A 144,179-nucleotide genomic window follows, 5' to 3' on the forward strand; every position below is an offset into this window, starting at 1 on the left:
TTTTTCTTCTTTGAGATGAGACTTTTAAAGGTGTTCATTCCTTATGTTCTGGAGTCTACCAAATCCAAATCCACTTGTTACATCATGATGCTGCTCGTCCTAGGTTGGCCAGATCCCACAATCTGAAAAATATCCATCAAGCTATGCCCCTTTACAGTTATGTCTCTGGGACAGAGACTTGAGTAGCCTACCGAACTATGACTTCATAGCCTCTAATTTATGGTCCTGGCTCCTTTTTGCTCCTTGTCATACCAGGAAGCTGTCTCTTAAAGAAGCCACCCACCTGCTCACTGCCAGCAAACAGAGCCTATCTGAAAAAATGCAGCTACCAAAAAGCTGCACTTGACTCCCATTTTTTATGAGTCTAGAAGCCTTCTTTCTTCTTCTTCTTTTTTTAAAAATCTTTTTTAGGCTTTATGAGTTTGCACATGAACCATGTTGGGTGCCATTCGTAACAGGAGGTTTCTCTCTTGCCTGCCAGTTTCCAAGTAAGCACTCTGAGGCTTAATATTAATTACAAACTGTTTGACCTATTAACTCAGGCTTATTATTAACTAGCTCTTACAACTTAAATCGACCAATTTCTAGTATTCTATATTTTACCATGAGGTTCGTGGCTTGTTACCTCACATCTTGCTTCTCTGGTGACTGTTTGCATCTCCCAGATTCTGCCTTCTTTTCCCCTGTATCTTTGCTTGGATTTCCCACCTGGTTCTATTCTGCCTGGCTATTGACCAAATCAGCTTCTTTATTAATCAATGGTAATAAAACATATTCACAGCATACAAAGGGACATTCCACATCAGTGTGGAGCTTCCTGCCATGCTCCAAAAGGATATACAAGTTGGTCTTTTTCTTTATCCAGGGTATTTTTCTGAAGGTTTTTCTCTGTTATCCCCCATCACCCTGCCCATGATGATTTCTCTCTTCACTTTAAGTTCCTCCCTGGATTTTAAAGAGAAACTTCTCTTTCATTTGAAGTCCTCATTCATGTTGTCTTGAGATGATTTTCTGCCCCTTTTTAATGCTTTTCCCCACTGAGGCCCAGTCATTGCCCTGCACCATCACAGCAGCTCTGGGAAGCTCAATGCTCTCAGACGGCCTCACACGCAGAAATGCAGATGGTTTGCCCCACATGTGGAAGTGTAGATAGCTGGTTCTCTGTGACCATAGGCTCCAAGTCTGCTTATCAAAAATGTCAAGAAAAAAATGTGCATATATACTGAACATGAACAAATGTTTAGATAGTTGTCTTTGAAGCATGTGTAGAGTTTCAAGCTTGCAGGAGTCTGAGTCTTATAGGAACTTAGTAAGCTGTAGTAGGAACTAGGCAATGTCAACCAGTTCTATTATTAATTTCCAGATTGGCTGGAATGGTTTACATTCCCACCGGCAAGTGTGTGAGGGTTCTCTTTTGTCTATATCCTCACCCCAATTTGTTGTTATGCAATGGTATAGTAGTCTGAGAGGTATTTTTCTTAGATTAGAAACAATATGTTTATTTGTGTTTATTAAACACTAACCATGCTTATTGTTTGTGTATGAGTATGCACATGTGTGTACAGATGCCTGAGGAGGCCAGAGGACTCAGATCTTTTGGAGTTGGAGGTGTAGACATGAGTACTCAGAGTCTAACTCAGTCCTCCGCAATAGCAGCATGTGTTCTGTTCACATTTTTCAAAGGTTTTCTCATCCTCCTCTTCCTTCCTTTGTAAAATGTATATGCATTCTTTTTGTTTGTCTGTTTTTGAGATAGGATTTCACTGTATAGACCAGGCTGGCCTTGAACTCAGAGATTCACTTGTCTCTGCCTCCTAAGTGCCAGAATCAGTGGTATGTGCCACCACACCCAGTTAACGTACACACATTTTACCACACCGCAGTTCAATCCCTTCCCTGCTGCTAAACTCCCCACCCCGCCCCTAGTCTTACACAATGAGAAACAACCCTGGCCTGAACTTCACTGCCCTGGCCCTTTCTGGAGTGTGGGTGACTTACTTTGAACAGATTCCTAGAGAAGCCTAAAGGGATGGGATCAAAGAGAATGAGCAGATGCAGTCTTGCTGTGTGTGACGTTATTTGTCGTCAGCGAACTCCAGGTGACACTCTGTGAGCTTCTGGCTACCTCCTGGCTATGCCGCTCTATGGATGAATGGTGTTGGTGTGTTTGAACAGGCTTGCTGGTGGGGAAGGGTAGGTGTGCTACGATCCTCATAAAAAACAGGGTCGCATCCACTCACAGAGTACCTCCACTCCTTCTGACCACGCCCCTGCCTTTTGACACGTAGGTCTGCTAGTTGGACATTTTGTTTTTCTCACACTCTGTTAATGACGACTAAGCTCCTCAGACCCGGGCAAACACTCCTAGCGTAGAGATTTGCAGGCTGGCTCAGCAGCCTGGGCTCCATTATGGTATTTTATTCGCCCTTCAGCCAAGCTCTATCCTCTTCAGCAGGGGCATTGCCATGGCAACCTCCCTTCTCAGGGCAGTAACTATGGGTGGCAAGTCCTACATGCTTAATATGTTTGATATTTTACTTTCAAAATAGTCTGTAGGGGAAGTTCAAATTGGCTGCTGAACAAAATAAATAACATTTTTTTTTGTTGTTGTCAACAAGGGCCGAAGGCGGCAGCTTCGATAACTGGAAAGGCCAGGACTGGTCAAAAGCCCGAAACCATTGCTTTACAGAAGCTTCTCAGTTTCAGGAGGTCCCATTTATTCAATGTTGCCCTTAATGTCTGTGCTGCTGGGGTTATACATAGGAAGCGATCTCCAGTGCCCATATGTTGTAGGGTACTTCCCATTTTCTCTTCTATCAGGTTCAGTGTGTTCAGATTGATATTGAGGTCTTTGATCCATTTGGACTTGAGTTTTGTGCATGGTGATAGATATGGGTCTATTTTCATTCTTCTACAGGTTGACATCCAATTGTGCCAGCACCATTTGTTGAAGATGCTTTCTTTCTTCCATTGTATACTTTTAGCTCCTTTATCAAAAATCAGTTGTTCATAGGTTTGTGGGTTAAAATCCGGGTCTTCTATACGATTCCATTGGTCGACTTCTCTGTTTTTATGCCAGTAGCAAAGGACACTGTCATTAAGACAAAAAGGCAGCCTACTGACTGGGAGAAGATCTTCACCAACCCTGCAACAGACAAAGGTCTGATCTCCAAAATATATAAAGAACTCAAGAAACTAGACTTTAAAAGGATAATTAACCCAATTAAAAAATGGGGCACTGAACTGAACAGAGAATTCTCAACAGAAGAAGTTAAAATGGCCAAAAGATACTTAAGGTCATGCTCAACCTCCTTAGCGATCAGAGAAATGCAAATCAAAACAACTTTGAGATATCATCTTACACCTGTCAGAATGGCTAAAATCAAAAACACCAAGGATAGCCATTGCTGGAGAGGTTGTGGAGAAAGGGGTACCCTCATCCATTGCTGGTGGGACTGCAAACTTGTGCAACCACTTTGGAAATCAGTGTGGCGGTTTCTCAGAAAAATTGGGATCAACCTACCCCTGGACCCAGCAATACCACTCTTGGGAATATACCCAAGAGATGCCCTATCATATGACAAAAGCATTTGTCCAACTATGTTCATAGCAGCATTATTTGTAATAGCCAGAACCTGGAAGCAACCTAGATGCCCTTCAATGGAAGAATGGATGAAGAAAGTGTGGAATATATACACATTAGAGTACTACTCTGCGGTAAAAAACAATGACTTCTCGAATTTTGCATGCAAATGGATGGAAATAGAAAATACGATCCTTAGTGAGGTAACCCAGACCCAAAAAGAAGAACATGGGATGTACTCACTCATAATTGGTTTCTAGCCATGGATAGGGGCCACTGAGTCTATAATTTGTGATCCTAAAGAAGCTAAACAAGAGGGTAAACCCAAGGGAAAACATATAGATATCCTCCCAGCTATGGGAAATAGTCATGACTGATGGGCAAAAAATTGGAATCTTGGGGGTGGGGTGGGATGGGGATGAGGGGTGATGGGGAGAGAAAAGTGTGAAGGAGAGGATGAGGGGAACTGGGGGAATCGGGGTGAATGGGGATAAAGAAAGGTTGGATAGGGGAGCAGGGAAACTCATACCTTAGGTAAGGGAGCCACCTAAGGGGTGACAAGAGACTTGAACTTGGAATGGCTACCAGATGCCCAGGGCAATGTCCCCAGTTAGTTCATTGGGGCACCTGAGGATAGGGAACCTGAAATGAACCTATCCTATAATCTTACTGATGAATATCTTGCATATCGCCATAGAACCTTCATCTAGCGATGGATGGAGATAGAGCCAGAGACCCACACTGGAGCACCGGACTGAGCTCCCAAGGTTATAATGAGGAGCAGAAGGAGAGAGAACATGAACAAGGAAGTCAGGACCATGAGGGGTGCACCCAACCACTGAGACAGTGGGGCCGATCTATTGGGAGCTCACCAAGGTCAGCTGGACTGCTACTGAAAAAAACATGGGATAAAACCGGACTCTCGGAATGTGGCGGACAATGAGAGCTGACGAGAGGCCAAGGAGAATGGCACAGGAACTTTCATCTGGCGATGGATCGAGAGAGAGACAGAGACCCAATTTGGATCAACCGTCTGAGCTCTTAAGGTCCAAATGAAGAGCAGAAGGAGGGAGAACATGAGCAAGGAAATCAGGACCACGAGGCGTGCACCCACCCACAGTGACAGTGGAACTGATCTATTGGGAGCTCTCCAAGGCCAGCTGGACTGGGACTGAATAAGCATGGGTTGAAACTGGACTCTCTGAACATGGCGGACAATGAAGGCTGATGAGAAGCCAAGGACAATGGCACTAGGTTTCGATCCTAATACATGAACTGGCTTTGTGGGAGCTTAGCCTGTTTTGATGCTCACCTTCCTGGGCCTGGATGGAAGTGGGAGGACCTTGGTCTTCCTGTAGGGCAGGGAATTTGGACTGCTCTTCAGTAGCGAGAGGGAGGGGGAATGGACTGGGGGGAGGAGAAGAGGAGTGGGGATAGGGGAGGGGGGAGGGGGCAATGTGTGGGAGGAGGGGAGGGAAATGGGAAACGGGGAGCAGTTGGAAATTTTAATTAAAAAAGAATAAAAAAAAATATATAATAAAAAAAAAAAAAAAAAAAAAAAAAAAAGCCCGAAACCAGAGTGAGCCAGTCACTTCTAGCTGCACTTGAGACAAGAGAGGAATGGAGAAGCACTCAGTGCGCAGGGACACTGACTCAGACCCAGATACTGTTAGAGCAACCTCAAAGTCAAGGGCTTCCAGGGATGAAGTAAGCCTGTTCCAGAGCCAGCCTCAGGGCTGTCTGAGCTTTGCACTGCCTCCCCTGGAGGACGCAGTGTATTTTCAGAGTGGGAGGGGGAGTCCTGGGCTTTCCCTGCCCTTCAGATGGCAGCACACTATAGTTCTCTGTAGATGGAAGCCCTTAGATGCGCACACACACACTGCAGAGCTTTACAGAGACTGGTTATGTTGGCTTGGGAGAGACAAGCTGGCCCAGCGTCCTCCTCCGCCGCATTGGGTAACTATGTGCCATTACAATAGACTTGTCCTTATTCAGTGGTTTTTGAAAGCAGAGCATTAAAATTGAAAATCTGCAGCAGGTTGCTTTAAGACTTAAAGTTTAAGTATTGTGCTCCATGGTTTCATATTTCTTCTTCCCTTGTTTGTTTATTTCCCTCCTCTGCTCTTTTCTCCCTTCCTTCCTTTTTACGTGTATTTGTATTTTTCCCATTTGATGGCATCTCTATGGTGGAGTTGAGAGACAGTGTGGTGTGGCAGAAGGCATGACTTCCTTGTCATCGGCTGGGCAGTCTTGGTAATGCTGCTTTAGTTTTCCCATTGATTTTCCAGAGCACAGGACTTCCATGTTGAGACTAGCACAGCCCTGGGCATGATGGGACAGTTACTTTGGTGAAATAATTGACCTTTTCCCAACTTTGGTTTCTTTAACTGTGAAACCAATATGACAACACATCATGGCGGTAAGGAAAGGGTTAGTGTTAGGGCTAAGGCTGTTAGGTCTAGCATTAGTGTTAGGGCTAGGGCCTGGCTTAGAGCTATGGCTGGGGCTAGGGTTAGGGGTATGGTTAAGGCTAGGGTTCAAGCTAGGATTAGGATTAGGGCTAAGGTTAAAGTCAGCGTTAGGATAGGTGTAGCAGCGTGGTAAGGTTAGGAATTATTAGGGTTAGGTTTAGGGCCAGACCTAGGTTTTACTCTAGGTTTGAACTGCAACTAAGTGGACCAGACTGGTCTTGAACTCTCAGAGGTCTGCCTTCTTTTGCCTCCAGAGTGCTGGGATTTAAGGCATTCACCACTACACCTGTTTAAAAACTTCATTCTTATTGAATAAAGAAGAAAACTGTATCTCTAACTAGAAGCAAACAACATATTTCCAGGGCATTTTCCAATGTACTCTTTAAAGATCCACTTTGGAAAAAAAAACATTAAATATATTTAAATTTTTATATTTTGCTTATATGTATGTGTGACATGGGTGCGTGTGTTTGTGTTTGCCTCTGTGTGTGTGTGTGTGTGTGTGTGTGTGTATACAGGTATATGGAGGTTTAAAATTACCTCAGATGTCTTTCCCAATTGCTTTCCATTGCATTTACTGGGGCAGTACCTCTCGCAGGACCTGGAGTTTGCTAATTTCAGCTTGTTTAAATAGCCAGCTTGTCTGGGGGTGGGGTACCCCATTTCTGCCTTTGGGGTACTGGAATTACAGGTAAGCCATAATATTGCTTGGCTCTTGTTGTGGTTCTGGGGAGCTAAACTCTGGTCTGCACGGTGCCCGAGCTGGTACAGTCAGTGCTCTATCTGCTGAGCCATCTCCCTAGCTCTCGTAAGACATCTTACTAATTCTTATAGCTGTATCATAACTTATTTACATATAAAAACTATTTTAAGGCTTTAACTTTTAGGTTGACCCAATTACACCATTTTAAACAATAAGTTCTCTATATTTTTTCCTTAGGAGATTTTTTTTTTTTGAATTGGGTCTTGCTGTCTTGTGATGATATCCAGGCTGGTATCAAATTCACAACTCTCCCATTCTTGCCTCCCGAGTGTTAGGATCACAGACGTGTACCACACGCTTGGCTGAAATGTTATCTTCATTTCTTGATTCCCTACACGCCCATTTCACGTTTGCTTGAGACATTAGGAATAGAACACCCTGTTCCTTTTATACTCTGGATTGTGAGGTGTTGAAAATTCGCCTGACTGAAGCTGGCAGGAATAGGGTGCTTCAGAACCATTCCTGAGGCGTGCATGCATGCAAATGCTTACGAATAGAAAAATCAAAGGAACGATGGTCCTTAAGGAAGACCCTGAAATTTTGCTGTGTGCATGCATGAGTGCACGTGCTTGTGTGGGAGATTCTGGATGACTGTCTAGAAGCTTTGGGCCTCTCAGACTGGTCACAGCCTGGTGACTGATTCTCTAGGAGGTCAGCAAAGAAAGAAAATGTAAAAACATGTTATAAATAATTTTAATTGATCTTGCAAACACTAAATGATATACCTGAGAACTATTTCACCCCTCTTCATCCTTCCCCTCTCTTTTATTCCTCTCTTTCCTCCTTTCCCTTCCTTTCTGCTTTGTTTTCAATGCTGGGGACTGACTCAGGGCCTCACGCATGCTCACTGTGCTCACCCAGGGCCTCACGCATGCTTGGTGTGCTCTCTACCACTGGGTTACACTCTTAGTCCCGAGGATCATCTTTAACTACTCTTGTAATTTCACATACTTAAAATTGAATGTAAAGTTTTAAAATTTTAATTGTTTTATCTTAATCTTTGTCACTTTTCTTTGAGAACTCGGAGACTCTCTCAGGCCCGCTTTTCTCTACCATACGCTGTTTGGCAATTAGAGAGATCCAGAAATTAGAACTCTGAAATTTTCCATGTAGTTCAGGTCCAATCTAAGGAGAAAGAAATGAAGCAACCACACTCATGCCCAGACCATCAACCCTAGTGAGAATTAGTGAGTCAAAAAGCAAGAAGAATATAAAAAAGATGTGAACGTTGGATGGGCACTTGCCGGGAAGGGGGTCAGGGAAAGTGGGAGGAGAGAGAGAGAGTAGGGGAGGAGTGTGACCAGAATGTATTACATAAGTATATGCAACTGTTGATTATAAAAGGTTAATCATAAAAATAAATTTAACGAAATGATGCAAGCAACATCCCCAGGACACAGTCTTCATGGCCATAGCAAGTCTGCATCTTGACTGGGCATCCTGGGCTTGGTTAAACTTGGTGCCCATGTTCCAGCTACGGAAGTGGTTTGGGGATGGGGAATAATTCACAGTCCAGTGGATTTTGTTAGGATTCACTCTCCTGTGAATGTTGGCAAAGGCTTTCTGCCTGCAATCGATCAGTGCTCCCTACCACCCCATTAGATGATCTTCTCAGAAGGGAAGAAAGCTGAGATACAGGGCAGAGTAAGAGTCTTGCTCTTGTCCCTCGATGTTGCTATACCTGAGCCAACCTTGGCTTCAGGTATATAAGTCTTAAAGTTGTGTAAGTGTGCACCACTCCCTCACACAGGCCCTGTACTTCATTATTGCTGCGTCTTTAGTATCCACAGTTTATGGATAAGGGACCTGAGACTTGGGGAGGTGAGACACTTTGCTTAGTCTCCTAGCTGGGGTTGCACGACCCAAGGTGGAGAGGGAGCTGTTCTGATTTTGCAACTCATTCCGTTTCTCTCGCTGGATACAGATACAGCGACTACAGCTTGGCATGCATCTGTCTTAAACCTAGGTCAAGAGGGCAGCCCTGGTTCTCTTGTTTCACAGAGCCAACGATGTTAGGCACTTTAGTTTGGTGCACCCGTGGTCAAACAGGCTAAACTGGTTACCTGAACCCCGTCCTTCACTCCTGGTCATTCCGAGAACCTTGCTTCATTAAGGCTTCTGAACTCTCAGAAGCCATTAGCCAGACTGGGCCCAGACCTAACTGGCCTCCAGGCATCTGGGCTTCTGTAAGCAGAAGCAATTCTGGAAAGATGCATTCAGCTTTGAAAGCATTGACAAGTTCTTATGTCCACATCTCAAAGCTTAGGAAAAAAAAGAACAGACTTATTCAAATGGAAGTTAACAGTGTTTTTAATATTTAAGTAACAAAATATGGAGGTTAATACTCAATGCATACAATAAGACAGAGCAATAACAAAAAGATGACAGAGTACAGTCTATAGAGATGTTTAAACAGTCATGCGTTAAGCCGGGTGGTGGTGGTGGCAGCAGTGGTGGCCCACGCCTTTAATCCCAGCACTCGGGAGGCAGAGGCAGGCAAATCTCTGAGTTTGAGGCCAGCCTGGTCTACAGAGCAAGTTCCAGGACAGGCAAAGATACAGAGAAACCCGGTCCCCCCAAAAAAACAAAGCTAAAAAACAAAACAACCAATGACATGTTAGAGAACTACTAACTGAAAACAGCTGAGTCTCACTGCCTCCAATCTAGCTGGGGATTTTTCTGGTGGGTGGGTAGTTGGGGGTAAGGGGAAGAAACTCACTGTGTTCGTGGTCTTAAAAGGATGATCTTCCATTTGGAGCCCAAGAACCTCAATAACCTCCATGCCTTCAATAGCTCATTTCCACCTCCTTCTCTCCCTCCTCTCTTGAATTGTTTGATCTGTCCATTTCTTAAGCCACTTCCAACAATGAGTTTTAGGAGGGACCTCTTCAATGGAGCCTAAAACCATCCGTGTACCAGTGGGAAGGACTCTGTGTTACCCTGGAGACAGCCCTGAGTATTCTCTGACCCCCTGGAGGTCACTTTTATATGCACTATTAATGTAAGAACTGCCCTTTCCTCTATAACAACGCCTCGGCCAGGCTCTTACAGCACCACTGCTATTCTGGGCTTGGGTGGGTTTTAGTGAGCATCCTTATCTCCATTTCCTGGGAGCCTGTTCCAGCTGCATGCTGGGCTGGAGTTTGTGTTTTCTCCTACAAGCACAGAGAAGGGTGTGGCCCACATATTAATGCCCGGTGCAACTGTCAGAACCGCAGAAACTGACCACAGGGTCCAGGAAGTGCCGCTGGCAGGGACTGGAGCTGTGCCAGTGAAGAGGCACAGGCTAAGTAGTCTTTTTGCAAAAAGAATCAGTTTTAAGCTACTCTCTAGGATGTGGGATTTGACTTTTTAAAAACAAGGGCTGTACTTAGTTATGGAGATCTCAAAAGAAAACAATTAGGATCAGAAAGCTGTTCATGGTGTTTGGATTTATGTAGAACCTTATTGAGTACAATATAGACAATAGCAAGGAATGATCCCCACCCCCAGATATTTCTATATGTAAGGGTGAGGCCAATTCTTAGAGATATTATATACCATTTTGCTAATGTACTATTTATTATAACTGCACATAGGACTCAGGTTACCAAAATATCCACTTCTTTCTCTTCTAAGAAACATTTCTGAATTCTGACAGGAGGACCCCTGGTGGAAAGTTCTGGCATGGTCTGGTTGAAATCAGCAGAGGCCAAGAGAAGTAGCTGGCTTGCCTCACCTGAAAACCCCTGCGGCTGATAACATGTGAGATCGCCACATGAGTGGGGGTTGGGGAGACTGCAACTGTCTCTTCTCTATTGTTATCTTTTAAATCAGTGTTCACTATGATTATTAGTCAAGTTGGGGCTGGGTAAGGCAAACTTAGTAGGAAATAATGCCCTTTAATCCATTTTTTCCCTTTAAAAATTTTACTTGGGGGTCAGGCTGGGAAATAGATCCTCAGCAGGTTTATTAAATATGAGAGGGAAAGGTTGTCCGAGTCACCGAGTATTTGTCAGCGTGTCAAGTTACATTCTAAGTCTACAGTGAAAGGCCGAGGACTGGGATAAGTGAGTGGTTATGACCTCTAACTCATAAACGATAACTCAGCTGTTTTGTGATAGACTGTTTAGAGACAGATGCGTGGCCAAGACTGTCTAACCTCACCATGGATGAAATTAAGGCTTTACAAGTTTCCCACTGTCAGTCAAAAGCAATAATGGAACAAGGTAGAATGTCCTTGGTTTGGGGCGAGCTCTTCTTGGGGAAGGGTTTCTTCGGCACCCACTGGGGGGTATCTTAGAGCCTTACACGTAGTCATACTTGGTAGGATGAGATTGTTCATCTTCCTCTGTGCGGGCAGCACCCCCGTCATAGATCTTCTTGTTTCTGATGTTGGACCCAAAGCCAGTGCTGGCCTTGTAGCCTCCAGGCTTGTAGGCAACATTTTGGCCAGAGGCATGGTAAGACACGGTTTTGAAGCTGAAAGCAAAAGAAACAATCCTTGAACACCTGCGTCTTTAGTGTTCATAGAGATGTGTCAGTCTTAGACTGGCTGGGATATGTAGTCACCATGTTCTTGGAGACATAAGCTGTCTGCAGTGGAGCATGATTTCCTGCTTTTAAAGGAGACTTGGAGGGGGAGGAAGAAATTTAAAGGAAGAGAAGGGTGACCGAGTGAGGGTGATGGGATACATGTGACATGAAAGCAGAAGTGGGGGCTATGGGAGGGAAGGGGATCAGCAAGGAGGGAGGGGAGATGGGGAACATGTGGGGTGATGAGACAAATAGAGACAAAATTGGACACATGGATAAAACTCTCACAATGAAACCTGTTATGTTTCATGCAAACTTAATTATTTGCTTGTTCTTGTTCCTTCCCCCAACCCCCTGACCATGATTTTTTGTTTTGGAAGCAGTATCTCATGTGGTTCAGGTTGGGCCTCTAACTTGCTGTGCCTGAGGTTGACCTTGAACTGATTCCCACTGTCTCCACCGTCCTCTGGGCTGGCATTACAAGTATCTACCTCCTTGACTTTTTGTGTGTGTTTAATTCTAACCTAAAAGATCAATACAAATTCTGTCTGTCTGTCTGTCTGTGTAATACATGTGCATGTTAGAGCTGTAATGAGATGGTTGCTATTGACCACTGAATTCTTTAATTAAGATGAAGGTGACCATTGTCCAGTGGGACTTTGTTTTGATGAAGAATCACAGAGTCTGTCAGCTGGAATCTACAGATGTGTAACTTCTAATTTGTTTATTCCGTGGGCAAGGTATCAGAGGCTACTGTGGTTGAGTATGCGCTCTACAAAATTCACAGGAAAATTTAATTCCCAGTGTGATGGTGTTAAGAGATGAGCCTTTGGGGCAGTGGTGACCCATGACCTTTAATCTCAGCTCTTGGGAGGCAGAGGTAGGTGGATCTCTGAGTTAGAGGGCGGACTGGTCTATAGAGGTAGTTCCAGGACAGCCAGGGCTACACAGAGAAACCCTGTCTTGAAAAACAAAAACAAACAAACAAAAACCAAACATGGATAGGGCTTTGGAGACATGATCAAGCAGTCATGAGAATGGCTGAAAGGATTGCTTCCTTGCCTTCCTATTCTTTTTTTCCATGTGGGCAACCTTCCCCTCCTGCATAGAATGTAGGAGGATGCCATCTTGGCATCTCGGCAACAGAGACTGGGCTCTCACTAGATACCAATCCCAACGCCTTCATCTTGGACTTCCCAGCTCTAGAGCTGTGGTAAATACATTTTTATTGTTCCTAAATTAACTATCATAGGGTGTTGTGCTGTAACAGTCCTAATGCGCTGTCAGAGGCTGGGAGAACAGAAAGACTTGCTGTATGCACAGGGCCCACGAGTGGTAGAACCACCATACAATCTGGCTCTACCAATCTCAGATCCTTTGTAAACATTAAGAGCAGGCTTTCTGGATATCAGGACTGTTGGTACTTTGGAGCAAATCCTTCATAGTGAGGGATGCTCCTGTGCATTGCTGGATGTCTACCCTGGGCATATATCTACCCACTAGAAAGCAGATTTGTTTTCCCCTACCATCAACAAAGCAATCAAGTATTTTCAGGTGTTGCCAAATATCTCTGCAGGTGGTAGAGATGCAAAACTCTCTTCCAGGGAAGGATTACAGTTAGGAATCACTGGAGCTAGAAGGAACTTAGAGGGACCGGCCCCACCCCACCCCTGATTTCAGAGAGGATCCATCTTAAACACTCCAAGTGGAATCCTGTTCTTCTTCCCGTTCCCCTAAAGGAGGAAGTTCAATGAACTGGTAGCCCATATCATTCTCCCATGTATATGGATCAGTTATCCTGGCTATAAAGTATGCATCAGGCGAAATTGTAGCTGCAGTGGGAAGGACTCACTTGCTGTCATCCGGGGTCAGGCCACGGCAGGCAATGCACATCATCACGCCCCCAATTAGTGTGAGGCCTCCAGCGACCCAGCCCACGAATAGAGCCGCACCAAAGGTGTACCTGAAGAGGGAGATGTTGTGAATACAGCTGACTAAACCCTCCCCATTGCTTCCAGCCATCCCGTCCCCTTGTTCTCCTTTGGTCCCTCCTTCTCTCTCTCCTGAACAAGGAGTGAGCCTGCGAGGCTTGACAAGAGAAGTTTAAGAGTGATGGAAACAGCCTCAAGTTGTTTCTGAGGGAGTTTTGGTATCTTGAGTTTTCATAGTGGACCTTGTCTCAGGTACCCGACTCGACTCCTTTCTATTGGAGTTTTCCCTGCTCCTGTCATGCTTCCATTATGGACTGTGGGTCTAAGTTGATGCTCATTTACATCTTGGGTTAACCATGCCTGTCGTATTGCTACCACAATGGGGCCCGTGTAAGAACGCTAGATAAATACCGTGAACTGTCACTGTATTTCAGTGCAAATGCCGGATCAGCCTCAAGTCATATCAGCAAGGGTATTTCATGGAAATGAAGTTCATGAATTTGCAGATCATTGTTGAGTTATGATACAGTGTGGTTGTCTCTGATAAATGTTTGCTATTTCAGGCCCTGACAGGCACATTAGGCACATAGTTTAATCGTCCTCTTACAATATTCCCTGTGGATCACCAGGAAACCAAGTAGGGAGTTACCTCGTCTGAACGGTCTGCACCATCCCACCCATACCACCGAACATGTTAGCTGTGGACATCCAGAAGTTGGTAACCAGCATGTTGGCAAACACGGACACACCAATAATTGCACAGATTCCTGTGGGAAAAGAACAAGGACCAGGTTAAGGGGTCACAATATTTCTGAGGCAGTTTACGCTGAAATGAGTTCAGATAAAAAGACTATAAGATACTCTCTATTCCTGTAATAGAATGATCAACCAACCACTGACTGTTGAATTAAAAAGTTTTGCCTACTAGACAGTAGGCAAAGTGCATCTCACATTTAATTCTGGAAGGATTCCTGTATGTGCAGTGCACATAGAAAGAGATGTTTCCACACACCTCAGGACCAAGGGTAAATAAACCAAGCATCTGGGGACTGCTCTTTAGTTACTGGCAAGAGTTTCCCCATTAAAACCACTTCCTAGTGGTTTTTAAGGGCCCAGTCACATGCTTGCCTTAGGGTTAACCTTCCTCTATTGCAGTGTTGGTAGCAGTTAAGTGGGACCTTAGAACTGGTTACAGTTCTGTGGAGGGTAATTTTGCTTCCACGCACTCAGACTGTAAATCCAGTGTGAAATACTCTGAGCTGTGTTTAATAGTGGGAAGGGGTCACTTTTCTTGTATCAGAACAATTTGTTCTAGCATTTGCAGGTGCATGCTCGAGAGCGGGAGTCTGTGTTTACCTGAGATGATGAACAGGATCCCCGAGGTCAGGGTCATCTTGGCCTTGGCAGAATCATCCATGCTGCCAATCCGAATGCACTTCAGGGCAAAGATGGACACTAGAATACCGAAGACGCCCAGAACAATGCCCACGATCATGAGGGCTCGTACTGCTTGCAACATGGCTGTAGAAGAAGGGGCCCAGCACAGGCAGACAAATAATAGCATCAGTTAGGTTTTATGTTGGTAAAATACAACAATTCCAATTAACCAGTGCTGAACCTTTGAGGACTGGCAAGACCACAAACTGAGCTTTGACACTGTGCAAAAACATGGAATTGAGGGGAAAGCAAAAAGGCATCGCTTGTATCCCTCCGAGTGATGAAGGGTGTGCACACAGATGTCCAGAGAAAGGGAGTTATGGACAGGTGAGGTCGAGAGAACTCTGGGTACTTATTACTTCAAAACTTGATAAACTGGGCCTAGAAGGGGAATGCAATTATCTAAAGTGATCATCAAATTATCTATTGAGCTGACAGGAAAGTCAAGTAAACTGCACATCATTCTGCTTGTCTTTGCATAGGAATTGAAACCTTCATGCAACAGATACAAATTGTAGGGAAAGGCTGGCGGTGGTGGCGCACACCTTTAATCCCAGCATGTAAGAGACAGAGGCAGAAGGATCTCTGTTAGTTCAAGGCCAGCCTGGTTTACAGAGCGAGTTCCAGGACAGGTTCCAAAGCTACAAAGAAACCCTGTCTCCAAACAAAACAAAACAACAAACCAACCAACCAACCCCCAAAAAACCAAAAACCAAAAGAAAACCAAAAACCAAAACCAACCAACCAACCAAACAAAATACCCTCAACCCCCCCAAACAAAAACAAACAAACAACCCTCCCAAAACAACCTAAACTATAGGGAAACTCAGCACTAAGTCTGGCATGAAGAAATGAAGGTACTGAGACTATACCAGAAGTACTCTGTATTTTTCCTTTTTCAAAGGTAATCACTAAGGTCATGGGTGGACTGTATGTTTCTAATTATAATGATCAGCATGTTAATATTAAGCCTTTTAACAGTTTATCAATAATGTTCCCTTTCTAGGAACTGATGTTTCTGTAGGTTCTACTGGGTCCTGCTATGGATCTCACCTCCAGATATGTCCAACATAGTTTCTAGTTTATCATTAAAGGACAGCGACTCATCTTAACAGTCAACTTACCAAGACACCCACACTGGATGTGGAATGTCAGTAGTGAACAATACGAAATGTCGAGAGACATTGATCAAGTTTGCCCATTGCAAGCATGAAGAATTTCATAAGTCTTTTAGTGCAGGTCAACCACTGAGCTTTGTACCATATGTTCATATGTACCATATGTTTGGTACCTGAAGGAGACCAGACACCAATTTGTTTTATCTTTCTAGCATGGCCCCTTCTCTCCATCACACAAATCCTGATGGAGCTGCCATATCTTAAATCAGTACTTTAAAAAATCTTTTAATTAACACTACAGGCTGATGCCCTGGCAAATTGAAGAAGCACTTGCTCGAGTGTCACAGAAATGCCAAATTGCTATAAAAGCTTAGAATTGTTTTTTCTTATGTAGAAAGCAGAACTGTTTAGATGGGAAACAAACAGTTTGTGAGGCAGACTGATCCATGGGCCGACTTTGAATTATCTACCAACCCAAATCTCTCTGGCTAATAACTTGACTCTTGATCACAATGACTTATTTCAACACGGGCATGTGACTGGAACCTGGCCAATGAGACCCTCATGTGAGATGTTTATACTTTAGACACAGATCAACCTCTCTCCTAAGGGGTGTGACTAGGGACTCCAGGTTTTCCACTGGGTCGAGAAGATGCCACACAATGACAAGAAGGTGAAAGGCAAGAGGGAGGACAGAGTTCTGATAAAGTTTGAGCTGTGGATTCTAGGTACTTAGAAGGGCTAAAAATCCTTTTGGAATTATTCTGACTTCATTAAAAAAACAGCATATTTTGAAGCTGATTCACGTTGAGACTGTTAACTGAAATCAGGTGACTATAAATTATGCAAGGTATTTTCATCAGTGTTTTTCTTTAAAGCCTAATTGTTGATGAACGGTTTCCAAAGCATGACCAAGACAATGTTGAAGGTTTTTGCTGATGGGAGGGGCCTCTCAAGCGAAGTCACAGCCACAGGCACCACATCCCACAGAGGACAGATAGAAAGATCATTTTCCTCTTGTTTGAAACCACTGAAATGATCTCCTAATTATATAAGCAGTAAATGATCATTATAAATATTTCCGAGCTTGTAGGAACCTCCCAAAGCTCTTTATTTCACTTCTTGGGGAATAACTAACAGCAGTATCTTGGTGAGTAGTTTTTATGGGAAGTTTTTCCTTTTAGAGAAGATGAACAAAGCCCCACTGAGGGTTACTGTACTGTTTAGACCCAAGGCACCGAATAGGAGCCAGCCAGAGATGCAGTCTTACAGGCCCTACAATGTTCTAATGATGAGGGACTCCTGAAAAATGTGTCATCTTAGCGTCAGTGGACCAGTTAATAATGTCCAGGTGAAATTCAAATTTGAGAATAGAAAAGAAAGAGCAGAAATGTTTCCTGGTAGCCTTCTGGCCACGCCTCTTTGCTGGTTGAGAGATGAGATTTCCCAGACTCTAGCTCAACACTACAAACCTCCATCTACTTTATTCCGAGTCCCATCTCCCTCAGGACCTTGAGATTGAGTCTTAACTTTGCTTTTCTGCTGGGAGGAGTGTTGTATAATGTAGCGGCATAAATGAAGGCAGACAGAAATTTTAAAAATATATTCAGCTTTAATTGGGAAAGAGACTTACAGAACCCGAGGTTCCAGCGGAGAACAGGAAAGCAGAAGGGGCGGAGGAGAGCACACCAGCAATATTTATTAGTAAAAAATATCCTTAGGCGACCCCGCCCTACAAGCAAGGTGATTGGCTGGGACTACCCCTACAGTATAAGACACCCTCACTAGCCGTGGTCTCACTAGCAGGTGCATTCTCAACACAGGTTTGTGTGACTTGCCGGTTGATCATTCTTGGGAAAACTAACACATTTGGCATCTTGCAATGACAGTTGAGTTCTGTGCTACTGTATTGGTGGCTCCAGTAAGACCCAGAGAACACATGAGCATTGGAGGGGCACTAGGACCCATCTGCTCCTAAAATAGAATGGCTCTATGGCTCTATCTGTGTTCCAGAGCCACGTCCAGTGGCTTTGCTGGCCCTGCAATGTTCTGGGAGCAAATACTTTGTCCATTTCCTTATTAAACACGCAAATGCATGCCATCTATTTGTGTATCCATTTCTGTCTTTGTGTTTTGAGAGGTAGTACACACTGAACTATTGTATCCATGAATTAATAATGCCTTTATATTCTACTCCATGGATTTTTTTTCATTCATCATGTTTTAGGAACTTTTCTCTTGATTTTATTTTGGTTAGAGCTTCATTGTCTGTACAAGGATAGCCCTGAACTCACTATGTAGCCAAGGTTGGCCTTGAATTCCCAGCAATCCTTCTGTCTCAGCCTGCCAAGGACTGGGATTATAGATGTACACCATCAGGCTTGACTTTCATCGTGTATTTATAGCTCAAATCCTTTGCAAAACCTTCCCTCACCCCCAATATTGTAGAGGAACAAACTTAAGAGAAATGATCTGTCTTGAAGGCTTTTGCATTCTGAGATTACATATTTTTGCAGTCCTGATCTTATATTTCTTCTTACCTTGGGAATATTCTAGCTGAGTAAATGCCAAAAAACTGTGGCAGTAGCGCATAGCATAGGTCAAGTTCTCTCTCTCTCTCTCTCTCTCTCTCTCTCTCTCTCTCTCTCTCTCACACACACACACACACACACACACACACACAGCTAAATTATGCAGTGATTTCATGGTTCAGAACTGTGACTCAGAGGACATTTGTGAGATAGCCCACACCCTCGGGAAAGAAATATCCTCAGGACTGTTCCTGTCTTAGAGGTTACTATCAGGAAACTGGATGTTTGAGAAAAAGAAGGAACATAGACATCCCTCTGTCTTGTTCCCCTGAGAAGTTTTCAGTCTACCCAGGGGCCTACTAAAGGTTTGAAAAAAAATGCTTTAATTTTGATCTTTCAAATCCTAAGCTATTAAAAATATAATTTATCCAATTTGAGAAACACTTGGCAAGTCATCTGGTTAAGAGAAAACAACCAAAATCAAGTGAGCACCAACGGACTGATCAAACAACCGTAGAGGATGAAGATCCCTTCCCCATTCTATGGACATTACATTTTTTCCACCCTCAGCAAGTGTGAAGTCCCTGACGCCATTGAGTGGCTTTAATAATCTGTTCTCAAAAACATATCCCATGTATAGTGAGTTAGGGGCTTCTCTGACATAATTGGATGGGAAGTGATGCAGGGAGCTGGAAGATGGAAGGCAAAAATGTAGTGAGCTGTGCTGCTGGCATGCCCCAGCATCCCTTGGGGGTCGGAGTCTGGACAGTCTTTCACATCAGCTTCTGTGGCAGGTTCTCAGATGCTTCTTTCCTGCTTGCTCCTTCTTGACCTGTAGACTTGTGATGAAGGCAATATTTGCTCTGAACCAGGGTTCTAGCATGACCTTGGTCTCCTTAGCTTTCAGAGCCTCTTACATACTTCTACCCTCTCTTTTCTATGAAGTTAAAAGAATACAGTGCTGATTTGTAACTCAGGGTCCAGGAACAGGCTATGTGGATGGACCAAGGTATTCTCTGGTTGGAAACCCCCTTGAGATTCTTTAGGGAAGGGGAACTGTGATGGAGGCAGGTGCTAGGAAGTGGATGGACAAGCGTGGTACCATCCATAATGATCTTGGAGAGTCAGGAAGGTGATCTGAGCTTCCCTTTCAGCCTGAAGAGTCTACTATTTGGAATCCAAACTTTTCTCCCTAGACAGGTAAATAGGACAATTATCTGGAACCATAGGTTTTTGTTTTTGCCACTGAGTCTCTTATTTGATGTTTTGATCAAGCTACATAGGCTTTATCAAGTGGTAACACGTGAGTCAGCAGGCTCTGTGGTCTGACTCCCCACACCAAGGGTGAGGCAGGAGCATTATTTCCAGTGAATAATTAGCCGTATCAGTCAGAAGGGAGGCCAAGACTCAGGGCTGATAAAAACAAACAGAAAGGCTGGAACTCAGTGTTCCCTCCCTGTTGCAAAATATCCCATTCAGTAAAGTAGATGTGGACTGATGGGTGAAGGGTACCAAGGTATGGGTCTCAACCCTGGTTGCCTGAGCATGCTTGGGAACCTTTAGAAAAGCGACAACGATGTGGCCTCATTTTGAGCCTTTCATCCAGTTGTTCGATAACATAAGATTTTGAGGGTAAAGTGTGAAGATGGTCCTGGAGGGTGGCTCAAGGAAGAAAGAGCACCCAGAGCCGTCAGCACTGAGCTGGCATCAGAGCAGCTTTGGGAAGACAGTAGTTCACTGGGAACCAAAGGCCCATGGGTGGGACTTGGAGGAGCCGGCGAGAACCCACAATTTCAGGTAGCTAGGGTTCAGACTGGAGACAGGAAGGACTGGAGGGGGAATTCACACAGGGATGTCTGTGGTTGACCTCAAAGAGAACGCTTCAGAGCAAAGCAAACCTTCTCCAAAGAGTTCAAGGAGCCAAAAGGAAGGCTCATGTCTCTGAAATTCTGCCACACTGTGATGCCAGCTGAGTGTGCCCGGACAAGTCAAATGACCTCAGATAAAGTTCCCTCCATTCTGGAGTGAAATAAAGACATCTCTTGCAGAGAGATGTCATGAGAATCAGGCACTACTTGGTAGCCGAATAAAATCAAGCCAGGCTTGGTAAATATTGGTTTCCCCTGTTTCTCTGACAGAACCGTTTCCCTGGCAACTCCATGTGGCTTTGGCTTGCACGAACTATACATGACCATGTGATGAAACTACCAAGAGTACATGATTGTGATGAGCAAAAGGAGAAGATGGTAGGAAGAGGGAGGCTGGACCTAGTGGCACCAGGGAGGGCTAAAAGCACAGATAAAGGCGGAAACATAGGATCGTGCCAGCAATGAACAGAGGCGCCAAACGCACTTACTCCCAATACAATAGTATAAAGAGTATAGAGAGGTGGAGTCCGAGAGGAGGGCTCAGTACTTAGTAATGGCAGTAGGTCTTATCAAAGGCGTCACGGAAGTCTGGCTGTGCCTTTTGGTCCTTCCTTCCCTTTCACGATGAGAGAACACAGCAAAAGCTAACATCTCCATCACCATGACTTTGGATTTTCCAGCTTCCAGAGCTGTGAGAAATAAGCTGGGGGGTTGTTGTTCATCAACTTCCCCATATAAGGTACTTTTGTTATAGTATTTCATCAGCCTTTCAGGCGAGACCCAGCTATATCTCTAAAGATGTGCCTCCCCACCAAGAAACGATGTTGTACCCTGACAAGATATCAGCCCCTAGGATCCTGGGATGCCACATTGTGGTAGTTGGTCCTTCCACTGAGACCAGGAGCACTACAGCTGCAAGATGAGCAAGCATTCTGGTTCTTTTGGGGGAATTTTAATTTTATTATTATTATTATTATTCTTCAGGGTTTCATTGTGTATCCTAGGCTGGAACTCACTTTGTAGACCAGGCTGGCCTCGAACTCAGAGATTTATCTGCTTCTGCCTCCCAAGTGCTGGGATTAAAGGCATGTGCCACCACTGCCCAGCATATTCTGGTTCTTAAATCTCAGCTTTGCTCCTTGAGAAACCAGGTGGCCTCATTTTAATCCAAGTTCTAGGTCCCCATGAGTTTTATAGACAGGGGCTCACCTCCCTTGGCATCTCCTTCACATATGTGATGATGTATAAACACTGGAATGTTTGTTCTTAAAGTCAAAGGCATGCTGTGCTCCCCCACCCCTTTTGGAGGGAGGGAAACAGCTTGTTTAAAAACCCTGAGGCACTGCCAGACCCAAGATCAACTTTATGACTAATGGGATCATTCATTTCTTAGGAGCAGGTTTTGCTCTTAGCATCTGGAAAGAGGCCACCTGGTTTCACATGACTGTGAGCGTTAGATTCATGAGAAATCATTCAGCTAAGGGCAAAAAGAAGTGAGCAGGACAACTTCAGAAAAGATACTTCAGAATAGTCATTATTTTTTTCCATTGTAGATTTTTGGGTTCAATGCAGGTTGGTTGGAACCCCTCCCTCCGTGTCTATACATGTGGTTGATGGGAAAGTCTCCAGTTCTCCAGTGCTGGATTTTACACAGTGATGCAGAAAGGGGAACCAAAACTTCTCATATGGAAAGCCCCGAGATTCTTAGTGCCTGCTGCGGAGTTGAGAAACACTGAAGGGCCCAGGACACAGATGTGATAGGGATGGGGAAGGGAAGAACAGCGCCTTCAGTTATCTTTATTTCAGATATTTTGGGTGGCATAGGCACAACGATGATTTAACAATGCCAAAACCAGCTCTTGTAACTAGGTTGCCTGGCTCTTCACATCCATGCCATACAGTGTGGTGTTTTAGAGGTGGGGAGAATTAAGCCGGAGATGTGAGGGACCAAGATATCCCCCCCACACCTGCCTGTACACCTAGGACTTATCATTTGTCCCAGACGTGGTTCAAATGTTTGCAAACACATTAAGCAAGCAGTGTCTGACTGTGATGTCTTCACGGTGGCGGCAGCAGCAGCAGCAGCAGCAGCAGCAGCAGCAGCACGAGGCTGGCAGAAGCTTGCTTTCCCTCTGCTTTTCTTGCTGACTGAGCTTTGCTTTGCTGCTCCTGTCTCCAGGAAGCAGGGGAAGCAGCACTCAGACCACCCTCTGCTTAAATGGGATACTCTATGTGCTCAGTTAATTTTGCTATGAAAGGGTCATGGATGATGTGTCCTTTATGTTTGCTATACTCATGTCCAGACCCCTCTGTCTTGAGGTCTCAAAAATCCACTCCTAGCTGAAAGGAGAAGCAGGCCAGACAGGAGGAAAGGACTGTTTAGAAAAACCACTCAGACTTGTGGCCATCTTCTATGTGATTTTGGCCTTATTCCATTTCCTTTATCTCGGACTTTCTTGTAAGAATAATATAAACAGCCCAGCCTATGACCACCCCCTTTACTTCTGGGCAGTACATGCTGCTTGGACTGGAGCACAGCGAGAGGCAATCAGCTGTTAGATGCACAGAGCTGGTGACATGTAGTGGTGTCACCATCATCTCTTCTTTCCCTGTCCTGTCTGTAGGAGACTCCATACAGCTGGAGTTAAATTGTTCTATGACTGTAAGTACCAAATGGACATGAAAAAGTTTCCTTCGAGATTAAGTGAAGATTTTGCAAGAAAAGAACTTGCACTAAGGAAGAATTTAATAGCTTGTGGTGATTGTATGATTGGTGTCTGTCCTGATTCCCTCTGAACACTTCCAGGCTTATTTCTTTTGTGTTCTAGGTCAAAATGAAGCCACCCACACTATCTCTCTACTGCTCCCACATTGTCTCTATTTCATCCACCACCAAAGAGTCTTCTCTCCTCTTCCCTGGGTTCCTGTTCGCATAGCTGTTTCAGATGACAAGTCCCTGTGCTGTGTGTTCTGGTTGGTAAATGTTGCTCCCCAGAGCCTTCATAAGTGTCTACAGACACCTTCTACTTCCTGTTTGGAAACCTTTCTCCTTCTGTTGTTGCCTTTAGAGGATCTTCCCGCCCATCCCTTTAGTCAGCCAGATCTCAGTCCCGGGAGTCTGGCAGTTGTAATGGGCAGCCATCCTGCTGAAGAGACGGTGGCTCCTCAACTCCACACTGCATTCCACGGCCACTGCCAAGCCATGGTTCTCCTGGTTTTCAGGGGAATCCTGTTCCTATAACCCAGATGGTTGGCGGGATCTGTATAACTACTGGGAATTCCCCTGCCCCAACATTCATTCCTATGGCGGTTCAGTCTAGCCTGAGAGTCAGTATAGAACACCAACCCCACGCCATTCCTCTACACCGTTGCCTGTGTGCAATGCAGTGCAGCGTGGGAGATGCAGACAGGCAGCTCAGGGTCCTCTGACCATGAACTTAGCAACAGAGAGAAGACCAACTGCACCCAGCATCACTAAGCACATTGCTGTGGGACCTTCGCAGTTTGGGATGTGGTTTCTGCCTGCGCCCTGAGCCCTAAAAATCTTCCAGCGTAGCCCAGGACCTCCTCTTCCTTTGAGCGTTTGAAACATCTCAGCGCTGCTTTATGGCGGTAACCGGGCTTCCTATCTGAAAGCTGCCTGTCTGGCCTGACATGGAATAAGGGAGCTGGCACGCTTCCCTTTCTTCCATCTAAGTTTCTGGCAAAGAAGTTTGTGCCGTTCCTCCATGACTGTGTTTACATTCATCTGCTATTAAGTCCTGAGGAATTTTTTTTTTCTTCACAGAAACTCTTAAACCCTTCTTCCTCCTTCCAGATTCCTGGCCACTCCTATCAAATGTCTGCCTTCTGGGAACTATATTCTTGTATCAGACAACATATTACACGCAGAGAAATTTAGCAATATTTGGTGGGAAAATGAGCATAAATCAACGGCATGCCTTCTCCTGCTCTCCTATTGGTTTTGACCATTGTGCAGTTGAGGAATTACCTGCTTTACAGAACTAAAATAGTATGGTAGAGAGGCTAGGAATGTAACTCAGTGGGGAGCAGTTGCCTAGCAAGCACAAAGCCCTGGCTCTAGGTTCCGTGTCCAATAAAGCAAGAACCACAAGCAACTAACAAACAAAACTATGGCAAAGAAAACAAAGGGATGAGTGAGAAGTCAACATGGGAGGCAGATTGCAGCCTGGACAGTTCTTACTCAAAGGTCCTATGCAGCTGAGCTGATGGGTGCTGAGCTGATGGGTGTTTACCAACTAGCTGTAAGCCCCCACATCTCTCACCTTCCAGAGCCATGTGTCTAGTGCTAGCCAATGCTTTCTGAGTGGAGGTGACAAGTGTCATTTTCAGGCTGACGTGTTTAAGAGCCCCTTTGCTCCCTTTAGGGCTTTCTCTTGAATAGCTTCTATGAATAGCCTGTGTATAATCTTTCTTTACCGTGGACTTCATGTGGGCAGGTAAGAAACATACGTTGTGTGATGCCACTGAACTGAGTAGTGTGGCTGTTGCCGCAGCTGGCGTTAACTACCCTGACTAACTGCTCCTGATGCCCTCATCAGACTGTACAGTAAGTAGGCAGAAGTTTATCGATAACAAGCCTGGGTGACCATTTGACTATTTTAGAAGGAGGGGACACAGGTCATTTTCTACACATGGAAACACAACAGCAAAAACCAAGTACAGAGGCAAAACCAATCCTCTGTTTTTTGGAAGAGGAAACTTCTTATCTGTAATTTTGTGTGTACCAATGGCTTGCATAAACACTGAAATAAATTTTCACTCTTCAGTTCAACCTACTTTATCAACCATGTGCCGTATAGCCTCCCTTCCAGGCCCCATGTTCGGAACTGGGAGACTCTCGGTCTGCGTTAGCACAGAGCAGAATGAGACAAATGTATAAATAATGACGTTAATAATCTAAAGTTCAGACTCAGATTCCCTTCCCGCAGAATAATTATTTTCTTCCTGGTGTTGCTAACACCCATGTAAATGGCCCACTGCCTTTTCGTTGACATTTGATATGCTTATGTCCCCTGAAATGGAGATTTACAGGCACCCACAAGGCCAGTTTTGCACTGTGTACCCTGAGATCTACAGGAAATGCTTCTCAGATTCATGAACAGTGTCAAAGGGGACTGGGGAACTCAATGCTATGAGCATGCACTTGGGCTATCTGGTTTGTGGGATCCTAGCAAATTTCAAGATGTGGGAAAGTTTTAGATAAGATTTGTGGGAAGGGCAGGTGCAGGGGGTGAGAGGGAATATCCTGGGCAGCCTGGGCCAGAGAACACTAAGAGGAGAGGAAAAAGAATGGGGTGGGGCAGCAGCCTTAGGAAGAGAGCAGGGGAGGAAGGTGTGTGTGTGTGTGTGTGTGTGTGTGTGTGTGTGTGTGTAAAGGCTCCCGGGTTGGACTGTCATGTCTACTCACTAATCAAGCAGGGAATAGAGGATCATGGGAATTCCCTGGGCTTTGACACCCGTTGGAGACAGAGGAGTGGGAACTGGTGTTGGAAGGATCACCCCAACCTGGTGCTGTGCTCAAAGGAGCAAGGGATCAAGGACAAAGGATAGAAACCAGACTGAGGAAATCGATGCGCTTGTCTAGAAGTGGTGGGAAAATGTAGTCTTTTGATTTGCTTGTCAGTGAGCAGGAGGGAGGAAGAACTTGACAATGGTTAGAAATGAGAAACCATTTTCCAGGGAGGGAGGACGGGAGCTCAGGTTAGCAGGAGAGGGGAAAGATGTGAGGTGCGAGGTGGATCCTGGGTAGGAGGGCAAAGGGCCTCCAGAGCCTGGGTGGAAGGTACGTTTTGTGGAACTATAGGAGACAGAGGAGAGATTTTCAGGGGGTCAAAGGGAAGGATTCCACATGGGACGGCAGTGAAGGGGCTGAGTGGGGCTGAGCTGTACGAGAACGGATGGAGCTGTTCAGAAGGTTCAAAGCAGAACCTGCCATAGAGAGAGAGAGTATCAGAGTATTTGGTGGATGCTAGAAAGAGGGTACTGAGTACAGGACAGATGCCTTGGGGAAATGTGACTAAGATCACAGTCTTTTTTTTTTTTTTTTTATCTCCATCTAATAATTAACATGGGTGTGACTACCCAGGTTTTGCATGGCCTCCCCATGACCTGTCCTTTCAACATAGCAGAATCTCTCAGCCTGTTTTCCTCCCCTCTAGCTATTTCTTCCTCCTTTTCTCCCTACGCAGGTGGACTGTGCTAACTCTGCAGTGGGTGGTTTCCCAAAGCAGAGTACACCCTAACCCTTGGCCTCTATACTCCTTTCTCAGAAGGAAGATGAACTCGTTGAATTGCTTCTTTACAATTCTACCCCAAGGGCTCCAAAACCTCCTTACAACGTGTAAATTTGTCTCATTTCTCTCTCTACAAGGGGCTTGCTTCGGAGAATCAAAGCCACCTCGATACCTTTTGCTCGCTGTTTTTGTTAAGTACAAATTGAGTTCGTATACTGTCAAGAATGCAAAGTCCTTATGATGCTTGAAATAATTATCTGTATTAGAAGCAAATTTCAACTTCTTCTTCAAAGGTGAAATGGTGTCATACATTTGCATTCTACATTGTTATGATATTATATTCTGACAACTCTGATTTTTAGGGCAAGTATACCAGATATTTTCATCACAAATGCAGAAAAAGAAAATCGTAATTTAATAATAATGGTAATGTTTTTACACCTCACAAGGTCCCCCATTTTTTTTTAAAAAAAAACTTCAATCGAATTGAAAATACAATTAAAGTCACTCACGATAAATACCTCTGTCTATAATAAAATAACCACCCCCTTTCCTATTCTCATGCATATGCAGGCAGAAGCAAGTCTCCTGCTTATGGAAGCAAGCCATTTATGTTCTCCTTAAGTAACAAGGTTCGAATTAGCTGTCACCAGTATGTGCTTACATTAGAGCCACTTTCTTGGCTGGCATATGAATTCTCCCACCTTCTGTGCGGCTATTGCCCGCTTTGATGCAGGGCCAACTGCTCTTATTCACACCTTTTATTGGGAGCCAGGGCTGCCAATACCCGAGGCAGGACCCAGTCCTGGGCGTCCTTGAGGGTGCACAGGCCCTCTGCCTCTCCTGTCCCTCTCTCACCTCACCTACCTGGAAGGCCCAGGATGGTAAAGTATGGCCGGCACTCGGTGAACCCTGAGCTCTGCTGCACGCAACTCCTCCAGAGCCCTTCATACTGGAACACAGAGGTTACTGGGTTGTCGTACAGGTCCTGGGTGCTCCACATGTCCATCCCGGTGGCGGCTATGCAGCCGGCCAGACCCATGAGGGACAAGAGGAGCCCCACCACCTGGCACGTGGTGGTGGCCATGGCTTTAGCTGCTGGTCCTAGGCCTCCAGGAGCAAGCCACCACCCTCCTGCTGGGAAGGTGTGCGGCCTCCCTGGCCGCAGGGAGGTCTCCTAATCAGAAGGTCCCCTCAGCGCAGTGTTTGCTCATACTGTTTTCCTTAGATAGTTCAGTTTCACTCCTGCTTCAAGGGCACATTTTTTTTTTAACTTGTTGGGGAAGCGGCCCCAAGAGGCACTTGTCTGGTTAAGCTTCACAGCCAGGGTGGTTGGAACGTCAAGCAGGCTGAGTGGACCGAAGGACTCTCCTCTCGACCAGGCCCTACCGGCTCTGCCTCTGCCCAGAATGCACCATCTAGGGGAAAAGGGAGTTTGTTCCGTCCAGTGAGAGCATGAGGAGAGACCACTAAGGCTGACCTGAATTGTAACAAAACTCCCTGGGATGCGCCCATTCGGCTCTATCGTAAGTCAGATGGCCGTACACTTCTCCTTGCACTCCGGCGTCACCTTCCTCTTAGGATCTCAGATGGAAAGGGCAGCTGATATTATTTTATTTGTTAAGTGGAGAGTTCCAGTCTAGCTCTCTCTCTCTCTCTCTCTCTCTCTCTCTCTCTCTCTCTCTCTCTCTCCAGGAAGTCAGATTCTAGAGACACACCCTTGATCCATGGGTATCGGGACGGCCCAAGGAGCTGGATTCCAGTTGACTCTTGCTGTCTCTCATAAAATAGGAACTATACAAATACCACACAGTTAGAGAGGTTACTGTGAAGGCTGAAAGAAGGAACAGGGCTGGCCTGAATTTCTGACCTGGTCACTGAGAGGCTGAGGAACTACTCCCCACCCGTCCCCAGCTCTGTGTGTGTGGTAGGTCTTGTTCCTTGGTAGGTCAGTTCCTTCATTCCTTCATTTGTAGCCTGATAGGGAGCTGTAAGGAGCATTCTAGAGCTTTTCTGATCTCACTAGTTTCCATGTGTTGTAGAAAAGCTTTCACTACAGTTGGTGAATTTCTCAGAAGTATGATCAGCTAGAGAAAAGTCAGGCTGAAGGGGTCAGAGCTGGGTTTGTGTTCCATGGCTACATTTTGTTGGAGAATTTATCAGCCTGTGGCCTCATGTGGGTCCTGAATGCCTGGCCTCTGAATTCAGAGACGTTTCAATTAGAACTTCTCAGGGTTCTGAAATACATACACACACACCCCACACACCCCAATCACATCCCTGCCCCCAATCTCTAGCCATGGCAAGTTCTCGAAGAAGCCAGCCCATATTTCAATGGTATCTTGACTGCGCTCAACACCCCACCCCCCCCCGCCCCCTGCCCCCAAGGCCTTATTCCCATTAAAACAAAAATGGTTAATGTGGGTGGTCTTCCCCTAATGTGAACGGAGGCAACTCTGCTCTTGATTGCACACCACTTTCTGTGGTCCATATTTGTAGAGAATGAGACATCGATCAGAAAAATTCAAATGAGCCGGGCGGTGGTGGCGCACGCCTTTAATCCCAGCACTTGGGAGGCAGAGGCAGGTGGATCTCTGTGAGTTCGAGACCAGCCTGGTCTACAAGAGCTAGTTCCAGGACAGGCTCCAAAACCACAGAGAAACCCTGTCTCGAAAAACCAAAAAAAAAAAAAAAAAAAAAAAAAGAAAAATTCAAATGAGGGAATAAGCCAGACTTACATAACAAATGAGATGTACTAATGGCTGAGTGTCTCTGAGCTGAGCCACTAGACCAAGTCAACTGTAAATGATACCGGTTTCTGCTGGAGGACTGAGACTGAATCATTGGATTGAACGGTGCTGATGGAATGGTTCCAGAATTACTCTGGCCTTGCTTCTGGGGGGCATTGCCAACCGTGGTTCCACCAGAGGGCGTGTTTGTCTTTGCCACAAAGCTCCATGCGTTTGGTTTTTCAGCTAACTGACTTATCACTCATGCATTCTAAACATTCGTTGTAATGCCATTCAAATAATAAGTTGAAAACAGAAAAAAAATAGATTATTTATTCTCATTTGTGGCAGTTTCTCTATGATGTTTTACAGTAAGTTTCAAAGCCAGGGACAAAAACTTATTTAGGTGTTATGCTTGCTTTCTAGGTGGAAATGCGGCAATGAAATATTTTTGAAAAAGAAAAGATTAAAGTTAAGTGGTAAACTACAGCTAACTCTACCTACACAGAATTTTGAACGAAAAGAGAGAAATTACGTATCGACACACTTTAGAGGATAGGCTTAAAACACACAACAGGTGGATTTCTCACTTCTAGGGCGGTTTCTGTGCTCCAAACAGTGACCGCTGCTCTAGCCGTTACTGTCAGAGAACAAATGGATTCCTTGTTTGTGGCAACAGGTGTTGTTAAAGAGGATTGCATATCCCCGTGTTAACTGCTGGCCTGATTCTGTTTACAGCAATAGCTTTGATATAACTTCGTTTAATAACCTCTAGAATAGAGCAAGATGTTTTGCTGGCGTCCTCAGGGAAATTACCCAATGTTCAGCGTAAACACGCTCCATGCCACTTCAGCCTGTGTGTTTCCAGGAACTGGTGCCATTTTACCGACACTAGAGAAATTACCCTTCCAGTTTTCTGAACTTTTTCAGCTACAACAGCAAGAATGGTGATCCACAGACAATGAAAATATTATAGGTAGGTATTAGTTGAACTTGCTAGAAGAATAATGGACACATTTAATAATTTCTGAAAGCTACTACAGTGAATATTCCTCCTTATCTTTTCTAAAAGTGTTTGGTGTTCGTAATAGAAGAGTTGAAGGCATTTTAACAAATCCCTCATATTTCTAAACTCTAGACCAACTATTTCCACCCATATAGATAAACTATAAACCTACGTTCTTCTTCTCAGTTCTCTGCATGGGCAACTTTACATGGTCAATTATATATTTGATAATTTGATCTTGCCACTGTGTTTGTGTCGTAAAAACTCTTGCAAGAATAACAGTTTGCAGAAGTTTATATAAAATTTCTGTTCTCATATACTTGGATTTATCTTCCTCTAATTTTCTTTTATGTAAAAGCACTGTTTTTATATAAGTATTTATCATTGAATGTGTAACTTTTTGCCAATATTTCTGGTCACATTTTAAGATAGATTCACAGGAGAACTTAAGTGCCCAAGAGTGTGAAGTATTGGAGTAATATCTCCTTTATGAAAAATGACATTTTCCCCGTAAAGTTTAATCCCAGCATCAGTATCTAAAAAATTGTTCTAGGGGCTGGAGAGATGATTCTCTGGTTAAGAGCACTGACTACTCTTCCAGAGTGGGTTCAATTCCCAACACCCACATGGTGGTTCACAACTGTGTGTAACTCCAGTTTCGGGGGATCTGATGCCCTGTTTTGGCCTCAGAGGCCACTACAAGCACAAAGTGCACAGGCATACATGCAGGAAACACCCACATACATAAAATAAAACCAAAGTGGAAAATGTAGTTCTATATCCTCACCTACACTGTGCAATTAATAAGTAATACATAACCATTTGCTTTAACATATATTTCTTTGCCCACTGAGTTTACTGCTTGTGTGTGGGGTGTGTGTGTGTGTGTGTGTGTGTGTGTGTGTACATGGTGCCCTCTGGTGGTCAGAGGACAACTTTCAGAAGTCAGTGTCAGTTCTCTCCTTCCAGCTTGAGATCCAGGGATTGAACTCAGGTCAGCACACCTGCTCTTTAACCTCTTGCACCCCCCCCCCCAGTCATGCTGCTGGCCCTGAGGCCCTGAAAAACCTCAAAACTCATGGGCTGGGTGTGATACTCACTGCCCTGGGCGGCCTGCCTTTCCTAACGTCATCACACAGAGTCTGGTTCTATCCACTCTCTCACACCACACTGACTTTTCTCGCCCTTTGCTTCTTTCTTTCTTTCTTTCTTTCTTTCTTTCTTTCTTTCTTTCTTTCTTTCTTTCTTTCTTTCTTCCTTCTTTCTTTTTTCTTTTTTTCTTTCTTTCAGAAATGAATTATCTTTAATATATTCCCATGAAATAGCTCACTAAAGGTATGATCACACAGATTTAACACATATGACCCAAACTTCTAAAAATGATGACATACAAAGGATAACTGACTATTAAAATGTTGTATATTAAGCATTTTGGATTGTCATTTTTCATTAATTAATTTTATTCCTTGACATTTTCATGTAAATAAAGACAAGCAAATCTCTATGACTTTAAGGCTAGTCTGGCCTACATTGGAATTCTAGAACAGACAAGGTTACATAGTAAAATCCTGTTTCAGAAAACCAACAAAACAAAACAAAACCAGCAACACAAAATTAATTGCATTGTTTGCCCTTACTGTCTCCATCCCTGTCACTACTTCCTACAATGCCCTTTGCCACATAGGTGTCTCTGTTCTGTTTTGTGCCTTGCTATATGCTGAGATGGAGGGGAAGGGAAGGCCGGTGGCGAGTAGCTTTCCTCCGTGGTCTCTGATGCTTCGTAGGTGTCACTTCCTATACACTGTGGTTCCTTGCGGAGATAACCTCTCACCCCCAAAGATGTTTGGAAATGTCAGGAGACACATTTGGTAGAGACGAATAGACTCAGGAGGCCATGCTATTTCCACCTAATGAGCAAAATAGCCTAAAACGGGCAGGATGGCCCTCATGAGAAATACATACCCGTAGGCGTTGAGAACCCCACCTGATAATGGTCTGTTCACTGTCTCTAGATTTTCAAGCACCTTGATAATTATGTTGCCCACACCCAGAAAGCTCAGCAAATGTTCACTGGATGAATAAATATTTCTTCTAATGCCACAATTTCTATGTCATTGCTTCGTCCCTTATGATTTACATTTGAGAGAGGGAACCAAGGGGCGTAGCTTTTCTTTCCCCCAGGAAGGAACCTTGTCAACACTTAGTCATTTAGGAACAGGTTGTCCTTGGGCTGTGAGCCTAGTGAGATGCCTCTTTTGTCCAGGAAGGCAACTGGCAGTCTTATGCCTAGAGTTCTTCTGGAGAAAAAGTTTTCAATCTGTGGGTCATAACCCCTTGGTTGAATGACCCTTACACGGGGAATGCCTAAGACATATATTTATATTATGATTCATAACTAACAGTAGAAAAATTAGAGTTATGAAGTACCAATAAAAATAATTTTATGGTTGGGGGGTCACCACAACATGAGGAATCATATGAAAGGGTGTAGCATTAGGAGGTTGAGAACCACTGCTCTGGAGGGTTATGTTGTATGTTACTGTTTCTTGTTGAGCTTGGGGGTCTGTGCTTGCTCTACCAGTGGGAATTTTGAAACGTCATTTCTTTCATTTCAAGGACAATGAAAAAGAAACTTAAACAGTCATGTCTTGGGTTCTCTGGATAACTACACATAGTTTCTGTTTCTGCTGCTCCCAGTATTTCTACCAGAGTCAGCCAACTGATATACTTGATTTCTAACGAGCAAAAATGGGTTGAGGGACTTTTCCTCACTCAGTAGTACCCAGGTCTCCAACCTTGAAGGCTTGTGCCTGGCAGTCTGTGCCCGCGTGCATTTCACATCCCGCTTTTGCACGCTACCCAACTACAGCAATTACCAACAGAAATGCAGAGTAAAGCCTTTGCCCATCTAATTCCAGAAATAACTCTGTTGATGCAGCCATCGGAGCTAGATTTCAGGAACGCTATGGTAGCCTTTTCTCGAATGAGCAAGCCCACTACAAGGAAGCACCAGGTCTCAGACATCTTATGGCCGTGGACATTTTGTGAATCAAACCCATTCAAATAGAAACCCTGCACCAACAGTTGGGATCATTCCATATACCGACAGGAAACCTATAAATGGACAAATCTCCAAGTAACTGCTCTCCTCTCTTGCTTCCTTTGCGGGTGTCTAAGTCTTGACCCTGTGGTCAAATGGCAAGGCCCACCTGGGGACATTCCCATGGTGTTTTTAATTCTTCCTACAATACCCAACTTAGACCAATTCCTTTAGTTAGACCGCTGTGTATATCCAAGGAAAGAACAAATAAGCAAGACTAAAATGATATGTTTGCTCATTTTCTTACTTGATTGTGCGAGGGAAAGACACTTTCAACATTCTCTTGTTACTTGAAGTGCTCTTCAAGTTGAAATGGCCAATCCACTAAGCAAAAAATCCCCATGCAACCTTGTGTGGTTAACAAGCAAATGTGGGGAGGGGGCTTGGCCACCCTCGACACCTTTCCCTCATGGGCAGAATTCATTTGCCAGGTAGACATTCCTGTGTTGGGAGGTTCTGGAGTTCTGTTCCTTGAGACCAGTACATTCTGAAGGTCAGGCATCTGGAGGTCAGAGACTCCCCACCCCCAAGCACAGGCCCATCCAGTGCACTGTTGAGAACCCTGTCTCTTTCCTTCAGGTCTTTTCCACGGCTCCAGTTCTATTCTTGCTCTTAGCTTCAGAATTCTTAGGAGCCAGGGCGAGGCATGGGAGGCCTGGATAGAGAGTCTGATCAGGACCTAGTCGGTCTCTGACTCAGCAAGGGGGCTCTTGGATGGGAGAAAGAGGCCAGTGTCTGGGTGTCTTGAGTCTTGTTCTTGAGGTTAATGGAGACTCTGTCATTGCTCACGTAAGAGCAATTAGAAAAATGTGTCCTTGGGAGAACTGGACACCAATGGACAGAAGGGCCAACATCTCCATAAAGTTTCTCTCCCTATACTTCTATTCCAATCACGGTACTAGGGTCTATTGCTCTTGTCAAAACTGAATCTGGCTTCTTGGTCCTTCTCCTGGGGTCTCAGATACAGGCTACTTTCTCTTCTCTACCCCCATCCACCCTATAAGCAGGCACCTGGTCCTTACCTGGCAACCCCAGCAGGGTGAAGTAACCTCGGCACTCCGTGAAGCCAGAGCTCTCTCGGACACAAGAACGCCATAGGCCTTGGTAGTTGAATACAGCCGTCACTGGGTTGTTGTATAAGTCCTGGGTGCTCCACTGGTCCATACAAGTGGCTGCAATGACGCCTGCAAACCCGATCAGTGAAACCACAAAGCCCAGGCCCTGGCAGGCGGTAACAGACATGATGGAGACAAGCGTCACACAAACTCGGAGGACAAAAGACAGGCAGGTTCTGAGGGCACCTTCCTGTATGGATGGTGTTTTCTCAGAGAGGCTGGTGCACACGTCACAAGTGGACCGTGTGATGGAGGGGGGACTCACCAGTGCCACCTGGGCTTGCCTTTCTCCTTTATCTACCTAAGCGAGATAATTTCCACAACATGGTACCAAGAGCCATTTGTTTTCCGCCATATGTACACTCTACTCACTGTTTGCCTTTGGAGGGAGTTTCTTTTCTGATTAGCCAGGCTCTCCTCTGGAGAGGGTGAGCAACTGCAGGCATGGCTGCTTAGGAGGTGTGGCATGTTGGTCAGGAGGGGTTTTTAGGGACCGAGCCGCAACATCTCGAAGTTCCAGTGTCCCACGGATCTTTCGATGGAGGATATGGAGCTTCTTTGGGGACTTCTTAGGGCACTTTCACCTTAGTTAAAAAAATCACTTTTGCAAGATATGTTGAAATAGAATTGATTCTCATTCATCATGGTCCTTTTGTTTAAAAAAAAAAATCACAATATTGAATTAGTAAATTCTGAAACATTGCCTGTGAGGGAAAATACACTGTTAGGTTCTTGTGAACGTATGGTCACAGTTTTATCATCAACAGATAACTTTATTTTATATGTACTTCTATTTAGTGGTGCATAATTTAATATATTTTTGATTTATTATCATCGAAATTATAGTCAGTAGTGTAATCATGCCTACCTTCTCATATATGTCTTTTCTTCATGGGGGATATAACCTACCAATGCTTATAAACAACAGAAAGAACCGTAGCACTGTCTGTGGTGGCTATTTTAAACTGCAGAATCAACAGGAAGTGAGGAAAATGTGGAAAAGGAGTCACTAAATACACTTCAGAAAGGACACTTGTTCGCAGTATGAGAGCACAAACATGGAAGGCAAGAGTTACTCTGCTCTTCCTCAGTTGACAACACTCAATCTTCTCTCACAAAATATCTCTAGTTACAAGAAGACTTAAGTTTTTAGCCCATATATTATTTCTACTTCTTTTTTTGTTGATCCTCACGTTGGTGAGTATTTGTGGTGTATGTGAACACTGGGCAGTTTGAGGCCATTAGCATTAAACGTGGGTTCTGATAAGCACATTGAAATTTCCTGGAGTGAGAAATTCCACTTGCTCTCTCCAGGTGAAGCAGCCATTCCAGGTTCTAAGGAGAAACTGAACAAGTTCTTGCCATGGGCTCATACTGCCAACTCAGATATGACTCAGAGAAATGACCATCAAACCTGAGTTTCAGTCTAGTGTGGGCGTTCCAAGAGCATGATTCCGCCAAGACGTGACTCATTTCCGCTTGGTTTGGCTTGTGGGAGTGATGAGAGAGTGTGCCTGTGCCCTGGGGGTATACATGCCCGTTACTCTATTCCATTCGAATCACGATTCAAAATCCAGAAAGCGTGGATAGCCGGAACGCTGTCTAGCATCCATTAGGTTTCTGGTATGAGTTATTGTCTTGTGCGCAGATCGAGTGACTAACAGCATCTGAGTTTTCAACAAAACTTAAGATCGAAATCAGCTCATAATGGCCTGGTAAGATGGCTCGGTAGGAAACGGTGCCTGCTACCAAACTTCGCCACCTGAGTTGGATCCCTGGGATCCACAGAGCAGAAGGAGAGAACTGACTCTTGCAAGTTGTCCTCCGAGGTCAACGTACATGTTGTGCCATTAATGCACCCACATATAAAGTCATGCACATAAAATAAAATGTAATAAAAAATTTAAAAATTAGCTGATAAACTCAGGCAAATTTTGGGAAAGGATTTGAACAAAACAACATATTTGCTCTGGGGCTCGACAAGAAGTAGGTCTGTATATTTTCAACCGTATCAATAGTTGAAACCCAAACAGATGAAATACATGAAAATGGACACCACTGAGGATGCTGCTGCTTCTGCTGCCAGCATATGCTTGTGTGCGGAGATATAGTGCCTTAGAGGGCAGAATTCTTTGATAGAACCAGCCTAGGACGAGGATTGGGCATCACTACAGAGAGCCCTAGCTTTTCTGGTTCTCCCCTGTCTGTTTTTCTCTAACACCTTTTAGCTGGTGTTTCTTGCTCTGGGCACCTAACCCACCTTCTAAGCGTGATGAATGGCTGGAGAGTCTCTTTGGCCGCCCCTTCCACAACTTCTCTCACCATTGTAAAAACAAACCAGATAAAGGATTTTGTGTTTGCAGATGATTTGGTCGTCCTGAGTCTTTAAGGTTTTATGAATGATTGCATTTTTATGGAAATTATTCAGGAACCTAAAGAGGACTGCAAAGTCACTTTTTAAAGCAAGGATACTGTGAGTTACCACAATCATTAGAAAATGTTTTAATACAAAAGATAGAAAACTACGATCTCAGAATAAAAGAATGTCACCAACAGTTATATACATATTAATATTTCACATTATTGTTTTCTCAGAGAGTATAACATGATCATGGGCCAGGGCAGTTCATCGGCCAGCATGGATACAGGAGTCTGGAGCTGCTGGGCTGCTGGCTATAGCCAGTGAGGTATTTACTGCTAAGGTCTGCTGAGTAGCCATGCCAGAGTATGAGGGACAAAAATTCAATTCTTGAGTTGAAGGCAATGGTGGGGGCTTTGGTGAGCTTCAGGGGAGGTGTTAAACTTGGGGGAAGCAAACTTAAGGGCAAAGGCAGGCAAAGCCAAGGACCCTGAAGGGCAGGGGCTGAGGTTCAGAGAAGTGATATCCGGGGAAACTAATTCATGCCAGGGATAGGCGAGAAAGGAAAGAAGAAAACATCCCCGGGGTGGTTTCCGTGAACTTAGAGGGACTCAGTGTTCTGTGGACAGGGATGAGGAGTGTCATGGAGTGACTGATGGATTTTAGGAGATAGATTTGATCCATTCACGGGAGCATTAGTCTAGGAGTAGTTGCTGAGCTCTGCAGTACACATCACCACTGGTGATGCAGAACAAATACAGTTGTAGTATTTGTTCCCAGATACACATAGTTGTGTGTGTGTGTGTCTGTCCATGTGTGTATAAATTATAAACATGTGTGCGCTGGCTAGTTTCATGTCAACTTGACACAAGCTAAAGTCATTTTGGAAGAGAGAACCTCAAGAAAATACTCCCACGAGATTGGCCTTTGGGCTAGCTTGTAGGGATTTTTTTTTTTTTTTGATTGATAACTGATAGGGAGAGTTCAGCTCACAGAGAGCAGTCTCACCTCTGAACTTGTGGTCATGGATCCTGTAAGAAAGCAAAGTGAACAAGGCTTGGGGGAGTAAGTTGGTAAGCAGCATTCCTCCATGGCCTCTGTTTCAGTTTTGGCTTCCAGTTTCCTGTCCTGCTTGAGTTTTTGCCCTGACTTCCTTTGATGATGAACTGTGATGTGGACTGTAAGCTAAAATAAATCCTTTCCTCCCTGAGCTGCTTTTTGTCATGGTCTTCATCACAGCAATAGAATCTTTAACTAAGATGAGGAGATGATATATTTGTGTGTTATGTACTCTAGAACACTTGTCTAGCATGTGTGAGGTCCTAGGTTCAATCCCTAGCACCATATACATTCGTACATACTTGCTTGCATGCATACATACATACATTATATTCTCATATGAAAACTGAAAGAGGATAGTTCAATACTAATATTAAACGGAACTTCTTGATTTGTCTCCCTGCACCCAGTGGATTACTTTGTCTATTTATGGCCTGTGCACAGTTTGGACTAGGAGATCATGGCCAAATCATTACTGAGAGGGGAGGCCTAGGAATAGAAAGAACTCAAAGCCAAAAGATCTAGCTTTCTTTGGGATAAAGGAGAAGGGAGTGAAATAAAGAGAAATGAAGTAGAAAGAAGAGAGAAAAAGTGCAGTTTGGAGTAGGAGGAAGAAGGAGACTTCAAGAAATCAGCGAGGGCTCGATGAGTCAGCGAGGCAGAGCTTAACTCACAGGAAGGCAGCTTTAAACTGGAATTCAAGTTTATTTAGACCCCACTCAGTTTGAGGCTGGGCATGTGGTTTGCCTTCTTTCTATATGAGATACACACCACACTGTCCATGATGCAGGCAGGTGGCTTCCGTAAAGGCAGAGGGTGGAATGGAAAGGGCTTAAATAAAACCTGGACAAATCCTAAGTCTCAGTGATTCTGGTTTCCAGGTCAGAGGGCTCTATGGCTCAGTGTTAGTTTTTTGAGTCATCTGATAACAGTAGGGAACCAGCCAGTTTGATTTGCTTAGAAAGGACTCTCCTTCTATCACAGAAAAACACTGATTCTGAAAATCCCCCAGTTTCAGACAAACTGGACAGTTGACTAACTTCAGTCATGGCACTTTGATTGCTACTGTGAGGACCAGTGTCTTATTCCTGGTCAGTTCACTAGCTCCAGGGGAGTGGCTTCTTCTGCAGACATGGGATTGGCAGAGGCCTTGCTGCTTGGTATCTTTCACTTCCCAATCACAGTTGTTGGATTGTGGATGGGCACATGATACCGATGCCGGGGAAACTCAGTTTTAGACCCATTTCAAAAACTAGAATTTCACATAGCCCAGACTGGGTTCAAACTTCACACATAGTCAAGGGGTGACTTGAGCTACTGATCCTCCATCCTCCCTCTCCTGAGTGCTAGGGTTACAGGTGTGTACCTCCTGCCCAGTTTCTTCAGTGCTACGGCTCAAACCTAGGGCCTTGAGCATTCTAGGCAAACATTTTATTAGCTAAGGCACATCCCTAGAAATTCTGAGGTTTTGTTGGACCCTCTTGGGAAAGAAAAGTGGTGGGAGGGATGCTTTCAGTGGGATCATAGGTAATGAGCTTAGCAAACGTTTAAAGATAGACTTTCTAGTGTAAATTAAAATGGCGGAGAGCAGCAGAGAGATGGAGAGAACCTGCAGTTCCTCATATCTGGGCTTCTCTACCAGACCATGCTTGAAGAGAGCTTCATGTGAGTGATTTTCCTTATGTGAATCAACATGTCTCCCTCTACCCTTACCACCCAACCCCAGCTCTGCTCATGCCAGTTAGATTGGCATTGCATTCTCTTTCAGTTGAGAGAATCCTGGCAAACACAGCAGGTAGTGATCAAATAGAGACAAGAAAATCAATACATAGTGCCCTACCCAGCGGCCTCACTCATTCTTCATCTTGATGCTTGGAGAAGGGGATGAGGTAGATGCTGATCTTCCTTCAGGTAAGAAGAGACTGTCAGCAGTTTCATGGGGTTAAACAGCCAGGAGTAAAGAGAGACAACTGTTGTCTAAGCGGAAGGAATCAGGATAATTCAGTACCAATGCTAAAGGATATTTAGAAAATTACAGATTTTCTTGCTCTATGGTATTTATGATTTTTTTAAAATTTTTAATGATTTATTTAACTTTATTTTATGTGCATTGGTGTGAAGGTGTCAGATCTTGTGAAACTGCATTTTCAGACAGTTGTGAGCTGCCATGTGGGTGCTGGGAATCGAACCCGGGTCCTCTGGAAGAGCAATCAGTGCTCTTAACCGCTGAGCCATATCTCCAGCCCCCGGTATTTATGATTTTAATTTCTCTTCCTGCCTAAGGCAATTAATACTACAGTTTTGACAAACTGTGTTAACTTGACTTGAGGGTGACTTTTGGAGAGCAGCAAAATTGGAGAAAGATGATATCAAGGGACAATCAGACTAATATCATGCAATTCTTTGTCCAACACAAAGTTTTAAAATATTTCTTCAACATTTATCTAGATGAAAAAAAGAAAAACTCACTTTGATGATGAACTCACTTCTATGGGTGATGGCTGATGTCAAAAAGTCCATGAAATATTTCTTACTTTCTGAAGTTCTCGTCTGTCTGGTAGTTGTAAGATCTTCTGCAGCAGACATCTCTCTGATGCTCACTAGGGAGTCTAAGGCTTTAACAACAGGGGTGAGCAAATAGCATCCTGCCATCTCTGACAAAGTTTCATAATCACAGATTTCTGTGTTAGAAAGCTTAGGAAATTTTTGATGACTAGCTTTAGGTTGGCTGCATTGAAGAGCAAAACGTAGATCTTGGAGACTCTTGGTTAGTAAATTTTCACAGAAAACATAGTCCACTTTAGGGTATGTTGTTTTGTGCAGAAACCTGATTGATGGGCATCTGTGGTAGTTTGGATGTAATTGACCCCATAATCTCTTATGGAGTGGCGCTGTTAGGAGGTGTGGCTTTGATGGAGTGGGTATGGCCTTGTTGGAGGAAGTGTGTCACTGTGGGGGTGGGCTTTGAGGTTTTCTATGCTCAGGATGGTCTCCAGTGTCTCAGTTGACTTCCTGTTGCCTAAAAGACGTATGACTCTCAGCTTCTACTCCAGCACATATGCCTGCACGCCACCATGCTCTCCACCATCATGATAATGAACTAAACCTCTAAACTTGTAAGTGGTCCACCCCAATTAAATGTTTTCTTTCTAAGAGTTGCTGTGGTCATGGTGTCTCTTTGCAGTACTAAAAACCCGAAAATAAAATCATAGTTCCAATTTATTCAGTGATGGCTTGAAACCCCTCAGGCTGTTAGTACTTCAGCTGGTTGGTTAGTCTGGCTCTAATCCAGCTTTGGAAGGAAGGGGTGACAGAAGACTTGAGGTAGAGAAGCTGGATTCTTGACTCTGCAGCCAAATTAAAAGGGGGCAGGGAGAGCTGGTCATTTCTCAGAATGGCAACTGGATCGCCATGTGGAAGGCTTCTGTGTCTAGGAATCGTAGGGCAGGACATATGATCAATTTCTGACACAATTTAAAAGGCTGAAGGACTATTCAGGGAAAAACTTAGGCTGTAATAAACTATACAAGTTAACATGAAGTTGTTAGTCTAAAAAAGAATTAAAAGCAGGACCCTGAGCTAGCAATGATCACTGAAGCTAACTACTTTAGTTGAGGACATTATGGACTCTTCCAAATTAAGGCTTTTCATTTGGCATCCTGTGGGGCATGGACAGGGCACAAAGTTTCAAAGTTTCATGGGAGTAACTCAGGCTTAGGAGACAGGAGTCTCTTCTATAATAAACACAAAGATTCAATCTGTAGGAAAAGAATACAGAAGTTTAGAATTGTAGCTCAGAATTTCTCAAAGTTATAATTCTAAACTTCTCTATTTTCCATTTTTGTGTGTTCCTCAAATTATTCATTCAAAGAATTTTTATGTGTGGTCAAGGATAACTGGATATGTATAAATAAAATTCAAGGAGGAAGAGCCAACAAACAAAACAACATCACATAAGACAGCTATAAAGCAAATTAATGGGTTGATAGGTCCATTAAAGAAATTATTCAGAGAACACTGGGTGGGTATTAAGAGGAGAGAGAAAAAAGAGTGCCTGGAGAGGTGGCCTAGCAGTTAAGAACACTTCACTGCTCCAAGAGGACTTGGGTTTGGTTCCCAGAACCTACACAACAGCTCACAACTGTCTGTAACTCCAGTTCCAGGGGATCTGTCCTCTTTTGGCCTCTACATGTACCATATACACATGTGATGCACATTACATAGATGCGGGCATTTATATGTATACATAATACATCATACATAAAAATAAATTTTTAGAAAAAATAAGAAGGGAGGGAAGTCTTGGAGGGAGGGAGGAGGAAGATAAAAGGGGCAGGGAGAAGCCTGGAAGACAAAGTGATAAAGTGTAAGCATGGGTTTAATTGCAATTCATATAGGATAGGCTAGAACTCAGTAGATGCTGATGTGAGTGGATAATCCCCGAGAACTCTCTAGAATTACAGAAAGGTACCAATATCTGCATCCTCAACAAGCTCCAGGATCATAATAACATAAATCAAAAGAGTACTCTTAGCTACATCATGATGCTTCAGAAAATCAGAGATAAAGGAACATTTTAATAATAAAAAATAGTTTCATGTTATGGGAGTGGTAATTAGACGGAATAACATTGAAAGACAGAAGGCACCATGGAACAGCACCCTCTCAGAGCTGAAGAAAGGTAGTGGTAATATAGAAATTTACATTTGGGAAGGAAAACCTTGCAGAAATAGAGATAAATTTTAAAATGTTTTCAAACCAATAAAATGGAGTGAGTTCTCTAAGAGCAGACTTGTAACAAAGCAAATTCTGAAAAAATGTTTTAAGTCAAAAATGTTTATAAGCTTTCTAAGTTAGAAGAAAAAGGCGAGGAGATTAAAACTCCCACCACTGAAATCAGAAGTAAAAATAAAAGACAGAATACTTGCCCCATAAGGACCTAGACAAATATGTCTGTTTCCATCATTTTCCTGGAGGTTCTAGTCAGCGTAATTAGGCAGGAAAAAGAAATGAAAGGTGTTCAGACTGGAAGGAGAAGCAAAAACCTCTCCATTTGCTAAGGAAGCATATTATAAATAGGATCTTTTCTCTTTTGACCTTACATATAAGAAACTTAAAGAATCCATTTTTTAAAAAGCCAAAAAATGGAGCAAGTCAAGTTGCAGGGTTCAAGGTCAATATAAAAATAAAAATACACTTTGCAATGAGAAACCTGCAAATAACGTTTAGAAAACAATCCCAGTGTCAAATCAGTACCAAAAGGAGTAAAATATTGGGCTGTAGTGGTGGCATGGTGGGTAAAGCAAGAGCTGTGTAAGTGTGAGGGTCTCAGTCCAAATTCCTAGACCCCATGGAAAAGGTGGCATGGTAGTGCACACCTGTAATGTGAGTACTCCACAGTGTGATAGGTATCTATCCCTGGAACTTCATGGGCTAGCCTAGTCTACACAGTGGTGACTCTGCGCTCAAACAAGGTATAAGCTGAGGTTATCCTCTGACTTCTACATTCTCCTTTTCTTCCTCTTCCTCCCCTCCCCTCTCTTTCTCACTATGTAGACCCTGTCTTGCTTGGAACTCTCCATGTAAACCAGGTTGGCCTCAGATTCGTAGATTTGCCTCTCGAATGACTCCTTTGTAGAAAGTGACAAGCTTATTCTAAACTCCAAAGAGTCTAGGACAGTCAATAAAAAAGAAGAACGAAATTAGAGGACTTAATCTTTCTGATTTGAAAATGTATTCTGCAGTGGCCAAGACAGTGTGGCACAAAATACAAGAGCAGATTCACGACTCAGTAAGTGGAACCCAGAGTCCAAAAATAAGCCCTCACATTCCGGCCAGCTGCTTTTTGAAAGGGTTTTAAGACAATTCGGTGGAGAAGGAGAATAATGCCTTCAGCAAAACGACAGGACAGCTGAGTATCTGCGTTTAAAAGAACAAAGTCATAGCCCCACCTCACACCACTCACGAATGTCAGTTCAAAAGGGATCAAAACACTAAACACAAGAGCTGAAAGTACGAACATCTTAGAAGAAAACATTGACATATATCTTCCTCTCAGAGCAGAGGACAGTTGCTTGAGTATGACACCCAAAGTGTGACTAACAAACAAAAACAAAGAAATTCGATTTCAACAAAATCAAACTTTGTGTGTGTGTCAAAGGACACGAGCAAGAAAGTTAAAGCAATCGGCTGACTAAGATGCTGTGAGAATTCTGAAGGATTGAGAAAGCATTTCACGCTGAAGTGTGGAGATAAGCTAAACAAGTGCACAGCTGGTCCTCTTGGGAGGATGGATTTCTGTACGCTAAACACTCCCGGGGAAGGTCTGTGCAGTGATTGGATTTCTCAAGCTGAGATGTTGTGGACATGAACTGAGAAACAGGGTTTGCCTCTGACTTTCAATTAATTGAAATAAAGTCAACTTTTAAGTATAAAGTTAAATTATCATTAGATAACGTATGCAACAAGTCAACCCGGTCATGCCAGTAAGATAACAGGTGAATGCCTCTGGGAGAGAAGTTGGGATGATGACCACCTATGTCCCGGTTTACCTACTAGCACCCAGCACCTCGCATGCCTTATCGTAGCAACCATGAGTATCAGGAAGCACAGGACTGTTTCCTGCTCTCAGGAATCGGGAGCAGAGTCAGGCGAGAGCAAACAAGGTGGGAAGGCTGGTTTCTGTTTGACTAGCAGTATACCTGCTTGGCTTCCTGCCAACTCCCAGTATTCAATACACGAACTGCATGCTCACTTTGGGGTGCTTTTATTCAGGGGAGTTACAAATTTACACAAAGCGTTTCTGAGTCGTGGGGGCGACTAAGAATACAATCTGATTTTATATCATAAAGGTTTTCTTTAAATAGCATATTTATTTTTCCTTATCAGAAAAGTCATACAAAACACTGAAAAATAGAGAAAAAAAAAAAAAAAGAAAAAGTTTTTCAATATCCAAGCAAGGACGGCCAGGTGAGGCCCAGAGGACTTTTGGGGTACGGAAGTGATTCATAGGATGTGCTGTAGTGGTAGACACCAGCTGCTAAATATTTGTCGACACTCCAGAAGGCACAACTCTGAATCCTGTGGACTCTGGATGATGGTGCGTCAACGCAGGCTTGTGAGAGAGAGCATACCTGGTGGGGACGTGGATGGCCGGGAAGGCTCTGCATTGGGTGGGTATGGGGATAAGTTACGTATGGGAAGTCTCATTCATTCTCCTCAATTTCAACGTGAACCTAAAACTATTATAAAACTAAAATGAAAAATAAATAAAATCCCCCCCTCCTCAAATTCCTAAACCACAAAAGCACAGAAAATAAAATACAACCCTCCTGAGGAAACAATGGCAGGCTCGGCGTTGGCGATTCGGGCTCGGTTCGGCGCATGGGGTGTGAGGGTCCTGCAAACTCGAGGCTTCGGCTCCGACTCGTCGGAGAGCATGGACACTGGCGCTGGCTCCATCCGAGAAGCTGGTGGGACCTTCGGAAAGAGAGAGAAGGCTGAAGAGGATCGGTACTTCCGAGAGAAGACAAGAGAACAACTGGCTGCCCTGAAGAAACACCACGAGGACGAGATCGAGCACCACGAGCAGGAGATTGAGCGTCTGCAGAAACAAATTGAGCGTCATAGGAAGAAGATGAAAAGCCTGAAACATAACAATCACTAAATGCATGCAGTCCCCCACAGAATGGCCCCGTATCGTTCCTCACGTCTATAGAGACATAGTTCCGAGTGATTAATATTTGGTCTGTGTGCTACTAACAGATAATAAACTATCACCAGTAAAAAAAAAAAAAAAAAAAAATACAACCCTCCTTTAGGAGTTACCACTTCTGACAATTTGTCTTTATTTACCGCCAATCTTCTTTTTCTCATATTGTATGCATTTTAACACAGCTGGAATCAGACTGCATGGACAGTTGTCAATCATGCTTTTTCCAATTTAACTTGGTATTCAGGAAATGTATTTCCTCCACAGAGAACTCATTGCCAGGGCATGTTTCCAACAGTTTGCTCTGTGACACCACCAAGTTTGTTTGCTGCCTCTTCCACTTGGATATTTAGGTTGTCTTCAGAGTTTGATTTTTATGTACAGCATTGGTTCTGGAAAAACTAGAACTTGTGCATTTTGAAATATTGAAGGGTAGAAGTCAAAAGCTAGTGCTTGAGATGCGAGCCAATCCCGCTTACTCGTTCATATGACATCATCTCTGACTGAGGGACTCAGGTAAGGAAGTCCAGCAGAAACCACGGGGAAGGCTCCTTGCTGCCTTGCCCCTTCAGGCTCTTGTCTAGCTGGCTTTCTGATACAGTCAAAGACCATCTGCCTAGGGAATGGTGCTGCCCACACTGGGATCGGTTCTTCTTTATCAGTTAACAATCAAGACAACCTTTTATAGACATGCCCATGGGCCAACCTGATCAAAACAATTGCTCAAGTAAACTCCCTTTTCAGGTGATTTGGCATGTCAGTTGAAAGTTAATGCCAACTAGGACGGAAGGGAAAGAGAGAAGATGTTATCATAGATCCCTGGCATCTAGCAGTGGTGTCTGAGGAGATTGTGGCAGGTGTGTGTGTGTGTGTGTGTGTGTCTAGGAGTCCCTGGTTAGTTGAAGGGATCTGGAGGCATAGGCTTCTGAGTCCTCAGCATATGAACGACACCTGAAGAGAGGGCCAAGAGGATCATTAGAATAATGAAATGACCCAGGAAGAGACGTAAAATTGGTTCTACAGAGGGCCCAGATGCAGTCTTTGGAATGCTCTCAACCCATAGAGGGCAGGTAGGGCAAGGGGCATCAGCAAAAAGATTGGGAAGGGTTGAGTAGAGAGGTGGAAAGAAGTTGTGGCTGTAGGGCTTCAAAAGGCAAAAAAGAGGGGGGTGCTTTGGGAAGGAGGAGGAGGAGGAGGAAGAGGAGGGGTGGAACACTGTCTTGTGCTGCTAGAGACTAAGCAGATGGAGGACTGAGGAATGTCTTGTGGGTTGATTGACAAGGGAGCTCACTAGTTCCTTTCCCAAGGATGTTTTTAGTACAAATGTTAGGGAAGAAGGATGCTGGTACAGAGAGAGAAGGAGTGTGTAGGACATGAGAAGGGGGAACTTACAGTAGAGACTTGTCATAAATTTGTTCAAGAAAGGGCAGATGAGAAATCGAACCATGGCAATGAAGAGCATGGAGTTGGGAGAGGGAGCACGGGGACATGGTTAGCATGTGTAATCGCAGATGAGAAACCAGAAGAAGTGATGCAGGAGAGAGGGTCCCCGAGGGGCTCAAGTCTCTGCTGACAGGATGAAGCTCAGACAAACAGGACGTTCATACCTTCCATTCATGTTAAGTGGCTTGTTTACGGTCTTTTCTTTCTGAGCCTTCTGCCTCTTCTACTGGTGCTTGTGTAGTTCAGAATTTGCTCCACTCAAAAGAGCATCATTCTCAGGCTGGTGAGCTGGTGCAGTGGGTCAAAGCACTTGCTGACGACAGAAGTCTATCCTAGAAAGAGAGAACCCATCCTCCAAAGGCACCTCTGACCTTCACATGTGCCCTGGCATGTGTGTACTTGCACACACATACACCACCATAACAACGACTAAAATCAGATTTAAAAAGCTATTTTTAACTCTCCACCACCCTCAATTTGTTCTTGAATTTACTTATCTTTCCACTCACTCATAAGTTCATACATAATTCAATACATAATCAACTTTGATATTTGGGAATTATTAGATACAGGAGTGGGTTCAGAGCCTGGCATTTAGTGTTGTCTGTGTTGCCCAGGAGTATCATGAGGACCCATCTTTCATCTGCTTCCTGCCTCTACTTAGCTGGTGACCGTCCAGCTCAATGCCTCTTGGCATGGAAGTTTGTTAGCCTCTAGAACCTGGTTCAGCAGTTCCACAAGGCCGGAGAGCCTGCATGCATTTCAGACAAATTCCCAGGTGAAGCCTATGTTCTGAGTAGCAACGGTTGAACTGGTGCTGTCTGAGACATAGGAAGGAAAGTGGCCAAATTCCAGATAATGAGTTTTATTATAAGCATAATCCAAACTTCAGAATGGAACATATTTATACTTAAACACTTGTTGGATATTCTAAGAAATTTTGTGTCTACTGGAAATTCATATTTAATGGGGCACCCAGTGTTCTTGTTTGTTAAGCATGGCAGCCTCACATATAATTTAAAGAAGCAGATATGAACTACATATGTAACTCTAAGTTTTCTAATAACTGTATTTTAAAAAGTAAAAAAAGAAAGAAGCAAATTAGGTAATGCCATTTATCGAATCTATCATGAAAAAAACTTTCAACATATAATCCACATAGAAATTCTTTTCTAGTCCTATGGGTTTGAAATCCAGTGGGTATCCTGCATTTCCATTGCAATTAGAATGTTCATTTTTCCTACTTTATTGTTTAAAAAAATCATTGAAAATAAACAAAAACATCACTATCAAAATTCACCAGACTCAAAGACCACACAATTTAACAAACCTATATACAGTTAGGATTGACAAGGAAAATGGGAGCCATGAAGCTCCTCGTTAAATTTATGCACTTAATTACCACCAAAACAGGCAAATACAATCCATGGCAGAATTAGAACCAGAAAAACATTTAGCTTTATAGACATAAGCTCGTGTCTGTTAAACGAGTTCAGTCCTGCCCAATTCCCTTATGTTTAGCTTTCCTTGGTCTCATGTTATACTGTACCTACATGTACATTTTTTACACATTCATATTACACACACGTGCAAACACACAACAAACACACACTCGGCTCGATTTTGCATATGTCAGAGAACACATGATTTTTTTCCTGAGATCGTCTGATGTTGTGTTTAATATAATCTAAACCCATCCATTTTCTCAGAGTTTTTTAAAATTTTATTTTTCTTTAGTCGTTGATAGCTGTTTCTGGCTGCTGGTGGCAGTATTGGACAACAGAGATCCAGTTCTCTCCAAGTTATTTGGAGTGCTGTGAGTGGTCTGTAACTCAAAGCTTGTTTTCAAAGCCCTTAGGTCCTTAGGGGATTCCAATTCACAGTCTCCAAACCCCCCAAGGAGCCAGGAGGCGCGCATTCCGGCGGTGGGAGCCACCACCAGAGGGAGCCAGCAGCTCGGAGTAAAGCCTCCTTCAGGTCTCAAGACCCTGGCTAGCCCCGGGCTCAGGAAACTCGCTGCGCTCTGGTCGTTAGCATCCCGTCACTCTCGCTTTCCCAGCCAGGGTTTTCCAGTCTGGGTCACTTTGGAGTTCTTTGTTGGTTCTTCCTGTTGGCAATATCTTAATTGTCCCCTCCCCCTTCCTATGGTCATTCCCTTCCCCCCAATGGGAGGATAGTGAGAGGAGCCAGGAGTCTGCCAGTCCAGCCTGCTTTGCTCACCACGAGGCTGCTTGGAGCTTTCTCAGCAGGGCAAAGACAACGCCCGCCTCGCAGCTGCGCCCAGGAAGGGCAGCGGGTAGCACGGTACCGAGGGCGAGGTCCAGGAACCGAGCTACTAAATCACAGTTCAGGTCTCCGGCCCTACAAAGTTGGTGGGGGTAACCGATAGCCTCACGTGTGAGTTCCCAAACCTCTAGGCCGGGACTCAATTTAAGATGGGAGTGCGCCCAAGGATTATGGATTAGAGTTTGAAATTTTGGCGGATAATCCTGAGTGTTGAGTGGAATCAAAGACGGAAGAAGTAACAGGGGAGTTGGATCCCGGGTCCTGGGTTCAGTGTCTTGCTTTGCTGTTTAACCTTTCTGAGCCTCATTTACGCTATTTGTTAAAGGAGACTCACATGCACCTGGTTCTGGCGAACAACTGTGCTTAACGCAGCTAGTCCAACAAGGGCCAGCAGTGCAAAACAAAGGCAAAAGACAAACACCAAACTGACCCAGAGATTGACCCAATCAGATCCGGAATTTGAATTATCTCATAAAACATTCTGGTTTAAAGTATTTTCCCCCCTGTACCATGCTGCACTTGTGGAAGTCTCAGGAATAATTTGCAGGACTCCAGGTTTTCCTTCCACCGCGTGGGTCCCAAGGATTGTGACAAGTGCCTTTACTAGCTGAAGCATCTCGGTAGACCCATTCTGTTTGTTTTTACCTGGGGTGGTAATTGTAAAGTGAAAGTGTCAGGCAAGCCCAAGAGAGTGAGGAAATCCTGAAACTGCTGCGTTCACTTTCAGCTGGTGAAGAAATGAACACCCTCTGTTCAAATTCTCAAACACCAACAAGAAGCAAAGATTAAAATTGCATTTGTGCACACATGCACATGCTCCTGTATGTGTGTATGTATGTGTGCACATGGAAGCCAGAGGTCAACACTTCTTCAATCAACTCCCCATCTGACTTTTGCAGATAATGTCTTTCACTGAACCTGGAGCTCATAGATTTGGCTGGTCCAGCAAACCTCAGGGATTTTTTCTGTCTCTGACCACCCAGTGCTGGGATCGCAGGCGCACACTGCTGGGGTCAGGCATATACATAAACGCTGAGGATCCAGCTCTTTATAGACTGAGCCATCTTCCCAGTCCCTGACTGCATTTTTATTATGTCAACAACAGCATCTATTCAATTTGTGGAAAATCCTATACCTTTTTATTTTTTTACTTAATAAGTCATGGCATAATTTAAAATTTTTATTACACATTTGCCTCAAACTTTCAAAAAGCTTAATATTATCTTTATGTTTGGTTGTATTTTAAAATTAATTTAATTAGCATGGTATTAATGTATGTCTTCAATATTTTCTGTTGTGAATGATAATGATACAGACATCTTAGAACATTGATTATTTCTCAATTGTTTCATTATTTTCTTTGGATAAACTCTCTGAGGTGGAATATTTGATATGAACATAAAATTAATTCAGATTTAAAAGGATAATTTTTTTCATTCACTTAAAAACTAAAGGTTTTCAGTTTTTTTTTTTTTTCACGTCAGGAATAAGCAGGTGAAGTGATGTCCCTCCTCCCCAACTTGAAGCTCTTGATTTGTCTGCTGAACATGGCTTCCTGCCTTGGTAAACATTTTTATTTCTTCTCTTTTGTCTTTCTTACTTATGTTATTAAGTAAAGTTCTAATCAGAATAATAAATCCATTTTAAGATTGCATTTAATACTTTTTAAAGGTAAAATTAATGTCAAATGGGTAGGCAGAAGTAGTTACCCCCAAAGTATGCATAAAATGAATACTTACAATGATCATTTAAAAATACTTTTCAGATTTTTAAAATATTACATTCTTTTTATTAGTTCTCTAATAATATCATTCAATGAGTTTTGACCATATTGATCCTCTCCCGAACTCTTCCCACATCCATGTCCCCCCTTCCACCCTCTCTAACTCTGTATACTCTTATTCTGTCTCCTATGACGTACAACTTGTGCTGCCCATACGTTCATGAATGTGTGGCCTTTCATGAGAGTGTTGTTGACCTATGGTAACAATGGATTTTAAAGAAAACTGACTTTCTCCTCCCAGCCGCTTTCGATTGCCGATAGGTCTCTGTTGGGGGTGGGACTTTACATCTATCTTCTCTCTCCATGCTGTGATTTGATCTGGCTTGGTCTTGCATGGATCTTGTGCATGTGGCCATACCTGCTAAGACAGTTTGAAACTGACTGCTAGTGACCTACTGTTATACCTTGATTAGTGCGTCTCTCAGTCCTCGTCACAGAGACGAGGTTGTAGTTGATGATGGTTAACACAGAGACCCACAACTGACCAAGACAATAAGAGCCTGTGGAATTCTCAGCCCTAAATGGATCATCGAGACTGTACCCCCACCTCCCAAGACTTAGGGATCATCACCAAAAAGGAGACAGAGGAGTGTAAGAACAAGAGATGGTGAACAAATACAGGAATCTAAAAAATAGTTTAAATCTGCATTGCCCTGATGGTTAAGGATGTTGAGCCTTTCTTAAAAAAAGTGTTTCCTGACCGTTTGTGTTTCCCCCACCCCTTTGGAGAACTCTATTTAGTTACATAAGCCATTTTATAATTGGATTGTTTATTTTCTTGGAGTTTAGTTTCCTGAGCTTCTTGTATATTCTAGTTATGAACACTCTATCATGTATATATCTGAAAAATATTTTCTCCCATTCTGTGGGCCACGTCTTCACTCAGTTACCAGTTTCCTTTGCTGTGCAGAAGCATTTTAGTTCTACCGCGAGCCTTTGTTGATTGTTGGTCTGCTTTTCTGTGTCCTAGTCAGAAAAAAAGTTCCAATTCCCACTTTCTCTTCTGGCAGTCTCTGGGCATAAGGTCTTATATTGAGATCTTTGATGCATTTGAAGTTGCTTTTTAAAATTATTTTGTTCAAGGTGATATATCAGGATCTAGTTTTATTCTTGTACATACTGAGATCCAGGTTTCCCAGCACCGTTTATTGAAGATCACGGTGTCTTTTCTCTAGAGAATGTCTTGGATTTTTGTCAAATCAGGTATTTGTAATTGCATGGATTTTTATCTGATCCTCTATTCTATTCCGTTGATGTATGTGTCTGTTGTGTCTGTTTCTGCTCCACCACCAGCTGCTCTTACTACTACGATTGTGTAGTACAGCTTGGAATCAGGAGTGGCAATACCTCGTACAGCGCTCATTTTGTCTAGGATTAATTTGACTCTCTCTTTTGTGTTTTCAGGAAAATTTTGAGAATTTTCTTTTCTGTCTCTGAAATTGTCCTTGGAATCTTGACTGGAATTGCCTGAGCCTAAAGATTGGCTTTGGTACAGTGGTTATTTTTGCAATATTGATTCTTCCAATCCATAAAAAAGGGTGATCTTTTTCATTTTCTGGTGTTGCCCTGAATTCCTTTCCTCAGTGATTCCAAGTTTTTACTATAGAGGTCTTTCATTTCCTTGGTTATGTTTATTCCCAGATTTATTTTTTGGAGGGATTGTTACAGACAGTTGTGAGCTTCCTAACACAAGTGCTGAGGCTTAAACTTGAGTCCACCCTAAACCATTGAGACATCTTTCAAACCTCAGTGGCATTGATCTTTGATAGTGAAATATATTTCTTGTAGTCAGCAAAATGATGGATCATGTTTTCTAATCCAACGTGCCTGTCTGTGTCTTTTTATTGGTGAACTTGAGACCATTAATATTCAGAGTTATTATTGAAAGGTGCACATTAATTTCTGTTGTTTTGAGAGTGTTGCAGGGTTTTCTTAGGCATTATTTGACTAACTGTCCTGGTATTATTTTTTCCTGTGTATTCTTTGGTGTCTTTATCCTTCTCTTCAGTCTGGAGTATTCTTTACAGTATGTGCTGTAGAGTTGATTAATGTTCATAAATTCCTTTGGTTTGTTTTTATCAAGGAAAATATTAATATCTCCTTCATTTATAAAAGATTGATTTTTCTAGGTGTAATATTTTTGGGTTGGCACTTGTGATCTTTCAGAGTTTGGAATACATTTTTCTAAGGCTGTTTTCAAATCAGTCTGTCTTTAAGACTTGACTTTTCTTTCTTGCAGCCTTCAGTATTTTTAATCCTGTGTTTTAACTGTAAGATGTCATAGTGAGTTTATTTTCTGGTCCTGACTGCTTGGTGTCCTGTGAACCTTTTTGTCTGCCTTTGACTTGGGATTCTTCTCCTTCTTCTCTACCCTAAAACTATAGATTTGCTTTTTACATGTTGTCTCAAATATCCTGCATGTTCCATTGATGCATTAAAAAAATAATCTCCTTGGTGTGAGTGATTCCATTCATCTACCTTGTCTTCAGGCCCTGATGGATTGTTTTCCACATGGTCCATTCTGCCAGTGAGGGCTTCATTTGATCAGTTATATTTGTTCACTTCCAGCTTCACTTCAGTTTGAATTTCTCTTTATTGAATTCTATTTTCATATCTTGATTTGCCTTCCTTACTGTTTGTGTTTTCATGAGCTTCAATCAATTTATCCCTATCCCATCTCAATTCATTCAGGCATTTTTTTTCATGACCCTTTCATATCTTTGAATTCTTTGAACATGTTTATAGTTGTTTTGTTTTTTTATTTTGAATTCTTCATTTCAAATTTTATCTAAGTCATTCTCCTTGAGGACCATTATTATGGGATTGGCTACTGAGGGGCATATTGTCTTGCTTTTGTTTTTCTGATGAAATCTGGACTTACGGGCTTGGGTTATTGGTCATATCTTTTGCTAGGTTTCTTAACCCAATGGGCCAGACCCTGGAAGTGGACTGTGGGATGGGTATTTTGAGGACGATTAGAAGGGACAGAGGTGGGTCACAGTAAGGGGTCTGCCTTATTGGGTTCATGGTAGCCTGGGCTGCAAGGTCAGCTGGAGAGGGCTTTTGGGGTGGGGGAGGGGTTGGAGTAATTGAGGCAGAGGAACTCTGTCCAGGCCAAGTTGGACTGAGCCACATGTGGTTGTTCTGCTGGAAAGGCTTCTGAGACTTAGGAGGGGGCATAGATGGCTATAGTTGGGGTCTGTGCTGCAGTGTACATCATGTGGTAGTTGATGTAGGTGGGTCTTCTTTCTATGTGTTGCTTTCATTGGTTAATTAATAAAAAAAACTGCTTGGCCTGATAGGTCAGAACATAGGTGGGTGGAGTAGACAGAACAGAATGCTGGGAAGAAGAGAAGTGAGTCCCATAGCTCTCCTCTCCGAGATGGTTCCTTCTAGAGGTAGTTCTGTAGTAGATGGCTTTGGGGGAAGGTGAGAGGTTGCAGGTGATCAGGCTATGGTCCTCACTGGGCTGTGACATTTTAGCAACTGCCTACTGCTAGTTTTTGAGATAGGGTCTTGTTATGTGGCCTGTGCAAACTTGTGATCTGCCTGCCACCACCTTTGAGTGCTGGAATTGCAAGCAGTCAAATGGCTACAATAGATCTATAGTTATCTACATATTTAACTTTATTGTATGTATATGAGTGTTTTGCTTGCATGTATTGTGTTCCTTGTACCCATGGGAGACAGCAGAGGGCACTGGATCTCGGGTCACAGGTTGTGAGCTGTCACATAGGTGCTGGGAATAGAATCCAGGTCCTCTGCAGAGCAGCCAGGGCTCTTACCTCTGAGTCATCTCTCTGGCCCCAATATCTTTAAACGTGAACAATTACAATTACAGCATGTACCCCTGAAACAAATGTGTCCAGTTATACTTGTGTGCCTTGGGTCAATGGGAAATACTCTTAATTAACTTCCCAATAAAAAATGTTTATTCAGAGCCAGGCGGTGGTGGCGCATGCCTTTAATCCCAGCACTCCGGAGGCAGAGGCAGGTGGATCTCTGTGAGTTCAAGGCCAGCCTGGTCTACAAGAGCTAGTTCCAGGAGAGGAACCAAAAGCTACAGAGAAACCCTGTTTCGAAAATCCAAAAAAAAAAAAAAAGAAAAAGAAAATGTTTATTAAAAGATAAATAGTAAAAAAAAAAGTACCAATTTGAAACTTACATATGTATTATTGATACTTGAGCACAACTGCAAAAATTATTTAGATGTTGAAACCACAAAAGATGTTTTAAGGAGGGATATTTATCATTGCCAGCAATGGAAAGACCACACAATAATACTATACATGAATATGATTATTGCCTTTAAATTCTCCACGGACAATGCATGTCTGATGCTTGTCTATTTTCTTCACCCTTCAAGAGAACCAGGGATGCTCCAGGTTCTGTCATGGAGTGAACAGACTCAACTTTCTCTCTGTTAACTAAACACAGAGTTATTCTCTCTTGCCTGAGAGCTCATGACTGGAGAAGTATGCCCAGTCGTTGGTTCTTGTGGAATCTGCTTTGGTCGGCGGCTTCCCCCTCTTACTCTCCTCAGAGTGGTGGAGCTTCTCTATGGTGTAATTTTTCTTGTCAGGACAGAAGAGGTTCTTCAACTCTTGTTTTGAAGGGAGAAGTCAATTTGTGAATGGGAACCAAACTGAGTACAGCCCTCCCGCCTCCCGGGCAAAGACCCAAATGTGTGACCCCATATACAGTCTGCAAAACATTCGAGGGACGTCTGCGTTTCCATATCCTGTGTCAGCTGGGCTCAGAGGCCCTTCGCATCCTCATCCCTCTCCCCCTCCCTGGGTTTGGAGCACGACACATTGTATCCTCTTTGGCTTTTCCTGCATTAAGGCTGTTCCTGGGGCAACACCCCTCGCAAGACGTTGACTCTTAGCATCTAAGCTCAAGAAAGTTTCAACCTGAATGCCTGTGGCAGTTAAGAGGTTTGCAGTTGTAGAGGAGGTACTTTCTTGTGGTGCCACATACCTTCCCTGAGTGGTGACAGCCAGCGAACGAGGGCCGGTGACTATGGTCGTCAATCAAGACTCGTCTTTGGTGATGTTTCAGCACACACTTATCTCCCAAGTCCTTGAGGGGAATACAGTCCATATGGTTTCCCATTGGGCCTGATAAGTCTCCAAAGCCTCCCTGAGTATGATGCCCACGCCAAGAAGGCACTGCAGCAATTGAAGGAGGGGTTTCCACCCTGAGCTCTGGGGTCTATTTATCTTCCAGGCAATGTTACTTTCTTTTGCCAAGCTTCATAATAGCTGGACCCCCTCTTCCTTCATAGCCTCATAATAAAGTGAGGGGAGGGTTCAAAAAAAAATCTTCCCCTGGCAAGCAGGAAAGAAGGCTAGCTGAATATCCATTAGATCTAATAAGACAGATTCATTTCAAAGGCATCGTGTTGCCCGACCACAGGCCTTTCTGAAGCTGTGACCTAGAAGAGGCCCTGGGCCTATTGTCCCCAATGGATGGTGGGAGGGAGGCTGGGCAGCCAAGATGATGCCCTGCTGGACAATGGGGAGCATTGACGAAGTGCTCCCATTTATTGGCTGAGCGACTGCATCAGTCATTCATTCACAGACACAAGGTCTAAATTGCAGAACCAATTAACAGCACTAATAGCCCTTGCCTGAATTAATCTTTGAGACAAAAGGGAGGAGAAGTGGAAGTGCTATTAGCAAATCAAGCTGTACCATCCCTGCTTTATTGCGGGGATCTCACTGTCTGTATGTGGCCATTGTGCACTGACTGCAATTACAGCCCTCATTTAAAAATGATTAAGTGGTTATAATTATTTTTCAATTAAAACTTATATCTTCCATTTATGCAACATTTCAGACTTCAATTAAACTTCTCTTTAAAATTGCCACTGAGCCCAAAGATTCGTCTTCTGCCAGGAAGCCTTAAACTTAAACCCACAGAGGGTTCTGATTCCCAGACTTCGGGAGTCCATTAAATTTAAACATTGAGATGAAAGTTAACAAGCAATGGAAGTTGCAGGGCCTGCGTGAATAGACCACTCTGTCTCCAGAGGACTGAGGTATTTGTGATGCCTTAGAACAGGATTCTTGCCACTGGACAGCAATGTCACCGTGTGAGCTGCTAGCTCTGTCTGTCAAGCAACACCCCAGCTTTCCTCTTATGACAGAAATGGGAGAACGTAAGAAGAATGTAAAAATTTTTAAAACTTATTTTCGTCTTTATGTGTCCATGCCATGGCATGTGGGTGGAAGTCAAAGAGAAGCTTGCTGGAACTGGTTTTCTGCTTCCAACCAAGTGGGTCTCAGTGATCAAACTCAGGTCACCAGGCTTAGTGGCAAGGGCCTTGATCACATCTTGCTAACCCAACTTGTGAAGTTTTGAGCAACTCAGTGCATTTCAGATCTAGAGAAGTTTCAGGGGACTGCCCTGTGATGGCTAACCTTGGTTTCAACTAGATTGGATTGAGAGTCACCTGGGAAATCGGGAAGACACTTCTGGGAGTGTCTGTGAGGGTGTTTCCAGAGATGGCTGGCATGTGGAGCCCAGAACTGATAGGTGAAGAACCATCCCAAATGTGGGGAACACCAGTAAAATAATCAGGGTTCTGGATGGAGCAGAAAGTGGGAAAAGGGGAAGCTTGCTACAGGCAAGATTCATTCTTGAATGGGTATTTTTTTTTTTTTTTTGCCACGGTCAGTGGACATCAGATTCCAGATTCTTCAGCTTTTTTGTTTGTTTGTTTTTAAACTTTATAATTGATTTAGTGTTTTATTATACAAGTATTTTTTTCTGCATGTATGGTTACATACCACATGTATGCCTTGTGCCCACACAGGCGGCAGAGGGAGTCAGATCCCTTGGAACTGGAATTATAGGTGCTTGTGAGCCACCATGTGGGTGCTGGGAATGGAATTCAGGTCCTCTGGAAGACTAGCCAGTGCTATGAACCTCTGAACCATCTCTCCAATCCCGATTCTTTAGTCTTTGAATGTGGACTTGTGGTAGCCTCTTTCCAGGAGGATTGCTCGGAGGCTTTCAGTTTCTTGGACTGAGAAGCCGTTGGTTCTCTTCACTCTTACCCTTATATGATGGGGGAGAGTCTTCTGTTTTGTGTTAATTTCATTGGTTAAATAAAGAGACTGCCTTGGCCCTTTAATAGGACAGAAAATTAGGTAGGCAGAGTAAACAGAACAGAATGCTGGGAGAAAGAAGCTGTCAGGCAGTCGCCATGATTCTCCCACCCGACACAGACGCAGGTTAAGATCTTCCCTGGTAAGCCACCTTGTGGTGCTACACACATTATTAGAAATGGGTTAGATCAATACGTAAGGGCTAGCCAATAAGAGGTTATAACTAATGGGCCAGGCAGTGTTTAAAAGAATACAGTTTCCGTGTAATTATTTTGGGTAAAGCTAGCTGGGTGGTGGGAAGTGGCCCCACCGCTCCTATTTCAACACCTATAAACCAGAACAGTGGGGTCTTTCAGTCTTTCATTGTGTGAGCCACGCTGTGTGTGTATGTGTGTGTATGTACATGCAGTATATGTACACGTCTGTGTGTGCATGGTTGTGGGTGGCTGTGCATGTGTGTGGAGAACAGAGGTCAAATTCAAGCATTTTTTGATTGTTTTCCAATACTTTTTTTTTTTTTGACATAAGTTCTTTCACAGAGCCTGGACCTCATTGACTAAAAAAGGTTGGGTGGGATCCACCTGTTTCCTCCCTTTCTCTCCCACACTGGAGTTACAGATATGGGCCAACACTCCTGGGATTTTTATGTGGGAGCTGAGCATTCACTCAAGTCTCCATGCTTGTGCAGCAAGTACTCTCCTAACTGAGTTACCGCCCAGACCCAGCAGTCTAATAAATTCTTGCATAATCATGTCTACATTTTATTGATTCTGCCCCTCCAGAGAAGGCTACTATGCCTCCTTTAAACTGCCTTTATCTGGCGTTTCCTCGAGGGGATGTATACTTTGTGGTCCATTTCATCTTATTGTGCACAATCAGTGCATGTTCTTGGGCTGTGACCCTCGTGGGAATATGGAGCATCTTGTATGTGGTGCTGGCCGTCCTTTGAGACTCAGACGCTCCAGTCAGGACTGTTTAAAAAGCCATATCACTAACTTCAGTGGGGACAAAGATCTGTGAAAAGAAATTCTTGGACTTGGTGAAGCAGTAAAGAGGTTGGTTTTGATCCTCCTCCTGTCTGACCTCGGCCTCCTCTTTGAGCTGAGCTTTTTGGAGTTAGAAATCTCGGTCTGCTTCTGTGCTGTTGAAAGTATCTGTGTCACATGTAATGAGTTTGAGAAGTCAGACAATTAAAAGAAATTATTTCTAATTTTCTTCCTTTAGTATCAAAGTCATCATTTGTCTAATATAATTGTGGCACTCACAAAGAAAATTATGCCTCAGTCTTCATTGACCGCCATGCTCAGAGAGTCCGGAATCAACCCATGCTTATTCAGTCCCAGACCAGCTGGCCTTGGTGGGCTCCCAATAAATCAGTTCCACTGTCACAGTGGGTGGGTGCATCCCTCGTGGTCCTGATTTTTTGCTCATGTTCTCCCTCCTTCTGCTCCTCATTTGGACCTTAAGAGCTCAGACCGTTGCTCCAAATTGAGACTCTGTCTCTACCTCGATCCATCGCCAGATGAAGGTTCTAAGGTGATATGCAAGATATTCATCAGTATAGGATAGGGTCATTTCAGGTTCCCTCTCCTTAGTTGCCCCAGGTACCAGCTGGGGTCTGGGACTGAATAAGCATGGGTTGATTCCAGACTCTCTGAGCATGGCGGTCAATGAAGACTGATGAGAAGCCAAGGACAATGGCACTAGGTTTCGATCCTAATACATGAACTGGCTTTGTGGGAGCTTAGCCTGTTTGGACGCTCACCTTTCTGGACGTAGATAGAAGGACCTTGGTCTTCCCGCAGGGCAGGGAATTTGGACTGCTCTTCAGTATCGAGAGGGAGGGGGAATGGAGTGGGGGGAGGAGAAGAGGAGTGGGGATAGGGGGAGGGAAGTGGGGGGAGGGCAATATTTTGGAGGAGGGGAGGGAAATGGGAAATGGGGAGCAGGTGGAAATTTTAATTAAAAAAGAATAAAAATAAATAAATAAGTAAAAAAAAAAAAAAAAAAGAAAATTATGCCTCAAGATAGAGGAGGCAATGGCAATATTAAAATCTGGAACTGGCTCCATGGACTAGACCCTGACCTAGAAACTCAGTGAAAATTTACAGATTTTTCCTGCAAGGAAAAGATGTACTCCTATAATATATTTTCCTTTTCAAAAATTAAATCATCTGGATGTAGTGCTTCATCCATATTAACCCAGCAATCGGGACTGAGACAGAAGGAGTGCCATGAGTTTGAGGCCTGTCTGGGCTACAGAGTCAGACTTGATCTCAAAATAGCAAATTTAAATATTTATTTTAATAAAATATATAATTCAATATGGTTCATATCTCCAAAGTGCTTTTACTTTTGTGTGGCTATTGAATATCTGGCCTTGGTACGGTGGCACAGTAGGAAAACTGAGGCAGGAGGACTGGGAATTCAAGGCTAGCCTGGGTTACATGAAAGAGTTTGCATCAGAGAAATTAACTATAGAAGAACAGAACACTTGGAAAATAAGCCTAGGTGGGGGAATCAAGCTGAGCCATCTGTAAGCGTGCTTGAAGAATGTTGATATCTTCTAGTGTTGAAGGGTTGTTTCTGATTCAAGTTGGGCATCCTCACTCTCTGGCTGTCTTACAGTCATGGGTCAGGATGGTTGTGCATTCTCTTTCCTGTGTGGGCTGTAGCCAGATTTTCAGGAAACAGTTGACAGTTTTGCTTAGCTCTGTGGAAAGTATGCAGCGAGTTGGCCAGGCAAAGAACACAATTCCAGCCTCTAGATTCAAGGGCAGATGAGGAGTTCCAAGGGGAGGCAGCATCAGAAACAGAAGGAAGAAAGGAGTAGCTACTTGATTTAATTAATACTTTTAATACAGCATATTATACCTTGATTACTGATTTTAATAACTAAGACCAAATACATTTCTACTCTTTAAAAAAAAGTTCTTACTGTCTCTGTCTGAATCAATTGCTTTGCATCAGTTTTTCATGTAGTTTGTATAACACACTCACAGTGTACATGTTTTCAAGCTGAATTCCCAGACGGTATCGGGAAAGCTGTTTAAGGACCTTCTCCTGAATATGTTGCTAACCGGCAGCAAAGCTGGGACATCTCATCTGTAAAGGAACCAGGACCCACTGTTGTTAGTTACGATGGCCCATGACTTTGTAGAAAGTCTGAAATCTCGTGGAACAAGGCCTCTCCTCCCCTGCTCTGGCCCCAATGGCCTGTCCTCTACCTGTCCCGTCCCCCTTCTCCAAATGTTGTTGGTTTTGATGGTTTTCTGTGCATCTAAGGAAGTGCTTGCGACCACCTGCAAAGTAAGACCTCTTGCCTTCAACTACATAAGACCTGTGTTGGGTTATCGATCAGGCATTGATTAGAATTATAGTAAATGTATGGATTACTTTAGGGAAGACGACGTCTTTACGGGATTGATGCTTCCCACCTGATTGTAGACAGTTTCTATTCCTTCAGACCTGCTTTCATGAACTTCAATAATATTTTAATGTTTTTCTCCAACAAAATATATCTACTTGGTCCAAGGCTCTTCATATAGACTTTTATGTTTTGACAGTATGGGTGAGCTATTGTTCTAATATGCGTTCTAGTAAATTATACTGAAGAGGGTCTCTACTCATTTTTCTATATATATACTTTGTCTTCAGTGAGCTTGCTGAATTCCCTTTTCATTTGCAGTGCTGGGATTCAAACCCAGGACCTGATTGTGCTAGGTCAATGCTTGAGTGTTGTAATAAGAGCGGAGCGGCAGGGCTGCGTCCCCGGCACCCAGCCGCCCGCATGGCTAGCTTATGCCCCGAAATAATTACACAGAAACTGTATTCTTTTAATCACTGCCTGGCCCATTAGTTCCAGCCTCTTATTGGCTAGCTCTTACATATTGATCTAACCCATTTCTAATATTCTGTGTAGTACCACGAGCTGGCTTACCAGGAAAGATCTTAACCTGCGTCTGTCTGGAGTGGGAGAATCATGGCGACCCCTGACTCGGCTTCTTTCTCCCTGAATTCTCTTCTGTCTACTCCACCCACCTAAGGGTTGGCCAATCAAATGGGCTTAGGCAGTTTCTTTATTACTTAACCAATGAAACAACAGATAGAAAGATGACCCACCTCCATCACTTGAGCACTGGGCTACACCTTGAGCAGCGCTGAATTCTCTTGTTGGGGACGCTTCTTCGTTTCTTCTCTTCTATGTACATAGGATTAAGACCATGGTGGATAGAAGTAATGACATAGGCATTTTGTCTTGTTTTTGTCTTAAAGACACTTCTTCCAAGCTGGGCAGTGGTGGCGCACACCTTTAATCCTAGCACTTGGGAGGCAGAGGCAGGCAGATCTCTTTGAGTTCAAGGCCAGCCTGGTCTACAAGAGCTAGTTCCAGGACAGACTCCAAAGCTACAGAAAACCCCTGTCTTGAAAAAACAAAACTGAACTAAAAAATTACCCCTCTTCCAATACCTCACCCTTTAGTACACTGTTTATTTTAGGCATTGACAAATGTTCTATCTCAGTGAAATAAATGATTTCTGCTCATGAAAAGGTTCAATTTCATCAGACCTTTTCCTGTATACTGAGATGCTCACATCCTGTTTTCACCGAGTGTTACACTAGATATTTATATTAAAAGCTCTCCCTACCTTACTGGGATATACTCTACATTATTACAATACATCCTTGGAATTAAATTTGATGCTATTTTATCTAAATTTTTCATCTCCCTTTATGAAATGATGGATCTATAGTTTCCCTCCCTTCTTTCTCTCTCCTTTTCTCTTGTCATTTTCCTCTCTGCTTTTCTTCGTTCTCTCATTTTAATATAGAAAATATACTCACCTGCCTTCATGAATTCATTTTCATCTTTGAAACTGTTTGTGTTTATTTAGATCGCTATTTAGAAGATGTTTATTGGATGCTCAGTGTGTGCCAGGCCCCTTCCAGTCCCTGGGGACATGCGGCCCACCATGCCCGTTTGCACTCTATGTGCCACCATACAGTTAGTGAACCGGGCAAGGGGCCGGAGATTGAAACACACAAAGACACAGAGACAGAGACATGGGTCATCCTTGATGCCAGAATGCCCCAGGAATGCCTCCTTTATTGTGTTCAGGGGCAGCTTATATAGGGATAGCCACGTCCCAGCCAAACGCACCAGAAACCATTCCCCTGCCATCAGGAACTCCTGAGGGTCTCGTGCTCAGAGCAGCTGCAGGCACGCAGATGCTGGGAACTAAACTCTGGTTTTCTGGAAGTTCAGGAAGCACAAGCATTGAACCTAAGGTGTGAGTTTTAATGTCTACTGTAGTTATAGCTTTGTCCTCCACATTTCCCCCCACAACACCACTTATTTCTGCCTTCTCATTCCCACTCAGTCTCGTTAAAAGCTTATTATCATTAAACTAACCACACTAGGTCCCCCCCGCCCCGCCCCCGTGCTTCTTTGATGGAACAGTTTCTGTTTCTAGCATCTTGAAATTACCGTCTAACTAACCAACCTCTTTCCAAGCTGTTTGTGAGAAACCGCATTTCTCCAACCATCACACCACTGAAGAGAACTTGTGCTTGTAAAAGACTGGCAGAGTCCAGATCAGGGGCAGAAAATATACAAAATGCTCCCGGAACATCTGTCACAATAGATAACAGACTCTACCAAAGACAAACAGGGCCACAACAATGGGATCCTAATGCCTAATAAAAGGCTCGCATTTTCTCTGGCCAACAGTGAGACAATATAACCACCAAAAAAGAATGAAATCTGCAGAATTAAATGTGTCGTATGTATTAAAATCCATGAGCTCATAATGATAAAAATATTTTTTATAGTTATGTTTAATGTGAGGCTGTTAGTTCAGTATCCTTAAAAAAAAAACCCTTTAAATTGCGAGACTGTAGCATTTATCTTGCTTTTCTTATATAAACTGTACCTCAGGGAAAATAGTAGTCGATGCTAAGCTGTGTTTGGAAGAATTTTAGTTAATTAACGAAGACTGTATACATAGGACATTCTACCTTTGCAGCCCTTAGTGGACATTTAGAGGTAGGCCATGGTTCTCAATGATGCCAAAGCCTGCTGCTTTGACACGGTGGGGAGTATATGCCACTGCCTGTGAAGTGTTCTCATAAAAATACGAACCACAATTAAACTACAAACAATTGTTTATAGGAAGAACAGGAAACTCTGAATGCTTTCAGTGGTACTAAAATCAATGAAATTCAGGATGTAAGAATTTTTTGTAGAGAAACATTTTTGTATGCTTCTTTTAATTAAAAATGATATGTGTGTATGTATGTATATACATATGTACGTATGTATGTATGTGTATATCTATCCATCCATCTACCTATCTATCATCTGTTGTGGAGGCATGTGTTTTGTTTGTTTGCATTTGTGCCACAGTACATATGGAAATCAGATGACCACTTCTGGGAATCAGTTCTCTCCTTTACCAACATGGTCCTAGGAAATCAAACTTAGGCTGTCAGGTTTGGTAGCAAGTGTCTTTACCCATGGAGTCATCTCAGCAGCTGCTTCAACTGGTAATTATTAAGGAGAAAAAGAAGAAAGGGTAGCATTTGTAGACTAAAAGATATGTACAAACATATAAACCAATGTAAGAATTGAATCTTGTTTGGAATCCTTATTCAAACAAAGTATACAATTACTAGAGAATTCTTATTCACTTGCTTGTGATGATGACATTGCCACTTGGTTAAGGCATATCTTTGAGAGATATACTGAAGGACTTGGGGATAAAATATATATTTTTGCTGCCAAATAATTGAAGGTGATAATGGTTAAAGTTGGTCCTCCTTGGTTTTGTGTATGTCTGAATTTTCCTGTAGCTATGGAGTGCATCCAGTGAGGCTAGGGCTATAGCTCAGTGGTAGAGCACCATTTTTATTGCCAACCGCAAAGTAAGGAGAAGTTGGAGGCCATTTCAGTTCATGTTCTTGACTCATGTTAAGATATACTAGGGAAGATTCTGAATTCTTACAAAGGATTTAATAAACCCACCGATCTGGCTTATCTCACGTCAGCTAAATGTGAAGTGTTGTCTAATTTTTGGGGTTGAATGACCCTTTAATAGGCAAGAATCCCCTAAGACCATTGGGAAACATAAATATCTACATTATGTTTCATACAGTAGCAAAATTACAGTTATGAAGTGGTAATGAAATTATTTTTTGGTTGGGGGTTGCCACAGCACGAGGAGCTGTATTAAAGGGTTGCAGCTTTAGGAAGATTGAGAACCACTGCTCTAATTTATGATAGCGGCTGTGAGATTTTATTCTTCACTTTAAATTATCCAGATGTTTGTTCCAATTGCTGAACAATATTGTGGCATCCTAACAATATGTGAAAATAAAGCTTACCTTCTTCCTAGTTGAGAGAAAACTGTCCTTGTCCTTCCTAGTTGAGAGAAAACTGTCCTTGTCCCAAGTCCCTAAGAACAGCAAGTTTCTTCCTAACCACCAGAGAGCAGTAGCAACTCACTGATGGTGTGTGGCAAGCAGGCCAGAGCCTTCCAGAAAGACCTTATTAGAGACCTGCTAAAAGGTGACAGTCATCTGACCGATGAGGAAACTGAGCCTCATGGAGGAGAAATTGTTTTCTGAAGTCCACACAGGGATGAGTGGTAGGCTTTGACTTTGAATTCAAGTTTAGGCTTAAGACCACTAATTGAAAACACATTGTAACAAGCTTTTTAGCTATTCAGACAGAAGGAATACACATGAGAGTTTTTTTTTTTTTTTGAAAAGTGATGAGACTCCGTGTGCTACTTCTCCTTGTGGGTGCTCAAAGGCATTCTGGGACTGCCATCACATGTGTAGGAAATTGTAATGACTTAGAAGAGGCCATTACCAGAGCCACATCAGAAAGCCAGGGCATTAGGAGGGGGAGGAAGAGTTCGGAGGGAAGACCAAGCCCAGTGCCAGGTGTCCTGGGTGGTAAAGATCATTATAGCCTAGAATAATATGGAGTAATAACACATATACATCCATTCCAGGCAGTCACCACTGGGTAGTCAAGCATGGACTGAATTAGGGCCTGACTATTGAAAGACTGTAATGAGAATCTGATGCTCTGTCATCTTGCAAAAGATCTGTAATACTTAGCTTTAATTGTTCTTGAGACTGGGGAAAGGTGACCTCAGCTGAAGAAATGACCTGTGGGCTGTCTATGGGGCATTTTCTCAATTGCTGATGTTGATGCAGTAGGGCACAGCCCTAGATTGTGAGTTTTGCCTGTATAAGAAGGGCAGTTGCAATCGGTGGTGGCGGCACAAGCCTTTCATCCCAACATTTGGGAGACAGAGTTGGACAGGTCTTAGGAGTCTGAGGCCAGCCTGGTTTACAGAGCTAGTTCCAGGACAGCCAAGGCCATACAAAGAAATCCTGTTTCGAAACAACAACAACAACAACAACAACAAAAAAGGAAGTTGTATCTGAACCTAGAACCTAGAAGCAAGCCAGGAAGTCTCTGTTTCAGTTCCTGCCTCCAGGTTCCTGCTTTGGTTTCCCTTGTTGGTGAACAGTAACCTGTAAACAGAAATCATTCATTTTCTTCCCTATTCATCTTGGTCATGGTATTTATTACAGCACCAAAAGCAAAAACAAAAACAAAACCCCTAAGATAAGATCTAGGACAGTGTTTTTACACCACGGCTGAACCTTCTCCAAAATGAACATCCTCTACCAGGAGAATGCTAGCCATCATTTGTCTGTATCAGTTAGGGTTAACTTTGGCTGTTAAGAAAACAGAGACACCCAGGGCTGGATAATAGCTCAGTTGATAGAGTGTTTTCCTAGCATACAAGAAATCCTGGGCACAATCCTCAGAGTTGCATAACCCAGGCATGGTGGTACACGTCTATAATATCAGTGCTTGGGTAGAGACAGGAAGAGCAGAAGTCCAGAAGTTCAAGGTCATCCTCCACATTGCAAGTTGGAAGCCTGCCTGGACTATATGAGACCCTATAAACAACAACAACAACAACAAAAAATACAGAGACTCCAGTCACAACAATACAAATAAGACATAAACTGTTTCTCTTGATTGTTTAAAGACTGGTAGTTCAGCATGGCATGTAGTTCTGCTTCACCAAATGTCAAGAGAGCTGGGTCCTTCTGTCTGTTGTCTTGTATCGTGCCTTGGTTCCCACAAGTAGCTCATGTCCCAAGGAAGCCACAACAAATCCTGACATTGCATCTTCATCCTGGCTGGCAGAAGGGAAGGCTGAAAATAAGCTGTCTGTTAAGGGAGATAGAATTGCCAGAATCGCTCATGGAACTTCTGCAATATCACACTGATTAGAACTTGACCATATGGAAATGAGTCTTGCAAGGGAGGCTGGGGAATTCTTTTTTTTTTTTTTTTGGTTTTTCGAGACAGGGTTTCTCTGTGTGGGGAATTCTTGTATAGACTGCTTCGCTTCCCTAGGACAGGAAGTTGGTTCCACTTTTTCTTTGCATAGATGAGACCATCTCAGTCTCCTCCCGTTTTCTTCTTCTTAATCCTCTGTCTCTCTCTGTCAGGAGGATGTGCCCTGAAAAGTAAAGACATGGTCACTGCCCACAGTCTGCAGGGGATTTGTGTAACCAACATAAGGTCTCCAAGTGAGCCCTCGGTTGTTCCCAGAAGCATGGTGTGCAGGCCCCAGGGAATGTGGAACTTGACCTAAGGACTGAAAGATGGGAAGAATGTACCATTGCCCTACCTCTTCATAGGTTTCATATCAGCAGCGTCAACTTGTTCCAAATATGTATTAGGCATACAAATAACCTAGATTTGATCTTAATCATATTGAAGAATGTGCTTAACTCAGACGTAAATACTGTGTCATTTCATAAGGACTCAAGTCCCTCCAGATTTGAATACTTGTTGGGGAACCTGAAGCCATTCCTTTGTAGCTACCAAGGACAATAGAATTCTGTGTGTATTTGGATTCTTGGTTTCCTATGAATTTATTTTGAGGCATTTAACTTCTAGCTCAGCATGATACAATATTACTAGTGTGTCATTTCTTCCATATAAACAACTATATCTGATTGTTTGAAGAGTGTTTGAGAGCAACTATTTCAATATGAGATTCCCACCCCAAATCTTCTCTCTGTTCTGTTCATTTGCCCCACAAACCACTTCATGCCAGGTGTCAGGAAAGTCAACTCCATCCTTGGTTTGGACCACATTGTCCTGAGAGTCTTGGGAAGGGCTGTGCTAACACAGGAAGTCGAAGAGTTTCTAACTCAGAATTTCTAAATGGTGACAAGGTTTGCAATTAGAACACAATGTGCCAAAAGGTGCCATTTTCCAGGTCTGACATTTAACGGTGTGGACCTGTGCTGAGACCCCACGTTGCCAGTGTCCTGAGTCAGAACACACGCATGTGTCCCACCTTCCAGGCTGCAGGTTCTGCATGCCATCCTGACATTCCTAGAAACTGTGGATTCATGGAAATAAAGGTCCTTGCTATGTACCAGTTATTTGGTTTTTATTTCCTCATATTTCCAGACCAAATAAGAATCCCAGCTCTAATGGCTGTTAATCTATCCTAATTTCCTGACAAACGTCTGATACAGAAACAGTGAATGATTGATTTCTTTATGTTACATATGTTCATCACTTTTAAACCCTTCGTATTACTTTCATGCCACTTTAATTACTGATTTTATTGGCACAAATTTACTATTGTTTAGAGCTACGTAGAATTTGTAAGTAACACACATTATATTACAACATAACGTCCTAGCCTTTTCTAACATTCATAATCAAAACCAATGAATAAAAAAAAATCTAAATGGTAGGTAGCACCTTAAAGCCAGCCACACTGATTTAAAGAGGACATTGTTGGTTTAGATTTGTTATAAATTTTACATCCTCTACTTAACGCTTTATGAAAAGAAATAAGATTAATACTAGATTTTGAAAATAACACATCGGTTGATATAGAATAAGAGACTTGGAAACTGTAGAACACTACACTAAATATTTATCTTGGTTTGTTCTAAGTCCATTTCCCCTTCTTGTTGGTATCGCCCATGAGCGAGAATCTCTGCTGCCCAGGATCCTCACTGAGAAGTGGCGGAGGCTTGGTCAGAACCCGGACAGTGCCACGGATGGCTTATTAGTCAACCAGAGTGATGCTATGCCAAGCCCTTCTTAGGCAGCTAAGGCGAACTTTACTTCAAAGCCACCTAACTACAGCCCTTCCTGCCTTATATATACGCTGGAGTTAGCAACGCCCCAAAGTATTGACTCAGACTATGTCAAGAGCTCCTCAACTGCCCTCTACATAATCAGGGCGAGTCTGGAGGACAGTGATAAGTCCTTCAGATCATCACATGCCCAGTGGCCTCTAACGATCTGAAGGGCCTCCAAAAAGTGGTCCCCCAGGTGTCTCTGTGGTGAAGTCTGCCTCTTTTTCAAGAACACATCAGACCCTGCAAATGAATCTCGAGGTGAACACACCTATTTGTGGTTTTATCTCGTCTTAAGCACATATCCAAATCTTTGAGCAATGACGCTGTGCTTGTCCACAAAGCCCAAAACAAATCAAGCACTCATCACATCCTCTGTTAATGCATTTGACGTAAATTGCATTTCAGGAGAGCTAGGGTGTGATCACATAGCTGTTTGATAGCAGCCATTAGTGCACACTGTTCACTTATGCTCCCTGTTTATTACCGATATTATTCTGTACAAAAAAAATGAGTCTTCTCATGTAGAAAAATTAACTTTGTCTTAATGGAGAAAGTCTAGAGGTCACAAAAATGCTACAATTAATTCAGCACTTCTATCTCTGAGTGTCTACAGAGCAACAAATTATAAAGCATAATTATGGTTATAGAACATCAGAGCACTTGGCAAATTCAGGTAATTCTGTTGAGACAAATAATGTGGAATTGGCTTTGGCCTTAGGCTGAATTGCTTATGGTTTTAACTGATACACTGCCATCTTGTACACACAAGAGAGAAGGCCTTATGGGCAAGATTTTGGGGGGCGGGCTGGATGCCAAATCTAAGAAGGGCGTGAAAACGGTTATAAATACACTGTGAGTTCCCTTAAAAATAACTGTCTGGAAAAGAACTCTGCTGAAATTCAACACGTTGCATTTCTGGTTCAGTTTATAACATTCATCAACAGACGGTACTTTGGGGCAAAACTATGGAGAACTATAAGTTCAAAGCCAGCTTGAAATACGTAGATACATGGTGATAAAGAAACAGATGAACTGGCTCTGCCATACTGATGAAATGCTCTGCTCTGTCTGTCTGTCTCCACACACACACACACACACACCTCTGTCTGTCTGCTTTTGTCTCTCTACCTCTCTCTGTGTGTATGGAAATCACAGCATCATGAGGGTTAGAGATGAGCAGTGGAACACTGGTGCACAATGGGCCGCTATTGTGTGGACAACCAGTACTTCCCAAGAGGATCTGCTCTACTTCCAGCAGCACCTGTGACTGAAAACCGCCCTGTCTTCTTTCTGTACTATTTTCAGCAGGGGAAAGATGGGTTTAGAAAAACAGAACTTACCAGACCACATAAAATACCTCAGAGAAATACTCGAAACACGCCATATGGTTGATCTACCTTCTAGCATAAGGCAGTGGCGAATGAAAGCACAGCGATGCATGCTGGGGGAAGTCAGGTGAAGAGACAGTTTGGTGCAAACATCCCATTCCCCTTCTCTTTCTTCCATATTTTCCACCTGGCTACAGTCCTATCTTTTTTCTCCATCCTCTTTTCTTCCCATCTCCTGCCTCTCCTTCTATTTCCCCATCCTCCAGTATTCAGTCCATGGCAGTCCATGGCAAGGTAACAAACTCTGGATTGGATGTTGGTCAGGCAGCAGGTCTGACTGAATCAAAAGGATGAAGTCAGGAGTCAGTTTAACAATGGCAATGGCTTTCTGCCATCAGAGACTAGCACACCATCTGGTCTAGCAGGAGGCAGGATGAAGGGCAATGAAATTGTACCAAAAGACAGCAGACAGCCTGACAAATTCTTGTTCAGGAAATTGTTGTGATGAGAATAGTACTTAAAAGGACATTGCAGGGCTGGAGATATGGCCCAGAATGTGCAAGACCCTAGACTTCATCCCCAGTACCACACACAGACGCACACACACACGCGCAAGCACATACACACTCATGTGCGCACACACACCCCACCACCGCCACCAATACCAGCACCCCAACAACAGCATTCCAGTACTGAGTGGCACAAGCCAGTTTTTCATTTTCAAGGTACAGGACCACCACTCTTCCATTCCTGTTGTAGATCATAGAATTTACATGAATTCTAATTAACCAAAGAGAATATTGTTGGCAGCTTCCAATGTCATAGAGAAAGATTTCAATACCATCTGATAATATCTGTGATAAGAGCCAAGGCAGAGGCCTGTAGGAGAGGGTAAACCTCACCCACTGTTGCAATCTGAAGCAAGGCTGTGGGTTAAAGACCAGTTGTGAAATAGGAGCTGGATAGGCAAAGAGGTGAAGGCAGTGAGGTTATACAAGCAGGAAAGGTTTCCATGGGGGAGGACTGTGTGAGGAAATCTATACACATACATTTTAGTCTAAGAATGGGAGGCTGGAGAAGGCCTGTGATGCTTGGTTCTGAACAGCTTTAAGAAAATGGCACATCTATTCCACCTGGACCATATGGAACATATGAAGCTAAAACCCAGGGTGAGCCTCTTAGTTTCTCAAAGTCACTTTCAACTTGAGAAATATGCTCATTATTTCCTCCTGACCCCTAAGTTTTCAAAACACTTTGAGGTCCCCAGAAAACTGAATGACAAACCCAATATATCTGCCACTACATTCTTGGTGTTTTGGGGGAACACTGAGATTCCTCTAAGGGGAAGAAAATACAGCCTGCTTTTGGACACAAATGTCTTAAAGGTGTGGGAAGTTGTTTAAAAAAAGTGGCTTGCATCCTTCATTTGTTCAGAGATTATATTCTTGGCCTGCCATGTGTCTCAGTTAAAGGGCACCCTTTCTTCTTGTGTTGGAGCCCATTAATTGGAAGAAGCTTTGTTCAGTGAGCTCAGGCTTCCTTCTCTTTCAGCCCTCTTCTTCGTCTACACCTCTCAGCTTCTGAAGGCAAGGACAGGTCGCTCGCTCTTGTCCTTAGCATTTTGATGAAATGTTCTCATGAATGCATGTGTGCGTGTGCACACAAAGGCATGAAAGCCCGTCTTTAATCGGGAGCGTTTTGTTTTCTTGATTTTTAAACTTTAAATGGAGCTCACACCCCCGCTTTGTAGGCTGGTCTTCCAGACCTCTTTACTTCTCTGCATCCATGTATTCATGGTGCAGTATAATAGCTTTTGTTTCACAAGTACAAGACAAGAGGACCTCAAATGACAGAGGTCTGGATTATATCCATGACGTGAGATTTGGATGGCAAAGCAGAGGTTGGGGGACAGTGACATCATGTGTTTTCCATTGGTGAGCTTGTGTCCTTCCAGCAACGTGGGCACAATGGGTGCTGTTCTGAGCACACAACAGTGTCTGGCAAAAGAAGCATAGATGTGCTCACTTGCGTCTTACACAATGGGTTGCCCATTGCAACCTTGCCCAGCAGGATGGCCCCCGCTCCCCAGGGGTTATTGTCACATAGACAATAGAACTTTGTCTCCTGTGTATCCACTGAGCCTTGTGCGTAAACATTGCTTCCTTCAGAAAATTAGAATTTTGCTTTTCTCATTCTCTTCTTTATTCCTCTTTCTCTCTCTGAAGTGAACAGACCAAAGGAAATTTCAGCCTTGGATCCAGACTCAGGAAACCCCATGGAGAACTTGAAGAGAGCAGACGGAGGTGACAACTTAAAGACCCACTGGCTCCCTTAATGACACTACTAGTGAGCCTGGGAAGTGCAGATGAGGTGGCCATCTCCGTCCGGGAGCCACAGAGGACTGGCATTCCTGCCACAGCACAAGTGAGTCATGAAGGACTGAAGGCAGTGCATACAGGAAAGATTACTCCCTTCCTAGCCAGGAACTTCGGTCCATCATTCCTCTCTCCTTCCAGAGCCATTCCTCTGCCATGGGGACAAACCGGCTTTATAAACCTCAGTATAGGTAGAAGGTCCAATGTCATTGTCAAGGTGTGTTTCTGTTTATTATTTCAAGTCTTTATTATCAATTTAAAAATGTTTACTTTTGAAAAATGATCCACACCTTTAATCCCAGCACTTAGAAGGCAGAGGCAGGTGGATCTCAGTGAGTTCAGAGACAGCCTGGTCTACAGAGTTCCAGGAAAGCCAGACTGTTACACAGAAAAACCCTGTCTTAAAATAACAGCAGTATAAAGCTCTCTGTTATGTCCCGAACTCAGTTTTCCTGGCTGTTGACTTGTTCCTGGTTCACTGGGCACAATAGATCTGTGCTCACTTAACCTGCACCATGGAAGTATGATCTGGGGCCACGCCCTGCCACAAGGCTTTGGCAACTAGAGTAACACTGTGGCTCGGGGTTTTGATGCCACAGTGGTCTACTGTTATGAGTCAACTAGTGGATCAACTTAATAGAAAACTAAGGCAAGGGTTGCTCTTCCAGGTTTTAAGCACCAACTGGGTACCTCACGATCTCTTCCTTCAGGAATCTCCAGCCATGGCAGACTATTATCTTCTTAAAGATTCTCCACAGAGGTTATTAAAATTGAGAATAGCTTTATTCCCAATTTAAAAAGCATAAAGAGGGAACCGCAAAAAATTAAGGCTTTTTAGTCCTGGTTTTCAGTTCTCCATTCTTATTGGCCCTAGAGACAATTTCTAAAGCCTCAAACTTTTATTGACACAACTCTCCTACTGCCAAGCTGATTGGGGAGTGCCTCAGTTACTTTTCTGTTGCTGTGAAGAGCCACCATGGTCAAGGCGCCACATAGAGGAAAGAGTTCATTGGGGATTAGAGTTCATCACCATCATGGTGGGAGGCATGGAGCTAACTAGGGCTGGCATGAGCTTTTGAAACTGCAAAATCCATCCCCAGTGACACACATACTCTAACGAGGTCATACTTTCCTATCCTTCCCAAATAGTTCCACTAACTGGGGACCAAGTATTCAAGCATGCAAGCCTATGGGGGCCATTCTTATTTAGACAATCACAGTGAGATAACAGTTTTTCAGTGGTTGTGTTGGTTAAATTCCTTTCAAGAGGCCTAGCCATTTCAAGAACCTCTTATTTTCCACGAAAAAGGGAAGCCATGTGATAAGTCCTTTTAACTCCCATACAGAAAGATTGGCTTTGTCTAGACACATGGTTATTTGGGAGATTTTACTGTTTTTCTTCTCATCTATTGCATGCTCCATCTTGAAGGAGCATTTACTAAAGCAGATGGTCACAGCAACTGTGAATGGTACACTGAGGCAGGCTTCTTTCTTGGGTTCATAGTGGCCCCCAAAGAAGCCAGACAGCAAGCCGGTAGGTGGTGGCTCATGCCTTTAATCCCTGCTCTTGGGAGGCAGAGGCAGGTGAATCTCTGAGTTCGAGGTCAGCCTGGTCTACAAGAGCTAGTTCCAGGACAGGCTGTAAAGCTACAGTGAAACCCTGTCTTGAAAATCCAAGAACCACGAAAGAAGGGCTGGAGTGATGGGTGAGTGGTTAAGAGCACTGGCTTCCCTTGCAGAGGATCCAGGATCCCTCTCTGGCCTCAACTTGCACTAGACACATACATGGTGAACATTCTTACCTGCAGGCAAAACCTACATCCATGGAAATAAAAGTGACAGCACAGACAAATCAATCCACGAGCGAGTATTTTTATTATCCTAGCGCTGCTACTGATTTCCAAATAGCTCTCTGGACCAAATGAGGCCTGGCCTATGTTTGTAGTTTTCCCAGTGGTCAGGAAGTCTGTCTGTTTCCATGCTCTGTATCCGTTGGATGATGATGCCAGTGGGACAGACAGTTCTGCTCTATGGGTACCCAAAACACTTATGCCCTGGACCAAGTGGAAGACATTTACCAAGCTGCCTTTCTTGTTCCTGGCCAATTAAATATTTTAATTTAAAACATTTTGGTTCAGAAGTAAAGGAAAAATAAGCCAAGTTAACAAATAGTCAAACATCTGACGTTCTAACAATCTATAAATGATTTTTTCGTGATGCTTCTTTTAACCTAATGCAGATAGTATTTTTCATAGGATCAATCTGAATAAGAGACTCTAGTAGGAAAGACTTCCTGCTCAGTCCTCCCAAAGGAATGTATAGTAATCTAAAAACTAGATGTGAATGTGTATTTATAAGATGTATAAAGAAACTACACATTAATTTTAATGACATGTGAACGTAAAACATAAATTGTGGCTGAGGTTTCATATCCAGGTAAACAAAATACAAGTCCATTTATTGGTGGAAGGGAGATAGAGCAGGGGCCTACGTGTGTCGTGTGCACATCTGTGGAAGAGACTGGATTGATGGACCTGTCAGTAACAGAAGAGATGGTGCTTGGAGGAGAAGAGAAGGCAAAGAACATGTTAACAGAACATTCTAGATCAAAAGTTAAGAGACATTCTGGTTCAGACATTCTATCTGAGTCAGGGTGACTTGACGTGGCTGCCATCAAAGTTGATCATATGGAAACTCCTGGCTTGGGTCCCTTCATTACTGTTACTATGGAAATGGAATTAAGGGTTGGCATGGGTCTCAGTTGGAGTTTAAGGCATTTGTAGGGCCATCTCTAGGAGTTTCTGCTGGCTCTAAATGCAATAACTTACTGTAAGAGGCTAACTGTATCAGTTGCCTAGTTGACAAATGATTTGTGCTTTTGAGCTTCAGTTCTATCAGCTGCAGGTGGAGACCAGCGGTAGCAGGTTTGCTGGGAGGATGACGACAGAGTTCAAGTTCAGTGTTGGTCATGTAGAAAAGTTCAAGCTGTGCTCATCGATCACCACCATCATCAAACAGAGTAGCAGCACCATCACTGACCATCTCCATGACATGTGCTGGCACATCGTTTAATGTTGATCCATTCCATCTAGAGTCCTTGGATCTCCTGCTTGGCATGCCGCCATTTCTAAAACCCTATCAAGTAATCCAGAGACAACACCCTGCTGTTGATGAACACTTCTCCTTCAAAGATTTCCTCTTTCAAGTCAATGAATGAGGCTCATGTTTGAAATTAACATATTATCAGATAATTATAGGCACTGAGTGTTGGTCAAGAATGTGCCCGATGTCAGCCTCAGCCACACGAACCATCTTTTACTCGAGAGAGGTTGATTAGTTGGTGAATTATACATCATCTTGATTTCAAGCCCAGAGGCCATCAAGGGTATCCTGATGCTAAGGATATCACTATTTTAATGATCTCAGTTGAAGAGTACTTTTTTTTTTTTAAAAAAAATAAAAGAGTGCTGTGCTTTCAGGCCTTAAGACTTATTGCTTGTATTTTCACAGCTTTCTTAAAGTAAAAAGGGGTGTTGTTGAAAATCATAAAATTTATCATTTATAGCGAAATATTAATGTAGCAGCAGGAGATTCGATGAGGCCATCTATCTATGAGCATTCAGACTTCAAAGGAAGCATAAACATGAAATTAATGGTTTGTCTAGTGTAAGAGACAAATAATGCAAATGTGGGCTCATTAATATCAAGTGGGTGACTTCTTGGTTTATGGGGTTTGGATTGATTTTGTCAAAGGCCAATGGATTTATTTTAAAAAGTCTTTGAAATTTAGCATCCATACACCCATTATTGAGAGAAATAAAACTCCCAGCACTCCTGGACAGCCTCTCTTCCTCCTCCTCCTTCCCCCTTCCTCGATGTTGCTTTACTGAGATAAAGTTCTCACATTAGGACTTACTTTCACACTGAAATATGTCCCTTGTAGGAACTGCTATAAACGTCAGCATTTTCCGCAGCATTAGTTTATGGGCAGAGTGAATTTTAATGGCATCATAATCTCATGGCAATCAATTGCGGTGCTTGGGAAAAAAAAAGCTCTGGTGGTGCCCATTAAATGGGCTTTGCATCACTTTTAATGCTCTGAAATCTTGAAGTCTCTCTCTGTCTTCCCTATTTGTCTATAGACAAAATAGTTTCTCTTTTCCTCCCTATTTTAGGCTGGAGTAGCATTAAATACTTTTAGTTGCTCTTTAATTCTCTGACAAAGAGGAAGAAGTCCTTCCTTCCTTCCTTCCTTCCTTCCTTCCTTCCTTCCTTCCTTCCTTCCTTCCTTCCTTCCTTCCTTCCTTCCTTCCTCTCTCCCTTCCTCCTTCCCTCCCTCCCCCTTTCTCTTTTCTTTCTTTCTTTCTTTCTTTCTTTCTTTCTTTCTTTCTTTCTTTCTTTCTTTCTTTCTTTCTTCTCCCTCCCTCCCTCCCTCCCTCCCTCCCTCCCTCCCTCCCTCCCTCCCTTCCTTCCTTCTTTCCTTCCTTCCCTTGAACAAGGGTACAGACCTGCTTGGTTCCATATGGGAAACCAAGGCAGAGTTTCGGTGGCCTTTTACTTGTTTCTAGAGGGCGAGTACCTCCACTGTGGAGCCTAGCTGTGGTCCAGGTATAGTGAAGCAACCAAATACAGCAGTACCTACTCACTCTGTCCTGTATTCTATGATGTCTGTCTTCTTCTCTACCTCAAGTTTGAACATGGATCATGTATCTGCTTCCGTATATTGTACACACATGTGGAACATAGCACCACATGGGTTATCGTAAGTTTCTAAAGTGAGTCATCTGTTTTCTGGCTTCTTATTTCACTCATTTGTTTTGTCTTCATGAGACAGCATGAATCACACATCTACTGCCTTTTTCTGAAAATATTTTCAAGGTACTCATTTTGTGTGTGTGTGTGACACTTCCTTGTTCAAAATTTCTGACCCTCTTTAGATTGATTTTTCCATACTCAGCAAACTAATTTGGACTTGGTTTTGTAGTTTGTCTTTCTTAAAAACCAAAAACAACAACAACAACAACAACAAAAAAAACCAAAAAAAAAAAATCACAAAGTCCTCAAAAGTGAGGGAAATAATACGAGGCATTGAGAGCTCAACTGTGAATTGAACACACGAAGAAGGGCAAAAATACACAAGCGGACCACAGAGGAGAAGAAGGGCTAAAGAGGAGCAGAGTTAATTGACTGGACTCGCCGTCTCCACTAATTGATGATGAAAAAACGTGCCAGTGATGTGTTTAGTGACCAAAGAGGAGAAAAGGGAATGCCCCAGAAACAAATGTGATACTTTCAGGGCACAGGAGAGGTCCAGGGATGGTAGAGGGGATTGCTCCCGCAGAATGACTGCATTAAGATGTGCCAGCAAGTTCCATTCACAAAAGCCACTGTTTAGAATGTCTTTCCATCTGTAACTCTTCCCTCTGAGAGTCTGTCTCGCCCACCCACAGCCCGGACTTGACTAAGTTTGATTGCACCAGGCTGGACTTCTGGAGAGTCAGTTTCAACAGACCCTTCCTGAGGACAGTAAAGTTCCATAGCCTTGAGGTGATCATGTTTGACTATGAGCACGTTACCCTTTAGAATCAATGGGGGCGGGGGGCGGGGAGAAAGAGAAAGGGAAGGAAAGAAAACGGAGTGAGTGGCAGCACCGGAGTCGGAATTGGAGACTTGCCAGTTTGAAGGTTTAAACCCGATGAATTAGGAACATGCTATCCACCTTAGAGACACTCTGACCTCTTAGTTTAGCTCTGGTACCCGAGGAAGGGGAGGACATGAGATCTTTCTGTATAACGATCCCGGCAGTCCTCACAGCTCAGGTAGCCTCCTGAATTTCACGGGCTCCACAATTTGAACCTGCCTTTGGCAGGCAAATACACTCTTCCTGAAATCATGACTCCTCCGTTTTGCTATTTTTCCTAACACAGGAAATTGTCGTACTGATGGTTTAAGTGAGATGCTTGCGAACCGGCTCAGGCCTTTATACATGGCAGGCTGGTGGACCTTGCAGATACAGACAGAACTAAATCACTGAGGGGCTGAAGGTGAGGCAGTGTTTCATGATGTGGTTGAGTCACACCAGAATCCCCTGAAGTCTAGTTTCCTTGTCTTCCTTTGCTAGACCCTGTCTTACTGTCTGCTTGATATAACAGCTGCACAAACCGTGTAGCTGAGTCAGATAAACAACACGATGTTACTTATTATTCTTTTTCTAAACTCAGTCATTCTTTTCCCTAAGGAGACAATGCATTAAAAAAAAAAACAGTTTGGAAGTAAATGAGGTGACTCCTAGGGTTTACTTTAAGAGGCTGGGAATTAACCACTGGTGGAAGAAAAGGAATGAAATTGATAAGATGCTTTTGTGATCTTATCACAAGTGATGAGGAGGTTAGTCTGTATTTAGAACGTTTGGAAATTTCTATAATTAAGGTACCCGTTGGAACTGTCCACATTGTGTTTGTGTCTTTGTGAGTCTGCATCACCAAGTCAGCTCTGCTCTCTTTCCCTGTTTCTTAGGAATAGCAGTTAGGTCCAGTTGTTTTTGTTTCTTAGGCATTGTCTCAAGTGTCATTTTCCTTCAATGCCATACAGAGGGGCACAAGATCAAGGGGCCAGAAATAAGAAACACATCTGGCTAGCTTAGATCTCTGAAGAAGGCATTTACATATTTATGTTCAACTGGTACATAGATAACTTAAGGATTTATGGCTTTTGAAAATTTGTAACCAAAAGATAATTTCTGAGCTTCCTCATGCTTGAATATAGGAATCAGGCAGGAGAGAGAGAGCCATGTTATGATGCTAAAAGCTTATCCCAAATGTGCTCTGTCACATCCACGACATTCACTGACACAGCGACAAACTGCTTTCCTGTATGGAACTATAGCTTTGATTTTGTAGGTATTAATTATTATTAATTTAAAGGTGACATAAAAAGGAATGGATTTTATTATGACATTTCATATGCATGTCCTTTGTTGGGCATCTATCTGTCTCTATCTATCTATCTATCTATCTATCTATCTATCTATCTATCTATCTATCTATCTATCTATTTGTGGGCAGACTTTTTGTTATTGCTATGAGAAAGCTAATTGCTATGGTTCTGTTATTTATACCCTTTTGTTTTAATTTAGTGGGTTTTAGTAGAAAATTGTACATCTCCTCTAGATTTTTCAGGTCTTGAAAAAGTTTTTAAGTATTTCCTTAAAATATTTGGATTTCACTGGACTCCAAAGTAACATATTTTATGTTTCCGGTTCTAAAAAATTGAGTCTTCTTTTTTCTTTCTTTGCAATAGTCTACTTATGAATTTGTCAGTCTTACCATTATTACTATTTTTTGGTCAAATAGCCAACTCCTTGTTTCACTGATTCAGTGTATTGATGTATTGTTTGTTTAGTCTCTGGTTGCCACCTGCCTTGATCTTCATTATTTCTTGACAGGGAATGCTACTGGGTTAGGTCTGTTCTTGTTTTTCTGGGACCTTTAATTACAGTGTTAGATTGTTTACTTGATATCTTTCTGGCTTTTCATTAAGCATGCTAACTGTAAATTTTCCTCATAAACCTTCCTTAGCTGTATTACAAAGGTTCTCTGGCAAGCTTCACTTTTATTTTCATTTGATTTTGAAAAGATCGTGGTACCTCATAGCATGGATCTCAGGTTAAACAAAAAGAGAAATTGAAGCTGAGAATTAGAACTTGTCTCTTGCTTCCTGGTTGTCAATGTAATATGGCGAGTTTTCTTGTGTCCCTGATGCTATGCCTTCTGTTCTATAATGGATTTTATTCCCTTAAAGGATGAGTCAAAATTCAACCCTTTCTCCATTTCCTCACCCCACCCCACCCGGACATTTTGTCACAGAGATGAGAAAAGTCACTAATACAGAAAGTTGGTACAGAGGAGTGGGACTGTGACTGTAACAAACCTGACCTTGAACTGGTTTGTGAGAGAAATGTGAAAGTCTGGAGATGTGGGCCATAGAATTTCTAGAATGTTAGTAACCATAAACTTAGAATGCTTATGCTTTCAAAGTAAAAGAGAAACAGGAACATAACAGAGAATGAATAGACCAGTGCAGGATCAAAATTAAGCAGGGCAAAGAGGAAATCCTGCAGCACCATCTCAAACATCTGGGACTATGAAGGAATCATTTGGCCTCCAAAGGCAGAAGTTTCTGTTCTGCCTGCCAGTTCTCAAATAACTGACACAGAGGCTTATTATTAATTACAAATACTCTGCCAATAGCTCAGGCTTATTACTAAATAGCTCTTACAACTTAAATTAACCCATTTCTGTGAATCTACATTCTGTTATGTTACTTTTGCCTCCATCTCATTTTGTGTGTCTGATTCATTTTGTGTCTGACTGTTGACTCCTCTGACTCTACCTTTCTTCATTCCAGCAGCCTTAGTTTGGTTGTTCCACCTATACTTTCTGCCTGACTATCAGCCTGTCAGCTTTTTAATTAAATCAATGTGAGTAATATATATCCACAGTTTACAGAAGGATTATTCCACAGCATTTGCCCCTTTCTGTCTAATTAAAAAGGAAGGTTTTAACCTTAATACAGTAAAACTATATATTAAAAAACAGCTGTTAAGAATTGCATTATTGGGCTGGAGAGATGGCTCAGAGGTTAAGAGCACTGACTGCTCTTCCAGAGGTCCTGAGTTCAATCCCCAGCAACCACATGGTGGCTCACAACCATCTGTAATGAGATCTCGTGCCCTCTTCTGGCCTGCAAGTATACATGCAAGCAGAACACTGTATACATAATAAATAAAAAAAATCTTAAAAAAATTGTTTTATATCTTGCATATCACCTTAGAACCTTCATCTGGCGATGGATCGAGGTAGAGTCTCAATTTGGAGCAACGGTCTGAGCTCTTAAGGTCCAAATGAGGAGCAGAAGGAGGGAGAACATGAGCAAAAAATCAGGACCACGAGGGATGCACCCACCCACTGTGACAGTGGAACTGATTTATTGGGAGCCCACCAAGGCCAGCTGGTCTGGGACTGAATAAGCATGGGTTGATTCCGGACTCTCTGAGCATGGCGGTCAATGAAGACTGATGAGAAGCCAAGGACAATGGCACTAGGTTTCGATCCTAATACATGAACTGGCTTTGTGGGAGCTTAGCCTGTTTGGACGCTCACCTTTCTGGACGTAGATAGAAGGACCTTGGTCTTCCCGCAGGGCAGGGAATTTGGACTGCTCTTCAGTATCGAGAGGGAGGGGGAATGGAGTGGGGGGAGGAGAAGAGGAGTGGGGATAGGGGGAGGGAAGTGGGGGGAGGGCAATATTTGGGAGGAGGGGAGGGAAATGGGAAATGGGGAGCAGGTGGAAATTTTAATTAAAAAAGAATAAAAATAAATAAATAAGTAAAAAAAATTGTTTTAAAAAAAGAATTGCATTATTTAGTGCATTTGTATTTGACAAATTTAGAGAAAATATCCTATTCATCTTCTTCTTATGACTAAAGTTTTATACCTAATTTACCTTTTATCATAACTAAGGAAAACCTTAACTATGACTGTCTAGTCTTCAACTCCATCAAAGACCCTAGAATGATGAAATGTTACCTAATGACAGGGACATCTGACTGCCTGGACAGTCACACTAAATTCTTCTGGAATATTGGGGCATCCATCTTTGGCCTACAGGCCTGTATAATTGCTTTTTATTTTTTGAGAAACGGAATTTTTAAGGACTGTCCTACCTTGTCTTGCAAAGTTTGACAGTTGTCTTTTTTTGGAATTCTACTGGTTCAGTTTGGATAGTAACTGTCAACAATTGAGGCAAGTGCAGTTTCTTTGCCCACATTGATAGCTTTTGCCATAAAGAAAATGAACTCCATTCAGAGTTTCTTCAATGTCCATCATCTTCTCTCAAGTAGATTGATGCTTCCAGGAACAGATATGTCTCACTGTCATAAAAAGTCTTAGGTTATTAAACATATTAAAGACCATATTCTGTATATTTTTGAAGTGTTTGAAGACTGTCTATCTATCTATCTATCTATCTATCTATCTATCTATCTATCTATCTATCTAAATATACTTGTTTATGACCTTGAAAACATATCTAACATGACTATAAGTTTGACTATTATAGATGACTATTAATCTGTATTTCTTAATTATATATTACATTTTCAAATGAGCTGCATAAACACAATACCCTAAACAAGAGTAAAAATATACATACAGTATAACAAAATTAACTTTAAATTTGTATCAATATATCAAAATCTGTACCATTGTAAAATATTTTTAAATTAATAGTTGTTTTTTTAGATTAAAGTAGATTCAATGATTTACTGTTTTATCTCATCATTCTGCTACTCATGCCTCCAGGTCTGCGACCTTTACAAGCTCTCTCTTAAGTTAGGTGCATTGTGCTCATGCTTCTCTTTGGTGGGGTGAGGGGGGAGACTAATATGGTTCCAGATCTCTAGCACATAGCACTTACCATTGAAAGTAAGGCTTCTTCTTTCCAGCTTCATGCACTAACCTCTCAGGACTTCCTTGTAGGGAGTCTAGCCCTGCCACCCAATGCCTGTCACCAGCTGCTCTCTGAAACTATGAAGCAGGACTCTATGGTCACCTTCAATATTGAATCTTTCATGCCTGCAAATCCGGTGCCAACATGAATGCTGTTGCTGAGTTCTGCTGCCAGATCAGAGTGTAACCTGCCCCCTTGGGTGGTATCTGTATCAGCATGCATGCTGATGCCGGAGAAATACTTTTCTAGGCAGTTGCTTTCAAGGAGCATAGAATCCTCAATTGAGTTCTTGATTTAGGCTTTCTCCTTTCAAACAATTTGAAGCTTTTGATGAGTGGGATCTTGCCCTCAGGACATGTTTTCTATAGTCACAACACAAAGCAGGGGTTATATTTTTGATTTTTTTCTTTCTCCCTCTTCTTGCTCTTCTTCCTCTTTCTCCTTCTTTTTAGAATTATAGTTTCTTTGCAAGCGTTTGCCTCAATACAAAATTTAACTTGCTCAAACCCATTTCCTCCTCAACAAACTGCAAAATTCTTGTGTCTTTCTGTTCAATCTTTTGCTTTTTTTTTTTTAAAAAAAAAACTATTCACTTAGTTAAGTACAGTTTTTTAAAAAAGCCTGCATGCTTTCCTGTCTTAAGATTTCCTTTGCCAAAAAATGGATCAGTTATCTTTTTTAAACTTTCTTTTTATTTATTCTTTGTGTCTTTCACATCATATATCTCAACCCCATTCTGTCCCTTCATATCTGCCCTTTGCCCTGGCAATCCCTCCAAAATAAAATGAAATGAAATTTGAGGAAAAAAAGGAAAAATTAATCTCATCATGGAAGCTGTAGTTTAACACGGCAGTTACACAGTAAATCCTTTTATTCAAATATTACTTGTAAGTGTTTATTGCAAAGAGTCATTGGTCTGGTTCGAGGCCTCTGGTTTCTGCTATATTATCAATGCTGGGCCCTCACTGGGATTCCTCTTGGAAATCCTGCTGCTGCCCTGTGTTGTGGAGACCCTGCAGCTTTGGGTCTGCACGACTGGCACTTTCATGGGGCCCAGTAGACCATAGGTGGGATGGATGTTGGGGTGGGCCAGCTCATAACTCTGATTCTGGGTCTGGGTAGTTGCAGGGTTGGTCAGTCCTACAGTTCTCCTTATCCACACCACCAGGGTGAGCTCTCCAGCATCGCTCTGGGTAGTTCACCCCTTGCAGTGATAAACAAGGGGTGGCTCCAGTTCTCCTGTGTAGCCTAGGGGAGGTGCAGGGACCACGCTCCTGAGTGCTGCAGCTGGTGAGGGGCAGGGACAGTTTTCCCACTCTTGTGACCTTAGGACCAGCTCTACCACCTGCCACAGGCAGAGAAGGGTAAAGGAAGGAGGGGCATCTCTCCCTGCCACACAACCATGTGGCAGATAAGGGACAGGGCCAGATCTCCCATGCTCATGTTCTCGGGTCAGTTCACTTACATCCCTACCAGTAGGGTCAGACCCCTGTTGAGGTGCAGGGCCCGCTTCCCCGAGCGCTGCAGCTGGTAAGAGGGAGGGTCAGATCCCTTCTCTGTTGCAGGTGGTGAGGGTTAAGTGGGGGCGGCTTTCCCAACCCCATGCCTCCGAATGGCAGAGGAGTAGTGGGGATAGCTCCCTCATGCTCACAACTTGGGGGATGACTCGTCCACACCTCTGCCAACAGGGCGGGCTCTGTGCTGCTGGTGGGTTGAGGAGAGAGGTGCTGAGCCTGCTCTCTTGAGTGCTGTAGCTGGTGGAGGGCAGGAGTAGCTCTCCCACTCTTATGATCTCAGGCCAGCTCTCCCCCCACCCATGCCACCGTATGGCAGATGAGGGGTGGGGCCAGTTATCTTTGAATTCAGTCTTAAATTCTCAGTACATAGGCAGAATGAAGCCAGATTCTTGGCCAAAATACTGCGCCAACAGTGCAGGTCCTGACAGAGTCCCTGTCAACCGTGAAAGCTCCTGAGCTGGAGGCTCTGCTGTCTGCGTTTCTCTCAGTGTTCTGTTTTCCCAATATCCCACCAGAGTGGCTCAGCCAGCCCGCTTGCAGAATGTGAGGGCTTTTCTAGCCCGAAGTTCCAAACTCTTCTCTACTCAGTCACAAACCAGTCCCAAGAGCCTCAGAACCACATGGTCTGGTTTACCCAGAACAACCCCACTTTTACTACCCGTTTTACATCTTATTTTTTCCTGCTCTGGGGATAAAACACCACCCACAGCAGCTTAAGGGAGCCAGGTGCTAGTTTGACTCAATTCAAGGATGTAGTCTGTCATGGCAGGGAAGGCATGGCGGCAGGAAGCTGAGGCAGTTGGCCACTTTGCCTGCACTGTTAGGAAGCAGAGAGAGATGAAAGTTTTTCTCAGTTTTCTTTCTCCTTTTTATTTAGCCAAGGACCCAGCCCACGAAATGATGCTGGCCACATTTAGGGTGGGTCTTCCTATCTTGATTAACCTGATCAAGGCAACCCCTCACAGGCATGTCTGGAGGCTTTCCTGAGTGATTCTAGGTATTGTCGAGTTGACAGTGCAAACCACCACAATAACAAGAGAGACTCTGTCTGCTGTCTAACTGAAACCCACCCCTGGATTTGAAGCTTGTGACAGCTGAGGCTCGACCTGACGGAAGGACTGCCAATCTCCACTTGGCTTGCTTTGGGAGGGCAGCTTCTGCTCCCCCTTCCTGAACCAGAGGGTCATGCAGCTGATGCTCTGACAAACAAAAAAACCAAAACCAACCAAACAAAAAAAACCAACCAACAAAAACAAAACAAACAAAAAACAAAACAGAAGAAAAAAGGATTTCCCTCCATGACTAAGGAATATCTCTGGGACAAGGTATGTGGCAGTGGTGTTTCTGCCATGGTGATAATGGACTAAACCTCAGTTAAATGTTTACTTTATAAGCATTACCATGGTCATTGTGTCTCTTCACAGTAATAGATACCCTAACTAAGACATGACCTGGACAGTTCTTCATTGATAAAATCCCTTTCTAGCTGATTCTACACTGAGTTAAATGTATGATTAAATTAACCATCACAGAATCACCAATGGTCTCAAAGTACTACAGTCTTGTGTTTGTGTTTCTGCTTGTTTTTGTTTTTTTTAAATCTGATTGCTATAGTGTTGGGGATCAGACCTTTTGGATACTAGGCAAGTGCTATACTTCTGATCTACAGCCCCAGACTGTAGACAGAAGTTTCTGTGCCACCTGGTTCCACAGTCATTCAGTCCCAAAAAAACACACAGAGGCTTATATTAATTATAAACTGTTTGATCTATTAGCTCAGGTTTATTATTAAATAGCTCTTAAAACTTAAATTAACCCATAATTCTTATCTGTGTTTAGCTACGCTGCTTGGTACCTTACTTAGTGAGGCATTCTCATCTTGCTTTTTCTGCATCTGGCTGGTGACTTCATATCTGTCTTCTTCCCAGAATTATCCTCTTCTGGTTGCCCTGCCTAGACTTCCTGCCTGGTTACTGGTCAATTCATGTTTTATTAAACCAATATGGGTGACAAATCTTTGCAGTGTACAAAGCATTAGCCTACATCACCAGACTGCTGTCTTATATAGGGTCAGGTTAGCTCTTTCTACCTTTGAACTCTATCTTCTTCCCTAAACGTGTGTTCACTAGGGGACACTGTTGGCCCTGGTGTCTTTATTGATTGTCTTCTGCCTTATGTCATTTGCAAACTGATTGGAAGGAAGTGAGAAGTAGAGAGCAGATTGGCACTCACTGCACAGCCCTGCCGTGCAGTGAGTGCCCAGTTAAGTAAATGCAAAGGTAATGTTATGTGACTTTAATTGAATAGGAAATGATGGTTGAAAATATGGCTAACAATAGAAGCATAAGCGAACATGGAGATCACTAAGCCACCCTTCTCCCTCTCTCTTGGATGAGTGCTTCATCAGTCGCCACACAAGGCAAAAAGAATGTATATCTAATCAAGTATGAAAGGAAGAGAAGCAAACCCAAGTACCAAATTACAGACTATTAGAGATATGAATTATACCCGCTGCTATTAAAGAAAAAAAATCCTTTATCCATGTTGAACATTGACCTTGAGATGTTAACCAGAATTAAAACTAGCGACTCATAAAATCTAGGTATTTGGTGAGCGTGAGGCAAAATTTTTATGATTTTTTTCCCCAAAAATGTCCAAAATGATTTTCAGAAGTATTCAAAGTTTGTGATATTTGGTATACTGCTTAAATTTTTCAAATTTAATTTAATAATAGAAATAACAGAAATCTCTGTGAACTCCTTACTTGGGAGTGCATACAAAAAGAAGAATGCAATTGAGAAGGCAGGTTCTCCGCTGCCGTGAAACCAAATTCATAGTAATAATAATATCATCTGCTGACAGACTGATGTGTCCCCTTCCCTTTGTCAACAAACACTTTTGTAGACACGGAAAACATGGCTGAAGATTTGACTAAGAAAGTGTTGGGGAAATCATGAAGTGTAGACATGTTTTCTGGACAAGTCAATAAAAACACACATGTCTCATGCATATCTTGTTTGATACCATTTGCAGCAGGAGGCAGGTTCAGTAGTCAGTGTTCTATGCTGGAGGAGGGAAACATCCCTAGCCCTCTACACTGGCAACAGTGATCTCATGATAGCTTCTTCTTCTTCTTCTTCTTCTTCTTCTTCTTCTTCTTCTTCTTCTTCTTCTTCTTCTTCTTCTTCTTCTTCTTCTTCTTCTTCTTCTTCATTTTGTACATGAGTCTCTCTCTCTTTAGCTCTCTCTCTCTCTGTATGTACATATGTATACAAAAGTTCAAGTATCCATGAAAGGAGGAGGCACTGGATCTCCTGGAGCTGGAATTACAGGTGGTTGTGAGCTGCTAGATATGGGCGCTGGAAACAGAACCCGTGTCCTGTGCCAAAGCTCTTATGTGCTCTTAACCACTGAGGCATCTCTCCAGCCATATATTACTTTCTTAGATGTATGTTTATTTGTAAATACCGCCCCTCCAATAAGCTATATTTTATGTGCAGAATGCCAGACAGCAATAAAAAATGACTGGAACAATTTACTACATATTGACAATTGAGTTTTTTAAAGTTAAAAACTTCTTTAATTTAAGCAGAGAATCAAGCTATTAGTTCAAATGGATTGATTAACAATACAGTAAGGGAGAATCAAGGAGGTATGGAGCCGAGAGGAGGTAGGAGGAATATTTGAGAATGAAAAAGTTTAAGTGGGCGTGGGGTGAGGAATAGGGAGGCAGAGGAAGTAAAGGGAGGAGTAACCAGAACTGAGGATGTGTGCGCAGTCTCACAGAGAGTCACTCCTTTGTAAGATAATTAAAACATATAAGTTTTTAACATGGGACGTAACAGCGAGAAGACTGGACCATCTGCTTGCCAGTGTCTTTCTGGATGTGACAGGGAAGCTGCACCCATGAAATCTCAACCATGAGGCCACCTAAACAGGACCTGTCTGCCTGTTGACAACAGGTGACATGCCAGTGTGGACGGGGAAATTTCACAAGGACCCACCCCTAGAAGCAGAGCTCCAGATAATCAATGGCAGCTGATTCAGGGAGAATCAATTTTCTCCAGAGACAAAGTTTGTGATAGGTTATCCAATCCCAAGTAGTCAGTCCTAAACCCACGTACAAAAATGCCACATGAACTGGGCTCCATGTGAGTAGTGTATGTGTATATGTGTATGTACGTGTGTGTGTTTGTGTGTGCCTGTGTGTGCTTATAGTCTTTCTAATGGTTATACAGAAAAGGTGACAGGAGACAAGGAAACTCTAAAACAGAAGGGGACTGATCAAGAACACAACATCTAACACCAATAATGAAAGCAGCGTGTTACCAGTGAGAGAACAGCCAGACAAATGGCACCCAACAGGAAATACAGTTAAGAAATAGTTCTTAACTGTACAGAATTCAATATAAAAGAAACTTCTAAAACTGAGCAAAGGAGGTTTTGTGTTGTGACCACTGTGTCATAATTCGGTTTACAATATTTGTACTGCACAGTGTATATCATCTACATAATCTAGAGTAGAAGCTCACTGTGTAGAGAGCAGACAATCCATAACAGTATCGATAGAGGTGTACGCATAGTTGTTCACAAATGAATTAGTGACCAGGCATGGTCTTAGACACAGTACATATGAATGCTATTGTCAAAAATATGAAGTTTAATGGAATCTCTTCCAAATCCATGATGCTGTGGTCAATCTTCTTGGAACCACAGATGCATGAAATAGTAAAAATCAAGAAATTTAAATTATCCTCATCTAATAGAAAAGTCCAATATGAAGTCAACAAGGTCCAAGCCAATTTTTATCTAGAAAGTCATTGTATGTAAATAATTAGAATATTCATCTAAGAAAAAGGAAAGGAAATTACTTAAGTAGTCATTTCAACAGCCTTTAAGGATAGACCAAAACAGTCAGAAATGGAAAGACTCCACCGCTTAAATTCATGAAGAATTAGAGCACGCCTTTCATCCCAGCACTCGGGAGGCAAAGGTAGGCGGATCTCTGTTATTTCGAGGTCAGCCTGGTCTACAGAGCTAGTTCCTGGACAGGCTTCAAAGCTACAGAGAAAACCTATCTTGGAAAAAAAAAATTAATTGTGACACCCTCTGATGGTACAGTCACAAATGTGAGAGTTTCTCAAAAGTGAGCCAACTGCCGGGCTGTGGTGGCGCACACCTTTAATCCCAGCACTCGGGACTCGGGAGGCAGAGGTAGGTGGATCTCTGTGAGTTCGAGGCCAGCCTGGTCTATAAGAGCTAGTTCCAGGAAAGGAACCAAAAGCTACAGAGAAACCCTGTCTCGAAAAATCCAAAAAAAAAAAAAAAAAAAAAAAAAAAAAGGTGAGCCAACTAACACTCCCCTACAGTGACTGATTTTAATGAACTCCTTATGTATAGGGGCGTTGCCACATGATACTGTAACTGGTCATTCGGTAAGGTGTAAAAGGAAGCTAATTTTATTTGGCTGTGTTTCAGTCTTCAAAGAAGCTGACCCCTCCCCCCACCTAGGAGCGACCATTTCAGAGTTACATACAGAAACTAACAGTCTCACGACTAGCAGTTATTAGCACAGAAACTGGTTTTGTGGCATTGACTTGCAAGTATTGTGCAGAGTCCTCAGTTTCTGGTTGAGACGGCCGCTTCGTTGACAGCAGTAGAGGTAGAAAGCTCGAAAGCTCGCACTGGAGATGAGTTCGTGGAGGGTGAGAGACACGCTCGTTCATGACAGAATCAACCCGCTTTCCTGCTAGGCTTGTGGGAAGAACGAGAGCGCATGAGAAGGGGAAGATGTAACCAAGGGTTGAGGATGTGTAGCAGTGAAGACAAAATGAATCTTTAAAGGAAGGTTCTAGAGTTTTGTCTGGGAAAATACGACTGGTTCCCGTTACAGTTTGGGGAAACTCACCCCAGTTACACCCCATCCCCACACATACTGCCAAGCGGCGCTTCCCTGCACCGCCACCAAAAGATTCATAAAATGGGACTCTGCCTCAAGCAATGTGAGAGTCAGGGATTTCAGACAGAACATGCCTCCCAAGTGCTGGAAATAACTGAAGCAAATAGACGAGCAGTCTCATTAGGTCTGTCAATGGGACGCCGCTCTGTTTGATCTCCGCCTGCATGCTAAGGAAAGGGTAAGCGAGCATCCGTTTCATCTTTGCCATCACACTTTAAAGGGCTGCCGTAATGTTCCCACCAACTAAATCATTTCCATTTCCAACTCTAATCAATTTGTGAATAAATATCCTTTGGAGATGGGAGCTGCTTTAAATGACGGCTGCTTTCCACCTTTAATCTCTGACTCTACATTTCTCTTGAGGGAAAATAGCCCCTTGTGTCTTTATCCTCCCCGAGTTCATGTGGGCAACACACCTCCTCTTCTATTATTACATAATAATGGCCTTGGTAGGTGCATAAAAGGTTGTACAGGTTTTACAAAAATGAGGGGCTATTCACCCTTGCTACCTTTAATCTCCCACATTCTCCTGTTAATGAGTGTAAATTAGCAAAGCCATTTCCCAGAGTCTTTATCTAACAATACCACTGGGCAGGTCATTCTCAGGAAGGGCTTCTTTGTAAATATTATAATTGGTGGTGTTATCTTTAATCTTTTGTGGCGTGAAAATCAAGGACAACGGGAGCCTTGATACAAAGTAGAAACTTGATGAATCTTAGGTGATGAAAACAAAGCTCTGAATCAAGTCTACTTCCTCTAGAATATTCTTAAAGGCTTCAAAAGTAAGATAAATATCAACTTCTTTGGGATGACCTTTTCTGTAAATTGTCTAACTTCTTTGATCAGATGAGAACCAATTAGATTCTCTGTCCTAAATTGAAAAGGGCCACGAACTAAGCATTTTCTGAAAGGTTTGAATACATCAGACTAATTGCTGCTAATGAAGCATTTCCTTCTGGAGGCCTTGAAATGTATTTCTGTCAAATTTCCAGCTGTAGTTGGCAAATTCAATCAACGGAGTCACTGCTTTTCTCCGCCAAGTTCTAAACGTATATCAAGGTGCTAAACCCAGTGTAGACAAAAAGGCCCATGACAGTTTTGGAAAAGGGTGTGGAGCGTGACGGAGAGACTTCAGACTCTGATGAACTTGTGAAACATGAAAGGAAGCTGGACAAAAAGTGATGGACAAGTCAGTCGTGTGCTTTAGAGTCCACGCGTCATCACCAGCTGAAAAGGAACCAGCGAATGGATTTTCTCAGTGGAGTATAGGAAAATGCAAAAGTTTGGCTTAAGGTGGAGTAGGACTTGGTTTGGATGGGGTTGCTAAGAAAATTCATCATATGCCAAGCTGAAACACAGACAGACAGACAGACCCAGGCTGGCTTGCTGCAGGTTTCATATCCAGGTATCAGTTGATAGGAGTTTTGCTAATTAAAATGAAAGACTTCTTTCCATCATAATCATTAACACTGGGAATCGATCTGAAAAGGAAGGTACAGGACGATGGTTTAAGTGTTCTAATAACAACAAACCCAATCAATCAAACAGTATATGGCAGAGCAGAAAGAGTCCCCTAGACTGCTTTACTCTTGTACAGCCGTTTTTGCTTTCTGCTGGCCACTGTACCTTTAATTAAGATCCAGGAATATTTTAGATTCCATTAGTAGAAGCTAGAGGGATGTTCAGAAAGAGAAGTATGACAAATATCTTTGGGAACTGCCCCAGAATCTGAATACAAGATGGCTGGCTTCTATCAGAACTCAAGCCTTCCCTTGGGTCTTTGGTACCAAGTGGTGGCAGTATGTTTTAAAACAGGTGACTCTCCTGAGCCAGTGGCCACAGTGAGGGAAGAGTTGTGGGCTACTCAAGGATCTAGAATCAAAAGGAACAACTGTCTGGATGCTTGCCTGTCTTCAACTCAGCTATAGCCACATCTCTCAAAAGCATCTATTTGATACAAATTTCAGAGCCTGGTGATTGATATCTCACAGTGATGTACAGCCGTGTGCTAGTTGGCAGCCTGTTGATGGTTTTGAAGTGAAAAATTGAAGTATCATGTGTCACTATGGATTTAAATTACATGATTGCACATCTACAGAAATGGTCAGCAAATTATACACTTAAAATACATACATATCTATACCTAAAAACTAAGTATAATGCAAAATATTATACTGACCAATGTAAGTTCTTCAGATAAATGTAAGTCACCAAAATTTGACTAAGAAAATATAGTAAATTAAAAATGGAGACTGCGCTTTCATTTCCCAACCACCCAGACCCAAATAATCACACAAAAACTATACTAATTACAACACTGTTTGGTCAGTGGCTCAGGCATATTCCTAGCTAGCTCTTACATCTTAAATTAACCCATTTGTATTATTTTATATTTTACTACAAGGCTCATGGTTTATTACCTCACATCTTGCTTCTTGGGCAGCTACATGATATCTGTCAGACTCCATCCTCCTTCTCCCTGCATTAAATTTAGTTTTCCCACCGGGATATATTCTGCCCCGCCATTGGCCAAAGTAGCTTCTTTATTAACCAATGATAATAAAATGCTCACAGCATACAGAGGGAATCCCAAATCAGTATATTTATAAAGTATATAGTGTATATACAAACAAAAGAAACATTAAAAAAATAAAAGATTTACTAAAACAAGCCAAGGTTGTAGCTCAGTGGTTGAGAGGATAGCTTTTAAGCAAGATCTTAAATTCAGTTTTTAACACACACACACATGGAATAGGAAGAAAATTTCCCTATTTCTTTTTTTGTTTTAATAAATTTTCTTTCTTTAAGATCAGTATTTGTCCCCCAGAGGTAGAAGGTAGCTCCATTTGCAGAGGACATTGTGCACTTCAGATGCAGGACCCAGAGGCCCCTGACCTAAAACTGATCTGAATGCCTCCTCTCTACTGACTAGATTTCCTGGTACCAGAAGGAGCCATGCAGGCTCCCAAAGGAGGAAAACAATGATAGTCCCACCCAGCTATGATGCCTATAAACCCCAACAATGACCAACATGGCACAACGACCCTAAGAGTGCAGTAGTGGCATACATACCTTAACAGTAACTAATAATGTTCTAATTGGACTTAAGAGTTGCTAAATGAGAAGGTAATCATTCCTGGTACCAGAAACCTAGCCAACTACCCAGGACTAGTGACGCCAGGGATACTGGAGAAGAACCTACAACTGCCCCTCTACTTAATCAGCATAATCCCTGACTATACTCTAAATATTTATCCTTAAACCAATAGATAAGTGTAGTCCTCATCCCTCATCAAAAAAACCCCCCTTTGCAACAGACAGAGATCACTACAGAAAAACACAAACAATCAAAAGGGAGAGTCGTGGTCCCCAGTTCCCGTGGATACACCTGCAAAACACCCCCAACACCTAAGGCTCAGGGAATATTGCTGACATCACAGGATGACCCTTAGTATCATCTTGCAAGTCCAATACAATTATTATTATTGTTGTTATTATTTTATTATGTTATGTGAATGGATGCATTGCCTTCATGTGCTTCTGTGTACCATGTGCATACCTGGTGCCCATAGAAGCAGAAGGGTGTGTTGGATCCCTTGGAACTGGAGTTCCAGATATTTGTGAGCTACCATGTGGGTGCTGGAAAATAACCCAGGTCCTCTGGAAGCACTGTGTTTATTTTTATTAAGAAAACAAACTGTCTTTTTTCATTATACATACCAATCCAAGTTCCCACCCCATCCCCTCCTCCCATTCCCTCCACTTGCCCCCCACAACCCGTGTTTTTTAACCACTGAGCCATCATTCTAGCCCCAGCACCATTTTTGATTGTTTTATGTTTTTTTTTAAAAAAATTAAGTATTTGGAGAAACATACCTGTAAAAGTGTGTAATTGTCCATCTAGGTACTAGGCGCACTTTTGTTTTGAAGGTTACTACATTTTACTTTTTAATATACTTGTGCCAGTTTCTTCTTTTTTAATTTTTCTCATTTTACATGCCAGCTCCTAAAGGAGAAGGCGAACACGAATGAATTAATCCACACTGCTCAGGATTAAGTAAAATAAAGGGATTCTTTATTTAGGGGGAGCTCACAGATCACAGCCCTCTGTACAAATGAGGAACAAAACCCAAATCCAGCATCCAGGTGACAGAGAGAAAGATATATATATATATATATATATATATATATATATATATATATATATATATATATATATATAGAGAGAGAGAGAGAGAGAGAGAGAGAGAGCTTTTTGGTACCTAAGGCCATGCCCAGCCTGGTTCAGCCTCTCAAATGCCATTGGCTGAAGGAGGTTCCCCATCAAGTTCCAGTTTCTTCTCCCTCCCTCCCCTTCTCCCACCTCCTGCCTCCCTGCATCCCATCCCTATCAACTCCTCAGAGAGGGTAAGGCCTCTTTTGGGGAGTCAACAAAGTCTGGCATACCAAGTTGAGGCAGGGCCAAGCCCCTCCGCACTGTATCAAGGCTGAGCAAGGTATCCCACCATAGGGAATGGGCTCCAAAAATCACATTCATGCACCCAGGATAAGCTCTGGTCCCACTGCCAGGCCCCCACAACTGATCAAGCCATATAACTGTCACCCACATTTAGAGGGCTTAGTTTGGTCCCATACAGGTTCCCAAGCTGTTAGTTCATGAGCTCCCACTAGCTCTGGTCAGCTGTCTCTGATTTTCCCAATCATGATCTTGAACCCCCTTGCTCATATGATCCTGCCTTCCTCTCTTCAACTAACTCCAGGAGCTCAGTCTAGTGCTTGTCTGTGGATTTCTGCATCTACTTCCACCAGTTACTGGATATAGGTTCTATGATGACAATTAGGGCAGTCACAAATCTGTTTATAGGGGAAGGTCAGTTCAGGTACCCTCTCCACAGTTTCCAGAAGTCTTAGCTGGATTCCTGGGAATTTCCCTAACACCAGGTTTCTCCTTAACTCCATAATGGCTCTCTCTATCAAGATAGCTCTTTCATTGCTCTCCTTCTCCGTCTCTCCCCCAACTTGATCATCTCAAGCTCTCATAGTCCCATCCCTCATCTCCCATCCCCACCCTTCTACCCCCTCCCAGTTTACCCAGGAGATCTTAACTATTTCATTTTCCTGGGACCCTCCATGTGTGTCCTCCCTCTTAGGGTCCTCCCTTTTACCTAGAGGACTGATCTCCAATATATAAAGAACTCAAGAAACTAGACATCAAAATACCAAATAATCCAATTAAAAAATGGGGTTCAGATCTAAACAGAGAATTCTCAACAGAAGAAACTCAAATGACTGAAAGACATTTAAGAAATTACTCAACATCCTTAGCCATAAGGGAAATGCAAATCAAAAAGGCTCTAAGATACTTTATTATACCACTCAGTATGACTAAGATCAAAAACACTGATGACACCTTATGTTGGGAAGGATATGGAGTAAGGGGAACATTCCCATTGCTGGTGGGAGTGTAAACTTGTACGGTACTTTGGAAATCAGTATGGCGGTTTCTCAGAAAATTGGGAATTAATCTACCTCAAGACCCAGCAATACCTCTTTTGGGCATACACCATCATAACGCAATGATATTTGTACAATTATATTCACAGCAGCATTATTTGTAATAACCAGAACCTGGAAACAACCTAGATGTCCCTCAACTGAAGAATGGATAAAGAAAATGTGGTACATTTACACAGTGGAGTACTACTTAGTGGTTTTTAAAAAATGACATCTTGAAATTTGCAGGCAAATTAATAGAACTAGAAAAAAAATCCTGAGTGAGGCAATCCAGATCCAGAAAGTCAAACACGGTATGTACTCACTCATAAGTGGATATTAGACATAAAGCAAAGGATACCAGGCTGCAATCCACAACCCAGAGAAGTTAGGTAATTTATTATTCTTCTATCTATATGACACAGTAAAGGTTCCAGGCAATAGAAATAGAAAAATTTCAGCTCATTATAATATTTTGGAACTCTGTTCCATGGTTCATTATTGATTGAAATATCACATGGCATGTGAGATGAATGAAAAAAATGTCTCCTCAAGAATTTGTAACAACAAATTTTGGTTTACATTCAAATGACCCAAGTAGTTCAAAGTATGTCAATTTCAGAACATATTTGTCAGTGATCTCAGAGTAAGTAATACCCCTAAATATTTGGGGAAAATATCAAAATTAACAATTTTGGCAAAAAGTCCCACATAAAGTATAAGTGAAATAAGTCTAGAATACAAGCGGTATAGTAGGAACAAACACTAAACAAAAAAATAAAATCAGGCTCATGAGATGGCTCAGCAGGCAAAGGTGCTTGCTACAAAGGTTGCCAACCTGAGTTGCCACATGGTCCAGAGGGAGACTTGGGTCCTGCAAGCCAGCCTCTGACTTCTACAGGTATGCTCTGGCATGCGTGCTCACATACACACACACACACACACACACACACACACACACACCAAACTATTATAACAGATGCAACACCTAAAAGTATGTAGATGGCTCAGATGGCTGGAGCTGGATAGAAGATTCAGCAGTTAAGAGCATCCAGGAAGCAGGAAACAGAGCTAAGCCTGCACTGGTCGACTTTAATATATTATTCCAGCTGAGTCCCTGGCCTACTGGATAGTTCCACACATATTTAGGATTGGTCTGTTTCCTTAACTTACCCAGAGGTACCTTTCATTATTCTTAACCTTCTAGGCTCTCTCTCTCCCTCTCTCTCCATCTCTCTCTGTCTCTGTCTCTCTCCCTCTGTGTGTGCGTGCGTGCGTGCGCATGCCATGTGTGTGAAGGTACCTGCAGAAGACAGAGGAGGGTGTTGGATCCTCTGGAGATGGAGTTACAGGTGGCTGTGATTACCCAGTATGACTGCTGGGAGCCTAATTCAGGTCCTCTTCATGACCAACAAGTGCTCAAACCATAGAGCCATGTCTCCAGCTCCCTCCTTCACACTTCTCAAGCCAATAAGGTTGCCAGTCAAGACTATCCCCTATATTATATCCCTATAAGTCTCATATCAAATATAATGCTACAGAAAGTCAAAAGTAAAAGGATGGAAAAAAGATACACAGCCAAAATTAATCATAAGAAAGCAGAAACAGCTCTATTTATATCAAATAAAGTAGAATGGAGAGGAAAACAATTATTAGGGACAATGGAGTATTAAATAATGACCGAAGATTCATTTCACCAAGATACATCAATCCTGCATGCTGTAGAATATATCAGACAAACCCCGACAGAACTGGGGGATGTTGGGAGACAAAAGCACAAATGAGCATTTTCAACATCTATCCCTCAGTAAGTAACAACTGAAGAGAAAATCAGCAAAGATACAGAAAGAGCTGAGTAGCACTATGAACTTAGTAGACGCTTTTAAACCTGTGAACTGTTCACTCAACACCAGCAGGATGTAGATTTCCCTCAGCTGATCATGTCAAGTTTATCAAGATAGCAGGTATTATAACATGAATTGAACAAATAAAAAATAACTGAATTCACACAGTGTACCTCTTACGGCCTCAAACTGGTACTTAGTAACAGAAATATAACAGGAAAATCTCTGAAAATATAGAAGCCCAAACTGCCAAAAAAATCCATAGGTAAAGGAATAATTTTTAAGAAAAAAGTAAATTGTACTAAATTGCATGGTGAGTAAAATAGAACATATCAAACTCTGTGGAACTCAGAGCTGAGGACCAAGTTTTTGGTACTACATTTGCAAAAGGGAGCATTTTTTTTATTGAGTACTCTTTTTTTTTCTGATTCTGATTTTTTAAATTTAATTTATTTATTTATTAAAGATTTCTGCCTCCTCCCTGCCACCACCTCCCGTTTCCCTCCCCCTCCCCCAGTCAACTCCCCCTCCCTCAGCAGCCCGAAGAACAGTCAGGGTTCCCTGCCTTGTGGAAAGTCCAAGGATCTCCCACCTCCTTCCAGGTCTAGTAAGGTGAGCATCCAAACTGCCTAGGCTAAAAGGGAGCATTTTTAAATCAGTAATCTAAGCCCCTTTCTTAAGAACATAGAGAAATGAGATAACAATTAAGCAAACAAGAAGGAAGAAATAAATAGCAGAAATGAATGAAACATAAAATACTGCAGAGATGAACAAAGCCACACGCCAATTTCTTACAAGGCTAGTAAACCAGATGGACCTAAGGTGGAGCAAGGAGATAGTTCCTAGAACCAGGAACGTGACAAATATGTAGACTACAGGGCCACTGACGTCAGGGGGCACTGTGTGGGATCACCATGCTTGACCCCACACACTGAAACCTCCCAACTTGGATAAAAAATGAGTCAATACTCTGAAAGCCTAAATGGCCACGGGTTTACCCAGTGAAATAATGTGGCTGCTTGGACAACTCGTTTGAAGCGCGAGTTTAAAACTTTTCAATAAAGAAATCGCCTGATCTAGTTTGCTTTACTGGAACATCCTGCCAAACATTTAAAAGGAAATTAATATAAATTCTGCAAATACCTTCTAGAAAATAAGGTGGGTCACTTGTGTGAGAGACTTCTTGAGTACACACACACACACACACACACACACAATGCGAAGTTATGAAAGATGATATTACACCAGAGTTTATCTTGGTGAGTCAGGGAGTGTTTATATGTAAGGGATTATGGGATTCCTAACAGTTTATAGGTAAGGGGTTATGGGGTTCCTAACAGCATGTAGGTAAGGGGTTATGGGGCTCCTAACAGCATATAGGTAAGGGGTTACTTACAGAAGCAGGGGTTATTCAAAAGCAGTTTCATCGCCCAAAGCAACATGGGTAGTCCCTCTCCAAAGCTGCAACCGCCGCTCTCTGCATAACTTGCAGGCAGCTGCACAGATGCATGGGCCTCCTGTCAGCAGCTTGGCTGGTCTGCCTGTCCTCCTCCAGCTTCCCCTTTCTGCTTCTATAGCCCCAGAGAGAGGCTCCCGAACCTTACAAGTTTCAGCTTTCCCAGACTTGTGAAGTGTGTTTGCTACTCAGTGGACTCTCAGGAACTTCCCCTTTCCTTCTTGAGAGAATGTTTCAATTCATTTGAAACTGATATTAAACCTTTCTCAGTTTGTTCTAGGAAGGTAAGGCCAAACTCAGAAAAACAGAACCCTCCACATTCTTTATGAACGCAGTATTTTGTTAAATCCTTAACGAATAGAATTAACAAAATGGGTGTATGTATCTGTCTATGTACACCATGGTAAACTATTAAAACTTAAAGAAAAGGTTCATTTGTAACAGCACAGATGAACCTGAGGCTGTTATCCAAGTGAAATAAACGAGGCAAAGAGAGACAACTCTTATGTAGGCTACTAAGAAGTCAAAGTCACAGAATAAAAATCAAGTCAGGGCTTCCAGAACTGGGGATGACATTGGGGAGCTTTTGATCAAAGAGTACAAAGGTTTAGTTAGACAAGGTGTGGAGCGGGTCTGGAGGTCTATTGCATAGCAAGATGGCTATAATTAAAAATAATGGATTATATGCTTGAAAATTGCTAAGAGAGCAGATCTTAAATGTTTTCACTGCAAAAATGTTAGGTTAGGTACTCAATATGTTAATTCGCTTGATTCAAACAAATTACAATGTTACATATGTCAGAACATCCATCATATACTGTAAATTAAATATATGTCAATTATGTCTAACAAAACAGAAAGGAGGAGGGGGAAGAAGAAAAGGAGGAAGAGGAGGAGAAAGAGAAGGAGGAGAGGCACTCATGTCCCACTGTATCTGCCTTTAATGTGTTGGTCACTGTGAAACTGAACCGCAGGGTCCAGAGATAGAGGTCGGAGGGCATCCTGCATAGGTAATCTAGTCAGCCTTCCCCTGGTGTCTAATTCCTGCTATAGAGCTTTTGCGGAAGTACTTTCAAAGTTCCCAGTCTGCAATACAAAAAAGGTGTTTTTATGAGATAAAAGAAAGGCAAGTGAGTGGCCATTGGCTAAAGGCATCTGTCCTATTCCAGGACATGGTTCCTCAGAGATGAGGCAGGATGGGGCAGGAGACAGAGAAAGGAAAAGATCCTGGGTAGATACAAATAATAAAGGTTTGGCACATTTTCTAACCTGCCTTCAAATAGAGGCCTATGAAATCATTGTTTATTCTCATGTCACTTGCTTAAATTTTGTATTCTATTTATTTATTTATTTATTTAATCAATCAGTCGTGTGTGTGTGTGTGTGTGTGTGTGTGTGTGTGTGGTGGGGTGGGGTATGAGGACAACCGTGGGCCCTGTTCCTCACCTTCTATCTTTTTGATACAGGGTCTCCTTTATGGTCTGACCAGGTTGACTGGCCCTGGAGCTTCTGGCCATCCTCCTGTCTCCACCTTTCATCTTTCTGCAGGAGCACTATGGATACAGACCCTTGTGCTGTATGTGGCTTTTGGAGATTTGAATTCAGATCCTCACGCTTGTATGGCAAAAGCTTTTACTGACTGAGCCATCTGCCCTCCACCTATACAGCTTCAGAATATATCACGATCCATTATTTTGGCCTGCAGTTAGATGAAACTTCTTTATTAATTGAGGAAACTATCACAAAGTCTAGGAAAGACAAAACAACAGGGTATTTTTATTTTAAACAGCAAGTGACTCTGTGTCGTGTTGATGTAACCAGATGTGACTTGGCTTCTGTTTTTACATATTCATCGGACTTCATTGTTCAAAGTGATCTTATAAGATTTCTGGCCAAGCTTTACAGAACGATGTCATACTGGCCTCGTTCTAAGGAAATTAATAATCTTACTTCTGTGGCTTTCTCTTCTCTTAGCTGGGGGCTTCTAGGCAAGGCCACTGGTGTTGCCCTCTCTATGAATTACAAGGTGGTTAGGGCCGCCAATATTTCTATTGTAAAGCATTCTGTCTTTCATTTAAAAATTGCCTCTTATGAGTATTATTCTCTGTTCTAAAAAGACTTCATTGTTTCATTTCTACTCTGCACTCCTTCTGTGTTCAAGGTCGCTAGTCACTCTATTATTCCTGCAGACAATCTTTTCATACTTTCTTTCCAATCTGTCTCAGTTCAAGGACTTGCATTCTCAATATCCTCCGGAAATCTCACCATTTCTTCTCATGAAAACATTCTCTATAGCGTTTTTTCCTTTAGTGGCTTCCACACATTCAATTCCTCCTAATGCATGGTTGTGTGGAATGTAGGCAGGCTTTGTTTTATGGTGGGTTTTGTTTTGGGGAAAAAAGGTTTTTGCTTAGTATTTCCTTATGATCAACAACAATGGAAGTTTATTAACTGTATATTGGAGAACTTGCTATTCTTGTCTCTTATCTAGCACACAGGACTGGAATTCTAGGTTTCCGAGAGGTGAGGAATAAGGAGAGACATAGCAGAAACGTGGAATGCTCAAAGAAGATTGAATGAAACTGGAGTTATGTGGGAAAAGTTCAGAATGCAAAAGGATTGTTCCCTCCAAAGCAGAATTCAAGAGGGTCCGAAATTGTACTGTGCTTGTGTTATTTCACTGAGTGACCTTTGCATTACCATTTCCGGTAGCTACCAATTAATGACAATCTGTCATACATTGCCTCTAACCTGGAGAAGCAGTAATTAAAATCCCCATTTTATAAAATCCACGATCAGACAGCCCGTAAAGAATGGATCTATTTAATCCCAAAGTCCCTTGTCTTTCTACCCTCCGCTCCCTCACAACACAGCGTGCGATGCTGATGTATGCATGAAGCCGGCCTTTCTGCTGGAGCAATCATCATCAGAGGAGCTGTTTTTATGAAACATGCCGAATCATGCTCTATAAAAGGAGTGCCAGGAGCTTGCGCCTCTTCATTACAGCTGTGAGAGCCGTGCTGAAACTGAAGCTGGACCCTCTGTAGACAGTGGGAAACTCACAACGGTTTTGTTTGCGCTTTTTATTTAATTAACTTTCTATTTTAATTATACATATTTTAGGAGTATAGTGGAATCATTTGATACATGTATATAATATGCAACGGTCAACTCAGCATACGTTTATGATTATTTTGACTTTAGGATGGTATAAAAAGAGATACATATTCAACAGAAACTATACTTTGATTTGTGTGTGTGTGTGTGTGTGTTTGTTTTTATTTTTGTCTTAAGATAGGATCTCACTATACAGCTCTGACTGTCCTGGAACTCCTATGTAGGCCAGGCTGGCCTCGAACTCACAGAGATCTGCCTATCTCTGCCTCTCAAGTCCTGGGATTAAAGGTGTGCCACTACTCCCAGCTATACTTTGACTTTTGACCTTTTCTTTGTCTGTGATTCAAGGCAGGAGCAATGAGCCACCAGTCAGTCAGGCTATTTCAGGGGCTGACAACCCAAAGCTTCTCACAGTGTGCCCTGTGGCTAAATGCTGATTTAGTGTAATTTGGAAGTGTTGGGTGCTGTTTTGACTTATGATGGGATTGCCAGGATGTATCCAAGGGTAAAATGAAAGGGAGGCATCAAGTGAACATGCAAACTAAGACCTTAACCTCCTACCATCATCACCATGCCAACACATTGGGGGTGTTCCTTGTCATTGTGATATGTATCTGTGCTACAGTGCTTTCTAGCTATGGGAAGCTGGAAAGCCATTTAGCTGCTCGGAACCTCAGTTTCTACATTTGTAGGAATGGTGGGAAAATGGTCTGTGTGGCACACTGAACATGGCAGCCTTCTTCCCTTACTTTAAAACTTTAAGAAATGACAGGAAAATATCTTAAAATCACAATAACCATCCTAGAAAACAAGAAAGGGCTGCATCCATCTATCGGAGACTAGTCGGCTCCATCCAAGTCAGAATACAGACGAAACTTGGAGAACTCAAAACTCAAAGAACATCCTAGAAAGTTTAGTTGTAGGACGTGAAAGGAAGCAAAGGAAGACAATTCTACTTTTAGCTACATATGTAGAAATTATCAAGGTAAAGAGTTGAAAGACAGAAGAGCTGAGGGTCTACGGTAGGTAAGGAGAGCAATAGAGAGTTCTCTGAGAAGCCTGGGACCTGAAGAATAAGGAGGGACTGGCAAGGGAAACATTTCAGGCAGGCGACAGCAAGTGTGAAGACAGAGGTCATAAAGGAGTATGTTCCCAGCCCAGGGAGTGGAGGCAGGGACTCAGTGCATGCAGAATAGGATCAGTGCATCGGGGTTGGAAATCGTTGGGGACCCTTGGAAGGGACTGAGCCTCTGGAGGACATGGGATACTGTAAGGACTTCAGGGGCGTAAGGACCACATCCTTTGGTGCTGGTGACTTAACCTCTTTTTTTGTGCAGTTGCTTATTGTGTACCGTGTCAGTGGATCTTCACTCTCAGCCTCACATTTTGCCCCAGTAAGTGAAATAGACTCTGGGGTATTAAGAGTGATTTGCCAAATTCCTTACTCAGAGTTGAACTTCGGCATGCGTGGGCTCTGAAAGAGAGGATCTGGGCTATAACCTGTGTGGCAAGTGGCAAGCATGGTGACATGAGTTGAGCGGTTGTTCAGCCGCTGCCATGACTTGGCTTGAGCCCAATTGCCTTTCTTGTCACATACACCCCTTTGCAGGAGAATGGTGGGTGGTTGTGGGTAGAATACTGTACTAGCAAAGCTGCAGGGAGAACCCACATTCTCTCTGACAGTGAGGTCTGATAACCCACTTATATCTGCAGTTTTTAGTGCTGAAGTGGGCTATTGAGAATACGTTTAAGAAGTATGGAGTAGCATTTTGAGTGTGGACCGATAACAGCGCCTCACTTATCAGCAATAAATTGCATGCTGCAGGGCAGAACTGGATGGGAGGTCTAGTGGACAGTGATTTCCACGTTCTTCCTTGGTAAGTAAGGCTTAGTTGTGGAGAGGCAGGGGCACTCACGAGTCTGAAGATTGGCTAGGAAATGGGTCTGGCCAATAGACTTGCAGGGATGCTCCCATAGTGTTCGTAAAACCATTGCCCCCAGATGCATGGTGGGTAAAGCTTCAGGGAAAGCTCAATGGTAGACCAGCAAGATGGCACAGTGGGTAGGTAAAGTCTTCTGTCACCAAGCCCGATGACCTGAGTTCTACCTGGATCTCACATGGTAGAAGGAAAAAATCAACTCCTGTGAACTGTCCTCTGAATTCACCCAGGCCTTAGGACATGCATGTGTGCACACATACACACGAACTAAATGCAGTAAAACATTTCTTAAAAGAAAAAGAAAAACCCCAGCTCAATGGCAAATGACCTCTTTCACAGGGCTGAGAGCCATGGAAGGGAAAACTCAGAAGGGTTCTTCTACAAAACCAGTGCTCTTCAGGTTCTTCGTATCCTCAGTATCTTAGTCTGTTGGGACTGCTCTAATAGAATACATTAAACTGTGAAAATTAAACAACAGAAAGTTGTTTCTCATAGAAGCCAAGAAGATTCAGTTTCAGGGGCACATGCATCCTTTGTAGTCGGATGTCTTCTCATTGCGAACTGTGCACATGACAGAAGGGAAGGATTTGGTTTCTTCAGCCTCTTACAAGGGCACTGACTTTGCTCATGACCACCGCAGCCTCACAACCTGGTCACTATCCAATACTGTCACATTGGAGATTCAGTTTTGAAGTATGAATTTGAGGTCGAGCGAGACCCAAACAGATCATGGCAGTCAGTGCTGACACAGAAAGCCCTGAAGTGGTAGAAAATGCATTGGGCATAGCAGATACAAAAGAACTTCATATATGATCGGGGGTTATGCTTCTTTTCTTCATATTCCCACCCTAGCAAAGAATTGCAGGAGCTCCATTTTTAAAAAGCGGCAATTGCCCAGATCAGATATCCTGTCCCCAGTTCTGCTGAGCAGGACTTGATGATCTCAGCCACAGAGGAAGCGGAAGTGGCTATAAGTGAGTACAGTTCTTTCCCTGCACTCATGGAACATGAAAACCCTTCTCCCAATATATGAGCACTAAAAGCTTACAGGAGGAGGAAGAGGAGGGAGGGGAAGAGACAGCAGGGAGAGGAGGAGGGGGAAGAGAAAGACAAGAGAAGGGTGCCACTTAGTGTGCATCAAAGCCTTAGGTATTATGGTGGCAAAGCATTTGTCATGAATTCTATCAGGAATGAGAAATTCTCCGTTATTACACAGATGTTAGAAATTTCCTCTAATCAGATAGATCAAGAGAGACTTGGAGACTTGGTTATAATAGGAATTTTTTTTTTTTTGGTTTATGGTCAATCAATAATTACTTCCTAAATCTTAAAGAAGCATAGTTAAGGGAGGTGATCTAGGTTCTTAGCTGGGGTCTATACCATTCCCCACACTCCTAACTTGCTTTCCAGGATAGACCCCAGCCCTCCTGGGCCTTTGCTTCCTGTTTGGCTAAGGACAAAGGGACTGAAAGAGCAATTAAGTCTCAGACTGCTAAACCAAGGCATTTCTCCATGCACAGTGCAGCCGGGCCTCTGGGCTGTGCCAGCGCTGGAGTCCAAGGAATCGTAATGAAGCACCTGTCCGTATCCCGTGGAAGAAAAGAATGAAATCCCTTGATTATAAAAAAACAGTAACATGGCCGAACACAGTCAGTAATGCATAAACACTCATCAAAAAAAAAAGTGTGATGTCATTTCGCCCCAAACACCAGGGCCCAAGGCACAAGGATTAGACCTAAGACATGAAGAGAAGAGGCAGTGACCCTAAATGCCAGGTTGGCTTGTTACTCTGTTTGCAGGAGCCTGGTCTCCTACTTATTTTGATGGATAGTCTTTCTTTCCCATCTTATCCTTGCCATTGACTCCGTCAGGCTCCAGACCACACTGCCGCAGTCCCTGGGAAAGCAGGCTGGCTTTGTCTCCAGCTGCCCCACCGTCCTTCTCTCTCTCATTATTCTTATTGGCCAGGCTTGTTTGTGGCACAAGGACATGAAGAAGACATTCCTCCCATTCTCCACTCATTGTCACTAATTGAAACGGGAAGCAAGACAACGCTCCAGAAGAAAAGCTTATTGTGGGCTGCCTTGTTGGAAGAAAATGAATCACCTAAGCAGATAGGTTTCCATGATCTCAGGCAAACCTCACTCTTTATTCTATACAACCCCGTCTAATTGTTCAAGAAATGTTCATCTGTTTCATAATGGAGCAGCTACAATGGAAGTGTTGTGAAATCCCTGAAAAGTTTATTCAAGGCTTGTTCCTGAAAGCCTAGTCATAATGCACAGGCTTCAGGGGAGTTAATAGAATTGGCTCTCATTGAAATTACATGGATAACAAATTTCCCTAACATGCATCCTTTTAAATATGCTTGTTGATGGGAGTCTGAATTGGCATTTGGCAGCTGCAAAGCACTAACAAAAGAGGTGAATTCCCAACTCTGCTGGGAGGCGCTCCCTTGTCTCGGTGTCTTCAGGGTAGAACACTAGAAACAACCAGGGTTCCCAAGACACCAAGTTGTTTGTAAACAGGCGATATTGAACTCTGTACTCAAAGTACAAAAAATAGAGAAAGGAAAGAATACCATCCCACAAAGCCGAAGAAAAACACCCAGAAAAAAACTGAATGGGTGGACAAAACAATGTAACCAAGGACAAGCCATCCTGGGCTGGCATTCCTCCCAGTGAATGGTATCAGGACAGAGGGAGGCTGGGGACCTACTTAGTGGGAGGGTACTTGTTTAGCATGGTTATATCTTGTATATAGCTTGTGCACAGCACTAGAAAAAAATTAAGCAAAGAAAAACATAGATGTCTGGACTCTTCATATACTACTTAGTTCTTGATGATTAGAGTTGGGGCTGCATTTCTGCCCTTGAGAAGTCTAGTTAGACCCATTTGTCTATCCATTCACTGAAGAAATACATGCTTTCAGATCACAGCCATGGAAAAGTGCCAATGGTCTTACTAAGATATAAAATAGAGAAAATACCTGTGAGTTTAGGGCATGGGCAGAATAGGGAGGAAACTTTCCAAGTTTGGCATTTGAGGAAGGGATTGGGAATTGGAAATCTGCCACTGGGTGCCTTCTGTGTCTTCTCTGAGTCTTATTTAGAACCCTCTTTCCAGAAACTTCACTTGGATTGTCAAGCAGTATCTTAGAGTTTTCTGCTGCTGTGAAGAGACACCATGACCACCGCAACTCTTACAAAGAAAACATTTAATTGGGTTGGCTTGCTTATAGTTCAGAGGTTCAGTCCATCATGATCATGAAGGGGACCATGGCAGCATGTGTTGTAATATGAGCAGCGGGGCTGCGTCCCCGGCACCCAGCCGCCCGCATGGCTAGCTTATGCCCCGAAATAATTACACGGAAACTGTATTTTTTTAATCACTGCCTGGCCCATTAGTTCCAGCCTCTTATTGACTAGCTCTTACATATTGATCTAACCCATTTCTAATATTTTGTGTAGTACCATGAGCTGGCTTACCAGGAAAGATCTTAACCTGCGTCTGTGTCTGGTGGGCGAATCATGGCGACTCCTGACTCGGCTTCTTTCTCCCAGCCTTCTCTTCTGTTTACTCCACCCACCTAAGGTTTGGCCTATCAAATGGGCTAAGGCAGTTTTCTTTATTAGTTAACCAATGAAAGCAACAGATAAAATACAAGAACCACCTCCATCATTTCCCCTTTTTCTGTTTAAACAAAAAAGAAAGGCTTTCACTTTAACATAGTAAGATTACATATAGCAAAACAGTTATTAAGTAGGAATTACAGTTATAATATTTATATCTATTTTATCATAACTAAGGAAAACTATATCTATCCATTCTTTAACTCCATCAAAGACTCCAGAAGAATATAATATTACCTAAGTAAACAAGAAATTCAAAACTCTAGAAATGACAGAGACATCTCATTGCCTGGACAGTCACCCAAAGTTCCTCTGTACCGTTGGGGCATCCATCTTCAGCCTGCAGGCCCATAGTATCCAGCAGACATTTTTATCAAGCAGGAAATTCCAAAGACAGTTTAGTCACTTTCTGCTGTGTCCTGCAGAATGTCTCGCAGACTCTTTCATGAATCAGGAACCCCGAAAGACCATCTCACCTTTAGGCAAGTTCAGTAGTCCTCTCTCTGAGGGTTCTTTGTGTCCAGTTTATGCAACAGTCCAGGCAAGAGTAGTTTCTTGCCCAAATGGCTATCAAACTCCATAAGGAGCCGCTTTGATGCCCATCTTCCTCTTGAAGTAGATTGGTGCTGTCAGGAGCAGATGTGTCTCATTGTCATAAAAAGCCCTAAATTATTAAAACACTTAAATGCCATATTCTGTAGCCTTTGAAAGATATGAAGAATGCCTATCTGAAATATATCTATGCATATCTAGAAAATCTAACTAACATGACTACAAGCTTTACTATTATCGATGATTATCCATTAACAACCTATATTTACATTACATTTTTAAATGAACTACATAATCACAATACCTTAAGAGCAGAAATACATATACATATAACAAAATTAACCTTAAAATCCATACCAATGCAAATTATTCATATCTATACCATTTCCCCCTTTAAATGTAAAAGAACATTTATAAACAATATTTGGGAACATGGGCGCAGTTTTTTTTTGGGTGCCACTCTGTTGTAATAGGAGCGGCGGGGCTGCGTCCCCGGCACCCGGCCGCCCGCATGGCTAGCTTATGCCCCGAAATAATTACACGGAAACTGTATTTTTTTAATCACTGCCTGGCCCATTAGTTCCAGCCTCTTATTGACTAGCTCTTACATATTGATCTAACCCATTTCTAATATTTTGTGTAGTACCATGAGCTGGCTTACCAGGAAAGATCTTAACCTGCGTCTGTGTCTGGTGGGCGAATCATGGCGACTCCTGACTCGGCTTCTTTCTCCCAGCCTTCTCTTCTGTTTACTCCACCCACCTAAGGTTTGGCCTATCAAATGGGCTAAGGCAGTTTTCTTTATTAGTTAACCAATAAAAGCAACAGATAAAATACAAAAACCACCTCCATCAAGCATGCAGGCAGATGTGGTGCTGGAGCTGAGAGTGCGACATTTTGCAGGCAAGAGGAAGTTGACTGACTGTCACACTGAGGGAAGCTCGAGTAAAAGAGACCTTAAAGCCTGCCCCCATAGTGACACCCATTTCCTTTCAAATCACCACAAGCAATAAACACAAAGATGGTTGGGTTGTCCTTGCTTTGTTTAATGTTCCTCAGGTATTACAGTACAAGGAGCTGTTGTAGCCTAATTTTCCTTTCTGTTCCCATAATGAAGAAACACATGGTGGATTACACACTTCATTTTTCTTAGCAGTCTGCACACTGGTCGTGAAATGTGCCCCTTGGAAGGCTCCATGGCTGCTTTTACTAATAGAGTCTGGTAGACATGGTGCCCTGCCAGAAGAAGTGACTGCCACATTCTGTCTGCTTGAATGCTCATGCCCTGGAGGCTGTGCTGCCATGTTGATGAAGGTCCAAGGTAATAACCAGGTTGAAAATCCTTGTTGAGCCTAGTTTTCCAGCCATCCCTTCCTGGGTACAAGATAAATAGATGAAACCATCTTCATAACATCCAGTGCTAGCTGCATATTTCAGAAGGATTTTAGTTTACTATGCAAAGCCAGTAGGTCACCCAACTGGGCCCTGTAGGAATTTCTAATTCAAAAGTGTGTGAACTGCAATCAAATGGATGTCTTCAGTTCTGAAGTTTTGAGGTTGTTTATCACACAGTGGCAGAAGAGGGGCTCAGGAACACAGATGACGGTGGTGTGACACCCCCCCCCCCCACAGTCTTTTTGTTTGCTTCCTCTACTTATGCTAGCATTCACCTGACTTCATCCACAGCACAAGACCATCTGGGTGACCCTGACGCAACCAGAGGGCCATGCAGTGATGACTCTTCTACCTAATGCAAAAAGAAATAGTTTTCTCCTTCTAAGACATATCCTTAGTCAGAAGGAAGCTGCTCACACAAAGCTCTGTGTATGTGTGTGTATGTGCGCATGTATGTGCACGTGCTTGCATGCGTGCACACACATGCACGCTTATCGTGAGAGATAGGTGTTTCACTACCAAACTTCATTTTCTGTCCTCAATGGAGCTTTTTCTTTTTCTTTCACTGAGGACTATAGAAACTGTCTCAAGGCAAAGCCTTGTCTGCTGCTCTTGTTTTTTTCCTCCCTGTTTAGTTGGTGCCTTCACCCCCACAGTCCATGCCAGCGTTTCTTGAGGAGGTCGGCATTGTTCCTCCTTCCCGGGCCTGGCAGAACGCTTGGAGGGTCAGTTGGAAATGAAGCTTCTATTATCTGCGATCTGCCTCACCCCCTAAGCTGGTCCGTCCCTGCACTAAGGCTCAGTCAAGCATGAAGAAAACTAATTGTCCCCACTCTCTGCTCTGCTGCACACCAACTCCTCTGCTTGTGCTTCCCTCAGCTCCCCGCCCATCAGAGAAAACCTCCTTTATGCTGAGGAACAGAGAGGCACATTCCCAGGGACTGCCCTGTCCTGCGACGGCGGCGGCGTGTGCAGCCGGCAGACGTAGCCAGTGACTAGGGTCTGTCCCGAAGCTTCTCAGGGAGCTGCCAAAGCCAGGCAATGCCAGGGAAGGGGAGGAGAGGAGGCGGGGAGGGGGCGCGGGGGAGAAAGCCGCTGGCTGCGTGTTCCCGGTAATTGCAGTGGGCACAGGAAAGGAGACTAGGTGAATTTGCCTGATGAATTATGCATCACTTCCGCATGCTGCCTTCCCAGCTCGGAAGCTTCATCATTCGCCTTGCTTGAAACCATCCACCTCGCCTTGAACGCTCTTGTCCAACGAGGACCAGCGAAGCCTTTGGCTTGATCGTTTAGACCATTTAACAGAGTGCTCCAGGGAAGTCTATAGGATTACAGAAATGTGAGCTGTGTTAAATAAAAACAAACAGGCACCGAGCTGGGGTGATTCTTCAGAAACAAGCCCAAGAGCTATACTGTGAAGGGAAATGCAGATGTCTTTTGTAGTCTAGGACCAAATCAAGGTAAATATAGTAGCGGCAAGTACTTTGTTCGCTATGTTTTAACTGACACCACAAGAAAGTCTCTATTATAAAGTGTACACACAACAGGACTTTTGTGTCTGGTTTCTGTTGCTTAACATAGTGTTTTCAAGCTTCATGATAACACTGCATGAAGTCATACTCCATCCCTTCTCATAGAGGGGTAAATCTATTCCCAGTGTCCGAATACACCCCATTCAACATTTGATGGCCTGGCTTGATGATTTTGTAATTTTCTTATTCTGGGTTTTTATGTTTTCTGTCTCTGTGGGAAAAGTCTCACATCAAGTTGACTTTTTTTTTTTTTTTCTCTTTTGGGAATACCCTGGACTACATGAAGGCTAACATAAAATTCTAAGGAAAAAAAATGGGTTCTAGGTTATTCCAGGGTGGAGGTCATAGCGTGTTCCTTACAGTATTCAGAGGGAACTTTAGCCCCTTTTCAAAGCACTAAATTTAAAGGGTGTGTTGCATTTGAACAGCTTTTTCAAAACAGAAAAGGATCCTATTCAACAAGCACATGTTAAGTGTTTATTATGTTGGAGAACTGACCTCAAAGCCTTAAAAAATCTAATGAAAAAAAACTAGCAGGCATAAATGAGCCATAAAAAGGTGACACATGGGGGGACACACACACATACACACACACAGACACACACAGACACACGCACACACACACAATGGTCAGCTTTTGGTGAACAGTCAGGAAAACAGAAACATAAATTCATAGGAACCAGAAGCTGGACATGGTGATCAGCTTGTCTTTATTTCACTAAAATCATAGACTGGGGTTTCAAACCATTGCTTCAACCACACCTTTTTCTTACAGGAAGTAGACACAGGTGTTCATCCTGGGGTGTCTGGGCCCCTAGTGGACCTTTCCTTGCCTGCATGTGAAGAGAGACCCTGGGACTGATGCTCTGTAACTTCTCATAGGAGGAAAAAGAATAGGAAGTCTCCAGGGCCTGACTTTGCATCTGATCCATCCCCAAAAGATTTTTTTAATGGGAAGAATATAATTCATTTAAAACGCCGTGCAAGGAAAGACTGAATATATGTGTTACAAAATAGCTTGCAAGTGGCAGACAATAGGTGAGCCTTGCTTATGACCCCACTAATGCCAGCAACCTCTGTTTGATGAGAGTAGAACGGGCTGGTTGCTCTGACAGTACACTACTTACTGAGCATTTACTATGTGCTGAAAGACATGGGAGAATGAAAGATAAACAGAACCCCATGGGCTCTGACAATGCGATGAGCAGCCCAGCCTTGCCTGTATGAGATGGTGACCAGGTTAAGATATTATCTCCCTAGCTGGAAGTGGCTGCTGTCCCTGGCTACTCCCAGTGGCCAGTGGTTTGTCCTTTTCTCAAGGTTCTTAGCACATTCTCCTTTGGATATCAAGTCTTAAGTGGAGCTTTATCTTCTCCACCAGATTGTGATGTCCTTGAGTATGGGGACTGTGTTCTTTCATATTTAAAATCTAGCCTTATCAGGGAGTTCCCTGGGAAACCACACAGCTCCTCTGGTTATCTTTTCTTTTCCTTTCCTCTTTGGAGTTATTTGTGATTTGATAGAGCTTCATTTTGAAAGCCTCTGGAGCCATCCATATTTCCTTTCAGGGCACAGCATTATAGCCACCATTCTATTTCCTCAGAACATTTGGATTCTGAATTTCCTAAGGTCCAGGGTGTTTCTCTGTTCATGCGGTTGACATGATGGGCCACTTGCTCATCTCTGGTGACTGTGTCTCTCGTATTGATTAGCAAACTAGAAACCCTCATTATGTTCATTGTTTTCTTTACTTTTGGAACAAAATAATTGTAAGAGAGGTAGGTTACGTGTCCTTTCTATAGTAGGACAGGCCGTTCCACTGATCCGTGGATGGCTAATGGCCCCCATTGGTCCCCATTCTTCTCAGGCCTGAGAATCTTGGTGTGAGAGAGAACTCCTGGTCATTCCTGCTTAGCTACACCAAGTCTGCGGGTCAATCTGAGACTCCACTCCCTCCGGAAAGTGAGAGGATGCTTAACAATGAATCTCCTTAGCCTGGAATACGTAGATAAATATGGAGGGATGTGCATATGAATGTATATAGGAGGATAATATAATGAGATAAATACGGAGGGGTGTGCATATGAATGTATACGGGAGGATAATGTATTGAAAGAGTCCTGGGATGGCTCTTAGGAGTGACAAAGAACAACTCAGATCTCACAAAGAGGAAAAGCCAATGAAAGCACTTTAGGAGATCCCAGCAGAGGGGTGGATCAGTAAATAGTCTTCCTCAGGACCCACCAGACTGGTAACTCCAGCTTGTGAATTGAATATAGGATTGTTTAAGTTTCAAGTTCCAGAAGAGGAATCAGGATTCTGTCTTGCAATCTACCATTTTCACATAGCACAAAGGTGGTCCTCTGATGCCCTCACCTTTGCCTGGATTAGTTGTGATGTGGGCAGATGTATTGGCACCAAGTTCCAAACTTATCAGCAGCAATTGAGGCAGGGAAAACTCAACCTGAGCCTCTGGAGTCCCCCAGTCTTTCTCATGGTGGAAGTTGCAAGAAAAAAGGGGATAAAAAAAAATCACCAACCTGTAATTCTTTGGTATCTATGATGCTGTCTTCTTTTGCATTCTTAGCAAGCATTTTAAGTCCTGTTATTTAACAGGCTGGAAATTCATGGGATCAAGTATTTATTGCAATATGCAAATTTTATGTACTTAACTGGTAGAGCTGGGGATAGGTACTTTCTTAAAGCATGGCGCAGTCCTCAAGGAAAAGACTCTAAATCACCTCCCTCTCAGGGATTTCACTTCAACAAAAGGATTCAGGAAGAACTCCAGGCAGAGATACAGACAACCAGAGATATAGAGCAGGGTAAGATACTCTTTCGATTTCATTTCTCAGTGGTTGCTTGCTAAGTGTTTCCACTATGTAAAGCAGTACGCCATGGGTGCCAGACACTGAAGAGGTCCAGATGGATATAGTATAGACTACATACTATACTACAGACCACATCCATTGGCTACAGTGGGAATGGATGCACACATGGAATCATATAGAGGTGACCTCATAGAGCAGAGGGAGGTTCAAGGCTGACACCTAAGAAGAGGTGCACAAAGGTTTATGAAGAGAGTAGGGGAACGGTATTCAAGGAACTGTGTGTACAAAGGCTCAGGAACGGAAGACAACACACTTTCGGGGAACTTTATGAGTCTTAGGTTACTGGAATACAGACGGCCAGGAAGGAAAATAAGGTATGAGCAAACTCAAGAACTTCTCCAGAGCTTAAACCCTCTAAGGACTTTAAATGGGGGCTAACACAAGGAGAAAGGTTGGGCTAACAGCTCTGAAGAGCGGGCATGTACTATCTTGGTAGAACAAGACTCCTAAAAATCACATTGATCCTTTGCAGATGTTCTCAGGGCTAGTGTTTGCTTCTCTAATATCTAGGAGAGGCTTTTGGGAGACCAGGGCAAGCTTCTGGAGACCCTGGGTCAGGAGACCTTTGCCTGTGGAAAAAGCATTGTGGCTAAATTCAGGGCAATGCCGACAGAGTGTTTTAAGAGACAGTTCAGTCAGTATGAGAGTCCTGTATACAAACAAATGTGCAGAAATCAAATTGAAGAACTATATCCCCTTATGTGCCTTTGTAAGCTGTGTTGCTGGTCTTCATCAAATGGTCCCACTCAGGGACAGAGGTGCACAACACTACTGTTCCAGGCCCAGGTTTAGAACTTTGTGTTTGAAGCCAAGGGCAGATTTGAGCTTCCGGAACCATTTAAAAATACAGCATGGCCTTCCAGAACCATCTTATTTCTGAAATATTATTGTTTTATTATATCAAAGACTGATCTGATGATTTTTTCCAGTTCAATTCCTACCCATTTATCCAAAAGGAATGGTTCTTTCCCTGAAATGGGCAGGTTTAATTGTTTTGTTATTCATTTAATATTCATTTAGCACATATGGGTAAGGACCCATGGAAGAACTTGGAGAGCACAGAAAGTGAATCAGATATAAATCTAGACTTCACATAATATGTAGTCACATAGGAGATATAAGAAATGTTGATTCAGCACACACACACACACATATATATATGAGTCTACTATACATATAGCATAATATGAGATCTACTATATGTCCTGGGTCATGCTGGGTTCTCTTATATCTCCTTCAGGGAGCTCACATGAAAATAAAGGGATGTATCAATTGCTGGGTTGTTATTTTTTAAAAATCAGCTCCATGGTTATGGGAGTGAGGTGAAGGGAAGAGGGAGAGGAGGAATTAGAGGGAGGAAGAAAGAGAGGGAGAGAAAGACAGAGAGAGAGAGAGAGAGAGACAGAGACAGAGACAGAGGAGACAGAGAGAAGCAGAAATTTATAGTAGAAACTAAGTGAGCCTCGACGGCCTTGCACATTGGATGTGAGGGGTTGAAGAAGGAATCATTCCTTAGTGCAACAGTGGATAAGATTAGAATACAAATCTTTATGGTTGTGAAAATTGAAGGGGTGACATAAAAAATCAGAGATGGGAACAGAGAAGACTTTGCAGCAGAGGGAACAGCTAGGTGTTAATTAGCAGAGTCTAACTGGCTGAAAAGTCTTCCAGGTAGAGGGAACAGAATACCTACAAATAATGAAGAACTGATGTAAACTTGGTGCTGTTGTATGATGAGGCCACACAGAATACTGGAAAGCAAGTCTCTGAAACTGTGTGTAAGAATGTGGGTAGATCTCAAAAAGTAATTCTAATTAAAAAGGCAAGTGGCAGCCAGAGAAATGGCTCAGGAGGGAGGGAAAGGGACTTGAGGCCAAGATCGACAGCCTGAGTTCCAACCCTGGGACCCATATGGTAGGACAAACTAATTTCTGCAAGTCGTCTTCTGAAATGTCCTCCACACTTATCATACACACACAGAGTGCAATGAAAAATTTAAGGGTTTTAGTCATAGAATTATGTGTCTTCATAATTATGTGTCATGTTTTACATATTTTGCATGTATGTATGCTTGCAGATATGAATATGTATAGATATGGAGATAAATCTAAAAGGAAGCATACTAACTTCATCACAGTGGTTACCTCTGGGTTTGAGGGATTGAAAGAATGTGGAGTCTCAAACTTTAGTTTGCACCGTTTCAGATTCTCCAAAGGAGAATATGTGTCTGTCTCATTTCCAGGAGAAACTGGTCTGTGCTGTGGACAGACATGTCTATGGAATACGCTGGATGTGAGAGAGGGAGGGAGGGAAGGAGGAAGAGAGGGAGGGAGAGAGAAAGAGAGAGAGAGAGAGAGAGAGAGAGAGAGAGAGAGAGAGAGAGAGAGAGAAACCTTTGGACCTGGACCAGATCCAGCCTGGCAGGGCTGGAATGGGCAGAGGACGGGGACAGGAGGAAGAAAGCACACGATGGCTAAAAGAAAGGGTAGGATTTTTTTCTTGGAGTGGGTGTGTGAAAGGGACACGGGGTTAGGGAGAAAAGGTGAGTTAGGTCTTTGTCACTGGGGTAGAGTTTGTTTTGGAGTGTTTCTGTGCTGGATCAATGTTCTATTATGGAGTTATATCCACATTAACAGTTTAGAGTCCCTGAGGGCTTTAAAGAAAATGAGGGGCTCACCATGGCAGAGAGCAAAGGACAAAAGAGAAGTTCAGAGCCTAACTGAAAAGTCACCAAAGTGTCCAAGAGGCGGCACATAGCATATAGTAGTGTGAGTCCCTGAGGACACAGCTACAGGCTGCACACACCATACAACAGTGTGAGACCGTGTGGACGCAGCTACAGGCTGCCCACACCACACAACAGTGTGAGACCCTGTGGATGCAGCTAGAGGCTGCACACACCATATAACAATGTGAGACTCCGTGAACGCAGAAAACCTGGGTAGAATGCCATGTTGAGTAGATTTTACTGTTCAAACTTCAAACACCTACCCAGCTTCATAGAAAGGGTCTTATCTGCGTCTCCAAACCTTGTGGAGACAAGAAGAGCTCAGAAGAATGGAATCCTGTTTCAATGATACTCTCAAGAAAAGCCCCACTTTCCTTGAAAAGAAAATCTTTATTAATTTAAACACCACAGCTTTCTGCGAGCGCTAAGAGATTATAGTATTCCAGTGGGAGCTCCTTTGCTTAACATGAAAATAAACCTGACAGAAGGATTACAAAACTAAACATGGAACAGGACAAGAAGCACTAATTACCTCCTGTTCTTCCTTCTCACTCACAAAAACAAGTATTTAGACAAACGAAGCAGTGGAGTGAAGGAGGGGGCAGAACGGAAGGGTATGTGGCCTAGCTAATCCCCGAGGCTTTGAGAGATCTGAAATAAGCTCATTGGACACCTGAGAGGTGGGAGGTGCTATTCAGGCAGTGATATGTTAAGACTTGGGTGACCCCAGGTGACTCTGATTCTGTAAGCTTTGGACTGAACATCTAATTCTTCTGTGGAGCTGTCTTGAACCCTTATCCTCTTCTTTGTGGCCATGGGTAATTCCTCTTTGGGGGCCCAAGCTCCCTTCTCCTTGAAGAGCATCAGGATGAATGCGACCACAGATGAAGTCCAATATACCAGGGCCCAGGCAGAATCCACGTTTGGTGCCGAGCTCTTGTGGGTGTGAGGCTTTCATGAAGGAGCAGTGGATGTGGGCAAGGAGTTGGGGAGGGGGAAAAGGAGTGAAAGAGAGGGAAGGGGGGTGGCCTGAGAGATGTTTTTGCTTCTGGAACTCATATGCTAGGTTCTGAATAAAGCTGTCCACTCAAATAGAAATGAGCTCAACACAATCTGTTCCTGTAGAATGTTCCTGTTCCTCCATATCCAATATTGTATCCAGATCCATGGTTGAATTATGATGCCATACTTAATGACTACCTCCACCCACTTTCCATCAGATAATAATTCTCTTTAGCAACTCTTGGGGTAGCTCTAAGGAGGCAGAGATTTTTAATAAGAAGTCAAGGAGGCAGAGCATGGTCACACAGTCCTTTATCCCATCACATAAGAAGCAGAGGCAGCATGACCACCCATGAATATAAGGTTAGCCTTGGCTATGTAGTAAGCCAGGTCTTACTACATACACTATGCACAACCAGGGCTACAGACTAAGACCCTGTTTTAAAACACACCCAAAATTAACCCAAACCAAACCCAAATCAAGAAAGTAAAAAGCCTTGAGAGGACTGGAAGGGCAGCAGGGAGTGAGCGCCACACATTTTCCAAAGCAGTCAGCCTGGCATGCGGACAGTCACATCTGAAGTGTGTATAAACAAAGACAGACCCTGGCTACTCTGGTATATCTCATGTACCCGGTGTAATGTCCACCCTCTTCTCCCTAGTCACCAAATAACTACAGTTGCCCTAGTCTGTTTATTAAGGGTTAGAGTTTCTAGTGCAAGAAGGTGAGCCCCGAGTCTAATGGCTACTGGAGTCCAGAAAACAACAGAGAGTTCAGGGAGATGAGGAAAAAAAAAAACAAAAAACAAAAAAAACAGGGCAGAAGGAACAACAGAGAACTGAACAGAATCCTGTAGATATGTCAAAGAAACTGCAATGGCATGGAAAGAGCAATTGAGAAGGAACAAGCAGAACATGCTGAGCTCACACAGGCCCGAGAGTAGTCTGTGGTTCTCGTTACAAAAAACAGCAAGCCCTCCTAGCACAGTGGACATTCAGAGTCCTGTAACCAGTACAATTTTAGGAGAAAGCATGCTTCTGCCCAGTGCTATGATGGACTTGCACTCATGCCCGGGGCTGTCCTGGCTGTGCTCTGAGGAGAAGCCATGGTCCCGCCAGCACCATGATGGACTGAGCAGGACAGAGACCCACACACATGCCCAGGGCAGTCTGACCCGGGCTCTGAGGAGAAAACATGGGCCTGCTTGCAGCGTTGGGCAGTCGGGCACTATTATGGTGAATGAGTGTATGGAGTGGTATGGGAGAGAGAGAGAGACAGAATGGCTCATTTCCTGTGGACAGAGGTCTGTCTGAAGAGGGGACAGTGGTGAGGAGCAGGCTGAGGTGGGTGGCTTGATTGTTCCAGGGCCATGGTGATGTCTGGGCCTGGGCTACTGCTGGGTTCCATGTCTGGGTTCATGGCCCATTTGCAGCTGACGTCTGTGTTGATGTCCATGGCTACTGATAACAACGACGGTCAAGAGATTAGGTCAGTACAGTTGTCCCTGCCCCTCACTAGCTGCAGCATTAGGGAGAACTGGTCCTGACCCTCACCGGCTGAAGCACTCAGAAGAGAGGACTCGACACTTCACCTGGGCAGCACAATAGAGCTGACCTTGTTTGTGGGCAGCATGGGCAAGCTGGCCCGGAGAGCATGAGACTAGGAGAGCAGGTTGTGCCCATCTCTTCCGCCATGTGGTGGCATGGGTGACGGAAAGCTGTCCTCTTCCTTTTGCCCCTTCTCACCTACAGCAGGCAGGGGAACTGACCCAACTTCTCACCAGCTGCAACAACGAAAGAATGTGCCCTGCACTTCACCTGGGCAGCAGTAGAGCTGACCTTGTAGACGGGGGCAAGGGAGTGCCAGCCCTGAGGGTGTGAGAGTAACTGGCACTGCCTCCCTCTCCTGCCGTGTGGTGATGGGGCAAAGGAAAGATGTCCTCCCCCTCATCCCTGCTGCCGCCAGTTGGCGAGGGAGCTGACCCTCCTGTTAACCAGTTGCAGCACTCGGGGAAAGCTGGCCCCACACCTCATCCATCGTACCTCATCCATTGGTACAGCACAGTGGAGCTGACCCTGTTGTGTGTTTGTGTGAAGGGAGGAAGGAGGAGGAAAGGGGAAGGGGAAGGAAGAGGGAGAGATGACCCTGAGAATGTGAGACTCGCCATCTGCCATACGATGGCATGGGGAAGGAGAGATGCCCCCTAAAGAGCTGGCCCAGAGGTCATAAGACTCGGATGCCCCTCACCAGCTGCAGCACTTGGGAGAGGGGTCCCTGCACCGTGCCTGGGCAACACGGTCAAGTTGGCTCTGCTGGTGTAGGTGTGGGAGAGCCGACCCCGAGGGCATGAAGGCGTGGGAAATGGTCCCGTCTCTTGTTCATCACTGCAAGGGGTGAACCAGCTAGGGCAATGCTGGAGATCTCATCCTGGTCATGAGGATGGGGAGAGTTAGCAGGTTGACCAACCCTGCAACTACCCAGACCCAGAACCAGGGTTATGAGTTGGCTCACCCTAACATCCACGGCATCTGTGATCTCTGGAGCATGTGAAGGGGCCAGCAACACTGTATCCGAGAGGAGTCCCAGTGAAGGCCCAGTATCAATAATGTAGCAGAATCCAGATTTTGAACCAGACCAACGACTCTTTGCAATGAACACTTGCCAATAAAGATATACAGATAAAAGGGTTTACTGTGTGATTCATGGTGTCACACTGCAGCTTCCATGATAAGATTCTTCTTTTTTTCTCTTAAATTTTATTTTATGTTAGAGTGGGAGGTTGCAGGGGCAGAGGGCAGATATAAAGGGATGGGAGAGGAATGGGATAGAGACGCATGATGTGAAAGACAGAGAATAAATAAAAGAAAGTTGAGAAAAACTTTCTGCTATGGCTGGTTTTGAGAACTACAGGGTTAAAAGAATATGCTTACTTATACGTCATTATAGATGCAAGATGTGCAACTCACCACCAGCAATAGACTATAATAAGGTTTCAATAATAATAATAATAAAGGAAGAAGCAGCAAGCCTAGGAAAAGTTACGTGTTTCCGAGTAATGCAGCTGCAACCCAGAGTAAAAACAAAAAAAATATGTTTTTTCTTTTGAATAATCTTGCCTCTCATACTACAAGCACCAGTCTCTGGCATCTATTAAAGTGGCATCAGACATGGAAAGAAGTAGGAAGCTAAAAGCTGCGGGAGAAGAAAAGTCAGCCAACGATTGCAGATGCAGAAATGACACAGGTAACAAAATTAGCAGAAAGACAAGAAGGTTTTTATGAGTCAACTCTATGTTTAAGAAGGCAGAGACGGATGCGAGCATTATAAAGAATCCCATTGAATTCTGGAGATGAAACTAAATTTGAGGAATAAGATTTGTAGCAGAAAAACAACACAGGAAAACAAAAAGAATGAACGGAAAGCAGAGTGGTATGAAGAGGAAGTATCCAAAATCAAACACATAGAGTGAAAACCTCGGACTACTGAACTGCAGGTAAAGCTCAAATGGTATGATATATATATATGGAAAAGGGTGTGGAGGAGGTCTAAAAATAACTGGACAGGAGGAGATGGGTGGGGGGAAAGTGTTTGCTAAGCAAGCCTCACAGTCTGAGTTTTGATATCCAGAACCTACACAAAATCCAGATGCAGTAACATGTTCTTGGATGGGAGGCAGGGATAGAATCACCGGGAATCTTTGGGTCAGCTAGCATGATGTGCACAGCAACAGACAGACAAAATCCTGTTTCAAACAAGGTGACTGCTGAGGACTGACACCTAAGGTTGTCCCCTAACTGTCACAAACAGGTCCTGCTATTAGTGTGGACACACGGGTGCTCACACTAATACACACATACACAAAGTGCTCGTGTTAACACACACGCACGCACGCGCGTGCGCACACCCAGATGAGAGGGGGAGAGAAAGAGAGAGAAAGAGAAAATGCCCAATTTTTTTTAAATATGAAAGAATCTATAAAACTCCTGCTCAAGATGTTTACACGCCGTGCTAAAGTGCTACAACGTGGGAGATTCTGAGCTTTCGAAAACTCAGGCTTCGATTCCAGTTTTCAACAGTCAGCCCACGTGACTTACATGGTTCACTTAAGCCCTCTAAGCTTCATTTTCCTCACCTGCAAGGTGAAGATAAAAATTGTACAAAACTATTTATTGTGTCATGGTTCTTGATATGCAGATGCTGGTGACAATTTAAATATTCACCCACAAGGCACAGTAGAGTTAATTACGGCTCAGCTGTAGGGCCGAGCACTGTACTGCTGACAGACAGAGAGCAACATCTCTAAGAGCTGGTTATGAAAACTCTCCAGGAATACTGCTGTGTGAGGAAGCATGTCAAAGCACATTCTTTTATTGATATATTAAAAAATCTTGTTTGGATAAAAAAATGTTTGGATTGATACATTTGTGTACAAACACACACAAAGGGAATCAGGAAGATTTCTACCTGAAGCCTCTGGAGAGGAAGCAGGACATGAGAAAGCAAGAGGACACTTGATCTTGCAAGCTGCTATCCTTTTTTCCCCCCAATGACTGTGAATCACGTTAAAAGAAGGGAAGAGAAGCAACCTTGTGATGGGAGAAAGCCCCAGCTTCCTGTGTCGACGGGGGATGATGGGAGGCATAAAGATTGTGTCACCTGGGGACAGTGTAAATCTGAACGCACCACTCCTTGCTTAGAGTCCTTCTGTGACTTCTGGGGACAAAAATACCCCAGTCTTCAGCAAGCTCCCAGGATCCCAGATGATCCAGCTTGACCTGGTTCTCTTGGGTCTGTTTCCCACCACACACACACACACACACACACACACACAGCCTGATTGTATGTATACGCACTGCATGATACCTCATGTGTCAGCAGAGGGCATTCCAGTTCCTGAAGCTGAAGTGATAGGCAGTTATAGGGTGCCATGTTGGTGCTGGGGACTGAACTCTGGTCCTCTGCAAGAGCAGTCGCTGCTCTTGACCGCTGACTATCTCTCTGGTACTCCCCAGCTCCTTTCGGTTCTCAAGTTTCTTCACTGTGTATGGCTCTGTCTCCAGATTTCAAGACAGGGAAGTAAAAATAATATTCTATAGCACTAATTCTAATTGTTCTTAATAATCTTAAAAATCCTGGAGTCAGATATAGGAGTTAATGCTGAAAGATCAGAGAAGCAGAGTAGCCAGTCCTAGAGAGTTCTTACCTCCACCAGTGCTCAGACCAAAGGGGCAATCCTGTCTCTACGAATCCTCAGACAGCTGCTGTCTCTACAAAACCTCAGACTGCCTCTCAGACTGAATCCTCAGACTGCATCTGGGCTGCTGTCTCCTCCCACCTTATATTCCTCTCTCTGCCCAGCCATATCACTCCTGTCTTTACTTCTTTAGTGCTGGGATTAAAGTTGTGTGATCCCAAGTGCTGGGATCACCTTTGTGTGAGCTCTGTTTCTCTTTTAGACAGATTCAATCTTGTGTAGCCCAGGGTGGCCTTGAACTCATAGAGAGGCGTCTGCCTCTGTGGCACAAGTGCTGGCAATTCAAGCTGTGTGCCACCACTGCCTGGCCTCTGTGGCTAACTAGTGGCTTAGCTCTGCACTCTGATCTTCAGGCAAGCTTTATTTGTTAGATTATAAACAAAATATCGCTACAATATTCCAGTCTAGTTTCCTCCCAAATGGAATAGGGAGATATTCAAAGAAGCCCTTTGAATACTAGCACAGCGAGTTCCAGACACCAGTGACATTGACCATGAGTGCTCAGGCTGATTGCTTGTGACTCTTGGCAAGTCAGTAGGATAACTGCATGCTGCCACGGTCATAACTAAGAAAGGGGGTCGGCTGCAGACTTTTTATGTCTTTGTTTTCGCGGCAGTTATCTGGAGCCCTGGTGGGGCTCCTCTTCTATCACCTCTTCTCGCTGGGTGACTGTGGTCCTGGGAGCCATGCCACTCTGCCAGTCTGAAGGAGTCCACCCTTGTTCGTTCCTATTCGGAGCCATAATGTGAACTGGAGTAAGATATCAGCTGCCCATCCCACTCCATCTATCTGTGCTAAGGATCTGTCCTTTGAAAGGGATATTGGAACTGTTGGGCTACAGTCTGCAGTAACCGGGGCTGCTTTATTATACACTTCACTCCGTTTTCCCATCCTGCCTTTTTTCATTGAACTGGTTACCTAGTCATACTAAACACGGAATAAAGTGAAATAAATAAATATATAAAACTTGGAGTGCACCGAGTCTTTTCTCCGTCAAGCTGGCTCAAATGTTCTCCAAGTTTATCGGAGAGCTTGGTTGCCCCGGTGAAAATAGCCTTGTGTGCAGTGAGACAGAAAATAAGATGTCATGGCAAACTAAACATCTTCACTTTTTGGACAAATATCTAAGCTGACTGGAGCATAGAGCAGGGCCTGGGGGATAGCCAGAGGGAGGAAGCCTGGGGACCCTGTCCCATGTTTTAGACCTTCCTGGGCATCCGGTGAGCCGGTGGGTGAAAATCAATAATGCCTGGCTCCTGCAGAAGGTTCTGGCAACTTCTAGCTCCCTTAAGTTTGCACTTAAGCATCTCCTTCTTGTGTTGTGAAAGCGAAGATGTTTAGTTTGCCGTGGCGCCTTATTTTCTGTTCTACTGCACAGTGTTATTGTAACCCAGGTCGCCTTCTCCCTCCCTGATAAACTCACTTTGACTCTATATCTCTGCAAGCGACTCCTATTAAAATGAATGGATATTGAAGTGTGTGTGTGTGTGTGTGTGTGTGTGAAGAGAATGAAAGTGAGAAGGAATGAGGAGAAGAGGCAAATGTTAGCCCTATATTCACTTACTAGGTTATTTAATTTATAAAATTTCTGCTTATAATAGGGCTAGCACTGCTCCTAGTCTTTGAGGGAGTTATTGCAAATTTAACAGAAACCTTGACCCTACCAAGCATCCCATATATTAAAATGAGTGCTAGGCCCCCTATACCAGCTATCATCCACAGAAATGGAAGGAGGAGGCTAATAGACACACAGATTTTAAAACCAAAGGCCCCATTGCAGAACCATGAGGCTATCTGATTTCTTTACAAAGAATATGTCTATGAAGCAATCCCTTTAATAAATTACAGCAGTTACAGAAAGTGTTTATTAGTACTTACCCCACGACTAATGGGGGACATCCTGGCTTCTCCTTCTCTTCCTGCCCCCTCCATCCCCACACTTTAATGGTTCTTCCTTGATCATGTATTGAATGAAATTAATCATGTTAGCATAAATTCTTGTATTAGATGCTGCTTCTCAAGACTTTGGTCTGAGACAAGGATAGCCCCACTCCGTAACCAGTTTTTTTTTTTTTTTGTCTAAGGTTTTTAAAATCAGTTGTTTTATAGAAACTATCTTAGAAATGTAGGCACATATATTGTATTTAATCCACAGTGCAATTAAATTACTAAGCATTTGAAAACGAAACAAAAGGCCCCCAGAACATCAGTGTTGACAAAATGTTACAGGGAGAGAATAAAACAGGGAAAAGATGGAGTCACAATGGAACTTGGCTTGTGAGGGAATTTCTAGGAATCTGAGAAGTTGGTAGAGTGGGCCTTTTGGTCTAGTCTTTTCCTTGTGCAGACGCTCTATGGGTAAGTACCATTCTTTCCTTTCAAAGCAACAGAGGGGTATTTGAGGGAGGAATTAAAACATACTGTAGGCAGCACAAAGCATTTAGCTGGGGCTGAAAAAAAGAGGACAGAATCCTAATGGCCACCATTAGTGACGTGTGTGTGTGTCTGTGTGTATGTGTCTGTGTGCGTGTGTGTGTGTATGTGTCTGTGTGTATGTGTCTGTGTATGTGTGTGCATGTATGTGTATGTGTCTCTTGTGTGTATGTGTCTGCATGTGTGTGCGTGCGCACGTGCGTGTGTGTATGTGTGCGTGTGTGTATGTGTGTGTATGTGTGTGTGTGTGTGTGTGGAGAGAGAATGTGTGAAAACACAGAGACACAGAGAACACCTGAAAGTAAGTGACTCACAAAAGACCAACAGTCAAGTGTGCCCAAGGGACCACTCCAGGGGGTTGTTAGGTGGCAAATGCAGAATTGAGTGTAAGAAGAAAAGCCATAGAGAGAGGCTAGAGGAGGATCAAGCAAGGATTTCCTAGGACATCATTTCTCTGGTCATTTTCTCCCTCGGGTTGAGAGCCAGCCGTGTTGAGTGCACCTTGCGCACCCTGTCTGGAAGTTGACAGCAATGGAAAGGGGCTGAGTCTCTCTCTCCCTGGAGGACGTTTGAATTCTTTCCATTCCATTTGGTATGATTACTGTGTGGGGCAAGGTGGAAAAGCTATTGAAACAATCATGACTTGTTGGAGAACAGAAGAATTCACTTTGAGGAAGCTGAATTGTATTTCAAAATCACTGGTGATTTATTTGGGGTAGCAAAGTGTTCAGAAACGAAAGCGAAACCCCTCCTGCTCCCTTCCTCCCCTTTTCCAGAACTGATTTCTAGAACTAGAGCTCCTCCTTCCTATGCAGGCCCTGGACCTGAAAGCGTTCCCAACCCGAAGGCCACGAGACCTGGAAAGTTTACTTCTCCACTCCCTCCACTTGTTCCAGAAGGGTCTGCCCTGAAGAGGAGACATAGAGAGGCCAAGAATATTGCTGCGTTTCCCCTCTGTCTGTCACCATTACTATCCATGCTTCTCCAGGCCTGTGTCTGCATCCCTGTGAGCAGAAAAAATGTTTAGCCTGGAACTTGGAATCTTTCCTTTTAAAAGCTCCTGTGTTGTGTAAATTCTTTATTGAATAAAAATGTTATTCTCTTATGAACTCAGCTTTCACTATGGGAGTTTCAGCTATATCCTTACAGTGGTGGGGACAGGCACCACAACTCTCCACCCTTTCCCCAGTCCCCAGTGCATTATAAACAATCCAAGAGGCAAGGCAAGAAGGCAATAGATAACTTTGTGCATTCAAGTGATTGAAGCTTGGAATGGGATGGGAATGGGGTTATAGGTGAGGTGATGGCAGAGAAAAGAAAATGGCCAAAAGGAGAGGGAGAAAGAACAGCCTAGCAAATTACACGGGCTCAGGAACTCCTGAGGAACACCCAGGAAGCTCCACGAAGATTGACCTCTCATGTGCTTTGACGCAGTTGACATATGCAGTATATAAGTGGTTTAAGCCTGCACTGTTGACAGACTCTGGACGGGGGCATCAAGGTACTTCCTCTGGCATGTCAAAAGCAGTCTGCTATAATGGTGGTCCTGCCCCCTGGTATAATGGTGGTCTGTGACACACCCAGGAATTCACAGAAGGAGGAGGCTGCTTGTTGGTTCCCGGCTGTTCGGCCCCAAAATAATCACACAGAAACAATATTATTTAAATCACTGTTTGGCCCATTAGCTTTAGCTTCTTATTGGCTAACTCTTACATATTAATTCAACCCATCTCCATTAATCTGTGTATCGCCACGTGGCAGTGGTTTACCGGCAAGGTTTCAGCATGTCTGACTCTGGCAATGGATCCATGGCTTCTCCTTGACTCCGCCTTCTTTCTCCCAGCAGTCAGTTTAGTTTTCCCTGCCTAGCTCTGTTCCCCTATAGCTCTGCTATAGGCCCAAAGCAGTTCTTTTATTAACAATGATATTCACAGCATACAGAGGGGAATCCCATATCAACAGAGAGGATTTTAAAATAAGACTGAATAGGCAAAACAAAATATGGTTAAGAACAGGATTCAGTTAGACAGTGGACAAAGTTGGCATCTGCTCTGAGCTGGGGATACTCAGGAGCAAATACTCATTATGCTGTTAGTGGGTTACAGATTTGTTCTTCCTTCTCTTGTAAGTGTGACTATAAATGCCACAGAGGCACATATTGGTATCATGAATATGTGAAACAGCTTCATCTCTCAATTAAACGATGCCCCAGCTTCCAGAGTTGTGGATGTGATGGAATTTGCCTACATTCCTGCTAAAGGAACGGTGGTATTTTTAGGCATATTACAGGACCACTGCAGCCATAGAAGCAGAGACTTTCTAGAGTTGAGAGCCACAGCATCTGCTTTCTCAGGAGAACATCTCCTGCTGGCTATTTCTGGATTTGATCGGGTACTGATGTCCTTAGATTCTAGGAGCAAAAGAATATTCTGAGGGGGCTGGAGAGATGGCTCGGAGGTTAAGAGCACTGACTGCTCTTCCAGAGGTCCTGAGTTCAATTCCCAGCAACCACATAGTGGCTCACAGCCATCTATATTGAGATCTGGTGCCCTCTTCTGGCATACAAGCATACATGGACGGAATGTTGTATATATAATAAATAAATAAATCTTAAAAAAAAACAAATTAAAAAAAAAGAATATTCTGAGAAGCAATTTTATTAGAAGCCGTTTTCTACTGTACTCATCCTCAGGTCACAATATTTGAATACAAGAGAAAATGTTATTTAAAACTAAATCTTTGAAGATATAGAAAGCTAGGAATAGGTGACTATGTGTAACAAATTATGTAAACCATGGAAAACTCACAGTAATTAATGTGAAGTATGTTTCATTAAATAAATATTTACAGTAAATTGAAAAAACTGTCCAGAGCTCTCCATTCTTACTGTACACACATCTTTGTGTTGACCATGGTGACTCCCACTGCGAGGTAGTAGCATTTACTCCACACTCTCTGAACCCGAGAGACCTTGACTTGCTTAAAACCAAGAGCAGGCTTCAGATAGGGCCACGGATGACTACATAGGCTAAGTGACCCCTTAGCTTCTCCTTTGACTCATACAGCTCTGCAAGGCTGTTATGTAAACAAGGTAGGACTGGTCAGCAAGATAATGGAGTCATGTGGCTCAGTCATCCCAGTTTCCCCAGCCAAGAATCAAGTCTGAAGCGGAGCTGTCGAGCTGACTGGAAGCCAGCCATGCATAAACAGCAGGAACCAGAATTGTGCAACTGAGCCCAGTATAAACTGATAACCTACAAAATCATGAACAAAAAGTTATTTTATTTCCCAAGTTTGGGGGATGTTTATTATTTAACAGGGGCATAAGATTCAGTACTGTTCATGATAATGCAGGTACTGTCATAAAATATATACTAATTGCTTGACAGTAGCAGCATGTTAAGTGTTTTCCACTTAATTAACAACACATATATACACACACAAACATGCACATACACATATAAGAATACATATGTACACATACACATTGTCTTAGTGTTTTATTGCTGTGATAAGACATCATAACCAAAACACCCAGAAGAAAGGTTTATTTCATTTTACAGCAGGGTCATAATCTACCACTGAGAGAAGTCAGGGCAGGAACCTGAAGCACAGATCATGGAGGAGTGCCGCTTACTGACTTGCTCAGTTTGCTTTCTTCTACATCCCAGGACCATCTGCCTAGGGACTGCACTGCTCATAGTGGGCTGGGTCCTTCCACATCAATTATTAATCAAGACAATACCCCAAAGACTTGCCATAGGTTAATCTTATGGAGTCATTTGCTCGATTAATATTCCCTCTTCCCAGATATATTTAGATTTGTGCCTAACTGATATAAAAAATCAACACACATATATACACATATGCTTATAGGTACATACACACATGCACACGTATACACACACATGCACAGATACACACAAACACATGTGCATACATCGACACACACATATACACACATGCACATACAAACATACATATGCACACATGTTTAAAGACACAGAGTTTTGGGCTTATTTACTTTTCAATTCTTGTTCGTCAGCCTTGGCCCAGAACTACACTGGTTATTTTGACAAAGAAAACTCGATATAGGGAACCGGCCTAGCTGATTTCGAAAAGCTTGAAGTGAAACATGGTAGCATGCTCTACAGATGAAGCTGTCATGCCTCACACCAACCCCAGGTGATGGGGTTGCTAGCATCACCGTTATCCATGAGGACCAGGGTACTGACGGTTCCCAAAGATGCTCAAGGTCAGACAGCTAATGGGTGTCAGTGGTGAGAGTGGAAATAACAACTACATGGTGTCTAGGACGGCTGCTTTTGACTTTGGACAGTATGAGAAAGAAAATGATAAGCTTGCCAGGCATGATGCTACCTGCCTATAATCCTAGCATGCTGGAGGCAGAGACAGGAGCATTGAATTTCATATTCAAGGCCATCCTGAGCTACATAATCAACTTCCAAGCCTGCCTGGGCTATGTAGCATAAATTTTGCCTAAAAACAAAAGAAAAATAAAAGGGCCGGAGGGAATGTAGCTCAGTGGTAATGCACCTGCCTAACATGTTTAAAACTCAGATCAATCCCAAGTTCAATGACAAGAATAAGGGAGGAGGAGGTGGAAGAGGAAGGAAAAAAAGGAAGCAAAGGAAGAGATAAGCTTGCGCTTGGGCTTGAGTTTCTCAATTCAAAGCTGGACCAAAGATCTGGAGAGTGTTTGCTGTGGTACCAATGAACTCTCTCACCTTTTGAATTAGAGGATGGATACCATCCCCAAATTTGTTCCTGTATGTTGGATAGTTATCATCATTCATGCCTCAGTTTCCTCACCTGGACAACAGTGCAGCTAACAGTCCCCATCTTGCATAGTTGGTTTAGGAATAAATTTAATATGTGGGTCTTAAAGATTAGCGCCTGGCTTCCCCAAGCTCCAGAAGATGCCCTACACACATACACACACAGGTGGACTCAGGAGATTTTAAGAGGAGCGCATGAGCTTGGAAAGGAAGAGTGGTCTTTGGGGATAAGGGAGGAACTGGGAGAGGAGGGATTGGGAGTAAATTGGATCAAAACACAGTGTATACATGCATGTTCTCAAACAAGAAAGATTAACGCCTGGTTCAGAGGAACTTCTTAGCACATCTAGTTATTGTATTGGATTGCCTTTGACCTCCAAGAGATTCCTAAGGACAAAACATTGTTTCCCTAACCATTAGTTGTAACTAACAGGAGCCCTCAAGAAACATGGGTGCAAAATGCCTTGAAGGTAAAAGGCAAGATGAGTGTTAGATTTTCCAAAGGGGAAGGAGAGGCTTGAGGATGAGCAGGCCTGGGATGGTGCATGGGACGGGGGGGGGGGTCTTCCCCTGTGGGGTGAGGATGCTTGGGAAGTCAGTGCAGCTGTAGTCTTAGGTTTTGCCTTGTGCTGATGCTAGGATAAGAGAACCAACATTGCTCACTTTCTGGGCGACAAATGGTGTGGGCACCTGGCAGTAAGAAGTGTGAAGCTGTAACACAGGGACAGGATGAGAAGCCATATTCTGCAGGTACCCTAGCCCAGGAAGGCAGTGCTGGGTGGATTGGTAGTCCTCTAAGATGCATCCCTAGACTGTGCAAGGCTGACCCATGGCCATTTTCTGATAGGTCCATGTATCCATGTAGTACTTGTGCCCTCAAAACTTCTACGTCATTGAAACTTTTAAGATCATTTCCAAGTTAACTGTGGCTAAGCAATTGAATATAGCACCGACTTCCATCAAACTCTGACTAAATCCAGCTCACACCACACACATCTTAACCCATGCAATGAGCTCATGGAACAATTTCTAATAGAATTTACTGTTTTACAGATAATAGAGCTGACATGCAGAAAGTTTACACACCTTGCCTCAACACATAGGTCGATGTTTTTCTTTTGAGGCACATCTTGCTATGCAGTCCAGGCTAGCCTAGAACCCACAATCCTTTTTCTACATCTAGAGTGCTGTGATTACAGACATGCGCTGAGATGCCTGGCCAAAGAGGAAGATTCTGAATGCCAATTCTGATTTCCTCCAAGAGAAACAAAGGAAAAGCTAGGTTTTCTCAATCCATATTCTGTAAGGAATCCTTCAAGAGAGTAACAAAGAAAAACATGAGTGTAGGTTACTGAAATTTCCCTTACACAATTTGCTGAGGGAGGGGGTACATCAGGCTGCACTTTCTAATGTCTTCAAGGATCTCCCTCCTTCCCTCTCTCTCTCCCTTCCTCCTTCCCCCCTCCCCCGTGTGTGTGTGTGTGTATGCACACAAATGTACAAGAAAGTATCTGATTTTGATAACATAACTTGTTGGACACTCTAGTGACCTCTGCATTCACCCCAGGAAAAAATTCTGCATCTACCAAACTTGCTAGGAAGGGACAGGCCAGACCACAGCAGAGTTTGGCCGACGTCCTCATCCTAGGTGCCAGGATGCTGTTCTCTTCTGGTCCTGTCTATTTTATTATTCATGGTACCTGGCCGATTGCACAGATAGGGTTAGGAAGGTCAGCGCAGCATTAATACGCTGAATTGGGAGATGGTATGGACTGGAGATGGAACTTGTCACACCAGAGTGACTCTTACTGAGGGGTTTTGATTTGATATTAATATTAATTTGATGCTCCTTCGCATCTTCAAGAAGTTTGTCCTACCCAGATAGGGGAAAGTCTGAGTGCCAGTCCCATGCAAAGCAGCAATGTTTGTTGGATTTTATGGTGGGTTGTAGGAGTTCGCAGTAAGGGGAGGGGAACTCAGGACTTTCTATAGCTTTTAGTGGTGCTCTCTTAGGGATACTTTAAAAGACACATATATAACTTTCAGTGGGAATTAAATAAGATTCACATCCCTTACCCAAATGCATCTGTCTTGTCAGAAATGTAGGGGTCAATACCTGGGTGGAGAAAGTTATCTCTCCTACTACTTAACCATCAAGACAGTGCTCCTCAACATGGATGCCTACTGAAGTCACCAGGAGAGCATTTGAAATGCTGTTAGGGTCTGGGACCTGCCCTGAGCTTATGGAATCAGTTTCTGGGGCTGGGCTTGAGTACAGGGATACTCAAAAACTTCCCACGTAGTTATTCTCCATTGGCCACTGAGAGGTCATTCACTCACTCAGTGAACAGTCCCCTAATACAGGAACTGGACTTTGGAGTTATTAATAACAACACAAAAAGGAGGATGTAAGGTTGGAAGGGAGACAGATGGGGGGACTGGGGGCTGGAGGGAGGTAGGGGTAGATGGATATGATTAAAATATGCTGTATAAGTAAAAATATTATCTTAAAAAACCTTCTCAGGTGACTGTCATCTGAATTTAGAATTTCAAGCAACCAGGATCATTTGCTTTTGAAATTTCTTGGGATTTAGGCACATGGATGAAGACTCAGGTCAGAGTATGTCCAGCATCCCCCCCCACCCCGCCCACCTTCTCAAAGCTGCAGCAAGGAGCTCTTCCGAGCAGGCATGAAAAACAGGAGTCAGGTGTCCACTGGGCATACCACTAACTCTACAGTTGAAACAGAGTTCCCTGAGCCCCATCCATAGTCTCTGAATAGGAAGGGTGCTCAGTAGGTCTGAGGATCTGAAATGGTATCCAGTTTCCTGCTAGTCCATGAAGTGCTCCAAAGGCAAACAGAGCCTCCAGCCAGTGAGAGGAGCCCTCTCTGCTGCCGAGCAGCTCACTGGGCCTTCCTCCTTAATGAAGCACAGCTGTTGAGTTTAGAGCAGCACCTCCTGCTACCTGGATGTCTGGTGTCAGAAGTTGTCAGTGTTTCCACGGTAGCTCGGGGTCAGGATTTGTGTGCACTTCATTTCAAATCACAGGAGAAAATGGAGTTGAAGGAATCTGCGAATCTAATCAATGTGCTCTGCTACCCAAATAAACCAAGATCTTGTGTGAAGGTGTACCAGAATGTAAGCTGCCCGACAAAGGCCTTCTAGCATGAAGCCTGGGTGGAAGTGGGCACTCAGTACCAGGCTGCTCCAGTGTGTGACCTTGACAAAAGCCTACCCCTGTCCACACACCACTGGGATCCGCTGAGAGTAAAGACAGAGGACCTCTGTTGGCATCTAGAGCCCGTCAATCTTTCATCAGTGCTGCCAATGTCTGATTGTCCTTTCAGAAATCTCAAGAGTTCTATCTTCCCTGGCCCATGGTCTGTCTGTTGGGAGATGTGGCATAGCTTCCAGAGTGAATTATGAAGAGCTGGGAGAACTCTGGGTACTCTCACACAATCTTCTTGCTGTCGTGATGGGTGTGGAGGGGCCCTTGCAGCCTAGAGGTGAGGGGACTAGATTTCAGGGAGGCTGCATATAGGTTTTGGAATCGTCCGTATAGGACAGCTGCCCTGGGGAGCTGCCTGGACTCCATGAATAAGAGTTTCTTGTGTTCTTGATCCTGAAGGTTAGAGTCAATCTAGGACTTGAAATATTCAGCTCTAGATTTTAGATCAAACTGAGGTCCAACCAAGCACTATTTGCCCAGACCATGAAAAACAGAAAATCAGGCAAAGTCGTTAGACTATGTCATGGATGATGATGGTTACATTAGAGGGTAACCATGGAAATTGTGTTGCTTCTGCCCTGGGTATTTGCATTTTATACTCTATCCCTATAATTAAGAGTATAGGGGAGTAGGAAGTATGTGTGAGAAAGAAGGCATAGGAAGAAATGTGGATGGCTAGAGAGACTTTGGTTTAGGTATCAGTGGTCTTGGATATACAAGAGACAGGTGTGGCGGGATGAAGCAACATTGTACCACTGGAACTGGATAGACGGTTTGTGCATACTTTGTTGTTTGTGCTGGGGAACTGAATTGAGGAAATTGAACATAGTAAAGAGCTAAAAACAGCCAAGTTGTTGTCTCCTGGTGTATCCAAATTAAGGGTTGTTTCCAAATCAAACTTCTTTTCTTGGCAAGACATAAAAATTAACACATTTTCCTTTCCTACTTGCCCCAGACTTCTAAGCTAGCTGGAAACCAGGTATCATTGCTGCAGTCACCCAGAGGTTACCAAGAGAGATAAGGTGATGTGTTTAAGGTCACACAACTAGCAAGTGACACAGCCAGGATCCCGCCTGTGTCTCGCCCCATGTGTGCTAGTTCCTAGTGTCCTATGTTACCAGAGTCAGCTCATCTTCAGATGGGACTTAGCTGTCTAACACGTGCCAGTGTGTCCGAGGTTGCTGGGAGGTGACCCAGTTGGCGTCTCTCCCTGAAGACTGGAGCCGCTATGAGTGCAAGACCTCAGATACAACTCGTCATTTCCTCCTTGATCCCCACCCTGTCTTCATCTTTAACCCAGAATTCACCAGAACGGATCCCTTACATCCTTCCTCCAAGGCTAAGCTCCTCCTGCAAACTATTCCTGACTTCCAGGATGCCAGGGGCGGGGGGTTCCTGTGTCTGGTACACTGGAATAGCAAGAAACACCGATGATGTTAGCCCCTGGGAAGGCATCCTGTCCACCTGGAGGCTCTTTTACACCCAAAGCAACTGCATCTCATTCCCTTGGTATTCCATACAATCGCTACTATCTTGTGTCTGTGCCATGCTAAGGAGAAGGCTGGGGAAGGCTGTGCTGAGATACTCCTCCTTTTTTTTTTTTTTTTTTTTTTAAAAAAAAAAAAGGAGGTTGTGATCTGAGGGGATAGGAGATAGAATTGACATATAATGGGGATAATCTTTTTGTAGATTACAGAGTACTAATGGCAGACGCTTGTGTTATTTATGAATAAAGGGACCACATTTTCAATCTGCATGCAACTTCTATTGAATTAATAGTGTTTTGAATGGCTTCCATTCCCACACTTACACACCTCTGATATTGTGTTTTAATGGCTGTGCCTGGCTCACCCCTGCTTGTGTTGCATTTGACGTAACTGGGCCCTTATCAACAAGTATGGTGTTGTGGCAAGTTTTTTCTTTCGTTGTGGTAAAATATTTTTCAGCAAGTATCCCCTCACATGGTGCCCTTTCATTTCTTTTTGAGCACTTTTAAAAAAAGTATAGCTGGAGGATAAATTTAAAATTGCAATTGCTAGGTCAGGGGATATGTTACTTTAAATTTTCAATAATTTGCTAAATTTAGAGCCTTTCAGTATATGCAATCAATGCTGCTAACCTTTTCCCACTATGGTTTGTGGTGGTGTCACACTCAGAAAAACCTTCCCTCTACCAACCAACAAACAAAAGCAGCACACGCTCACTCTCACCTCCCTTCTGGTATTTCTATGGTTTACATTAACTCTCCACTCTGTCTGGAGTTCATCTTATTATAAGGACTAAAAGGGATTAAGTTGTTTTTTCAATGGCTTCCTTATTGTCACTGTTTTTGAACACTCTATTTCATTTTCTTGCTTATTTGAAATGAACAAAACCCTACATGTATCAGCTCTCTCTCTCTCTCTCTCTCTCTCTCTCTCTCTCTCTCTCTCTCTCTCTCTGTGTGTCTGTGTGAATTCTCTGACCTGATCTGAGACAAGTTTTAATTACTATAGTTTTTAGCTTGATTGGATCTTCAGATGTACGATGGGGTGAATACCTCTGTTTTCCCCAAGGTTATATACTTAATAATTTTGTGAGCTGGGCTGGAGAGATGGCTCAGGGGTTAAGAGCCCTGACTGCTTTTCCAGAGGACCCGGGTTCAATTGCCAGCACTCACACGGCAGTTCACAACTGTCCCTAACTCCAGTTCTAGGGGACCCAACACCCATGACAAAATACCAATGCACATAAAAAAAATTTAAGAAAACAGGACAAAGAAGTTTTAAAAAATAATTTTGTGAGTAAATTGAAGTGTAATTTTGTCGACTAAAAATGCCAAAAGCATTTTGATATGAATGACACTAAATGTAGCGATCTTTTTAGGAAGGGTTAATTAAATTCATTAATTTCTCCATTAAACAAGAAGGTGTTCCTTTCTCTTTATCAAGCATTTTTGTTGGTTTCTTTAGAAACATGTAACGAGTTTTCTCCATCTTTGTCTTCCACGTTAATTTCAAAGTGTCTGAAGGGATGAAGCAAAAGGGTGATTGTGATTCCAATCCCTAATGGAACGTTTTCATTTTATTATGTTTTCTAACTGGTTATTATTGGCGTATAAGCAAATTGCTTTTAACATTATCTTTGCAGCTGTTTATTTTACCATTGCCTCCTAGTGTTCCTAACACCTTTCGGTTGGTTAGCTCGGGTCTTTCCACATGCCATCATGGAACCAAAAGGAATACTATCCCATCTATTACAATGAAAAGTCCGCTACTGTTTTGACATTCAACAATGCTGGCTTTTGAAGTGGGTGTTTATGCATACACCTATACATCAGCATTCACATGTATACACACATTTGCATATGTACATGCTAACATGTTTACACATTAATCAAGTTAAAGACATTTCCATCGATTTATATCTTGCAAAGAACTGCTATTGTGGCTCATATTGCATTTTAGCCAATGCTTTCTTTACATCCATCAAGATGATCACATTACTTTCAGTCATTCATCTTACTAATCACAGTGAATTGTATGAGAAGATTTTTTATTCTTTAATCCTATCATCACTGAAATAATTCTACACTTTTTATGGTTTGATCATTAAAAGAGTTATTATATTGGCTCCATAGAATATTCATTTGTATATTCTATTGGTTCCATAGAATGATTCATTTGTACATTCTTGGGCTGTACTTAGTAGATTTTGATAGGTATTTTTCTAGTACGTATGAAAATTAATTTGGAAGCACAACACATCAGGAAATAAAAGCACACACTGGGGTGAAGAAAGAGGTGGATGTTTGGATTAGAAGCACATGTTTAGAGAACAGAAACCTGATGGGGTATGTGTGTGTTTGTAGAAAGAGAGAAAGGGACAGACAGACAGACAGACAGACAGACAGACAGACAGACAGACAGACAGAAAAACAGAGAAAAAGAGAAAGAGACAGAGAGGGGGGTTGTATTTCTTCGTAAAGATCTGGTGAGTCAGCTGAGCTGAGATCCCCACTTCACTTAGGTGGAGGACACTCACTCTCTTCTATCTTTCTTTCAGCAAAATAAATTCGAACCTGAATTTTCTCAGTGACTTATGAATGATAATAGGTTCACCTAAATCCCAAGTAAATCCTTAAAGATTTGTCATGAAGTCCAATAAAATGTTATAAAGTATCATGCAATGTCTCCTGTAACTTAAATAATTTTCAAAGAATTGTAAATTTTCTCCTAATTTGCTAGTTTACATTAGATACTGACTGGAATTATAATACCTGATTGGTGTGAGGTTTGATTTAAATGATAGTGAGTATAAAATTAATGTTAAAGGCAACCTTGCCCACAGCTCTGCGTCAGAGCTGATCATCTCGCCACTCTTCTGATCTAGGCTGCAGCTCTGCCGAGTTTGTCCTAGGCACACAGGCACACACTTGCTCCCGTCTGTGTTTTGATTTCTGTGGGCACTTAACCACACCTGGATGAAATGTCTGATAAGTGCAGGCATCTCTGCCTGCGTGGTCGGACACTCAATCTCTTCTGCTGTGGACCTGTGAGGTCCTCACATAGGGATTCTCTAACAAACATACCCAGTGAAGGTTCCGTATCAACTCACGAATTAAAAAGTACAGCATTTCCTTCTTTCTCTCTTCGTGTGTGCACACTTGTTAAGTGCATGTCCACTTGAGTATGTCTGTGAATGTGCACATGTGTGTGGAGGCCACAGGGTAACTTTGGGTGCTGTGCCTCAGGAACCACCCACCAGGCCGGGAACTTCCCGGGTAGGTTAGGTTGGCTTGCTAGTGAGCTTCAGGGGTCCTCCTCTTTCCCTTCCCAGTGGCAGGATTAAAAGGACACTTCACCAGAGGCGTGTGCGTGTGTGTGTGTTCTAGAGATTAAACTCAGGTCCTTATGATGGCTTGACAAGCACTTTAATACTCAAACATCTCCCTAGAGCGGTGGTTCTCAACTTCCTAATGCTGTGACCCTTTAATATATTCCTCATGTTGTGTGACCCCAACCAATCATAAATTATTTTCATTATTGCCACTTCATAACTCTAATTTTGCTACTTTTATGCATTGTAATGTAAATATTTTTGGAGATAGAGGTTTGCCAAAGTGGTTGTAACCCACAGGTTGAGAACCATTGCCTTAGACTGTTAAAAAGACTAATTTCTTTTCAGTCTCGAGTTAAATATAGTTTATCAATAATTTATATTGCATTTATCAATTAAGACACTTCACAAAATGCTTCTAGGATTTTCTTCCATTATTAGTAATGCACTATTCTGGCTTCCTGGTCAGCCTTGAGGAGTTGTCTAAAACAAAGCAGCCCAGAGACAGGACTGGAGGGAAGCTGGTCCAGGGGTCCTACCACAGGACCATGGGATTGACTATGTTGGATGAGCAGCCTGTGAAGACCTGGGTGCATGGCTGTGGAATGCAGAAATTGCAGCATTCTATTAGGGTCCTGGTTGTAGTGAAGTTCACCAAATTGTTGCCCCATGTCTGTCAAAATCACAAGTACACTTGGTCCCCTCCTCTTCTTGACAACTCGTTTTGTTGATATCACGTGTGAATATGATACTTTTTCTTATAGTCTCATGATGATTGCTACTCCAGAAACTTTGTGGATTCATTTATTTTTGACAGTTATTAATAGCACTGTAATTAGAGGACCCAAAATGGTAAAGATAGCTTGAGAAAGGAGGTGCATGTTAGTCACTGTTCTTTTGCTGTGAAGAGACACCATAACCAAAAGAATTCTTATTAAGGAAAACATCTAGTTGGGGGCTTGCTTACAGTTTCAGTTCCATTGCCATCACAACAGGGAGCATGGTGGCAAGCAGGCAGGCATGGTGACGGAGTGGTATCTGACTGTTCCATTACCATCACAACAGGGAGCATGGTGGCAAGCAGGCAGGCATGGTGATGGAGTGGTATCTGAGAGCTTTACATCCTGATGTACAGGCAGAGAGAGTAAGAGACCAGGACTAACGGGGACATTTGAAACCTCAAGACCACACCTCTTAATCCTTCTAATCCTTTCAAACGGTTCTATTCCCTGGCGATTAAGCATTTAAATATGTGAGCCTATGGGTGCCATTCTTACTCAAAGCATCACAAGATACTACCTGAGGGTTATCAGGCTGGACTTTGGAACTCATCAGCCTGTGTTTGAGTTCAGGATCTGCCACTACCTTCCTGTAAAGTATGGAGTGGTTGTTTAGTCTTTCCAATCCTCATTTGCTCACCTATAAGATGGAAACCATAATGTTGTGGGGTTCCATGAGAACCATCCACACAAAGTTTTGAGCATAAGTATTCTCGGTCATATTTGCTAGTTTTAAAGCAGTGTTTGGGTGACCGAAAGACAGCATTGACCAGAAAATCAGGTGGCTGGCCTCTGATCAGGACCAGAGAGTTCTCATCTATGGTGCCTGGGGTGATAGGATCAGGAAATCTGGCATCCTTTGTCCAGAGAGTCACTGTTTCCTCTCAGTTTTGTAGTAAGTTTTCATGCACAGCTGCCATTTTTATCCAGTTATTTATTAACAGCCAAGTACCACACTTTCCAAACACAGGGCTGAGAAGAAGCTTAGAAATGAATTGGGCTCTTTGCAGAACAACAAGAAATCCTGATATTGTCAATTTGAACTAACTCTGCATATTTATTCTTGGAATGAACAAGAGGACACCTATTGGGGGAGCATCAGAAAAGATGAGTGACACCAGATGTTAGATATTGAGGGGATGTGTCGGAAGAACACTCAGAATCAAGAGCATGCTACTCCCGAGCTGAGTTTTTAAAATGTTAATGGGGAAACAGCCATCTTTAATTCATACACAGAGTATATTTTCATTGGTGTCTGGACACAAGGATCCTACAAACTCAATAGTTTGAAACACATATACACTGTGAAGAGCTTGTAAGTTCTTCATGGCTATGATTTGCATTGGCTATGTATATTTCTGCTGTGATAAAGTATGCATGATAAAGACCTTACATTCTCACAGTGTTGAAGTGTGCTGTCCAGCGAGAAAATGGCGTGAATGCAGCTATGCTGTGCAAGCTCATCTCTCTAGTTCCAGAATATTCCTGTCACCTTAAAAGAAAGCCCTGATGCAAAGCATCTCACATAGGTGGAATAATATGTTTATGATGGTTTTGTGTGTCAGTTTGCATGGGTGTGCAATCATATGTGTGTAGGGGCCAGAGGCAAACCTTTCCCCAGAGGCATAGTCTCTCTCTCAATGGCCTGGAGCTTGCTGTGGAGGCTTGGCTGCTGGCCAGAGAGCCCAGGGACCTGCTTGTCTCCATGTCCCCAGCACTAGTAGTACAAATGAATGCCATCTTTTTCAGTTTTTTTATGGTGTCTAACATTTCTTTATGCTCATAAGGCAAGCACTTTACTGATGAAGCTATCTCTTCAGCTCTGAGGGTGTATTTTAAAAGCATGAACAATTCGACGGTCTTGATTAAAGCTAGACAATACAAGGTGGAGAATCACATGCTACAGAACTAGACATCTGAATCCATAAAGACAAAGAGATTGAGAGAAAAGATATCAATGACTAGAAGCCTGGACACACTACTAAATATTGGAAATAAAAAAAATAGAGAAGCCACAACCTGAAGTTTGCACTGAACAGAGAGGCAGTTTGAAGACTAAGATATTTCCTGGGAAGGGACCTGAGGTACCACTTAAAAGGTGAGCCATGGGGGGCTGGAGAGATGGCTCAGCGGTTAAGAGCATTGCCTGCTCTTCCAGAGGTCCTGAGTTCAATTCCCGGCAACCACATGGTGGCTCACAACCATCTGTAATGAGATCTGGCGCCCTCTTCTGGCCTGTAGGCATACACACAGACAGAATATTGTATACATAATAAGTAAATAAATTAAAAAAAAAGATTTATTAAAAAAAAAAGGTGAGGCATGGGGCTGAAGACAGTGAATTTACTAATAAAATGAGCTCAGACTAGCCAAACCCAGCCAACCATCATCTACTGCCCTATTTGAAGAACTTTAGAATTGCATGTCTACCACAAGGCATACCCTAGAGGTTTCTGTCTGGATGACCTGTGTAATGATACTGAGGAGGTCCCAGAAACTCTGCCTGGCCAAACAAAGTCTATCAGGTAACAAGTCCACCCCTACTGCCCTGCCCCTTCCACCCACCTTCTGCTTCTAATCATCTGTAGCCACATAAGCATGGACCAAGCCTCACCAAGCATTTGACAAAGGTTCCAGGAGAAGATATGAACCAACACAGACAGAGAAAAGACTAAGATCTCTAATCAATAGAAACAACTCAGGTAATGGAAAAACAAAGCCACAATTTAAAACAAACAAGCATCCCAACTGGTCTTTTAATTAGCATCCTCAAAATGGCAGGGGAAGATGACCATGAATAGAAAAGGACTCTTAGACAGCAATGATAAGCTCTGAGCTGTTTTAAACATACTATCATCAAAACTAAAAAAAAAACTACAGCAGATCCTAATTGATCAAATAGACAATATTCCCAGGCGAGGAGAAAGATGGTGAGATCAAAAATAAGAAACAGAGAGCTTAACCCATGCAGTCAACATCTGGCTTCTAGTTGTTCTCAGAAGAACAAAGATAAAATTATTTCACAGATTCAAGGAAATGCTTCAAAGTGGAAGGACAGAGGTTTTCTGTTGAAAACCAACTAAAAGAACTTCACATAGTAGATTCTGAAAGGGCTCGAGACCTGTTATGAAAATCTAGAAGTCCAGTGATGAAGGGCGATCTTCCATCTTTCCAGAGGAGAAGGAGAAAAAAAGAATGTTCCCAAAGAGGGAGAGTCAAGATTGGCTCACACTTTACAGTGCCCTGTACTTTTGGAGGCAGTGAAGGTCTTCATGGCTGAGGAAAACAGGGTCCCCACCAGATCACAGTCAAGTGTGAGGAGAAAAGACTACCACGTGCTTGTTTGCGCCCCTCTTTTCTTCTCTTTGAAAAATTTAGGCACAAGGGGCACTGAAAGTACACGCAATTCTTGTGTAACCTTATCTCATTATATCTTGATTCCATATTGCTCTGGAATATTAGTTTCAGATGTGATTCATTCATTTATGCTGTGGAATATTTGTTTAATGGTGCAAAGTGAATTGCATACTTTTACGTTGCATTTGTGTAACTCTGTGAAGCTGTGTTACTCTGCCTGCCTAAAACACCTGGTTGGTCTAATAAAGAGCTGAATGGCCAATAGCTTGTCAGGAGAAAGGATAGGTGGGGGTGTCAGGCAGAGAGAATAAATAGGAGGAAAAATCTAGGGGAGAGTGTGAGGAGTGAAAAAATGAGGACACCAGGGCCAACCACCCAGGCATAGAGTAAGAGGGAAAGAAACATATACAGAATAAAGAAAGGTAAAAACCCAGAGAAAAATGTAAAAAGGAGCAGGATAATTTAAATTAGAAAAGTTGTCTCAAAACAAGCCAATCTAAGGCTGGGCATTCATAATTAAGAATAAGTCTCCGTGTATTTACTTGTGTGCCTGGTGGTGGGCCCCCAAAGAGTAAAAAGCCAACTACACTATATAATAATGAGTTTGTGACATTTTAGTTCATATGTATGATGTATTTTGAACATATCCACTACCTTTACTCCCTCTTGTCCTTCCCCCACTTCTGCTGACCCGTTCTTCTTCCCCACTGGTTTCCCTTCTGTCCTCACTACTTTTCGGAGACTGACCCACTGAGTTTAATAAAGGCTTCTTACATGAGCTGGGTGAGGGGTGAGATGCAGGAGTGCGGTCAACTCAGCAGTAGCTCCATCACTGAATGTCTTCCCT

At 43.1% G+C, this 144,179-nt stretch overlaps 2 protein-coding genes across 3 annotated transcripts; one reads left to right on the forward strand and one right to left on the reverse strand.

Annotated features, from left to right (window-relative positions):
* Positions 1 to 10,939: 10,939 nt before the first annotated feature.
* Cldn18 (claudin 18) lies at positions 10,940 to 34,551 on the reverse strand. 2 transcript variants are annotated; one of them, XM_057767428.1, is made up of 5 exons: positions 34,332 to 34,551; positions 14,620 to 14,784; positions 13,913 to 14,030; positions 13,185 to 13,295; positions 10,940 to 11,278 (listed from the first exon to the last, which is right to left on the reverse strand). In XM_057767428.1, the coding sequence occupies exons 1-5, from the start codon at positions 34,549 to 34,551 to the stop codon at positions 11,104 to 11,106; spliced, it is 789 nt and encodes a 262-aa protein (XP_057623411.1). In that variant the 3' UTR covers positions 10,940 to 11,103. The 2 variants fall into 2 exon arrangements, with proteins under 2 accessions (XP_057623411.1, XP_057623410.1); XM_057767427.1 differs by lacking the exon at positions 34,332 to 34,551 and adding an exon at positions 27,342 to 27,669.
* A 10,631-nt stretch (positions 34,552 to 45,182) lies between these two features.
* Positions 45,183 to 45,627, forward strand: LOC130872976 (ATPase inhibitor, mitochondrial-like). Its single transcript, XM_057767429.1, has one exon. The coding sequence runs from the start codon at positions 45,185 to 45,187 to the stop codon at positions 45,506 to 45,508; it is 324 nt and encodes a 107-aa protein (XP_057623412.1). The 5' UTR covers positions 45,183 to 45,184; the 3' UTR covers positions 45,509 to 45,627.
* Positions 45,628 to 144,179: the final 98,552 nt, after the last annotated feature.

Source organism: Chionomys nivalis, chromosome 4 (genome assembly GCF_950005125.1).
Source record: "Chionomys nivalis chromosome 4, mChiNiv1.1, whole genome shotgun sequence".
In the NCBI taxonomy this organism is placed as follows: Eukaryota; Metazoa; Chordata; class Mammalia; order Rodentia; family Cricetidae; genus Chionomys; species Chionomys nivalis.

Excerpts from the sequence above, each read along its gene's own strand:
- Cldn18 (XM_057767428.1), bottom strand. The coding sequence starts at position 34,551 with ATGTCTGTTACCGCCTGCCAGGGCCTGGGCTTTGTGGTTTCACTGATC. Across the intron at positions 14,031-14,619 it reads GATCCTGTTCATCATCTCAG|GAATCTGTGCAATTATTGGT; the intron begins GTAAACACAGAC and ends CTTTTCCCACAG. Across the intron at positions 13,296-13,912 it reads GTGCAGACCGTTCAGACGAG|GTACACCTTTGGTGCGGCTC; the intron begins GTAACTCCCTAC and ends CTCCCTCTTCAG.
- LOC130872976 (XM_057767429.1), top strand. The coding sequence starts at position 45,185 with ATGGCAGGCTCGGCGTTGGCGATTCGGGCTCGGTTCGGCGCATGGGGT.